At 43.0% G+C, this 103,160-nt stretch overlaps 2 protein-coding genes and 2 long non-coding RNA genes across 4 annotated transcripts; 2 read left to right on the top strand and 2 right to left on the bottom strand.

Annotated features, from left to right (window-relative positions):
• Positions 1–13,344: 13,344 nt before the first annotated feature.
• On the bottom strand, positions 13,345–19,028 carry LOC150047530 (uncharacterized). The gene is made up of 3 exons (XR_016539413.1): positions 18,914–19,028; positions 18,456–18,519; positions 13,345–13,979 (listed from the first exon to the last, which is right to left on the bottom strand). It is a non-coding gene; the product is annotated as an uncharacterized LOC150047530 (long non-coding RNA).
• Positions 19,029–35,729: 16,701 nt separating this feature from the next.
• Intu (inturned planar cell polarity protein) lies at positions 35,730–77,980 on the top strand. Its single transcript, XM_090356976.1, has 16 exons — positions 35,730–36,067; positions 38,451–38,989; positions 43,404–43,489; positions 46,378–46,581; positions 50,280–50,398; positions 53,295–53,384; positions 54,403–54,480; positions 55,491–55,680; positions 57,140–57,193; positions 61,360–61,422; positions 62,677–62,898; positions 64,207–64,689; positions 66,471–66,568; positions 70,841–71,030; positions 72,923–73,083; positions 76,539–77,980. Exons 1-16 carry the CDS (start codon positions 35,730–35,732, stop codon positions 76,648–76,650), a joined length of 3,027 nt encoding a protein of 1,008 aa, XP_090213102.1. The 3' UTR covers positions 76,651–77,980.
• Positions 77,981–84,105: 6,125 nt separating this feature from the next.
• LOC150047528 (uncharacterized) lies at positions 84,106–85,640 on the bottom strand. The gene is made up of 3 exons (XR_016539454.1): positions 85,565–85,640; positions 84,619–84,713; positions 84,106–84,183 (listed from the first exon to the last, which is right to left on the bottom strand). It is a non-coding gene; the product is annotated as an uncharacterized LOC150047528 (long non-coding RNA).
• Positions 85,641–85,811: 171 nt separating this feature from the next.
• Slc25a31 (solute carrier family 25 member 31) lies at positions 85,812–99,473 on the top strand. Its single transcript, XM_090356603.1, has 6 exons — positions 85,812–86,157; positions 89,788–89,915; positions 94,828–94,945; positions 95,537–95,691; positions 97,929–98,054; positions 99,068–99,473. The coding sequence occupies exons 1-6, from the start codon at positions 85,920–85,922 to the stop codon at positions 99,266–99,268; spliced, it is 966 nt and encodes a 321-aa protein (XP_090212729.1). The 5' UTR covers positions 85,812–85,919; the 3' UTR covers positions 99,269–99,473.
• The last annotated feature ends 3,687 nt before the right edge of the window (positions 99,474–103,160 follow it).

Below are 103,160 nucleotides of genomic sequence, written 5' to 3'. Positions count from 1 at the left end.
ACATTAACATGTACCACCCTGCCTAACAAGTACAAGTACCCTAGCAGTACTCAAAAACACCCTTACAGCCACCCTAACATGTACCCCAAGTGTACACTAATATATACTCTAACATGTGTCCTATCCCTAACAGGAACCTTAATCCTAACATTCCCTGACATATACCATAACTGTAACATATACCCTAAACATGAAATACAGAATCAAGTATCCGAACACACACTCTTAATCGCATAGGTGCCCTTACATACACCCTAGCATGTACCCAAAACCTACCCCAACGCTTACCCTAACTCGTACTCTAACAGGGAACTCGTACCCTAACTCGTTCCCTAACAGGAACCTTACACCAAACATTATCTTAACATGCTCCCTAACATGTACCCCAATATACACCCTAACTCTGCCATACTCATATCCTAACATGTGACCTAACCTAAACTCATACCCTAACAAATTACCTAATGCACCACCAATCTTATGCCTCACCCTAGACCATCTTCTACCCCCAACCCGTATGTCACTGCATAACTCACACTTTGTACAATCCTAACCCACTCCCAGAACCTACATAACCCCTTTCCTAACAAGTTCTCTGCTCCTCACCTATTCCCTAATACACTTTAAAGACCGCTGCATAACATATGCAAAATCTTAACCCATCCCATAAAGTTCTTCCTCACACGCTCCCTGACCTTCAACCTTTCCTGAACCCTTATGAGAGCATTTTCCTCCACGACATCCCCAACCTCACATTTTGTCTACCACATTCCCTACACTCTCCAACAACCCTAAACCTGACCTGTTCCACAATCCAAATGCTAATCTTTTCCACAACAACTATCAGATCCATAACATTAACCCATTCAATAAACATAATTCCCTATCGTTCTGTAACAATTAACACTAACCCTGACTTACTAACCTGCTATGTAAGGATAACAGAAAACCCACTACTTACTCGAATCTGTTTCTGAACCATGACTACAAAATTCTCTCTAACTCCCATGCTGAGTAACCTCAATAGCACCCAACCTTAACTCTACCCTTCACATCAACAACCCTACACCTGAACCCTAACCTCAATCACACCAACCCTAAACACGGTAGCCCTAACAACCCTAACCATGTCACATCACCACTGACACTAAAAACACTATTCCTTAAGCCTACTGCTCCTCCCCTAGCTTTGAGGGATGGCTTGGGGTTGCTGAAATGTGTTAGTAACACACTTATGCTACTGATTTGAGTTAGTAAATGGTTGAGGTTAAGGCCTAGGATTGGTGGGTGGCTTATGATACATGTTAAGGTTATGGATCCCTAAACAAATCCAGACCACACCATGAACATCAACAAATCTATTCTGAACCCTAACTTAAACCATACCAGCCCTAACAATAGTAACCTTAACAACTCTAACCCCTACCACCACCCCAGACAACAACCTTAACTCTTTCACCTACATCCCGACCCCAACTTAACTGACAGCGCAGTGTCCTGCATCCTTGGAGGTAGGTGGTCTTTTGTCCAATATTACAGAAAAACATAGCACTCTCCCACACCCTCACATGTACACATGGCAGGTGTATGAACAGAGTAGGTCAAGAGTTGGTAAATGTGTTAGTCAACAGTGAACGTGTGGATTTGAGGACAGAGAGCTTGCTGGGTTGGGGCCTAGAGTCATCAGTTGTTCTGACAGTTCACAATTTACCAAGCAAGAAGGGGTAGGCCTCCCTTCCTCATAAATGCTTTCACCCCCTTTTCTCTATGTACCAAAAGCAAAGACACTGGAGGCCTAAGTTGGACCTCGGTCCACCAAAGCAGGTACTGGGCTGTGTACCCACATTCCAATGTGGTCATCATTGTCACTATCGTTGTCATCATTTCTGCCTCCTCCTCTTCTTCTTTTCTTCCTCCTCTTCCTCTTCCTCTCTTCCTCTTGCTCCTTCTACTCCTCTTCCTTTCTACTTCTTCCTCTTCTTCCTCCACCCTCCTTCTTCCTGCTCCTACTCCTCCCTCTTCTGCTTCCTCTTCCTTCTTTCATCCATTCTTCTTTTTCCTTCTTCCTTCCTTTTTCCTTTCTTCTTCTCTTCCCTCTTCCTTCTTTCTTCCTTTCTTCTTTCTCCTTTCCTCCACTTCCTTTTTTAGGGACCAGTCCTCGGGCTTAAACTCAGAGCCCAAGCACTGTCCTTGGGCTTTGTCAAGGCAAGTGCTCTACCACTTGAGCCACAGCACCACTTCCGGCTTTTTCTGTCTGTGGTACCAAAGACTTTTTTCTGAGTGTGGTACCAAATAATTGAACCCAAGCTTTGTGTATACTAGGCAAGCACTCTACCATTAGGCCAGGCTCCTGGCCCCTCTCCAGTTGGTCTTCTGACACTGGGAACATTTTCTTCTCAGAGTGCACACAGGCAGAGGAAGGCAACGCACCACAAAGGCTAGGCATCCAGGAGCCTGGTTAAGGATACACAAGACCTGGAAGGTCTGACAGAGAAGAAAAAGTACTAGGATATGCCTTCTGCTTCCCTCCAAAGATTACTATTAGAAACTTGACAAAACCCCACTTCTGAGGCATAAAATGGAGGGCTTCGTGTGGAGTTGCTGACCTAGCCTGTGGAGAGCTGTGAACATAATACCACTGGAATTCACCCATGCAAATTGAAATACCTTGGAATGCCTAATAAAAGTGTATGTAAGGTGTATATAATGACAACATAAACACACATGCCCTCATTCCCTAACCCCCATGCCCTATACCAGACATTGCTAAAAGCTCAGTGAAGACTCAGAGCTCAGGATACAGACTTAGGATAAGCCTGCTGTGGCAAAGGTATTCTGACAAGTGCCAACTTAACAAGCAGGAAAGCATAGACTGCCCTTCCTCACACGTATCTTCATTCCATTCACCATGCTTTGGTATGAACAGGACTGGAAGCACAGATAAAAAACCAAGTACAGACTTAAGACATGAAGTTGGAGACCTAAATTTTGCATGAGTCTATGAAAGCAGGTTAGGGGTAGGATGTGTCAGTCAGGCCACTTCAACATTAGACCACAAAATCAGATTCTTGAGACAATTCCCAGTGTTTGGACTCCACATTTTTTCCTGATACTCAGCAAGTTTTGCCCCCGAAGTACTTACGGTCAGAAGAAATCAACACAAAACGAAGGGTGAAGATGCTAGAACTGCTCCACAGATCGGTGGGATCCTGCATACTGTCAGAGGAAGACAAAACAGAAACAGTCACACAGAAGCTCCTACTAGAAAACGGACATATAACATCAGTCTAAAGGAACTGATTGAGTCACTAGACAGAAAGGGGTGAGGCTGTGTTGAGATGCTGCCTAAGTGGTAGGAAGCCATGGAACACAATAAAAGTTAAATTCACCAAAAGAAATTTAAATGCATTGATATGTTGAACAAAATGTGTATATGACCTATGTAATTAAAAATGAAACTTCCCACATTCCCTCATCCCCAACCCACAGGCACTGAGAAGGACATGACCAAAAGCAGAAGTGAAATCACGATGACGATTCAGAGACCAAAGTAGGGGCCTAGGGTCATCAAAGTTGTCCTGACAAGCACCAACTCACAAAGCAGGGAGGGAGAGACTACCCTTCATCACACATGCCCTCACCCCCTTCTCCAGGCCCCAGGATGATCAAAGTATAGATGAGAACATGATGACACTGAGAGAGGCCAGAGGCCTGGGCAAGGCACGAGTTCACCAGAACAAGTTCAAATGAAGTCCATCGAGGCCATTCTAAGTTGGGCCATACCCACTAAACCTGTATTCACAATCCCAACCTTCCAGTCTCTCCACATTTTACCCTGACTCTGTGCATTTCCTTCTCAAAGTGCCTATAGTCACGGGAAGACAACATGCAGCAAAGGCTGGAAATTGTGAAAATCAAAGGCTGGGGTACTTTCCCAGCTTGTGAGAGACCCTGGAACACAATATCCCAGGAATGTACCAAACAGAAATTAAAATACCTTTGTGTGACTAATAAAATGTGTATTGGACCTATACAATAAACACAAAAATCTTTCTGTACTGGTCCTGGGGCTTGAACTTAGGACTTAGGTGTTCTTCCTGACAAATGTTTTTTCAAGGCTGGCGTTCTACTACTTGGGCTCCACTTTAGAGTTTTTTTACACATTATTGGTGATAAAGACCCTCAAGAACTTTCCTTCCAGGGCTAGGTGTGAACTGCAAACCTCAGATCTTGGACTCTTTAGTAGCTAGGATTACAGACCACCAAAACCTGGCAAAAAAACACAATGCTTTCCACACATCCCCTCACGCCCTAACCCCCATGTGGGCTGGGAGCAAGATCTTACATCTGAGTGTACACGCAGATCCTACACTTACGATTGATTCAAAGGTTCTGGGTTCTTTATCTTTTCTCATCACAGCACGTAAAGTGAAAGGAGTCTCTGAAGAACAAAGGCTCAGCATCCTGAGGCCTCTCTTCTGCTGAGCAGGATCTGGGGTAGAGCTGACAGAAGGAAAAAAAGAAAAATCCATGTAGACCACACTTTCTGCTCCCACTTTCTGCTACCCCACCAAGCTCCTCATGAGGCAGATCCCGGGCCAGGCTTGAGGCAATGATGGCTTCCTCACACCAACAGGGAACATGGCTCAGCATCAAGGTGCTTGTCTGGCTGGGAAGCATGCTCCAAAATAAAGACAAAATCCTGATATGCCCAATAAAATGTGGAGAAGCCATCCATACTGGAGGATGAATGAATGATGTCCCCAACACCGTCCACACTGGAGAATGAGTGATGTCCCCAACAATGACCCTAACCACCAGTCCTCAGGCTCTGAGAGGGGCGGGAGGGGGGGGGGGGACAGGATGGGACAGGACACGGGAAGAGCAGAGGGCACAGGGAGGAACAGGAGACGGGGAGGGGACAGGAGACGGGGAGGGGACAAGAGATGAGGGGGACAGGAGACCGGGGAGGGACAGGAGACTGGGAGGGGACAGGAGACAGGCAGCTTTAGTGGGTAGACAAATGCCAGAAGTGAGAAGGCAAGCATTTCACGAGTGGACACAGAGCAGAAGTGAGGGTAGGGGAGCATTACAGACAGAGACCGGAAGTGGAGGTAGGGGAGCACTATGGGAGCGGACAGAGACCGGAAGTGGGGGTGGGGGAGCACTATAGGAGCTGACAGAGACCGGAAGTGGGGATTGTGGGAGCATTATGGGAGTGGAAAGAGACCGGAAGTGGGGGTGGGGGAGCATTATGGGCGCAGACAGAGACCAGAAGTGGAGATAGGGAAGCACTATGGGAGAGGACAGAGACCGGAAGTGGGGGGTGGGGGAGCATTATGGGAGGGGACAGAGACTGGAAGTGGGGGTGGGGAGTACTATGGGAGTGAACAGAGACCGGAAGTGGTGGTGGGAGCATTATGGGAGTGAACAGAGACCGGAAGTGGGGATGGGGAGTACTATGGGAATGAAGAGAGACCGGAAGTGGGGGTGGGGGAGCATTATGGGCGCGGACAGAGACCGGAAGTGGAGATAGGGAAGCACTATGGGAGAGGACAGAGACCGGAAGTGGGGGTGGGGGAGCATTATGGGAGAGGACAGAGACCGGAAGTGGGGGTGGGGGAGCATTATGGGAGGGGACAGAGACTGGAAGTGGGGGTGGGGAGTGCTATGGGAGGGAACAGAGAGCGGAAGTGGGGGTGGGGAGCATTATGGGAGTGAACAGAGACCGGAAGTGGGGGTGGGGGAGCATTATGGGGGCAGACACAGACCAGAAGTGGGGAAGGGGGAGCATTACCAGAGCAGACAGAGCCGGGAAGTCAGGCGGTGGAGGGGCTGCACCACAGGTCCAGTCTGCACTGACCACCTCCTGCCATGGCGGCACCGTCCTCGGACCTGGAATGAAAAAAGTAAAACAAAATCAAAGAGGCAGCGGCAGGCGGCCAGGCCTCTCCACTCTTGACCAGGCCCCGGGCCTACACTGAAAGCTCACCGCTGACTGGGAGCTGGCTCCGGAGGCCTGGCTTAGGCCAGGACTTCCCTTCAGGAAGAGCACAAAGGAACCACAGGGCGTGGCAGGCCCCACTTCACACACCTTCACAACCACCACCCACCCATGCCTTGTACAGGCCTGGCAAGAAGCACCGCTTTACTTCAAGAGCCCCGGCCTTCCACACACGCGCGCGCGCGGCGTCTGAGTAGGACAGCCTCCTTCAGGTGCCTCCCCACAAAGAAACACTGCCGGCACCTGACAGGACCGGTGAACAGACAACAGCCTCAGGCCGAGAGGGCCCCGCCCAGCTCTGTAGGCCCAGGGACAAACACCGCTCTCTCGCTCTCTCAGAGGAAGGCGGCCTCACTGGAGCCTCTCACAGGCCGACTGGTCCCAGAAAGAACCGCCCCAAACCAGTTCAGCGTCCTCGCCCCGCCCCCGCCCTCTCAGGTCCTTGCTCTGCCCCACCCCTCTCGGGCTCTGATCCCGCAAGCCCCGCCCCTGGCCCCTCACATCCTGCAGCAGGAGAGGCAGCAGCCCAGGCCCCATCTGCACTGACCGCTTCCTCCCATGGCGGCACCGTCCCAGGAGGCAGCAGTGGGCCGCCTGCCACGCCTGTCCACTCTCAACCAGGCCCCGGCCTACACTGAAAGCTCACTGCTGACTGGGAGCTGGCTCCGGAGGCCTGGCTTAGGCCTAACAAGGCCGAATCCCCTTCAGGAAGAGGAAAAACGAAGTACTAGGCCCCACTCCCCACACTTTCACAGCCACCACACACCCAGGCCCGGGCCTGCCTAGGCTAAAAAGCACACCTCTGACTGGGAGCTGGCTCCGGAGGTCTGGCTTAGGCCTACCATGGCCTTCCTCACACACACGCGGCATCCGGGTAGAGAAGGCCTCCTTCAGGTGCTTCCCCACAAAGAAACGCTGCCGGCACCTTACAGGACGGGCTAACAAGCAACAGACGCCCAGCCTTTGGCCAGCTCTGTAGGCCCCGGAACAAATGCCAGTCTCTCAGAGGAAGGCCAACGCACTGGAGCCTCTCACGAGCCGGCTGGTCCCAGGCAGAACTGCCCCAAACCAGTTCAGCGTCCTCGCTCTGCCCCACCCCTCTCAGGCTCTGACCCCGCAAGCCCCGCCCCCGACCCCTCACGTCCTCAAGGTGGAGGGGCAGCAGCCTAGGCCCCATCTGCACTGACCACTCCCTCCCATGGCAGCACCGTCCCAGGAGGCAGCAGCGGGCCGGCTGCCACGCCTGTCCACTCTCAACCAGGCCCCGGCCTACACTGAAAGCTCACTGCTGACTGGGAGCTGGCTCCGGAGGCCTGGCTTAGGCCTAACAAGGCCGAAGCCCCTTCAGGAAGAGGAAAAATGAAGTACTAGGCCCCACTCCCCACACTTTCACAGCCACCACACACCCAGGCCCGGGCCTGCCTAGGCTAAAAAGCGCACCTCTGACTGGGAGCTGGCTCCGGAGGTCTGGCTTAGGCCTACCATGGCCTTCCTCACACACACGCGGCATCCGGGTAGAGAAGGCCTCCTTCAGGCGCTTCCCCATAAGAAACGCTGCCGGCACCTGACAGGACCGGTGAACAGACAACAGCCTCAGGCCGAGAGGGCCCCGCCCAGCTCTGTAGGCCCAGGGACAAACGCCGCTCTCTCGCTCTCTCAGAGGAAGGCGGCCTCACTGGAGCCTCTCACAGGCCGACTGGTCCCAGAAAGAACCGCCCCGAACCAGTTCAGCGTCCTCGCCCCGCCCCCGTCCTCTCAGGTCCTTGCTCTGCCCCACCCCTCTCGGGCTCTGACCCCGCAAGCCCCGCCCCTGGCCCCTCACGTCCTCCAGGAGGAGGGGCAGCAGCCCAGGCCCCATCTGCACTGACCGCTTCCTCCCATGGCGGCACCGTCCCAGGAGGCAGCAGTGGGCCGCCTGCCACGCCTGTCCACTCTCAACCAGGCCCCGGCCTACACTGAAAGCTCACTGCTGACTGGGAGCTGGCTCCGGAGGCCTGGCTTAGGCCTAACAAGGCCGAAGCCCCTTCAGGAAGAGGAAAAACGAAGTACTAGGCCCCACTCCCCACACTTTCACAGCCACCACACACCCAGGCCCCAGGCCTGCCTAGGCTAAAAAGCGCACCTCTGACTGGGAGCTGACTCTGGAGGCCTGGCTTAGGCCTAACATGGCCTTCCTCACACACACGCGGCGTCTGGGTAGAGAAGGCCTCCTTCAGGGGCTTCCCCATGAAGAAATGCTGCGGGCACCTTGCAGGATGGGCTAACAGGCAATAGACGCCCAGCCTCGGGCCAAGAGGGCCACGCCCAGCTCTGTAGGCCCCGGAACAAATGCCGCTCAGAGGAAGGCAGCCGCACTGGAGCCTCTCACAGGCCGACTGGTCCCAGGCAGAACCGCCCCAAACCAGTTCAGTGTCCTCGCCCCGCCCCTGACCCCTCACATCCTCACTCTACCCCACCCCTCTCGGGCTCTGATCCCGCAAGCCCCGCCCCCGGCCCCTCACGTCCTCCAGGAGGAGGGGCAGCAGCCCAGGCCCCATCTGCACTGACCGCTCCCTCCCATGGCAGCACCGTCCCAGGAGGCAGCAGCGGGCCGGCTGCCACGCCTGTCCACTCTCAACCAGGCCCCGGCCTACACTGAAAGCTCACTGCTGACTGGGAGCTGGCTCCGGAGGCCTGGCTTAGGCCTAACAAGGCCGAAGCCCCTTCAGGAAGAGGAAAAACGAAGTACTAGGCCCCACTCCCCACACTTTCACAGCCACCACACACCCAGGCCCGGGCCTGCCTAGGCTAAAAAGCGCACCTCTGACTGGGAGCTGGCTCCGGAGGTCTGGCTTAGGCCTACCATGGCCTTCCTCACACACACGCGGCGTCCGGGTAGAGAAGGCCTCCTTCAGGCGCTTCCCCATAAGAAACGCTGCCGGCACCTTACACGACGGGCTAACAAGCAACAGACGCCCGGCCTCGGACCAGCTCTGTAAGCCCCGGAACAAATGCCAGTCTCTCAGAGGAAGGCAGCCGCACTGGAGCCTCTCACAGGCCCACTGGTCCCAGGCAGAACCGCCCCAAACCAGTTCAGAGTCCTCGCCCCGCCCCTGACCCCTCACATCCTCACTCCGCCCCTCCCCTCTCCGGCTCTGACCCCGCAAGGCCCGCCCCCAGACCATCACTTCCGAGCTCTCCCTCCAAGCCCCGCCCTAGACTGCTCAACTCCCTTCCTCATCCTGGCCCCACCCCCGGCGCTCAGCCCCCCACAAGCCCCGCCCTTCTCAAGGCTCAGCCCCACTCTGGCTCCAGCCCGCCTTTTTCTCTGGCTGTTCTTCCCACTGCCTCTGGTTGCTTTCCTCTCAGCTCCGCCTCTTCCTCTTCCCACCTGGAGAGGCAGGGCAAACAGAGCTGCAGCCTGTGAACCAGGACAGTTTCTGGGGGTGGTCTGCTTTGCTGGCCTTGGACAGGGCTTGGAGTCCGTGCTCTGGGTTGGACATGGGGGGACCCGCTGTCCGTTCTGGAGTGGTGGGGAGGAATCGGTTGCTCGCCCAGGGATGGGTGTGGAGGGACCCTGGAGGGCTCCAGATCCTGAGGCCGAGTGCCGCCGCTTACTTCTACCCAGGGAAGCATGGAGGCCCAGGTTGTGAGCACCTGGTAGGGAGAAATGGTTGTCCAGTGTCTGAAACCCCACAGCCCCTCCAGATGCCCTGGAGGCTCAATACCAGCAGAGGAAGACAAGCCCCGGTCATAGCCTCCCCTCCCAGCCCGGTTCTTCCCCCGAGGAGGTTCCCGCTTCACTGCCCGCCTGCCAACCTGCCTGCCTAGCAGAAGACCTGACTGTGCGGCACACATTGCTGCCACTAGAACTGGAGAGCCAATGGGACAGGCAGGCCCAGACCTTCTACGGACACTTACTAGGGACAGTTACTTTGGGCCTTGCATGGCATCTCTCGTGCATCCCAGATTATCAGTATGTTAGGGCGGGGTGTGGGGGGGGTGAGTGGAGAACACGCAGGAAACTAGACCAGAGAGTGAAGCAAGACAAGAAAAAACAGGCTGAATTGTTGATATTTCCAGTTTTCAGTTAGGAGTGGGGAAATAAACCTTTACAGAATCCAGTTGGTAAAGGATGCATTTAAATTAAAACATTCCATCTTCTGCCTCCATCAACCAATGTTTCCTTCAAAAATTTAAAACAGGGAGACACAGCAGCCACGTGTTCAGAGACAACAAGCGCTGTCTCACAGCTTCCATCCAAGATTAGTTTGTTTATTAGTTTATTTCATGTTCCCTCATAAACTGCAAACACGAGTGAAAAAGGGAGAGAAGACGAGCTTGCACTCTCCCTCTCTCCCTCTCTTCCTGTCTTCTTCCTTCCCTCAGTCCAACACAGTAAGAAGATCTTAAAGAACGATAGGCACGTTGGAAAACACAGAGAGACAAAGCACACACCCATGCATACACACGTTTAGACAATATGAAGCCAGAAGAGGGGCTGAGGCTCAAGTACTGCAGCACCATCTTAAGTGAAAAAGCTGAGGAACAGCACCCAATCCCTATATTCAAACTCTATTAACAGTGTGCGCACACCCACTCACACGCGCGCACACACACACACACACACACACACACAGAATTAATGTAAGGAAAATTATGGATGAGTGACCACCACACTATTCCACACATGGTGTTCACATGACACACTGACATTTCCCACATGAACAGCAGAGGACGCCCTCCAAGATGCACTGAGCTCATCTTCCCACCAGAGGGCTTGCTGGACCCCTGCTCACCACCTTCCTCCCCTCTGTGCTGTAGTGACCTCCGCTTCCCACCAGAGGGCACCCTACACCTCTGCTTACCACCCTCCACCCCTCTGTGGTGTAGTGACCTCCGCTTCCCACCAGAGGGCATGCTGGACCCCTGCTCACTACCCTCCCACCCTCCGTGGTGTAGTGAGCTCCGCTTCCCACCAGAGGGTGCGCTGGACCCTTGCTCACTACCCTCCCACCCTCCGTGGTGTAGTGAGCCCCGCTTCCCACCAGAGGGTGCGCTGGACCCCTGCTCACTACCCTCCCACCCTCCGTGGTGTAGTGAGCTTTGCGTCCCACCAGAGGGTGCGCTGGACCCCTGCTCACCACCCTCCTACCCTCCGTGGTGTAATGAGCTCCACTTCCCACCAGAGGGCGCGCTGGACCCCTACTCACCACCCTCCACCCCTCTGTGGTGTAGTGACCTCCACTTCCCACCAGAGGGCGCGCTGGACCCCTGCTCATCACCCTCCTCCCCTCCGTGGTGTAGTGAGCTCCGCTTCCCACCAGAGGGCACACTGGACTCCTGCTCACCACCCTCCACCTTTCCCTGGTTCAATGAGCTGTGCCTTCCACCTGAGGGTGCTCTAGGTGAATGCTCACCACCCTCCTCCCCTCCGTGGAGCATTGAATTCCCCTTCCCCCCAGAGGGTGCTCGGGGTGAATGCTCATTTTCCTCCTCCCCTCCGTGGTGCTGTGAGCTCCACTTCTCACCAGAGGGCGCTCTGGGTGAATGCTCACCACTCTCCTTCTCCCCACCATGATACAGTGAGCTCCACTAGCCATCAGATGGCGCTCTGGGTCAATGCTCACCACCCTCCTCCCCTCCGTGGTGCAGTGATCACCATGTGCCACCAGAGGGTGCTCTGGGTGAATGCTCACTGCCATCCTCCCCTCCGTGGTGCACTGAGCTAGGCTTCACACCAGAGGGCTCCCTGGGCCCGTGCTCACCACCCTCCACCCTTATGTGATGCAGTGAGCTCTGCCTCCCACCAGAGGGCGCTCTGGGTGAATGCTCACCACTCTCCTCCCCTCTGTGGTGCAGTGAGTTCGGCTGGACACCAGAGGGCGCTCTGCATGAATACTCACGGCCTTCACACCCCCCCGTGGTGCAATGAGCTCCGCTTTCCAACAGAGGGCGTTCTGGGTGAATGCTCACCACCCTGCTTACCTCCATGGTGCAATGAGCTCCGCTTGCACTCAGAGGGCACTCTGGGTGAACGTTCACCACCCTCCTCTCCTCCGTGATTCAGTGAGCTCTGCTTGCCCCTAGAGGGTGCTCTGGGTGAATGCTCAACACCCTGTCCCCCTCCATGGTGTAGTGATCTCCGCTTGCCATCCGAGGGCTCTCTGGGTGAATACTCACCACCCTACACCCCTCCGTGGTGCAGTGAGCGCCACTTCTGAGCAGAGGGTGCTCTGGGTGAATGCTCACCGCCTTCCCCACCTTCCCGGTGTGCAGTGAGCTCTGCTTCCGAAGAGGGCGCTCTGGGTGAATGCTAACCGCCTTTCACCCCTCCATAGACCTGTGAGCTCGACTTGCCACCAGAGGGCGATCTGCGTGAAGGGTCACTGCCTCTCCCCCCTCCCCCCCCGCGTGGTGCAATGAGCTCCACTACACACCAGAGGGCACTCTGGGTGAATGCTCACCACCTTCCACCCCTCTGTGGTGCAGTGAGCTCCGCTTGTCATCAAAGGGCGCTCTGCATGAAGGGTCATTGCCTTCCCCCTCCCCCGTGGTGCAGTGAGCTCCACTTGCCACCAGAGGGCGCTCTGGGTGAATGAGCACTGCCTTCCCCGCCTTCCCGTTGTGCAGTGAGCTCTTCTTGCCACTAGAGGGTGCTCTGGGTGAATGCTCACCACTCTCCTCCCCTCCATGGTGCAGTGAGCTCCGTTTGCCACCAGAGGATGCTCTGTGTGAAGGGTCACTGCCTTCCCCCTCCCCATGTGGTGCAATGATCTCCATTACCCACCAGAGGGCGCTCTGGGTGAATGCTCACAAATCTCCTCCCCTCCGTGGTGCAGTGAGGTCCACTTACCACCAGAGGGCGTGCTGCGCCCGTGCTCGCCTCTGTGAATTGACTCTCACCCTAACCTAGGTTTGTGGATTTCTGTGACCTTCTCAGCTGTGTCTTTGAATGTATTTTCTGAGTATATGGACTCCTAACCCCTAGACCTCTCTACAGCCTCAAGATTTCTACTAAAGTAGGAATCCCAGCTTTTTGCCAATTTCTTTTTTTTTCCCCCAGTCCTGGCTTAAAACTCAGGGCTTGAGTACTTGGACTTTCTCAAGGCTAGAGCTCTACCACTTGAGCCTAAGCACCATTCTGGGTTTTTTCTATGTATGTGGTACTGAGGAATCGAACCCAAGTCTTTGTGCATGCTAGGCAAGCACTGTACCAGTAGGCCAAACTCCCGGCCCTTCTTTCCAATTTCTATAACAAAAATCATTTGCATCTTATGTGTTTTCATTACCCCCAGATTAAGCTGTACATAGACTCTTTTTGAGAGAAACAACTTTATTTGCGTATGGTGCCTATTTCACTAATGAGATGGTTTGAATAAGATATGTCCTCCACGGCTCCTGTGAGGAATGCTTACTCTCCAGATGGCGGTGGTATTTTCAAGGGTTTTGGAGACCCCAGAATGGGGGCCTAGCTAAAAGAAACTGTTCACTTGGGTCACACCACTAGGCCTTGCACTTAGGCTTAGGTGCTGTCCTATAGCTTTTTCACTCAAGCCTCACCCACTACCACTTCAACTCCACTTCCTGCTTTTTGTTTCTGTTGTCTCATGGATTTTTCTACGCTATCTGGCTTTGAATTATCTCAGCTTCCCGAGTACCTAGGATTACAAGCATGAGTCAGATGCCCTGCACAAGCCTCACCGCTCACAAGATTATGCCCACAACACTGCTATACAAGGGACCAGGCTCCTGTCACATGACCTTGAGAGACAACCCTCCTTCAAATGACATCAGCAATCACTCGTGGTTATAACTTAAGATTTAAATTATGATGTAATTGTTTAAATTATTTTTTCCTTTATTGTAGAATCTCCTAGAACACTTAGCAGATCCCAGGACAGAAAAGGAAAGGAATATGTCAGTCTCTGAAAGTCTGCAGTATTTCCATTAGCCTGCACTCTTCGTATAAACCAGAAGATATGCAGTTTCCCGCCTAAAAACAGAGATTTATGAGCATAGTAAAATTAAACATCTGCAGCGAAAGGACAGCAAGACCGAGGGTCAGCAAGCTTCCAGGCTAGCAGAGCAAGTCTTCATCCAATCACCTACCACCCATCTCATCAAGGAGAAAACAGTGATTTGGAACAGTCACTTCTACGCTCTTGTGCGTTGGTAAATCTTCATCTACCTATCACCTACCATCCATCTCATCAAGGAGAGAACAGTGACCTGGAATAGTCACTTCTACGCTCTTGTTAGTTAGCACAAATCACAGCCAGCCTGATTCTAGATGGCTCACACCTGAGGATCAGAGTTTGAAGCCAGCCTGGACAGAAAAATCTATGAGACTCTAATCTGCAATAAACTACTCAGAAAAAAGCCAGAAGTAGCACTGTGATTCAAGTGGTAGAGCTCTAGTCTTGAATACAAAGAAGCTCAAGGATAGCACCCAGGCCCTGAGTTCAAGACCCATGACCAGCAAATTAAATAAATAAGATAAAAATAAGGGGCCTGGAGTGTGGCTTAGTGGCAGAGTGCTTCCCTAGCATGCATAAAGCCCTGGGTTCCATTCCTCAGTACCACATAAACAGAAAAGGCTGGAAGTGGCACTGTGGCTCAAGTGGTAGAGCCCTAGCCTTGAGAAAGTGCAAGGACAGTGCCCAGGCCCTAAGTTCAAGCCCCTAAACTGGAAAAAATAAACACATAAATATATAAATAAAATAATAAATCAGGGACAGGCAAATTATGAGAGTTGGAGTATAAGCCAACTCCAACCCTGTTTTTGGAAAACAACTTTTTTTGGAACACAGCCAATTATATTCATTTACACATTCATGTACTGTATATGGAATCCGATGTGTTACAGGCCAAAGCAAGTAACAGCTACAAAAACTGTGCCCCACAAACTCTGAAGTTCTTTCTCTCTAGCCATGGTCATGTAGAGTGTGCTAACCCCTGTTCTAAATCACAGAGGAGTCAATAAGCCAAAATTGGCTAAGAACAGATACCTAAGAGAAATACTCAGGATAAATGAAAAACAGGAAAAGTAGGTTAGAGGAGAGCATCAAACATAAACACCACCTAATCCATTAATTTTGAATTAATCAAGCCTCTTTGTGTGGCTCAGTATGCCCTCCAGTACCACCTCCAGTTCCACTATGGGCACACATAAAACCTCTCTGCCTTAACTTTCTTCAGCTTTTCTCTCTAAGTTTCACCTCTGTAGCCATTAAAAATATGTCTTGATGCTTAGTGAGTGTATGCTGCTATGCCAGACTGGGAAAGATGAGAAGAGTGGTCCTGTCCCCTGGTCTTCTAGGCACCATGGCTCATACTTGTAATCCTAGTTATTCAGGAAGCTTAGATCTAAGGATTTATGATCAAAGCCAGCAGAGCAGGAAAGTCTTTGATGCCCTCATCTCCAATTACCCACCCAAAAGCAGGACATGTGGTAGAGAGCTAGCATGAGCAAAAAAGCTCAGGGACAATGCCCAGGACTGGACTTCAAACCTCAGAACCAGCACCAAAAATTAAAAAAAAAAGAGTACATGGTCTAATGGGGGGGGAGTCATATAATTAAAAAAAATTTTTTGGAAATAATAAAGGAGGCATGCTCAAGAAGCAATGGAAGCAAAAAATAAGATTTCCTACCAATCTGCTTGAGTGCATCAGTAAAGGCTTTGCACAGTAGAGAAGGCCATGATTATAAAAAGCACAAGGAGGTGTTTGCTCAGAGGTTAAATCAGGACAAGGTAATAGAGGCCAGAAACCACGTGTGTATAGTTACAGAGGATACTTCTACCTGAGCACTACTGAAGCCTTCATTCTCAGAGAAGTATGGTGTAATGGGATGAGTGTTGAAAGATGGACAGAATGGTTTAGTAACTAGGGAATGCTCAGAAGAAAGGCAATAATTCGTCCATGCAACTTTCATAAAGCTCTGAGAACCCAACGCACCCTGTCACGCATGTGCTTCTCTTACCAGCGGTAGTAATTACTTCCGTACGTGCACTGGATGTCTTCCCAGGACACCTAGAAGAACACACACAGATGACAGCAGCAGCTAGTTGGTAGCTAGGAAGTATTCAGGGAATACAGGGCTCTGTAATCTGCCCACTGTGATGACAGCTGGTGACACGATGCCCTGTATAACAATGCCCTCTGTAATGTGCTCACTCATCTTTAAACTTTTACACTTATGCCCCCAGAGTTTTATCTTGCATCTTTCTAATTTCTGGTTTCATACGTTTCCTATAGAGCATAAAACATCAAGGCACTGGACCCACAGGGCCAGAAACCTAAACACTGAAGCAAGCAGACTCTTAGAAAGCAATAAACCACCTGGGCACTGATGGCTCAGGCCTGTAATCCTAGCTACTCAGGAGGCTGTGGTTCAGAGCCAACCCAAGCAGGAAAGTCAGTGGGACTCCAACACACTACTCAGAAGAAGCTGGAAATGGCACTGTGGCTCAAGTGCTACACTCTAACCTTGAACACAAAGAGGTTTAGGGGTAGTACCTAGGCCCTGAGTTCAAGGTCCGGGACTAGAAAAAAAGCAATAAATCTAGACAGAGGAACAGCTTTGAACCACACAACTCCCCAGCTACTACACACAAAATAGAAGGCCATACTGTGTCTTCAACTCTGCTGAGGATTTACTAGCGATGGCTAATTCAGAACAAGAGAACATGTGGATGATAAGCCTCACCCAGCCAACACTGGAGTCGTTGAAGCAGAACCATTTTCCACCCAATGCATTCCATATATAAGCACAGTAGTGACCGAAGTCGGCCATCCCGACATGGGCGATCACAGCAAAGAGTTCATCCTGCCCTTCAGGCAGGAAGAAGACAAGGCTCTCAGTGATTTATCCCGCCTTCCCCAGCCCTAGTCTTGAAGGAAGCATGTTTTGCCATGCATTTGTTACTGCTCTGTGCTAGGCACTGGTACTTCAAAGGTACTAGAGAAAAGTCCTTGACCTGGAGAATCTCATAGCTACTTAAAAGGAAACATTATAAACCAGAACTATAATGGCTTGCTTTATATTGGATACATGCATACAGTAAGTAGGGATTGGTCAATCTTTGTCCCCTGAGGAACGTGGAAACCCCCCAAGAAAAGACCTATTTTAACTCCCAAGAAAAGGGTGGATAAAAAGGGAATTTGTTTTGTTTTGGTTTTGGTTTGGTTTGGTTTGAGGAAGGGTTTAGGGAGGGAATTTTGGAGCCTTTGTTTCATTTTGGTCTCTTCTTTTTTTTTTTTTTTGCCAGTCCTGGGGTTTGAACTCAGGGCCTGAGCAGTGTCCTTGGGTTTTCTCAAGGCTAGAGCTCTACCGCTTGAGCCACAGCATCACTTCAGCCTTTTCTCTGGAGGTGGAACTAAGGAATCAAACCAGGGTCATTGTGCATGATGGGCCAGCACTCTCCACACCACACTTCTGGCCACTTTTTTTCTGCTCTTGTGAGACAAGGTCTTACCATGTAACCCTAGCTGCTTTGAACCAATGATCCTCTGGCCACTATAGGCAGTGCCACTATGCTTGATAAAATAAATAAACAAATACTCTGCCTGAAATACACCTTCGCTCCTGTGACTCACAACAACCTGAGGACCACCTGTCTTCCTTGGTACTCCCCTGGCCTGCAAACAGCGTACATTCTCAGATGAGCGCAGTGCTCAGAGGAGGCAGACCTCACTGCATGAGACGCTGCCCTTCCTCAGCCAGTGTGCACCCAGCACAGCTGCTCACCTCACCCCACAGTGGAAGCCAGCAAGAGACCCAGTCACTGGCCTTGGCTGGTAAGAACCTGGACCTGGAGAATTCTTGAGTAGGTGCCATCTAACAGCTGAGGGGTTAGAGCAGCTGAGCACTGCAGATCTCAGACAAAAGCCATGAGTGTCCCAGGGCTGCACACAGGCCCTTGAAACCCTAGGAGTAGGCGTCTGTCGTAGAGAGCTGGTCTAAAACTGGAGAGAAAAACGCACCTACCACCCACCCACCACCACCTGTCCCCGTACTGTCCCTGCCCTTCTGCTCTCAGTGAAACTACATGGGAAGCCCAGGGATCCTGGCACCAGCCCCACCTGGACCCCACCCCACCACACATCATGAAGAGTACTGAAGGTGTCTGGGAAGCTTTGGCCAGGAAACCCACAGTGGAAGCATTTGAATCTGAGGTGTGAGTACATCACACAGGCCCTTGAAACCTTAGGAGCAGGCGTCTGTCGTAGAGAGATGGTCTAAAACCGGAGAGAAAACCCCACCCGCCACCCACCCACCACCACCACCTGGCTCTGCACTCTCCCTGCCCTCCTGCTCTTGGTGAAGCTACATGGGAAGCCCAGGGATCCTGGCACCAGCCCCACCTGGACCCCACCCCACCATGCATCATGAAGAGTACTGAAGGTGTCTGGGAGGCCTTGGCTAGGAAACCCACAGTGGAAGTATTTGAATCTGGGGTGTGAGTACCTGGTTTCCACGTGTCTTCATCCCACAGTTATCACAGAACCACTTGCTTCTGCTGGCTAAGTCCCTAGGGTGGAAAAAGCAGCGCAGGATGTCTTCCTGCCCGGTGGAGGGGAACAGGCAATGTTAGCAGACCCCTTCCATCAAGAAAGCAGCCCGCCCCCAAGGGTGAGGGTTCAAGCTTTGCTTCCACTTTCCCCCGCAGTCTTCTAAATGGCCCCTACCTCTACTGCTACATGTGCCAGGATCTTCCATGAATAGGAGGGGGAAAAAACGGGAGAGGCCCTTGTTAGTAGAACAGTATAAGAAAAGTAGAAATAGTAGAGAGAACGTTTTCTGATCAATGAAATTGACCCTCTAGAGCTATGCAAGTGAAACAGAATTATTTTTGATATCAAGGGAAAATGACACAAACAACAGGGCACTGCCAAAGTGGAGTGTGTGGATTCACCAGGTCTCACCAGCGTTTTCAGAGGTTTTGAGTCCATGTCACACAGAGGAAGAGGGAGGGTCAGCACACAGCTGGTCCTACTGCTCTCTCCCGTACAGGTGAGGCAAACCAAGGAAACCTTGACCTGCATCGTGTACAGAGCCTGCAGCTTCTCCACTTGTAAGAAGGAGCCAAGGACAGGTTAGGCTGTTGTCCAGAGTGGACCTGTTAGACTGCCTGGCCCCTCACGCTGGTTGCCCTGCACACAAGGGTGCAGTGGGTGGGGGGAAGAACACCGGGTTTCTGAGGAACCCTCGCTGCACGTGGCATAAACAATGGTGAGAGACTTCTACGGGTCCTCTGACTGCTCCAGCTTCAGGCGCTTACCAAGTCCACATCAGATATTTGATCCTTAATTAGGTTCCAGAACGTGAGATAAAGCTGAGCGGCATCATTGCTGGACAAACACTAGCTAGAAAGAAGCAACAGCACAGTAGTGAGGGCGCTGGAGACGTCCCAGGACCAGACGCCCTGGCTGCACCAACACTCACCACTTGACTTTTACTCTCTTTCCCCGACTCTGCCAAAGGTCAGTATGTACTACCTATGAGCCGTTCAGGACACGAAAAGTATTCTTGGTCCTGAATTGGACAGTTCCTCTTAAACTTATGACACCAGAATGGAACAGGGCTCAAAGTCTGCAGCCCATCCGCTCTACATGCTCTAAAGGATCTGTTAAACTGGCAGCCGAGATGGAAAGGGAAAAGCCTGCCACAGAATAGCCAGAGCAGGAACTGGGTCAACTGCAGGATCCAGGAGAGGCAGAACACGTTCTGACACGCCAGCTGTGTTCTCAGACATCACCAGCAGCACCAGCAGCTGCCTGGCAGGGCCGGGGTGGACACACTGGGTTCCAGGAGGACAGACCACCTCCAGGGATGTCTACTGCACGGGGCCAGCCACACCTCATCCCAGCAGCTGCCCTTGCTCCCTGACCACAGGACTCTGCACCTGGGGCACGCCTAATCACACCAGAACTCCGAAAGGACCCAGAGACTACAACACCGCATCTAAAGTCTTGCTGATAGAGCCAACACACATTCATTCTCAGAAAGACAAAAAACAAAAAAATTGTAGAGAGCCATTGCAATCGCCATTACAAGATGGCGCTCACATCCGCCTCCGTGGTTGCTTTTCTGAGTTGTTTGTCTAAAAGTTTCCAGGAAGAGATTTGACTGTTCATGCCCTTAATGCGTGATCGGAAGTATGCATGTAGTCATACTGCTGTGTGTCCGGAGTGTGCTGGAGATATGCTGTAGTTGATTGGATGTTAGTGTTTAAGGAAATAATTGTGATTGGTTAATAGGCCTATTTAAGGTCTATGTTTGAGGAAGTTGGGGTCGACCCAGCATGGCTGTACTAGCTTGCTGAATAAACTGCTGCTCGAGAAGAAGTTATCTTTGTCGTGTCCTTCCTTGCCGGTCGAGGGAGTCGCGACAAAAAATACCTTTTTTTTTTTTTTATATACTGGTTCGGCAGGCTGAGTCAGGGCCTGGGTACTGGCCTTGAGGTTTTTAGCTCAAGGCTAGTACTCTACAACTAGAGCTACAGCTCCATTTCCAGGCTCTTTTTGGTAGTTAATTGGAGCTAAGAGTCTCATGGACTCTCTTACCCAGCTGATTTCAAATGGTGATCCTAACATCTCAACCTCCCAAGTAGCTAGAATTACAGGCGTGAGCCACAGGTGTCTGACTTTCTTTTTAATGTTTCACCCTTTATCCCTTTTTAAAATGGTCATTCTCTGTAGTTTTTCTTTTCATTTTACCTGTCTTACACTTACAAAGCATTCTACTATACATTTATTCTACCTTTTTTTCCTTCTTTATCCCTAGCTTTTCTTGCCCTAGCAATTCTTTACTTATTTTGTGTATGTGTGTGTGTGAGAGAGAGGCATGGGACTTGAACTCCGGGCCTGGGCACTGTCCCTGAGCTCTTAGGCTCAAAGCTAGTGCTCTACCACTTGAGCCACAGCCCTACTCCCAGTTTTCTGGTGGTTAATTGGAAGTAAGAGTCCCATGGACTTTCATGCCTGGACTGGCTTTGAATAGCGATCCTCAAATCTCAGCCTCCTGATTACCTAGAATTACAGGCATGAGCCCCTGGCACCCAGTCATCTTTTGTTCCTCCATTCTCCTACTGTATTATATAAGAACATCAGTTCTCACATACCAACTGAACTTTACTTATTGTAAATATTTGGTTAGTTATTGAATCAATGAGATTGTTAGTACTAAGTTATATCAGAGCCGGGAGTTTGGCCTAGTGGTAGAGTGCTTGCCTAGCATACACGAAGACCTTGCTACCACATACATAGAAAAAGCTGGAAGTGGTGCTGAGGCTCAAGTGGTAGAGCTCTAGCCTTGAGAAAGTCCAAGGACAGTGCTCAGGTCCTGAGTTCAAGCCCAGGACTGGTAAAAATTTGGATTGTCAACCCAGATAATAACCATTTCTGTCAGAATACTAATTTTCAATGGAAATTTTTCAGACAACCAAAATCCCAAACTACAAATTGAGTTTAAATGAGTAAATCTTTTTTTCTTGAACTCAGGGCCTGGACATTCACTGTCTTTGAGCCTTTGTTCTCAAGGCTAGCACTCTACACTGGAGCCACAGCACCACTTATAGCTTCTTCTGAGTAGTTTATTGGAGATAAAGTGTCTCACTGGGACTTTTCTGCCTGGGCTGGCTTTGATCCGTGATCCTCAGATCTCAGCCTCCTGAGTAGGTAAGATTGCAGGCATGAGCCACAGGCACACAGCTGAGCAAATCTTAACATAGGAACACAGCAGGTATGAAAAGACATGACACCTCAAAAAAGTCAACAGTCACACACAAAGGATCAGAATCACAGTGAAGTAGAGGAGGACCGAATCACTGAGCTGAAGTGATGATAGAATGAGCAATGAGAATTGATCATTCTCAATGGCATCAGAGAATACTGCCCATCTGAACCTTCTCTCCTCCTCCATCTCCCCTCCCCTCAGCTGCCCCTCCTCCCTCTTCTTCCTCACTCCCTCACTCTCTTCTTCTCCCCTTATCTTTCCTCTACCTCCTACAATTTCTCTCTGGCTTCCACCCTCTTTAGATAAGCAGACAGGAGCCACTGCTTAGAGGAGTATCTTACATGGCACATTGTATTTCTGGAGACAGTATGCAGGGACAGTGTGAAGGAGGGCAAGTCCAGGCACACTGGTTCCTGTGCATGTATGAAAAGAGAGTAAGGAAGCCTGCTATTGTTTAAAATGAGGGAGGGCATAAGAAAAGGAATAAAAGAGGTAAATCTGACCAAACTATATTAAGTATGGTAATGCCATAATGACACCTTTTTTTTTGCCAATCCTGGACTTCTCAGGGCCTGAGCACTGTCCTTGGACTGTCTCAAGTCTCTACCACTTGAGCCTCAGCACTATTTCTGGCTTTTTCTAAGTATGTGGTACCAAGGAATCGAACCTGGGTCTTTGTGCATGCTAGGCAAGCACTCTACCACTAGGCCAAACTCCCGGCCCCAATGACACCTTTTTGTACAATGAAAATACACTAATAAAAAGGTAGAAATGGCTGGGCATGTGGCTCACGCCTATAATACTAGCTATTCAGGAGGCTGAGATCTGAGGACCAAGGTTCAAAGCCAGCCCGGGCACAAAAGGACCTGACACTCAAGGGGGTGGTAGCCTTGAGCTGAAGAGCTTTGAGATAACACCCAGGCCAAGTTCAAGCCCTATGACCTAGGGGGAGAAAAAGGTTAAAATGAGAAGATAATAAATTAACTCATTATTTATTAATATTTGTCTTGAATATTCAGTTCTTTACAATGACTTCGAGGATTTTTTTTTCTTTTTCCAGTACTGGATCTTGAACTCAGGGCCTGGGCACTGTCCTTGGGCTTTCTAAAGACTAGCTCTCTACCACTTGAGCCACAGTGCCACTTCCAGCTTTTTCTGTGTATGGAACCCAGGGCTTCATGGATGCTAGGCAAGCACTCTACCACTAGGCCATGTGCCCAGCGTGACTTGAACTTTTAAAGGCCTTTCAGAAATTTCCAGAAAAAGAATCTTTTTCAGAAGATTCTGGGCCTACAGATATAATAGGAAAGGAAGTCAGGATTCTTCTGAGGCCCCACTTCAGAAAGGAAGCTGATCCCTCAGGGGACCAGCCCCTCCAGCAAATATTTTTCACATACCACACCTTCTGCCGCTCTTGAGAGATGATCCACGTAGAACCAGATCACCAAGTGTCTGGGTCACCCTGGCAGGCGCCATGCTTCTGTAGGGAAGAGTACAGGCTTTTAAACAGGATGACACAGTCCAGGGGAACCACAATTCGATCCCCACAGCTTCATCCTCACCTATCTAGCTTCTTTGTAGGTATATTTGCAACCTTGAGAATACAGATGGACTTTAGCCAAAGCTAGGACCCTTGTTTTGAACTTTAAATTGTGTGCTTAGACAACGGTCTTCAAAACTAGGCTTTGCCGTCAGAGAACATGGACTTTTTGCATAATAAGCTGTATACATAGGATGAAGACAAAGGCAGCAGAGGGGAGGGGGATGGACAAATCCTGGGGCACAAGACCGAAAGGAAGGCACGGGGAAGGGCCGAGCTAGTAATCCAAGGTTCCGGGAGGATCTTGAGAGCACTGCCAGACCCTCACTGCTATCCCACACCAAACCACAGGCACTCGCTGTGCCCTGGCTCTAACCTGGGTGCCCCCCCCGACGTGCACCCTCATCCAACAGCTCACCGCCAGTCGTGTTGTGCACGAATGTGCATACGGAGCACATTCCCCAACCAGCCACTCCAGAGCACATCGCAGCACTCGAGCTCATCCCACCAGGGGAGTCCTCGCCCACTTCCTAACCCTTCACACCTCCTCAGTCCTTGTCCCCAACCTATCCTTTGTCCACCGTGTGCCCTGCGCCCTCCCCTGACCCGGGCCCCAGCCCCGACCTGGGCCTCAACCACGGATCACCGGCTCACCGTGACCCTAACCCGGACTCAGCCTCTAGCATCCACCTGCTCCGTGAGGCGAGGGACACACCCAACGCCCGCCCGCCTAGCCTGGTTCCACACCCTCACTGTTGGCACGCACGCACACCCAGCAGCCCCCCCCCCCCCCCGCACCTAACCTGAACGGCCTGCCACGCCAGGCCGATTCCTCTCGGGTAGCCTGGACGTGGGCTGGGGGCGGTGAGGTAACTCCGCCCGAGGCCTGGCAGCCCGGCCTCGGCCCCGCCCCCCGGCCCATCCGGCCCCGCCTCCGGCCCCGCCCCGGCCCCGCCCCCTGCCTCGTCCATCCCCGGCCCCGCCCCCGGTCCTCGCCCACGCCCCATCTGCCCCCGGCCCCGCCCCCTCCCCCCCCCCCCCCCCCCGGCCTATCCATCCCCTGCCTAGCCCCCCTGTCCTCGCCCACGCCCCATCCGCCCCCGCCCCCGCCCGGCCCCGCCCTGGGCTAGTTCGTCCCTGGCCCCGCCCCAGGCCACGCCCCAGGCCCCGGCCAGCCCCCGGCCCCGGCCCATCCGGCCCCAGCCCCGCCCCGGCCCCGGCCGGCCCCGCCCCCGGCCCCGCCCCTCTCCCTCCCGGGGCAGCGAGTGTGACTGTCGCCGTCCGGCCCGTAGGCGTCCTGCCCCAGGCTCCCCGTCCACGGTCTCGGGTTTTAGCGGCGCTTCCACGCTCACCAGAGCCCGGCGTCTCGGCTTCCTCGCGGCTCCGGGAGAGCCGGGGTCCCGGAGAGCGGGCGGGCGGGCGGAGCGGACGAGGGCTCGCTGGACGCGGCGTGCCCGGGTCTGCAGCTCCGAGAGTCGGGCGGGCATGTTCCGGGCCGGCAGGGCCCGCACCCGCGAGGACGCGGGCGCGAGGACGCGGCCGAGGCTCAGGTCAGTGCCGGCCGGCGGGCGCCCGGCGACCGGAGGGGCAGGGCTGGGAGCCCGGCGGGGCCGGGGGCGGGGCCGGGGACGGGGACGGGGACGGGGACGGGGCCGGGGACGGGGACCGGGACGGGGACGGGGCGGGGGACGGGGACGGGGACGGGGACGGAGTCGGGGCCGGGGACGGGGACCGGGACGGGGACGGGGTTGGGGACGGGGACCGGGACGGGGACGGGGTTGGGGACGGGGTCGGGGACGGGGACGGGGCCGGGGACGGGGACGGGGCCGGGCCGGGGACGGACGGGGACGGGGACGGGGACGGGGACGGGGACGGGGTCGGGGCCGGGGACGGGGACGGGGCCGGGGACGGGGACGGGGTCGGGGCCGGGGACGGGGACGGGGCCGGGGACGGACGGGGACGGGGACGGGGACGGGGCCGGGGACGGGGACGGGGTCGGGGCCGGGGACGGGGACGGGGCCGGGGCCGGGGGCGGGGCCGGGGCCGGGGACGGGGGCGGGGACGGGGACGGGGACGGGGCCGGGGACGGGGACGGGGCCGGGGACGGGGACGGGGTCGGGGCCGGGGACGGGGACGGGGGCGGGGACGGGGACGGGGCCGGGGGCGGGGGCGGGGACGGGGACGGGGGCGGGGACGGGGCCGGGGGCGGGGCCGGGGCCGGGGACGGGGACGGGGCCGGGGACGGGGACGGGGTCGGGGACGGGGCCGGGGCCGGGGCCGGGGGCGGGGACGGGGACGGGGCGGGGTCGGGGCCGGGGCCGGGGCCGGGGCCGGGGCCGGGGCCGGGGACGGGGCGGGGTCGGGGCCGGGGCCGGGGCCGGGGACGGGGCCGGGGACGGGGACGGGGCCGGGGACGGGGACGGGGACGGGGACGGGGACGGGGACGGGGCCGGGGCCGGGCCGGGGACGGACGGGGACGGGGACGGGGACGGGGACGGGGTCGGGGCCGGGGCCGGGCCGTGGGCGGGGCCGGGGCCGGAGCCGTGGACGGGGCCGGGGACGGGGCCGGGGCCGGGGACGGGGACGGGGCCGTGGACGGGGCCGGGGACGGGGACGGGGGCCGGGGGCGGGGACGGGGACGGGGCCGTGGACGGGGCCGGGGACGGGGACGGGGCCGGGGGCGGGGACGGGGACGGGGACAGGGGACGGGGCCGGGGGCCTCCCCTCGGCCTCCCCCCCTCGTAGGCCTCAGGACACGGTGGTGAGAAGCTCCGTCTGTAAATGGTTTCAGGGGTTCCTTCAAAATCCTCTACCAAACCATCCGAGCCGTGGAAATCCTTTCTTGTTGGAAACAAGCGTAAAGAGAGAAAGACACCGCGGCCAGCAGCGGGGGGAGTGCCCGCCTAGCGCGCGGGAGACCCGGGATTCCTGGGCTCCACACACACACAGAAAAGAGCCGGAAGTGGGGCTGAGGCTCGAGTGCTGGAGCTCGGCCTTGAGAAAGTCCAAGGACGGGGCTCGAGCCCAGGACGGGGGAAAAAGACCTTATGCAAGGTACAATTCGGTGGCTTCTGCTTGAGAACTGCCTTCTGAACCTTGCAGCTTCCACAGTTTTCCGTTTTGTTTTGTTGCTTTTTGGCAGCCGGGGACTTGAACTCTGGGCCTGGTTGCTGTCCCCGAGCTCTTCAGCTCAATGGCACCGCCCTATCCCGTGAGCCCCAGCCCCAGTTGGGATTTTCGTCTCACAGACTTTAGTCCCGGGCTGGCTTTGAGCTGTGATCTTCGGATTTCAGTCTTCTGAGTAGCTAGGATTACAGGCGTGAGCCTCCGCGCCCAGCTTCGTGATTTCTTTTTGTGTCAGCATTGCATCGTTTTGTGTTATTGACTTTGGTGTTTTCAAAAACACTTGCTTAAAACTTAAAACATCCATAGAAGTTTCTTGCATTTGATGAGGCTGTATATACATTCATATTCAAGAATATATCTTTTGCCTGCATACCTAAGGACTTAAATAGAAATTTGAGAACTTAACCTTAAATTTATACTCATCTATTTATACGTTTTCATAAACAATATCGGTTCATGGCATGTTGTTTAAAATGTTATCATTAAGTAGCTGTACAAACAGCATATAATTCTGTAAGTCATATTATAAGTAAAATGCATCTTGGCAGGTGACAGCCTTTCCATTGTTCTCTGCCCTCAAGTTACATAGTTCACGTTTTACATAAGGTTCATTGACTATGGCTCTACTTGTTCACCCTCCCTTCCTTGATTTGTGTGGCCCTCCTTTGCTGTCCTCTCCAACATGTTTCAGTTTCCTCATATTCATTCTGATAAATAGTTCATTAGATAGTTGCTCGGGAGAATTACATTTTTGGACTCTTCCACCTAGATATACCATCCTTTAGTCAGTTTGTGTGTATATACATAAAACATATGCCTATATGCATATGCTATCATGTATGTTTGTATTTTAGAACTACTTTTTATGTGAGCAAGCATATGTGATGTGCCAGGTGATGGTGGTTCATGCCTCTAATCCTAGCTACTCAGGAGACTGAGATCTGAGGATCATGGTTATTTGCATGACTCAATCATCCCTTGTAGGGCATCTGTGCTAGTTCTATACCTTGGCTATCTGTCATGAATAGTGACATAATGAACATGGATGTGCAAGTGCCTTTACTATATCCTGACTTGCAATGTTCAAGGTAGATGCCCAAAAGTGGTATTGTTAAGTCATAGAAAAGTTCTATATTTAGTTTGTTGAGGAATCTGCAAGCTGCCTTCCAGAGTGGATACACTAGTTTATATCCCCTACAAAAGTGCATCAGCATTCCTTTTTGCCACAGAATCACCATTAAGATTCTTACTATTTGTTTTCTCTATGCTGCCCAATCTGAGGTGAGATGAAATCTAAATATAGTTTTTTTATTAATTTTATTTTGTTGTAAAGGTGATGTACACATGGGTTACAGTTGTAATAACTATACAAGTAAAGTAATGAGTTCATTTCTTTTTTTCTTTTTCTTTTATTTCTTTTTTTTTTTTTTTTGCCAGTCCTGGACCTTAAACCCAGGGCACTGTCTGTCCTTGGACACTTTTTGCTCAAGACTAGCACTCTGCCACTTGAGCTACAATGCCACTTCAGACTTTTTCTGTGCATATGGGACTAAGGAGTTGAACCTAGGGCTTTGTGCATGCTAGTTGAGCTCTCGGCTACTAGAGCGCACTTCTAGCCATGAGTACATTTCTTATGGAAGAATGTTATTCCCTCCCTTGTTTCTCCCAATAAACATATTTTTGATGGATAGGAGTGCTGTGCATTTCCTCCTGTGTTAAGATGCCGGAGTCAGCCGGCAGCAAACCGGGATTCTTGAAATAGGGGGCAGGGACTTGGAAAAGAAATAGACAAGAGACAAACAGATGGGGTTTGGGAGGACTACAGCCCAACTCAGCAGCCCAAGAAGGCTGTGAGCTTAAGACTGTAGCACCCTTTATTTCCAAATCAAGGCTTATATACTTTCTTGAAACCAGGGAACTGCCAGGGGTTACATTCTTACAAAGCAGTAAATCTCAGATCAGTTAAGCAGGACAAGGCCATAAAACAATAGAGTAATAAAGCAATAAATCAATAAGATCAGGGAGCTCACAATACAGACACTGTAGCTCAAAATTCCTAGGCATGGTGCCATACTTGACAGCTCATATCTTTGTGTGGTTATCTTACTGAGTTATGCAGATTCCGGGTCAGTCTGACTCCACACTCCGGCTCCCAACATTAAGAGGCCATTTTTTTTTCCAGAAAAGTCTCTATTGATCCCCCTTTCCCATTTATTTTTGGGTTATTATGGGAGGGGGGTTAGTTTCTTTACCTAACTGCAAATTCTGGATAATAGGCCCTGTCAAAGGGTAAAGATCTCCTATGCTTTAGGCTGTCATTGTAGTTTAGTAACTACATTCTTTGCTGTGCAGAAACTTTTTTTTCATTGGTCATCAGTTGTGGGACTTGAACTCTGAGCCTGGGTGTTGTCCCTCAGCTCTTCAGCTCAAGGCTACCCCCCTACCCTTGAGCCACAGGGCTACTTCCAGCTTCTCTGGTGATTAATTGGAGATAAGAGTATCACAGACATGGTAGTGCCCAGGATAGCTTTGAATCACAATCTTTGATCTCAGCCTCTTGAGTAGCTAGGATTACAGCTGTGAGCCACCACTCCCTGCTTGCAGAAACTTTTTTGATGCAATCCCATTTTTATATTTCATTGCCAAGTTGTTGGTCCCCTGGAAATCTGCTCAGAAAGTTCCTGTCACGGGTGTGTGTGTGTGTGTGTGTGTGTGTGTGTGTGTGTGTGTGTGTGTGTGTGTGTGTTGTGTACCAGTCCTAGGGCTTACATTTAAGTCCTAGGCACTGTCTCTGAGCTTTTCTGCCCAAGGCTAGCACTCTATCACTTGAACCACAGCTTCCCTTCCACCTTTTAGGTAGTTAATTGGACATGAGTCTCATGGACTTTCCTGTTGGGACTGGCTTTGAACCCCAATCCTCAGACCCCAGTTTCCCAAGTAGCTAGGATTAAAGATGTGAGCCCCAGCATCCAGCTTTGTCATGACTTATTTTTTTAAAAATTAGCTTTCCAGGGCTAGAAATGTGGCTCAATGGTAGAGTGCTTGCCTAGCATTCATGAAGCCCTGGTTCAATTCCTCAATACTACATAAACAGAAAAGCCCAGAAGTGGCACTGTGGCTCAAGTAGTAGAGTGCTATCCTTGAGCAAAGGAAGCTCAGAGATGTACCAACGCCCTGAATTCAAGCCTCAGGACTGTCAAAAAGATTAGTTTGCCAAAACTTTATGCTTTCCTTGTAAAACACACATTATAACTTGTCCACAAAATTTTTGCAAATGCATTAAAGAGACAAGTGGGCTAGAGAAAATAAATAGGAAAAAACATTAATGAGCATTCTATTTTGTTTTTACATTTTATTTATTTCTCTATTTATTTATTGCCAGTCCTGGCTTGAACTCAGGGTCTGAGCACTGTCCTTGGGATTTCTCAAGGCTAAATAGAGCTCTACCACTTGAGCCACAGCACCACTTCTGGCTTTTTCTATGTATGTGGTACTGAGTGTGGTACTCCTGGCCTCCGGTTCACATTTATAGTTTTAACTTTCTGAGTATTCATTTTTAAATACTTATATATTCTTCCTTGCAAATGTTTTTAAAATTATAAGGCATTAAATTACCATGCTTTTGAAAAAGATAAGCTGAATGAGGTTGATGCACAATTGCTAACTTTTCTGGACATACATTTTAACTTTAAAATTTCAGTCCTGTTGAGTGAGACAAGTCGAGACCTAAGGAACAAAAGGCGCATGGTATCCCTAATATGTGGCTATTAAATCCAAAGAGTACAAGAGCAAGGACTCAATAACTGCATACCCAAAGCTATGAACATGGTAATGGAAATATAAACATAACTATATAGACATAAAAACCTATGACTCTATAGACATAATGTTTTATTTCTTAAATTAATATGTTTCTATGACATACAAACCTTTAGCCTAATTGGAATTAAGTTCTAAAAACTAAGTCCCAGTGATTGTAAATAGAGATTCCCTCCTTGAACACTTGTTTGTTAAACTTGTCATTTAAAATATGATGTAAAAATCAACATTAATAAATTCTTGAAAAAAATTTCAATCCTGAAATGATTCTGTATCAGAAAAAAAAGCCCTAAACAAATAAAAATTTGCTGAAGTTTGTTTCAGGCCAAAATTTCAGTATTGCATTTCTCAGTTACTTTTACTTATGTACATTAACCATTTGTGTCCTTTTAATTTCAAAAAGTTTTCAACTAATCATTGTAGCAAAAATATCTTTAAAGTTATACACAAAGTTAATGTAATCTTCCTTCTGAATCTTGTCTATGTAGCATATGACCCATATGACTTGGCACCATTTTTTTTCCAGTGCTAGGGCTTGAACTCAGGGCATGGGCACTGTACTTGAGCTTTCTCAAGGCTAGTGCTCTACCACTTGAGCCACAGCACCACCTCAGGCTTTTTCTTTATATGTGGTACTAAGGAATGGAACCCAGGGCTTTGTGCATGCTAGGCAAGCACTCTACTACTTGGGCACATTCCCAGCCTCATTATTTTCAACTTCTGTACATTTACTTATTTTTTAAAAAAATATATACCTCATATGGTAGGAATTCCAGTAATGGATGATATAGAAGTGTTTTCTATAAAACTATAGTTTAATTATAAGAGGTTTTTTTTTTTTTTAACTATCCTGGATTGGAAGACTAAAACAAAATACACTAGGATAGTGATATTAAGAAATGCTGATAAGACTCAATTGAGTGACTTTGTTGAAGGCCTAGTTGCTAATAAATAGCCCTAGTCCGGGACAAAGTGATAATTACAATTTTATTTTAGTTCTTTATTTTTGGTTGTGGGGCTTGAACTTGGGCCTGGGTGCTGTCCTTGAGCTTCAGCTCAAGACTAGCACTCTACCATTTGAGCCACAGTGCCACTACCAGTTTTCTGGTGGTTAATTGGACATAAGAGTCTCACAGACTTTTCTTATTCGGGCTGGCATTGAACCATGGTCCTCGGATCTCAGCCACCTGAATAGCTAGGATTACAGTTGTGAACCACAGGCACCAGGCCATAATTATTTCTGACACCTAAATTTAATTCCTGTTTACTAGAAATAATTTGCTGAAAATGTATGATGATCTAAATTTCATTCTCTTGGGTCCAGGAGTGTGGCCTAGTGGTATAATGCTCCACCTAGCATGCACAAAGCCCTGAGATGGATTCCTCAGTCCCACAAACTCAGAAAAAGCCAGAAGTGGTGCTGTGGTTCAAGTGACAGTGTGCTAGCCTTGAGCAAAAAGTGTCCAAGGACAGTGCCCAAGGCCCTGAGTTCAAGCCCCAGGACTGGTAAAAAATTAAAAAATAATAAATTTAATTGTCTTGCCCACAGGACAATTAAACATCTTCTAATACCTTATCTAGAAATTTCAATAGCAAAAGTATTCCTGATTAGTAACATTATAGTTAATAGGAATAAACTCTAAAAGTAAAAGCAAAGATAAAAACAAAAACCTTTTGAAAATATAGCATCAAGTATGCATTGCCTTTATTTGGGGGAGGGTGGGGTCAGTCCTGAGGCTTTGGGTTTTTTGTTTGTTGTTGTTCTATTTTTAGTTGGAGCTGTAGGGCTCCAACTCAGGGCCTGGGGGCTTCTACTGCCTAAAGTGTAAGGTAGTAGATTCAAGAGTAATTGTATTTGCATTTTAGCAGCTCTATGTGGTGAGCAGAGAGGTTATTTCTTCTGCTTACAGCTGAGGAAAGTATGTGATTAGACATTGGTGCCCAAATTAGAGCACTCTGACCCTCTTGCTGGGGAATTTATTGTTCTTATGGATTATCAAGCATTATAACTATTATTATATGGTTTTACTGTGCTCAATTCTTGTGTTTGCATATTCTTCCTCACTTTCTTCTTTTGGTGCCTTATCCTGGGGCTTACCTCTGGGATAGGGTGCTGTCTCTGACCTTCTTTTGATCAAGTGTGATGGGTTGCCAATTGAGCCACAGCTCCACTTCATGCTTAGAGCAGTTTATTGGAGAAAAGAGTGTCAGGGACTATCCTGCCCAAGGTGGCTTCAAACCACAATCTTTAGATCTCAGCCACCTTAGTAACTAGGATTAAAGATATGAGCCACCAGCACCCCGCCTTGCTTTCATCTTTTTTTTTTTTTTTTTTTTTTTTTTTTGCCAGTCCTGGGCTTGGGCTCAGGGCCTGAGCACTGTCCTTGGACTTTCTCAAGGCTAGAGCTCTAGCTCTACCACTTGAACCTCAGCACCAATTCCGGCTTTTTTCTATGTATGTGGTACCGAGGAATCGAACCCGGGTCTTCATGCATGCTAGGCAAGCACTTTAACCACTAGGCCAAACTCCCGGCCCCCTTGCTTTCATCTTTATCAGCACGGTAAGAGTCACTGGCAACAGTCTTAGGCTGTTATCTCTTGCTTTGAGGGAACATCTTTCCTCAGAACAACTAGTGGCGGTAGAATAAGTCACCAAATTTGTTATAAATTGAAAATGAAGAAATAGTACTAAATGAATTGAATTTAAGACGAGCTTTGAGCAATCTACTTATGTACATACAGTTTACAGAAGTGTATGCCCACTTAAGTATCTTCATCCATATTCTATTACTATTCAAATGTAAACTTTGTGGTTTTATAATAGTTAAGTCTCTTACATTTTAACCAATGATTCAATATTTATACATAAAAATTGGAATTTTAGGGCACTAATTGTATAAATTTATGACTATCATAAATTAGAAAAAGTATAAAGTTGCAGGTTGTGTATGTGTGTATATGTGTGTATATGTGTGTGTGTGTGTGTGTGTGTGTGTGTGTGTGTGTGTGTTTCCTATTCTGGGACTTGATCCCAGGGTGTGATCACTGTCCCTGACCTTTTGTGCTCAAGGCTAGCACTTGAGCAACAGCTTTATATTCAGCTTTTTTGGTAGTGTATTGAAGATAAAGGCTGTCACACACTTTTCTGTTCTGGCTAATTTTGAACCAGGATGCTTTGATCTTAGCTTCCTGAGTATCTGGGATCACAGGCATGAGACACTGGCAGCTGGCTTAAAATGTACTTTTAAAATTGTTTACAAAGATTTATTCACAATTTTTAAAAATTGCGGTTGCCATTATACTACATAGTTTATAAGGTATTGGTTCTGTGCTAAAACATTATAAACTAGAGTCTAATGAACCTGCATTTTATGAAGTTCTTTCCCTTGTGGTTTAAAACTTTAAAGGAATGCAACCTCCTGTGGCCCAGTTTTCATTTATTGCTTACCCCTGGCTTCTGTTACTACTAGAGGAAAGAGCTCTTGAACTTGCTACAGATGGTAAATATTTTATTATGTCTTATCTCTGGTATATTTTATGTCAGAATTCTATTGTTTCACTGAGATTATAATCTATGGAAATAAGGACCTCACATCTCTTCTGAGCTAAAGGGAAAAAAAAATATGGGCTGCAGAGGAAGGTGGGTCATTTGTGTAGTGAAAAATAGAAAATAAGAATATATCCAAAGGCTGGGAGTGTAGCCTAGGGGTAGAGTGTTTGCCTCGAATGCGCACACGAAGCCCTGGGTTTGATTCCTAGCTACTACATACACATAAAAAGCCTGAAGTGGCACTGTGGCCCAAGTGGCAGAGTGCTTGTCTTTAGCAAAAAGTATCCAAGGACAGTGCCCAAGCCCTGAGTTCAAGGCTCTAAAATAGAATCTTATTCTTTACTTTTCTTCATTTTCTCCAATATATAAAAGATGGTTAAAAGTTTGAACAAGGGCCGGGAGTCTGGCCTAGTGGTAGAGTGCTTGCCTAGCATGCACGAAGACCCGGGTTCCTCGGTACCACATACATAGCAAAAAGCCAGAAGTGGTGCTGTGGCTCAAGTGGTAGAGCTCTAGCCCTGAGAAAATCCAGGGACAGTGCTCAGGCCCTGAGCCCAAGCCCAGGACTGGCAAAAAAAAAAAAAAGTTTGAACAAGGTATATTTTCAATAATTTATTATCTATAAGTAGTTGAGCAAAGGAATTACCTTTCAACCAGTTTATAATTGAAGGCACTTTTATATGGCTTCTTTTTTTGCATGAGTTCAATCTTGAAAAGGAGAATATTTTGCCATCTAGATATATCTTCAATAGATTGTCATATAGTGGAAAAGAGAGATATATTATTTCTAAGACAATTTGATATTACTTAGAACTTTATGAGGTACATATGTGAAAATGGAGAGAATGCATAGTGAGGGGCTGGGATTATGGCTTAGTAGTAGAGTGCTTGCCTAGCATGTATGAATCCATGGGCTTGATTCCTCAGTACTACATACACCAGAAGAGCCGGAAGTGGTGCTGTGGCTCAAATGGTAGAGTGGCTAGCCTTGAGAAAATTAGCTCAGGGACAGAACCCAGGCCCTGAGTTCAAGCCCCCAAAGTGGCAAAATATTTGAAAACAAGAATAAGAATACATGTTGTACCAGAACATAGAATACGTATTATAATACCTCCATAAAGCTGTTTATCTGAATTTAGAAGAATTACATTTCTAACTAGGTGCAAAAGTACATGACTGTAGTCTCAGCTACTCAAGAGCCTGAGGCAAGATTGTTTGAGTCTAGGAACTCAACGCCAGCCTGGGCTACAGAAGGTTGCCTAATGTGTAAGATACAGAGTTTATGCTTGGGTACATGATTTTTAAAAACTTACTGTTGAATGATGACAGGTTCGCTTCGTGGCTGGCTTTGTTGCCTAATAGCCATATAACCACTAACGAAAAGCATTGCCCAAATCTGTTTATTTTAACCTAGCGAAAAGATTTACATCGTTGTATATGAATTCTTAGCATGGTCAATGAATACAGAAAGTACATAATTTGAACAATGGCTGACTCGTGATCAGTGGTATCTTTTACCTTGAACTTACAAAAGCACCTAATGTCAACATTTACAAGGGAAAAATAAAAACTGTCTGCCCTTCCAAGACAGCTGCAGCTCATTACGTGGTTAGTACATCAACATCTGGGAAGAGGAGTGTACAGCTGCAGACAGAACAGGGACCCGGGGAGTGGAGGGCTGGGGGAGGGAGTCTGGGGGCGCCGCGGGGGGCGTGGTCAGGGTCGGGCCGGGGTGGGGCTGGGACGCAGCAGGGGGCGGGGCCGGGGGCGTAGCGAGGGGCGGGACCGGGCCGGGGTGGGGCTGGGACGCAGCAGGGGGCGGGGCCGAGGCTGGGTCGCCGCGGGGGGCGGGGCTGGGACAGAGCAGGGGGCGGGGCCGGGGGCGCTGCGAGGGGCGGGGCCGGGGCTGGGACTGGGCTGGGGCGCGGGGGCGTTGGGGAGGGTGAGAGGATGGGGGCGATCGGGGGGGATGGAGGGAGAGCTGGAGCCGCGGTGGTCGCGGCGGCTCCAGCGGAGAGTGCGCAGCGGAGAAGCGGGGAAGCGCGGAAGCCCCAGGGCGCGGCTCCGCCCTCCAGGGCGGGGACCGGGGACTCGGCGTTCTTTCGAGTCTCCGTTTCCCGGCAACCTGGACGGCGAGCCAGCCCGCGTGGACCCCGGGAACATGGCGTCCGCGGCGGCGTGCGGCTCTGGTCGGAGCCCAGCCGAGCCCTCCGCCACTGGCCCGGGCTCGGGTCAGGATGAGGACCGCGATTCTGAGGGTCGGGACAGTGACTGGGGTTCGGACGACTCTGCAGGCAGCGACTCCGCGTAAGGTTCTGGGGCCGGAAGGCCGGGCCTGTCCCCGCTCCGTGAGGCGGCGTGGGCCTCTCCTCCCCCCCTCGTGGGCTTCTCCTCCCTCCTCGTGGGCCTCTCCTCCCCCCTCGTGGGCCTCTCCTCCCCCCCTCGTGGGCTTCTCCTCCCTCCTCGTGGGCCTCTCCTCTCCTCCCCCCTCGTGGGCCTCTCCTCTCCTCCCTCCTCGTGGGCCTCCTCTCCTCCCTCCTCGTGGGCCTCTCCTCTCCTCCCCCCTCGTGGGCCTCTCCTCTCCTCCCTCCTCGTGGGCCTCCTCTCCTCCCTCCTCGTGGGCCTCTCCTCTCCTCCCCCCTCGTGGGCCTCTCCTCTCCTCCCTCCTCGTGGGCCTCCTCTCCTCCCTCCTCGTGGGCCTCTCCTCTCCTCCCCCCTCGTGGGCCTCCTCTCCTCCCCCCTCGTGGGCCTCCTCTCCTCCCTCCTCGTGGGCCTCTCCTCTCCTCCCCCCTCGTGGGCCTCCTCTCCTCCCCCCTCGTGGGCCTCCTCTCCTCCCTCCTCGTGGGCCTCTCCTCTCCTCCCCCCTCGTGGGCCTCCTCTCCTCCCCCCTCGTGGGCCTCCTCTCCTCCCTCCTCGTGGGCCTCTCCTCTCCTCCCCCCTCGTGGGCCTCCTCTCCTCCCCCCTCGTGGGCCTCCTCTCCTCCCTCCTCGTGGGCCTCCTCTCCTCCCCCCTCGTGGGCCTCTCCCCTCTCCCCTCTCCCTCTCCGGTGGTTCCCCCGTCCCCTCCACCCCCCCCTCCCCGCAGGCGGGCTGGTTCTGTAAGGAGGCCTTGTGTTTATTTTTCTGCCTCTCTGGGGCTTGAACTCAGGGACTGGCACTGTCACCTCACCTCTTGATCCACACAGCTCTACTTCTGGATTTTTTTTTTTTTTTTTGGATGGTTAATTGGAGGTAAGAATCAGGAAATTTCCTGCACGGGTGGCTTGGAACCGCGGTCCTCGGCTCTCTTCCTCTTGAGTAGCTAGGCTATAAGCTTCAGCCAGCCGCGACAGCCACGGGGATGATTGGGCCCCTGGTTCAGGAGGGTCACCCAGTGTTGACCCAGGCCTCGCCGGCTGCCTCTGCCTCAGCCCCCTCCTCCTGACCGCGGTCCCCTCCTAACTGACTTGGTCCCCTCCTGACCTGGGTCCTCTCCTGACTGAGTCCCCTCCTGACCTCTGTCCCCTCCTGACCTAGGTCCCCCCCTGACCACTGTCCCCTCCCAGCCACAGTCCCCTCTCAACTGAGGTCCCCTCCTGATACAGCTTGCTATTTTGACATATCATCTGTCCGTGTAATGAGAATATTTATGAACTTGTCCCTGAAGTGATCCACTGATGAGGTTATCCATAACCTTTCCATAACACCATTAGTTGACTGGGACAGTGAGCCTTTGGGTGGGGGGGACTTTGTATTCAAACCATAGCAATGTATAGCCATACAATTTACATTGTGACAGTTTAAAATGATTCCTTTGTGAACGACTACCATGGGTACATAATTATTTAGACTCTTTAGAGTGAAACTACACAGTTATCAAATAGTAGTATCTGTGACTACAGAAGTAGTTGAATTAATGTGTGACTAACGGCATGTGATAAGTATGTTACTCACCTAAGATGATGCTATGCACTGGAGTTAAGTAATACAAAGACATGTTACTTTTCATACTAAGCTTGTGTCTTTGTCATACTAGTATATAGTAATTGTACAAAGAGGTTTTATTATGGTACTACCATACCTGCATATAACAGACTGATGAAAGTCACTCCCTCCTTCTTACACCTCTGCCTTCCTTCTTGACCCCTAGACTTGGAGCCTTGATGTCCTCAGAGACATAAACTTCAAGGATTGTGGAAGAGGTGGAATCTGAAGGGCTCAACCTGTAAACCGCCCTGTAGTCACCATTGGTTCACAGTACACAAGAAAGGGAAAGCATTTGCACAATCAGCCCTTCTGGTAGAGACTGACTCTATTAGAGGCAGACTAGACCAAGTGCTCGGAACATGCAGGCATAAATCTTTTGATAGCTGAGCCTCACCCACACTCTGTTGAACAGTTCCTGGAAGTTGTAGGTGGAAGGAATCTGTAAAATCCTGATAATTGGGAGGATCTGGGCTTTAGGGCCCCATACCTGCCTGGCAGCAAACATATGCTCTTCCCAAAGGCATATCTCCATTCTTCAGGATTCTACAAAAACCATTTTACAGAAAATAAATTAGAAATGAGAAAACTTTAAAAGAATACTATAACTTCCTCTCCCTTCTGCCTAATCTGTAATCCTGATAATAACTCCCTAGTAGGAAAATAGAACACCCTTTCTTACATTGGACTGATATTAAGATTATCTTTCTTTTTTTAATCTTTCATAGTGATCTAGAGCCTGAATGGCTGGACAGTGTGCAAAAAAGTGGTGAGCTGTTTTATTTGGAAATGAGTGAAGATGAAGAAGAAAGCGTTTTTCCTGAGACACAGATTGTGAACCATGTTAGGTTCAGTGAAAATGAGATTATTATTGAGGAGGAGGATTACAAGGAAAGAAAAAAGTATCAACCCAAACTGAAACAGTTTACTAAAATTTTAAAAGGTAAAAGACTTTTACCCAAGTGCCACAATAAGAAAAATAGCAATGATAATGGGCCAGTATCTATTCTAAAACATCAGTCCAGTCAGAAAACAGGTATCACTGTCCAACAGCGGTATAAAGAAGTGAATATTTATGTAAATCCCAAAAAAGTAACTGTCAGCAAAGCCAAAGAGCAGTTTAAACTTCTGGAAATACTGTTTGGAATTATCCATCAGACCAGGTGGAGCTGGAGAAGAACTGGAAAGCAGGGCATTGGAGAGAGGCTTGTGGTACACGGCCTCTTACCTGGAGGATCTGCTATGAAGAGTGGACAGATAGTAATTGGTAAGTTACCTCATGAACGTCAGTCCTTATTTGCAGAAAGACATAGTTAATGATGATTCCCTATGAAGAATGTGATAAAAAGCAGAATTGTATGTGTTCTTTACATGTAAAGGACTGATGAATACCTGGTAGAGTAGTGAAATTAGAAGTAGAGTTGAGTAGTGAATCACAAAGCACAGCCTTCTTAAAATAGAACTTTAGGGCTGGGAGTTTGACCTAGTGGTAGAATGCTTGCCTAACATGCACCAAGACCTAGGTTCGATTCCTCAGTACCACATACATAGGGGGGAAAAAGCTGTAAGCAATGCTGTGGCTCCAGTGGTAGAGCTCTCTAGCCTTGAGAAAGCCCAGGAACAATGCTCAGGCCCTGTGCTCAAGCCTAGGACTGGCAAAAAAAACCAAAACAATAGAACTTTATATTGTTAGATACATATATGAATTGTCAGATCAGAGACCAGCTTAACTAATTTTGAATTGTACAGTTTTATTTCATCTTGGTTATATATTGTGACCAAAAGAGAGACAGTAGAGAGAGAAAGAGAAGTTAATTACATGGTGGTGATAATTTAGACTTCAATGATTATATCTAAAAATGATGCAAAAGTACATGAATAAGTATGCTTCTAAAGTGTCTGTATTTGAGTACACAAATTTAATGGAGTGGTTTTAAACACACATACCCATACACATAAATAATTATCAGTTGAAACATGGCTGGAGGTATGGCTTAGTGGTAGGCCTTGATTTCAAACCTCACTCCTTCTACCCCCAAGAAAAAGAGAGATTAAAAAGAGGCCTGTAGTTTCCTCTGAGTGTTACAGTTTGCAGTTATAAAGGTCAGTACATCGTCAAATAATGATCCAAGTGTCATTTATTTAAAGAAAAAAACAAAACTGAGAGTTGGAAATGGGGATCAGTGGTACAGCACATGTATAACAGGGGTGAGATCTTGGGTTCAATTCTCAGTACTGCAATAAAAACAAAAAAAAGTGTTCAATATATTTGAATATGCTAGCCATATCAGTATTTCCTTTAAGAAAAACGCATCCTTTTTTTTTTTTTTTTTCTTTTCCCCCCAATCCTGGGGATTTAACTCAGGGCCTGGGCACTGTCCTTAGGCTTTCTCAAGACTAGTGCACTACTACTTCTGGCTTTTTCTGTGTATTTGGTACTGAGGAACTGAACCCAGGGCTTTGTGCAAGCTGGGTAGACACTCTACCAGGTAGGCCACACTCCCAGCCCAAATACATCCATTTATGTATGACTTTTTTTGGTGCTGGTCCTGTAGCTTAAACTCAGAGCCTGGGCACTGTCCTTGAGTTTATTTTTCTCAGAGGGTTTGTACTGGGGAATATTTTCCATCTTCACTTTCCTAGTAGGTATTTATTTCAAACTAAAAGGACACTGAGAATTTCAGGATGTGTGTATAGGTGTGTAGGTGTTGTAGGTCCTGGAGCTTATACTTAGGGCCTGGGTGCTGTTCCTGAGGTTTTTTTGTTTGTTTTGTTGGTCATGGGACTTGAACTCTGGGCCTGGACGATGACTCTGAGCTCTACAGCTCAAGGCTACCACCCTACCCCTTGAGCCACAGCACCACTTCTGGTTTTCTGGCGGTAAATTGGAGATGAGTCTCATGGACATTAGTGCTCGGGCTGGCTTTGAACCATGATCCTCAGATCTCAGCCTCCTGAGTAGCTAGGATTACAGGCTAGAGCCACCCTGCCTGGCTCAAAGATAGTGTTCTACCAAAGCTCCCCTTCTCGTGTATTGGTAGTTATAAGTCTCATAGACCTTCCTACCCAGGCTAGCTTTCACTATCCTCAAATCCAAATCTTACTTGCCTATCACATCATAAACGTAGTTTAAGATTATCATGAAGAAAATACTGCTTACCAGCTACCTTGTTTACGCTAGTAAAAATTTAATAATAAAATGTTATTTGAAGATTTCTTAAAAAAAGATATTAATAACATTAAAGACTAAGGAAGACATTAGGAAGCTGGGTGCAGTGGCTCAAGGAGTAGGGCAGTAGCCTTGAGCTGAAGTGCTCAGGGACAGTGCCTAGGCCCAGAGTTCAAGCCCACTCCCCCCCATCCCCCACAAAAATAGGTATTTTGAAGAATATGGAAGAAATAAGTTGGTGTAATCATTTGAATACTTCTTTTGTCTCAACAGTTAATGAGCATTATCTATAATAGGCATGATGCTAGGATTTCTTTAGCTATATCTGTCCAACTTGGAGTTTTGTGCTATCCTTCAAAGTCTTCATGGCTGGTGTGTTATTTTGAAAAATATTCCTCATTTTAGTTTGTATTTTAGGTTTTTCTTGGTGCTGGAATCAGATCCAAGCCCTTGTGCATCCAAGAAAAGCTCTCTTCCACTGAGCTACACATAACCCTAAGGAAAATAATTCTCTCTCCTTTATTTAATGTCTAATGGGTATTGCAAGGAATTACAATTGGAGAATCCTGCTAACCCTTGGACAGTTTACAGGTTCTTTTTCTTTCTTTCTTTTTTTTTTTTGCCAGTCCTGGGGTTTGAACTTAGGGCCTGGGCACTGTGTACTTGGGCACTTTTTGCTCAAGGCCAGCGCTCTGCCAATTCCAGTTTTTTCTGTGTATGTGGTTCCAAGGAATGAAACATCCTAGGCAAGCACTCTACCTCTACGCTACGTTCCCAGCCCTTACAGGTTCTTTTAAGAAAAGTTCCTAATATATCTGGTATGTGGCTCAAGTTTTAAACTCCAGTACTGCTCCCCAAGCCCAGAAAGTGAGGAGAGAGAAAAGAGAGAACAACCGAGTGAAAGGAGGGAAAGAGGGAAGATGGAAAGGAAAGAGAGGAGGAGAATGGGTTCACATCTTACCTCAAGTCCTATAATAGTTGACCATGACCCAGTGTTCACATTTGGAGCTCTCAAAGGTTGAGCATCTATCAGCCTTTATAATACTTCACTGAATGGTCTGAGGAACTCAGCCCTTTTTCCACACAGTATCAGGAAGAGGAAGGAACAGCACAAGTTATCAGCATTTCCATCTGTTCACTACTCCTAAAGAGAGCAACAGAGCTGGGTGTGTGGCTCAAGTGGTAGAGTGCCTTCCTGGCAAGCACTAGGTCCTGAGTTCAAGCCCCGGTACTGCCAAAAACAACAAAAGAAAGAAGGAAAGAAAAAGCGAGCAAGAGACACTTAGAAGTTGTTTTTATTAAAGCTGAGGAACTTTGCACTTAGGGAATACTATGCTTTTAAACAATTATGAATAGTAAGATATTGAGCAAGACTTTGACCTTGTTTCATCCAAGGCTATTCACTTTACCAGCATCCCTGAAAAGAGAGCAGGTTTTCTGTTGCTTCTATTTGTAAGCTGTGCAGAAACATGGAAGATCATGAAGAATTGTGTGCTATACTAGTTTACCTGTATAGATACTTATTACCCATCTTCTAAGATCTTTAAGTTTTATGAAAATAGAGTGTTTTTGTTCAATTACCGTACCTGAAATTCCTAGAATAATACTTGTCCTTGGGTATGTGTTTGAATAGCAGCCTGTGATTGTTTAATTGACTGCTTAAATGGTACATTTTGGAATGATGAGAAAAATAACTTAGGTATGTTTGTATATCTTACTGGTGTTTTAATACAACATTTATGTTCTGAAAGTAAACTTATGTTTTAACATTGATTTTTATTATCAAATCTGATAAACATGTACATTTAAGGAATAGTCATGGAAAAAGGGAATTTTTTTTACTGAAACATGATACATATTTTGATATGTTTGGAACCTTTGAAGCAAATAGCTATAAATATAGGCACAAATCAGTAATAGCAATAAGACCACAGCATATTGAGTTGTGATGTACCACATGCATTTAATTGGAATTTAAGCTGATTTTTCTGGGTTCAGTTTCATTAAATACTTCTGTTTATGCTCAAAAACTTCCCATTTGTTACTTGAGCTTACATAGTTCTCCTAAATAAATCTTGAATGAGAATATTTTCTTTTTTTTTTGCCAGTCCTGGGGCTGGAACTGTCTTTAGACTTTCTCAAGGCTAGCTCTCTACCACTTGAGCAACAGCACCACTCTGGCTTTTTCTGCATATGTGGTACTAAAGAATTGGACCCAGGAGTTCGTGTATGCTAAGCAAGCACATTAAGTCATAATCCCGGCCCAAGAATATTCACTTCTTGATATGTTCATAGGTTGTAGTTAGTTACAGTTGTATTAGGAGGTATTACAGAGTGGAAAGAATAGAGTTTAGTAGTTACATCTGTGTCACTAATGTGACATACTGCCTTGGATAAATCCCTATATATCTGTGTCACATATTCCATTGTAGATTTTTTTTTAATGTTTCAATTCCAGATTTCCTTGGGGTTTGTATGTTTCCACAACTATCTTTTATTATTCTGATTTTAGGTGATGTCCTTGTTGCTGTAAATGATGTTGCTGTGACCTCTGAAAACATAGAGAGAGTTCTGTCTTGTATTCCTGGACCCATGCAGGTCTGGACATTCTTTTGCTCCATTTTACAATGAGTTACATAGAATGCATACATTTTGTATGTATCCTTTTTTCAGAATCTTTTTTAAGATTCTGAAAATTATCATTATAATATGTAAGTTACATTTATTTTGGGGCATTTAAAAATATCTTTGGAGTATTCTTCTAAAAAGAAAAATAAAAAGCATTCTAAATAAAGCAGAAATAGCAATGATTGAAACATACATAATTGGGGCTGGGAGCATGGCCTAGTGGTAGAGTGCTTCCCTAGCACACACAGAGACCCGGGTCAATTCCTTGGTACCACATACACAGAAAAAACCAGAAGTGGTGCTGTGGCTCAAGTGGTAAAGCACTATCCTTGAGTAATGCCCAAGGGCAGTGCTCAGGCCCTGAGTTCAAGCCCCAGGACTGGCAAAAAAAAAAAAAAAAAAAGAAGGAAAGAAAGAAAGAAAGCATACATAATTACCACCTGGCCTTTTTAACACCATTTCTACTGACTGATACCAGTCTAGTTCCTAGAAGTAATCTGCTTTCTGCGTTTTTTTAAATGAGTCATGGTGGAAAATGTTAATGCTATTATTATTATTATTATTATTATTATTATTATTATTATTATTATTGCCAGTTCTGGCACTTGAATTCAGGGCCTGAGCACTGTCCTTGGGCTTTCTCAAGGCTAGCACTCTACCACGCTAGCCACAGCGCCACTTCTGGCTTTTTCTGTGTATGTGGTACCGAGGAATCAGACCTTGGTCTTTGTGCAAGCTAGGCAAGCACTCTACCACTAGGACAAACTCCCGGCCCTGTTTTGTTTAAAATCAAATTATACTATTTTGTTGATATTTGTGTTACTTAGGTAAGCTTTATAATAAGATCCATGATGAAATGCCTTGTTTTATTTATTTTTATTTTTTTGCCAGTCCTAGGGCTTGTACTTAGGGCCTGAGCACTGTCCTTGAGCTTTCTTAATGCTAGCACTCTACCACTTGAGCCACACCACCACTTCCAGTTTTTTTTTGTTTTTTTTTTTTTCCTGTGTGGTACTGAGGAATCAAAGCCAGGACTTCATGCAAGTACTCTTACTACTAGGCCACGCTCCCATTCTAGAATACCTTGTTTTGTTTTCTTCTCTGTTTTCTTTCTTTCTTTCTTTTTTTTTTTTTGTCATGGGCCTTGAACTCAGGACCTAGGCATTGGCTCTAAACTCTTCAGTTCAAAGCTATCGCTCTGCCATTTGAGTCACAGTGCCACTTCCAGTTTTCTGGTGGTTAATTGGGAGATAAGAGTTTCATGGACTTTAATGCCCAGGCTGGCTTTGAACTGCGATCTTCAGATCTTAGCCTCCTGAGTAGCTAGGATTACAGGCATGAGCCACTGGAGCCCAGCTGAAATGCCTTGTTTTCTATAAAAAATAAGATTTCTTATTTTCACTATCTTTTCTTAAATACACCCATGCATATTTGTGTGCACTTTGGAAGGAACATGCATACTTGAGTGTGTGTGTGCACACACATATACATACACTCATTCTAGCTTTAGAAATTTAAAATAAAACAATGGAATGACTGATACCTAGGGACAAGCAATGACTACAAATGGCTAGGAGGATATACAGGTAGAAACAGGGTAGTGGTTGAAATATTAACCATCAGAAACCAGTTTGCTATTATCCTATTTATCAACACTACTATTTGTTAATCAATCATTTTGTTTACTTTTAATCTGTATAAAACAGATAGAGTGCTTGCCTAGCATGCACAAAGACCCAGGTTCGATTTGGTACCACATACATAGAAAAAAGCTAGAAATGATACTGTGGCTCAAATAGTAGAGCTCTAGCCTTGAGAAAACCCAAGGACAGAGCTTGGGTCCTAAGCCCAAGCCCAGGACTGGCAGACAGAAAAAAAAGAAAAGAAAAGAAATAGAAATTACTATTGTTACTATAATATTTTGACAATATTTTGACATCTTCCCCCCAAAAGTAACATGTTACATTCAAACAACCTTATCTACTTTTAAACTTGACTAGGTTTCTTCATTCTTAGTCAATTATCAATCATGAACTTTTTTTTTTTTTTTTTTTTTTTGCCAGTCCTGGGGTTTGAACTCAGGGCCTGGACACTTTTTGCTCAAGGCTTAGCACTCTGCCACTGAAGCCACAGCACCACTTCAGCTTTTTCTGTGTATGTGGTTCTAGGAAATCAAACCCAGGACTTTGTGCTAGCCCCAAATTTTACTCTTCTTTGAAGAAGTTATTAGACTACAATGCTTAAGTAAAACATTGTAGATCCAGGCTCCAGTGGCTCAGACCTAGCTACTTTTACTACTCAGGAGACTGAGATCTGAGGATCACAGTTCAAAGCCAGCCTGAGAGCTAAAGTCCAGAGAATCTTATCTCCAATTAACCACAAGAAAACTGGAAGTGGCCCTGTGGCTCAACATAGTAGAGCAGTAACCTTGAGCAGAAGAGCTCAGGGACAAGGCCCAGGCCCAGAGTTCAAGCCCCATGACCAAAAACAAAAAAGTAAAAACAAAAACTGATCTTGATCCTTCAATTTCTTTCTTTTATCTTTTTAAGTTGAGTCAGTGATATCAATATCATAATGTAGAACTTGTATACCTTCCCAGGTCATACTAAATTCTGATCTGTTCATGGCATTTCTTGTTTTTATAGTTAAGATTAAATAAATTATATTCCTCCTCAGTAAAGTTTTACATGTGCCAGCCATGTGCATTCACTTATACAATGAATGAAACATACAACTTCTCCCATCAGGGTCCTTTGCTCTAGAATGATTTATCCATACATGTACACCTGAGAATATATGCAAGCAAAGATTCTTCTTTGTGAAAAATGCAGCTAATTTTGCCTCATTTTAATTTTAAGGTAAAACTGACACTTGAAAATGCATATGCTGTGGAAAAGGAAACTATCCAACCAAGAAAGAAAAAGACACAGTCGAACACAAGTGATTTAGTGAAGCTTTTCTGGGGAGAGGAGGTTGAAAGCATCCATCAGAATAATCTAAATTCTCCACATATCATCATGTATCTCACATTACAACTTGACTCAGAAACATCGAAGGAAGAGGTGAGGGTGTGCTTAAAAGTGTAGTCTTTCTATGTAAGTGTTTTCTTTTGATAAAGGAAGAATTAAAAGTGAGGTACCTAATCTTACACTTACTCAAAAATGTATATTTTATTTGTATTTCACAATACAAATGTTTTTTTAAACAAAAGTGAATTATTTCGTTGTTTTAAGCAATAGGAAAAAAGAGAAAGAAGATACTGTTGTATCTTCTAGCTTACAAACTAAGCTCCTATTACCCTGTGCTCCTGTTACTCTGCACTCCTTTTTAAGTTAGTCTTATTGAGGTATTGCTTTATATATTAAACTGTGTTAAACTGTGTTAAGTAAGTACAAATATAGTTGTGTAAACTATGTCATAAAAAGTTCCATCAACTCATTTTGTAATCAGTATTTTTAATCCATTCATATCTCAATGTTTATTAATCAAGTATGTCTGATATGGTATTAGATTTTATGTCTTTTTTTCTTGGGTGGTGAGGGGAAGTCCTGGGACTTGAACTCAAGGCCTGAGTGCTGTCCCTGAGCCTCTTTGTGTTTAAGGCTGGTGCTCTATCACTTGAGCCACAGCACTACTTCTGGCTAGTTTATTGGACTTTTGTGCCTGAACCGGCTTCTAACTGCAATCCTCAAATCTCAGCCTTCTGAGTAGCTAGAATTATAGATGTCAGACACTGGTGCCTGGCTACATTTTATGTCTTTTTAGTCACAAATAGGAAACCAATCTAGCTGGGCACTGGTGGATCACACCTATAATCCTAGTTACTTCCATGTGAGGTAAAAATCTGAAGATTGTGATTCAAAGCCAGTCTTGAGACTCTTATCTCCAATTAACACCCAGGAAAGCCTAAATAGAATCCTAAAGTTAGAATAGAAACCAAATCTACAGAGCAATTTTGAGCTTAAAGAACAAAGCTAAGTAAGGGCTGGGAGTTTGGCCTAGTGGTAGAGTGCTTGCCTAGTATGCACGAAGACCTGGGTTCTACCACATGCGTAGAAAAAGCCAGAAATGGTGTTGTGGCTCAAGTGGCAGAGTGCTAGCCTTGAGGAAAAAGCCCAAGGAATGCTCAGGCGCTCAGTTCAAGCCCCAGGACTGGCAAAAAAAAAGCTAGATGCTACCTGGGTGTAAAACATAGCACAAATCTAAATATAACTAAAAACAACATGAGGTTGGCATAGAAATAGATACTTAGACCAAGAGAACAAAATAGTCCAGATCTATCCTTATATATTTTGAACATAGGAGACCAAAAAAATGAGAAAAGCACAATTTCTTCAGTAAATAGTGTTGGAAAAACCACATGTCTACATGAACTAGACCTTTATCCCTTACAAGTTATAAGTATCAATTCTAAAAGTTTTAAGCACATTTCTCAAATTTTGAAATAGTATTCCTTTGTCTTCCGAATTCCATTATTGTAGTCATTTTTATGTTTTTTTTGTTTTGTTTTGTTGTTTTTTTTTTTTAATGTCAGTACTGGGGCTTGAACTCAGTGCCTGGGCCCTGTCCCTGAGCTGTTTTTGCCCGAGGCTGGTACTCTATACTTAGGCTGCAGAACTACTTCCAGCTTTTTCTTTGTGTGTGGTACTGAAGAATAGAACCCAGGGCTTCATTTATGTTACATAAGCATTCTACCACCAGTCCTTGGGCTTTCTCAAGCCTAGGTTTCTACCACTTCAGTCACAGCACCACTTTGCAGCTTTTTCTGTGTATGTGGTACAAAGGAACTGAACTTTGTGCATGCTAGACAAGCATTCTACCACTAGGCCAAACTCCTGGCCTCCCTTTATTATTTTTTTTTCTCCAGTCCTCGGGCTTGAACTCAAGGGTCAGAGCACCATCCTTGGGCTTTCCCAAAGCTAGACTTTGAGCCACAGCACCACTTCTGGCTTTTTCTAAGTATGTGGTACCAAGGAATCAAACCCAGGTCTTCATGCATACTAGGCAAGTACTCTACCAACAGGCCAAACTCCTAGCCCTCCTTGTTCACTTTCTTGTTTCTGCTATGTATAGAAGTATTTAAACTTTCCATTGTGTTTTTATTCCAGCAGAATTTTTTTGTTGGTTGTAGGGCTTCGACTCTGAGCCTGAGCTGTGTCCCTAAAGTCCTCAGCTCAAGGCTACCGCCCTACCTCTTGAGCCACAGTGCCACTTCCAGTTTTCTAGTGGTTAATTGAAGAGTCTTACAGTGTTTAGTGTGGTAGCTGGACTAGCTTTGAAATGCCATCCTCAGATCTCAGCCTCCTGAGTAGCTATGATTATAAGTGTGAGCCACTACACCTGGCTTTTCTTCCTCCTCTTCCTCCTTCTTTTCTCCTTTTTTTTTTTTTTGGATCATGGACTTGAACTTGGCTTGAGTATTGTACCTGAGCTCTTCAGCTCAAGGCTACCACCCTATCCCTGGGCCTGGGCATTGTTCCTGAGCTCTTCAGCTCAAGGCTACTGACCTACCCTTGAGCCAAGACCCATTTCCCATTTTCTAGAGGTTAATTGGAGATTAGAGTCTCAGGTCCTTTTGTCCCTGGGCTGGCTTTGAACCTTGATCTGCCACTACGCCTGGCTCATTTTTTTTTTTTTTTGCCAGTCTTGGGGCTTGAACTCAGGGCCTAAGCACTGTCCTTGGGCTTTCTCAAGGGTGGATCTCTGCCACTTGAGCCACAGCACCACTTCTGGCTTTTTTTTTTCTATTTACATGGTACTGAGGAATCCAACCCAAGTCTTCATGCTTGTGAGGCAAGCACTCTACCACTAGGCCAAACTCCTGGCCCTCTTTGTGTGTGTGTTATAGTATGAAAACCATCTCAAATTTAAGATGGGTAAGATGATAAAATATCACCATACTCTATTCTACTTTATTGTTGCATTCCAACTTTGCAAGTGTAATTAGTTTTGTCTTATGTTTAGATACATATTTGTATGATTGTATGCCAAATGAAGAAGTGATCTTTTGTAAGTCAGTATGAATGAACTTGAATTTAGACTACTAATAAGGGGGTGGGGGAAGGGAAAGTGGGAGAAAAACATAGGTAACAATGTTCAAGAAGTAATGTATCCACTGATAAATGTAACTATAACCCCTCTGTACACCATATCAACAGTAAAATACAATTAAGGCCAGGAGCAGGTGGCTCAGACCTGTAATCCTAGTGGCTTAGGAGGCTGATGTCTGAGGATCGAGGTTCAAAGCGAGCCTGGGCACTAAATAACGTGAGACTCATATCTCCAATTAATCACTAGAAAATGGAAAGTAGGGTTGTGGCTCAAGGGATAGAGCTGCAGTACAATACCCAAGCCCAAAGTTCAAGCCCCATGACCCACAATAAATTAATTAATTAAATTTCAAATAATGTCTTGATTACTATATATTTTAGTGTTATGACCAATTAGCACTTTCTGACTTATTTTCAAATATAGTTTGTATTTATTATTTAGAGAAAAGAAGGATTTAAAAGCAGCACAGACTGGAATGGTAAATGTGACACCAAAGCCTAAGAAGGCACACTAGCAAATAGGGTATTTAAATGATAATTTAAAGATTCAAGACATGCTTCTCTCCATGGATATAAAAAAAATTCACTGAAATGGAAAAGTTTACCCTTTTTGTTCTTAATTCAGAATCTAAATTTACCACAACAGAAATAATGGTTGGAAATTTGGGGGTAGAGAGAGTTCATTATTTATGTTTCTTTTCATTTAACAGCAGGAAATTCTATATCATTATCCAAAGTCTGAAGCATCTCAGAAACTTAAAAGTGTGAGAGGAATTTTTCTCACGCTCTGTGACATGCTGGTAAATGTAACTGGGACACAAGTTACCAGGTAATCACTAACTTATTTTATTTTATTTTTGTTAGTCCTGGGGCTTGAACTCAGGGCCTGGGCACTGTCCTTGGACACTTTTTGCTCAAGGCTAGCACTCTGGCACTTGAGCCACAGTGCCATTTCTGGCTTTTTTCTCTGTATGTGGTTCCAGGGAATCAAACCCAGGGCTTAATGCATACTAGGCGAGCGCACTACCACTAGGTTACACTCCGCCCCATAATCACTAATTTCTATTTAGTTTTAACGCTCTACTTATTTTTTTCAACATATCTGGTTCTAATCAAGTGCTACATACACTTATATCTATAATGTAGGTATCAGTATTGATTAATGAGATCTCTGCAGATATTCTGTTCATCGACTTATATCCAGAGTAATATAACTTCATTTATATAGTAGATTTTCAGTACAGTTATAGATCAAAGTGTTTGGGTACACTGCAATTAACAGAATTGTATTCTTCATAAAAGCATAATCTTTTAACATGGAATTAGGATTCCTGGATTCTTTGTGTTTTTATTGTAATTGTTAACTTGCTAGACAATACTTTTGTGGTTGGCACGAATGACTAAACAATTTTTTTTCATAGAAAATACTATTTTCACAAAAGTGATGGAAACATATGGAATATATACTTTAGGAGATATATTCCGAATTCATTGTCCCCTGTAAGCACTTTTTCTTGTGTGTATATTGAAGAGTAATAGGATCTGAACTCAGGTACCTATTGCTTTCTTGGCTTTTTGCTTATAGCTTATACTCAACTTGAGCCATGTCTCCAACTTTGCTTTTTGCTGGTTAACTGGAAACAGTCTCAGTAGACTTTTTCTGCCAGTCTGGCTTGGAAGCATAATTTTGGTCTCAGCTTCTAAGGTGCTAGAATTATAGGCTTACACCTCTAGTGCCTGGCTTTAAATTTTTTGTTTATTTTTATTTTTTTGGAGATCAATGAGGCTTGAACTCTGGGCCTGGGCATTGTCCCTGGGCTCTTCAGCTCAAGGCTAACACTCTACCACTTGAACCACAGTGCTAATGCCAATTTCCTGGTAGTTAATTAGAGATAAGAGTCTCACTGAGCTGGTGCAGTAGCTCACATCTGTAATTCTAGCTACTCAAGAGTCTGAGATCTGAGGATCATGGTTCAAAACCAGGCTGGGCACTAAAGTCCTAGACACTCTTACCTTCAATTAACCACTAGAAACTGGAAGTGGCCCTGTGGCTCAAGGAGTAGGAGAGAAGCCTTTAGCTGAAGAGCTCAGGGACAACGCCCAGGCCCAGGGGTAGGGAGGTACCCTTGACGCCCCATGGAGTTCAAGCCCCATGACCAACCAAAATAAAAAAAAAAAAAAAAAAAGTCTCATGGACTTTAGTGCCCTGGCTGGCCTTGAACCTCAGTCCTCAGATCTCAGCCTCCTGAGTAGCTTGGATTTGTAGGAGTTAGCCACTTAAGCTTAGCTCTTTTGTTTTCTTTTTTTTTTTTCACTTTTTAAGTGGTTTATGGAGATACAGAGTTTGTGAACAAATACATCATCCATTTTAAAGGTGGTCAAGTAAATAGTTCCAAGATATTTGTATCTACCCCAGAGTAAATTTTTGCAAAATTTAATTACCTCAGAAGTGCTGTGCCCTTTAATTAACAATTACACACTGCCCAAGCCATTTTGTATGACTAGAATCATGCTAGATATAGTTTCAGTAATAGCTACCCTCAAGTTTAATGGGCCTGGAGCAAGAAAAGGGATACTGGTGGGCGGGTTGCTGGTTTCATGGAGGTAGGTATATTAAGGGACCAAAAGTAGCAGAGGATAGACAAATAGACAAGGATGAGAGTAATAGGTTGTGATATGCATGTATCTCAGAGAGTTTTGTGGTTAAGCATTGAGTTATAATGGTTAATAATGGTTAATACTTGAGACTGTCTTCTGCCATTTGCCATAATATTTTTGAGGTACAGGTCTTCTTTTTAAAGGCAGTTTGTAACACTAGTAAGAAAGACTACACACTTATTTTCTCTGTATTTCTGTGGTTCATTGTATCTCTTGAGAACACATTAACTTTTTGCAGTTTCACAACTTGACAAAATAGTGCATATGCAAAATATACAGCTTGATCAGTTTTGATCTAAATGTGTGTTCTTCAGAACTGTTCCACAATGAACACATCCATTATCCCCAAGAGTTTCCTTGAGAACATTCTTATGTCTGAGTCGGAGTTATGGTTTGGTTACTTGTTTATATATTAAAATACCAGATTGGATTGTCACTTTCTGAGTTGGAATGACATTCTTCCTTTTTTTTTTTTGGAATCTCCTTAGCATGCCATGTTCAAAAGTAATCAAAGGTATAATAAACTAACCAGCTAGGATGGAAGCTTTCTTTTGAAGAAAACAATGGGTCTATTTTTGTTTGGACTACAGTAATGTGGTTGTTTCTATTTTTTAAAAAATTTAGAAAGTATAATTCCTTGCCTATGATTTCCTATAATTCCTTGCCTATTCTGTTTGGCAGTTAGATATATACCAAGAGTTATGCATATTAAATATTAACTTTTAAAATCATACTTTTTAAATCATGCCAAAACTTACAAGTTTTATAACCTTATTGACGCTCAAAGATACTCTTATTTTTTTTTGTTTTTGTGGGTCCTGGGGCTTGAACTCAGCCTGGGTGCTGTCCCTGAGCTCTTTAGCTCAAGGCTACCACCCTACCTTTGAGCCAGTCTCACTTTCCATTTCCTAGAGGTTAATTAGAGATAAGAGCTTCAGGTCCTTTTGTGCCTGGGCTGACTTTGAACCTTGATCCTCAGATCTCAGCCTCCTGAGTAGCTAGGATTACAGGCGTGAGCCACCCTGCTCATCAAGATATTCTAACTTCTTAAATTTATTTTTCCTTAGCTCATCCCTCCTTTTACATGGGAAGAAAATTCATGTAGCTTACTTGAAAGAATTGGACAAGTTGTTATTAATTGGCCTACCTGCTGAAGAGTAAGTTGAGATTTTTTTTAATGTAAGAAACATCTTGGGACCAGGAGCGTGGCCTAGAGGTACAGTGCTTGCCTAGCATGCACAAAGACCTGGGTTAGATTCTTCAGTACCACATACATAAAGCCAGAAGTGGTGCTGTGGCTCAAGTGGCAGAATGCTAGCTTTGAAAAGGTCCAAGGACAGTGCTCAGGCCTTGAATTCAAGCTCCAGGGCTGGCAAAAAAAAAAAAAAAAAAAAAGAAAGAAAGAAAATGAAAATGATGGTAACAAATCCAGTTTCATTAAAATTGGGGCATTTGGTCAAAAGACAAACTACTAATGACAGTTTTATGGGATATAATGATATGTTGTACAAGTATAATGGGATGATGGGTTATCTGTGTTCTTCTAGTATTAACAGGGCATAAATGTGCATTGAAGGGTCACTTGGACACACAGAGGCTATGGGCTGTCCATACGTTTTTCTCTTGTGGTATAGAGATAGCTGAAGATAGGAACTTCTCTTCTACTCAAAAGTTTAACAGTGATATAACATGAACTTTACATATTTGAAATTAACTTACTTAAATTAAGGGCAAACAGAAGGATATTTTGCTCAGAATTGAATGTCTTTAACAAAATATTGAGTATTTGTAACTTCCTTAGTGATACATCACCAACTATTGTGATCTTCCTTGTAACATTTTTCAAATACTTTAAAATACATCTTATTTCTTTTCTCTTGTTTTTCCAGTCCTGGGTTTTGAATTCAGGGCCTGGGCATTGTCCTTGAGTTTACTTAAAGCTAGAGCTCTACCACTTTTGCCACAGTACCACTTCCAGCTTTTTCTGTGTAGGTGGTGCTGAATCCAGGGCTTCGTGCATGCTATAAACCTAAATCTGGAGTTGAAGGTGATCAGTTATTAATGTAAAAAACAATTTGACTCCTAATTGACATATAGACCATATGTGTATATATATGTACATATATCATTGTGATTATGCTATAAGTAAAACTAGCAGATTTTTGCTCTTTCTAGAGTTCCTCTTCCCAAGCTAAGAAATATGATAGAAGATGTTGCCCAAACTTTAAAATTTATGTTTGCTTCTTTAGATGGGTAAGTATTTCTTTGAACTGATCTCAAGGGTTGTTTGTTTCTATTTTTGTGCCAATGCTGGGGCTTGAATTCATAGCCTCACCTCTGGTGCTGTCCCTCAGCTTATTTGCATAAGACTAATGCTCTACTGGTTAACTAGAAATAAGAGTCTCATGTACTTTACTATCTGTGGCTTTATACTGCCATCCTCAGATCTCAGCCTGGTAGGTACCTGGCTTAAAGTTTTAAATATATGATTCTATATTGCCTTTTGCACTTTATAGTATTTTTGATTGTTTGGCTATTTTCTCCCCTCCTTCTTTCTCTATCTTTAATAATAATAACTGCAGTGGAGACAAAGAACAATTTAGCTCTGTATTTTGAAGTTACTTGTAATTACTTGTGAGTAATGAGTATGGTAAGAAAGAATATTTATTATATATTTGAGTTATAGAAATTCAGAGAAAGGTTAGGTTATCTATCCTATGATAATGATCTATAATAAGGACAATGTTAAGATTCAAAGTCAAATGTGTACTATTGCAAAGTTTTTGTATTATTCTGTTGCGTAGAAGTTTCAAATGCCGGGCCGGGAGTTGGCCTAGTGGTAGAGTGCCTGCCTAGCATGCACAAAGACCCGGGTTCGATTCCTCCGTACCACATACATAGAAAAATGCTGGAAGAGGTATTGAGGCTCAAGTGGTAGAGCTCTAGCCTTGAGAAATCCCAAGGATACGGCTCAGGCCCTGAGCTCAAGCCCAGGACTGGCAAAAAAAAAAAAGAAGTTCAAATGCCTATTAAAGAGAAAGAAAAAGAGAGAGAGAGACAGAGACAGAAATAGAAAGAAAGAAAGGCGAGAAATAACAGGTAGGGTGAACTTCTAAACACTCTCTCCGCTGCCACAGTGTAACAGTGAGTATGAGACAAGAGGGTCCAACAGAGCTGGAAATTTGGAAAGAGGTAAGTCTCCTTAGGAGCCCACAAAAATGGCTGCCATAGGTTATTCTAACTCACAGCTCTTACTGTTTCAGCGCCTTCTGCCGAGTTGAGAACATTCCTTGCTTGGATCATTTTTTCTACTTGTTCTTTCAAAGAGCACTTCAGTGTGCTAAATTACATTCCAGTGTCTGTTCCAGTGCTCAACAATACGATGTTTCTAGTTCAGTTCTTCTAGACAACCTTCCTGGAGTTCGGTGGCTCATACTTCCACAGGAAATCAAGGTAATCTTACGTGATACATATGAATCAGAATCATTGTTTTCTTTTATTTTCCTTAGACTTTTTGTAATTGTTGAGAGTATGGGTAAAAATTAAAAGGACAATTGAGCTGGGTACTGTAATCCTAGCTATTAATGAGTCTGAGATCTGCAGATCATGATTTGAAGCCAGCTGGCATAGTAAAGTTGGGGAGACTTAGCTCTAGTAAACTACTCAGAAAAGGCCACAAGTGGCATTGTGGCTCAGGTAGTAAACCACTAGCCTTGAGCAAAAAAGCTTAGGGATAAAATTCAGACCTTAAGTTCAACTCCCAGGACCAGCTCAAAAATATGTTTTTTTATTAAAGAATTTATTAACACTGATTTTTATATCATATTTCAAATGACATGTTTAACAAGTGTTCAAGAAGGGAATCTCTATATACAATCACTGGCACTTAGTTTTTAGAACATAATCAAAATTAGGCTAAGGGTTTGTATATCATAGATACATATTAATTTATGAAATAAAACATTATGTCTATAGAGTCATAGGTTTTTATGTCTATGTAGTTATATTTATATTTCCAATACCATGTTCCAAAAATTTTTTTTAAAAAGAAAGGAAAGGAAAAAAAGGCAATTGGTTAATGAGATAGAAGGTCCAATGGAGTAAACTTAGAAAAATGTGGGTTTTTTTGTTTGTTTATTTTCATTTTTTAGTTATGTGGCTTGAATTCTGGGCCTGGGTGCTATCCCTAAGTTCTTTAAGCTCAAGGCTAGCACTCTACCATTTGAGCCACAGTGCCACTTCTGGTTATCTCATGGTTAATTGGAGATAAGAGTCTGCTGGCCAGCACGGTGGCTCATGCCTGTAATCCTAGCTACTCAGGAAGCTGAGATCTGAGGATTGTGGTTCAAAGCCAGCTAAGGCATGAAAGTCTGTGAGACTTTTATCTCCAAATAAACCGCCAGAAAACCAGAAGTGGTGTTGTGGCTCAAGTGGTAGAGCAGTAGCCTTGAGCTGAAGAGCTCAGGGACAGCACCCAGGCCCAGAGTTCAAGCCCCACAATAGACCGAGGGGGGGGGGGGAAGGAGTCTCCTGGACTTGTGTGCCCAGGCTACCTTTGAACCATGATCCTCCCAAGAAGCTAGGATTACAGGATTACAGATGTGACCCACCGGTGCCCAGCTCAGTGCATTTCTTTCTTTCTTTATTTTTTTTTTTGCCAGTCCTGGCTTGAGCTCAGGGCATGAGCACTGTCCTTGGGCTTTCTTAAGGCTAGAGCTCTACCACTTGAGCCTCAGCACCAGTTCCAATTTTTTCCTATGTATGTGATACGAAGGAATTGAACCCGGGTCTTTATGCATGCTAGGCAAGCACTCTACCACTAGGCCAAACTCCCGGCCCCTCAGTGCATTTCTTACATAACCATTTCTGAAAAATGAGTCCAAATGTTCATGTGATTTTTTTTTTCCTATAGATGGAATTAGACACAGCATTAAGTGACCTGGAGGCTGCAGATTTTTCAGAACTGGTAAGAGGAGGAAGGTTTTTAAGAAATTTTCAGTATTGCGGGTTTTTTTTTTTAATTGTACCTGGGAGGTTTTGTAATAATATTTACAACTTGTATACAATGTACCTGAGTCAAATTTTCCATATCTGTTAGTTTTTTTCTTCTTGCCTGCTTCTCCTTCATCTATCTCTTCTTTAACTTGTTGGGTAAGTTCATTGTATTCTTTCATATATACATCTAATGTAACTATATAGTATCTAGTCGTCCCTCCCCTTCATTCTCTACTTTCTCTGTGCTTCTTCCCATGAGTTTTCTCCCTACAGTTCCCCTTTCACAATCATACTTTTTTTTTTTTTTTTGTAAGATTACATGCTGCTGGGGCCAGGAGTGTGGTCTAGTGTTAGTGCTTGCTTAGCTCAGGAAGATCTGAGTTCGATTCCTCAGTACCACTTATATACAAGAAATCACAGTGGTACTGTGGCTCAAGTGGTAGAATGCTAGCCTTGAGGAAAATGCCCAAGGACAGTGCTCAGGCCCTGAGTTCAAGGCCCTGGACTGGTAAACAAAAAAAAAAAACAACAAAAAAAGAAAGCTCAAGGACAGTGCCCAGGCCTTGAGTTCAAGACCCAGAACTTGCGAAAAAGAAAAAAGATTGCTGTACATTAATGAAAATGTGATATTTGTCTTTCTAAGCTTAGCTTATATCATTTAATGTAATGTTCTCCTGAATTCATTTCTTAAATAATACTTGATTCTTACATATATTATACCACATTTTCTTTTCTATCTCTCTCTCTCTCTCTCTTTTTTTTTTTTTTTTTGCCAGTCCTGGGGCTTGAACTCAGGGCCTGAGCACTGTCTTTGGACTTTCTCAAGACTGACGCTTTACCACTTGACCACTAACACCTTTTTCTATGTATGTGATACCAGGGATTCAAACCCAGGGCTTCATGCATGCTAGGCTAGCGCTCTACTACTAAGCCACTAAGCCATGCTCTCTGCCCTACACCACATTTTACCAAGTCATCATTTTCAGAAACCTAGGCTGGTTCCATATCTTGGTTATTGTATGTAGTACTGCTGTAGGCATGGATACACAAGGGTCTTCCTTACATATTGGTTTACATTGCTTTAGCAGGATCATATACTACTCTAACATATACTTCTGTTTTTAGTTTCTTAAGAAACTTTCATACCAAGTTTTGTACTAGCTGGATTCATTTATATTCCTTTAAACAGTATATTAAAGATCCCTTTTTTCCACACCCTCATTGGCATTTGTTGTTGCTTGTTTTCTAAATGATAACCATTATGAAAATTATGAGGTGAAATTTCAGTGCCACTTGGATTTATATTTCATTTGTGACTAAGGATGCTGAACATTTCTGCTATTACTCACTTGTTCCTCTTGAGAACAATTTATTTAGTTTGTACATTTATTTTTAATTTAAATTTTATTGTAAAGGTGATGTACAGAATGGTTATTATTAAGTCAAGTAATGAGTACATTTCTTTCTTTTTTTTTCTTTTTTGGTCAGTGGTGGGGCTTGGACTCTGGGCCTGGGCACTGTCCTTGAGCTCTTCAGTTCAAGGCTACCACACAACCCCTGTAGCCACATCACCACTACTGGTTTTCCAGTGGTTAACTGGAGATAAGAGTCTCCAGTCTTTAGTGCCCAGTGTGAGCCACTGCATCTGGCTTTTCTTTTCTTTTTCTTTTTTTTTTTTCTTCTTTCTTTCTAAACGCAGGGCCTGGGCACAGTCCTTGGGCTTCTTTTGCCCCAGGCTAGCACTCTACCACTTGAGCCACCCATGCCACTTCCTTCTTTATTGGAGATAAGAGTCTATAGGGGAAGGGTGTGGTGGCTCACACTTGTAATCCTAACTAGTCAGGAGGCTGAGATCTAAGGATCAAGGTTCAAAGCCAATCTGGGCACAAAAGGACCTGAGACTCTTATCTCCAGTTAACCTCTAAGAAATGGGAAGTGGGGTTTGGCTCAAGGGTAGGGTGGTAGCCTGGAGCTGAAGAGTTCAGGGATAACACCCAGGCCCAAGGGTAGGGCAGTAACCTTGAGCTGACGAGCTCAGAGAGAAGCACCCAGGCCAAGATCAAGCCCCATGACCCACGAAAAGAAAATAATCTATAGGGGACTTTTCTGCTCAGGCTACTTCAAACCATGATCCTCAGATCTCAGCCTCCTGAGTAGCTAAGATTACAGAAGCTAGCCCCTAGTACCTGATTCTAGGGTCTTTTGACAAAGCTCAGCTCACTGTAGCTTTTTTGGGCATATTTCTTGATTTTCTATACTATTGGCCTGCCCATTCATTTTTTGTGCTAATATTATGCTAGTTTTGTTCCTATGGCAGTGTGGTATAATTTGAAGTTAGATATTAATAATACCTCCAACATTGTTTGTTTTGCTCAAGATTGCTTTGGTTATTTGGAGATTTTTTAGGATTCTGTGTGACTGTCAGTGTTGTTTTTTTCTGGTTCTATGAAGAATGACATTGGGATTTTTGATGGGAATTGCATTGCATCTGTAGATTGCTTTGGGTAACCACAATTTTATCAATCCATGAACATGGGAAAACTTTCCATCTTCTAATGTCTTTACTTCCCTTCTTAGTGTACTTTTAGTTTTCATTATAGAAGTCTTTTATATCCTTAGTTAATTCCCAAGTTTTTTTTGTTTGCTTGTTTTGTTTTTTGCTAGTGCTGGGGTTTAAACTCAGGGCTTGTTCCTTATTAGTGTGTAGAAGAGCTACTAGTTTTTTGTACATTGATTTTTATATCCTACTACTTTAATAAAAGCATTGATCAAATATAATATTTGTCGGTGGAGTCCTTCAAAGATAATATAATCTCATCTCTGAAAGGGAGAATTTAACTTTTTTCTCTATTATCTGTCTTTTCTTTTTTCTCTTCCTTTGTATTTGCCTGGCTAGGAATTGTACCACTGTATTAGATTTTAAATAGTCGACACTCTTTTTCTCTTTTCTGATTTTAGAGGAAATGGTTTTAGTTTTTCCTCATATAGTACAATGTTGGCTATACATTTGACAGCAATATTAATATTATTACATATATGTTACATATATTATTTTAAGGTACATATTATCAAGAAGGTAAAGAACTTAATAAATTTATTCCATTCATAGTACTCTTAAAATACTTACGAATTAACTAAGGGTATAGAAGACTTCTATATTAAAAACTGAAAATATACTCAAGAAGGAAACTAAAGTAGTCTTCTATTCCTAGTTTCTTCAAGGTTTTTGTTTTGATAAAATATTTAATTTTGTCAGACTTTTTCTGCATCTACTCAGATGATCATATAATTTTTGTTCTATATTTTGTGTTCTGTGTTACACTTATTGATTGTGTCTGTTGAACCATCTTTGTATCCTTGGAATGACACCAAATTGATCATTCTGTTAAGTTTTTTGTGTGTTTTTTTTTGTTTTTGTTTTTTGTTTTTTGACAGCCTGGAGGTATGAACTCTGGGCCTGGGTGCTGTCCCTTAGCCTATTCACTCAAAACTAGCATTCTAGTCAGGTACTAGTGGCTCACGGCTGTAATCAGAGCCAGCCTGGGCACCAAAGTCCATGAGATACTTATCTCCAATTAACCAGTAGAGGAAACAGGAAGTGATGCTGTAGCTCAAGGAATAGGGCGGTAGCCTTGAGGTGATGAGCTCAGGGATGATTGCCCAGGCCTAGGGTTCAAGCCCCATGATTGATCAAAAAAACCCAAAGACAAAAAACTAGCATTCTACCACTTGATCCACAGTTTTACTTCTAGCATTTTGCTGGTTAACTGGAAATAAGAGTCTCATGGACTTTTCTGTCCGGGTTACCTTTGAATTGTGATCTTTAGATCTCAGCCTCTTGCATACCTAGGATTATACATGTGAACCACTACTACCTGGCATAATAGGAGATGTTTGTCTTATTACATTTATTTTAAAAATAGAATGCAAATCCTTTATAGATGTCTCTAATCAACGGTAAGTTAAAAGTGTTTATAAAAGTGTTTATAAAAGTGTTTCTTTAAACTCAAAAATCAAAAATAGGTTTGTTCTCAAATAAATATACAGTTCTATTTCAGTTATAATTTCCATTTTAATTATTGTAGTTTGCACATATACATGCACCATAATAAATCCACTGTGAATTTCTTCCTCTAGTCTGAAGATTACTATGAAATGAGACGACTATATACAATTTTGGGATCTTCTCTATTTTATAAGGTAAGTTGAAGCTTGAAGTATGTTTAAATATCCAATTACTGTATACACATACCAAAAGTTAAATTTTTTCATGCACAGAAAAACACATGTACTACTTTTCTGTGGATATAGACACAGTAAGCTTAAGGTCTTAAAATAAGATTCATACCTATATATTTATAAACAAAATAAATATGGTTTTATTATATTTTGAGGCTATAATTGTGTAAATGAGAAATAATATTCCAACACACTAAGTAAGAGATGAGAGCAATACTATCTTACTTTCTTCTTTCAGTGTTTTTATTTTTTTATTATTTTTTTTTATCCTATCCTACCATGAGTTTTTTAAGTAAATCTTGTAACATGAATTAGGTGTATTTCAGTGTACACCAACTTAGACATCGAGTAAATTTCATTTAAGAAGTATTTTTAAACATAAAATATGCCATTAAAACGAATTAAACATGCCAAGCACTGGTTGCTCACAACTGCAATCCCAGCTACTCAGGAGGCTGAAATCTGAGAATCACGGTTCAAAGTCAGCCTGTGTAGAAAAGATCACGAGACTTTTATCTCCAATTAGCCAACAAAAAGATAGAACAAGAGTTGCAGCTTAAGTGGTATAGGTAAACCTTGAGCAAAAAAGCCAACTGTAAACAAGAGGCCTTTGTACTGACATGCATGCGTGTTAACACACAAATAGAATCAAACAATAGAGAAGGATAAAAAGTATCTTCCCACCTTAACCTCAACTTCTCATTTTCCTTTTCAGAATTCAGTAAACATTCAGGGTACTACTACACAGAAGTGATCTTATTTGTTCTTAAATTCTACCTGTTGGGTACCCTAAGTTATTATTTGATATCTAATTTGCCCTCAGAAAAAGAATTTACTTTTGTACATCATAGTTTTTTATATGTGAAACTAGATTATTTTGAGAAAACTGTAAGTGTGTTTATAAAACTTCAAAATAAGCCAGGCATGGTGGCTCACACCTATGATCCTAGCTACTCAGGAGGCTGAGATCTGAGGCTCAGGGTTCAAAGCCAGCCCAGGCACTAAGGTCTGTGAGACTCTTGTCTCTAATTAGCTACTAGAAAAAAAACTGGAAGTGGCAGTATTGCTCAAGGGGTAGGGCAGTAGCCTTGAGCTGAAGAGCTCAGGAACAGTGCCCAGGCCCAGAGTTCAAGCCCACACAACCGACATTAAAAAAAAAAAAAAAGAATTGTTGCTTTGTATCATTTGTTGATGCTTGGTCTTTCCATGGCACAGGGTTATCTGATATGCAGTCATTTGCCTAAGGATGATCTTATTGATATTGCTATGTACTGTCGCCACTATTACTTGCTGCCTTTAGCAGCAAAACAAAGAATAGGTCAGTTGATAATATGGAAAGAAGTATTTCCTCGACATCACTTCCAGCATTCCACAGTCTCAAATTCTGAAGTCTTCCAAGAACCTGAAGGGAGATATTTTTTGCTAATCGTTGGACTGGTAAGTTTATTTAATCTTCTTTCTTAAAGCCTTTTCTTTTTGTTTTTGTTTTTGCTGGTCCTGGGGCTTGAGCTCAGGGCACTGAGCACTGAGTACTATCCTTCGGCTTTCTCAAGGCTAGCGCTCTACCACTTGAGCCACAGCACCACTTCTGGCTTTTTCTGTGTATGTGGTACCAAGGAATCAAACAAGCACTCTACCACTAGGCCAAACTCACAGCCTTAAAAGTTTTTTGTGTGTGTGTTTGTTTTTTAAGATCTATTTACTATCTAAAACAAAAAATATGAGTATGTCAGATGTTATTTTTATCTTTTACATTCATTTCAAACTCATGAAGAAATATTAATGAACTTGGGGATATGATTTTAGCAGATTCTGAAGAATTTGAGTCTATTCTGGGCTCCTAGTTAAGAAGACCTTTTCAGGGCCAGGAGTTTGGCCTAGTGGTAGAGTGCTTGCCTAGCATGCATGAAGACCCAGGTTTGATTCCTCGGTACCACATACATTTAAAAGGAAAAAAAAAAAAAAGCCAGAAGTGGTGCTGAGGCTCAAGTGGTAGAGCTCTAGCCTTGAGAAAGCCCAAAGACAGTGCTCAGGCCCTGAGCCCAAGCCCAGGACTGGCAAGCAAATAAACAAACATAAAAAAAAAAAAAAGACCTTTTCTCAGAAAAGACAAACTACAAGACTGTGAAGTCAGAAATAGAATTATTATGTAATTGTAATAACAGGACTTGTGACTCTTTGAAAGCTGTCTTAGGAAATTTCATGTGTAAGAGAAGTAGTTGATAGTCTATAAGATCAGATGAAGCTGAATGCCAGTGGTTCAGGTCTGTAATCATAGCTATTCAGCAGACTGAGATCTGAGGATCATGGTTCAAAGCCTCTTATCTCAATTGAATACCAGCCTTGAATGAAAAAGAGCAAGTTACAAAGAAACCGAAGCAACAGTAGCAGCATTAACTTTGACAAGGAGACATTCATAATAATCATACAATTATGATACTGTATGTCTATAGCATTTATAATTTTTTTCATGCCAGTCTTGGGGCTTGAACTTGGGGCCTGAATTTTTTTGATCAAGGCTACTGCTCTACCACTTAAGCCACAACTCTATTTGCAGCTTTTCAGTGGCTAGTTGGAGATAAAAGTCTCTTGGACTTTCTTACCCAGGCTGGCTTTCTGTTACAATCCTCACATCTGATTCTTGGATTACAGGCTTGGGCCACTGGCCCTAACTCATTATTTACCAATTTAATACACACACACACACATTGTGGTAACTAAACCTATATTGATTTTCTTTCACAGAAACATTATATGTTATGTGTACTATTAGAAACTGGAGGCTGCTCATCCAAAGCTATTGGAAATCCTGGCCCAGATTGCATATATATAGATCAACTCAAAACAACTCTTCATCAGCTGGAAGGAGTAGATTCTTACATAAATGAACAGCTTACATCTTCTTCAAGCCCCTGTTTGTCTTGTGCTGACTGGTTCCTTACTGGACCACATGAAAAAGCAGATAGTATGACTACTTCTCCTATTCTCAGTAGGCTGCAAAGTACTTCTAAAGCATCAACTTCTCCAACATGCAGAAGAACACTTTTTAGTGACTCTTCCTTAAAGACACGGATGCCCAGTCCTTCCCGAAGCAGTGGAGGATCTGACAATGGTTGTGAAGGTGAAGAAGGTGTTAGTACTAATCTGCATACTACATACGATGTGGTTTGGAAGCAAAGAGAATCTCAGGGCTCTGGTGGTTCAGAAGAAAGTGGAGCCTTGCTTAAGGTTAGGTGTGTTTATTCAAGTATGTACATTTGAGAAACGAATATCAAAAGAATTTTTAACATTGTTCCTCATTTGACATGGTGGTTGTTTTAGTTATCATTTGAAAAAACAGAGATTTAGAGGGAGAAAAAAAAGGGGGAAGTAATATATATTAGTAAGGTAGAGCCAACTCCTTGCCATTTAAGGTATAAATATAGTCTAAGAAGATTTTGTACTTTTAGCCAGGCGTGGTGACTTATGCCTGTAATCCTAGCTACTTGGGAGGCTGAGAGCTGAGGATTGTGGTTCAAAGCCAGCCCAGGTACAAAAGACTGAGAAACTCTTATCTCCAATTAGCCATCAGAAAACTCAGAAGTGGGACTGTGGCTCAAGAGGTAGGGCAGTAACCTTGAGCTGAAGACCTCATGGACCCCAGGTCCAGAGTTCAAGTCCCACAACCAGGAAAAAAAAAGATTTTGTAGTTGTAAGAAAAACAAAACTTGAGCTAGGCACTGGTGGCTCATGCCTGTAATCCTAGCAACTCAGGAGGTTAAGATCTGAGGATTGGGGTTCAAAGCCAGCAGGAATGTCATGAGACTTTTATCGCAAATAAAATACTCAGAAAAAAGCCAGAAGTAGTGTCCTGTGGCTGAAGTGGTAGAGCGCAAGCTTTGAGCACAGACAGGCTCAGGGACAGAGCCCAGGCCCTGAATCCAAGCCTCAAAACTAGCAAAAAATACAATAAAACTAATAGAGAAACTGAATTTACCTGTAAGTTCAGCAATTCAGCAATGTTGATTGTATCCCTACTAAGGTTGAAAGGCTGTGCTATACAAAAATAACAATGAGTAAGACACAGATCATGATTTTGAGGCATTTTAGACTATTGGAGGAGAAAGTAAGCATAAGCATACATTCAAATTTCCTAATGACTAATAACTCTAATAGGAAGCTCTCAGGGACTACCCTCCTGTCATCCAAAATAGGGCCTTTTGATTCTTGTTAGCAAAGGGTAAGTCAAGAGGTAAAGCTAGGGCCTGGAGTCTAGCTTACTGGTATAGTGTGCTTGTCTAGTATACATGAAGACCCAGGTTTGATTCCTCAGTGCCATATACATAGAAAAAAGCTGAAAGTGGTGCTGTGGCTCAAGTGGTAGTCTTGAGAAAGCCCAAGGACAGTGCTCAGGCCTGAGTTCAAGGCCCAGGACTGGCAAAAATAAATAAAGAGGTAAAACTAGCATAAAGAATGTTTAAAGGAGCTGCCTGTAATCCCAGCTACTCAGGAGGCTAAGAACCTAAGGATCAAGGTTCAAAGCCAGCCTGGGCACAAAAGAACCTGAGACTTATCTCGGAAGTGGGGCTTGGCTCAAAGGTAGAATGGTAGCCATGAGCTGAATTGCTCTGGGACAATGCCTAGGCCCAGGGGTAGGGCAGTAGCCTTGAGCTAAAGAGCTCATGAACAGTGCCCACGCTGAGTTCAAGCCCCATGACCCACCTAAAAAAAAAAAAATGTTTAAAAGAAGCATCACAGTCAGGGAGTTTGGCCTAGTGGTAGAGTGCTTGCCTAGCATGCACAAAGGCCTGGTTCAATTCCTCAGTACCACATACATAGAAAAATAGAAAAATCCAGAAATGATGCTGTGACTCAAGTGGCAGAGTGCTAGCCTTGAGGGAAAAGCCCAAGGACAGTGTTCAGGCCCTGAGTGCAAGCCCCAGGACTGGCAAAAAAAATGTAAAAAAAGCAAAAAATAAAAGCATCACAAAATAGATATAAACTGAAATTCTTTTAAAACTATTTTTCAGATCACTAAAAAGAAGTCTTCTTTTCCAAATCCATTTCATTTGGGAAACTTGAAAAAGGACCTTTCAGGAAAAGAATTGGAAATATATAATACAATGAAGTAAGGAATCTTCTGATACTGAGAGTTTTTTTGGCTTGATTTTTTTTTTCTTGGTGCCAGCCCTGGGGCTTGAACCAAGGCATGGGTCCTGAGATTATTTTTTTCCATGCTAGCATTCTACTGCTTCATCTCTGGCTTTTTGGGGAGCTAACTGGAGATACGAGTTTCATAGACTTTCCTGCCTAGCTTGGCTTTGAACATTCAGCTTCAGATCACAGCCACCTGAGAAGCTAGGATTACAGGCGTGAGTCACTGGCATCCACTCTCTAATACTTTCACTTAAACTTACTGTCTTTACAATTTCAGAGCACGTTGTGTTTACTCAAGTATAATTAAGATAGATATTACATATTTGAGGTGATAGTGTATTTCCATAATGTTTCATTACACATTTTTTAAAAAATGAATATTCATATTATAAGAGATTAAAACATCCCTTTTATTTCTCTTTCTCAGGTAACTCCCCTTATGTATGTCTAATATAATTTATAAACTAGATTTTACTAAATATAGACTCTGGCAAATGCCCAGTTGTCTCTGTTTTTTTTTTTTTAATTTATTTTTTGCCAGTCCTGGGCTTGAGCTCAGGGCCTGAGCACTGTGCTTGAACTTTTTCAAGGCTAGCGCTCTGCCACTTGAGCCTCAGTACCACTTCCAGGTTTTTTCTATGTGTGTGGTACCGAGGAATCAAACCCTGGTCTTTGTGCATGCTAGGCAAGCACTGTACCATTAGGCCAAACTCCCGGCCCCCCAGTTGTCTCTTTGCATAAGATATTCATTCCCAATGCTTTAGTGCTGATGGCTCACAGTTGAGTTCTTCCCAAGAGTAATCTACCTTTAATGACTAATAAAGGCTGTCTCTAGACTAACTTTGAGACTATCAGGATGCATGCAAGTTTCATATATTTCAAATATTATCTGCTAAGATCTCGAATAGTTGCAGCACAGTTCAGCTTTTTGTATTCTGTTCTAATTCTATCACCCACTAAACTTCATTCAATCTGGGTTACTAGAACTGGTCCTATAGCAAATAAGTAGCAGCTAGAAGTTACACTGAGTAGGGTAAAAGGAACTGAGGAGGGAATGTTTGATTACTTAAACTGTTTATAATCACTGCAGTATGAAATGTTAGTCGCCTCTTGTACAGCCATGTGATTGACAAACAGTTGTAAGTCAGGCCTGATACGTAATTTTGATGGTCATGTATAGAATCACACTTTTGGTTAAGCACCAGATATGTGAGAGTAGAATTCATATAAAACCTCACAACCTCCCTTCATAACTATCACCCTTTTTTTTTCTGAGTTGAAGTTAACCAAGTGTCTTTTTTTCTTTTCATTTTTTAAAGATTTTATTAACATGATTTTTACATCATATTTCAGGTGTCATGTTTAACAAAACCAAGTTTTTTTTTTTTTTTTTTTTTTTTTTTTTTTTTTTGCCAGTCCTGTGCTTGAGCTCAGGGCCTCAGCACTGTCCTTGGACTTTCTCAAGGCTAGAGCTCTACCACTTGAGCCTCAGCACCACTTCCGGCTTTTTTCTATGTATGTGGTACCAAGGAATCGAACCCGGATCTTCGTGCGTGCTAGGCAAGCACTTTAACCACTAGGCCAAACTCCCGGCCAACAAAACCAAGTATTAAGAAGGGAGTCTATATCCAATCACTGGCACATAGATTTTAAAACATAATTTAAAATAAGCTGAGGGTTTATATGTCGTAGGTACATATTAATCTATGTAATAAAACATTATGTCTATAGAGCACATAGCCCATCATAGATTTTGTGTCTATGTAGTTATGTTTATATCTGCAAGACCGACATATGTCCATAACCTTGGGTACCCGAATATTGAGTCATCACTCTTGTACTGTTTGGATCTAATAGCCACATATTAAGGATACCATGTGTCTTTTGTTCCTTTGGTCTTGATTCTCACTCTACATGATTCGCTCTAGTTTCCACTTCCCAGCAAATGCCATTATTTAGCACCTTTTTAATCAGTGAAACCTTTGGATAAGAACTTAGTAAGTTACTAAATTATCAGGAAATGTTTCTTTTTTTTCCCCCTGAGGGGCAAATATCTGATGCATTAGAATTTTTCTTTTAATGTTTCCACATAGGGATTGTTAGATATTTGCTTTAGTAATCATGTAATTTTTTTTTAACCAGTCCTAGGGCTTGAACTCAAGCCTAGGCACTGTTCTTAAGCACTTTTGCTCAAGGCTAGCACTCTGCCATTTGAGCCACAGCATCACTTCTGTCTTTTTCTGTGTATGTGGTACCAAGGAATTGAACCTAGGGCTTCATGCATGCTGGGCGAGCACTCTCCACTGGGCCACACTCCTGGTCATAATCATTTATTTTTGAACAAATGTGAACCATGACCTTTATGAAACCTTAAAAAAGCTTTACACCCCTTGCTTTGCTTTCCTCCAGTTTCCTCCTCCTATTCCTGCCTACAACAGTTTGGGTGTTGTTCTTGTTGTTGTTGTTTTTCCCCAAGAAATACTTTCTATTCTTTATCTTTTTTTAAATTTAACGACCTCTGATTTTAAATGATCATTTTTAATGACGATGATTTTTCTCATCTTGAGTATTTTTAAGATATCAGACATCAGCTGTTTATAAATGGTTTCCTTCCCTCTGCATCCCAAGTCTCATAAGAAATTTATTCAAATCAGGTTAACACATTCATCAAGGAGGTAGCATAAATGATGGAGGAGGAACTAGGGCAATAGCTTAAAGCTGGAGAAAATAATATTAAGTAAAGTAGAGGTTCCATTTTTTAGTACAGACATTGTTAGGATGGGCAACTTGATTGTTTTGAGATACAGAGGGGAATTGCTGTCTGTATCACAAGGACTACTAATCAAAATTCAGCAGGGGAGAACAAATGCAAGGTATGAGAAGAACAAACTCAAAAGTCAGTTAAGCTCTGTTGCTTGGCTGTAAGATTTCAATGAAGTTAATGTAAGCTTGTTGAACATTAGTTATTTTGTGGTTAAATGAGAATAATATTTCATATCTTAAAGCCTTACCCTGGAACACAAAATGATCACTATATAGTAACTACCGTATTACTATTTGTCCTTGCTATTACTGTTCTTTAACTCTTTTCTCAACTGGTTGAAATAAGCTCTGTTTACAGCTTCTGCTGACCTGAGATTAAATGGAGAAGAAAATATCAGAGGAAAAAAGTAGTAAGAAAATATTGGAAGCCAGGCGCAGTAGCTCACGCCTGAAATCCTAGCTACTTAGGAGGCTGAGATCTGAGGATCATGGTTCAAAGCTAGCCCGGGCACTAAAAAGTCTTAGAGACTCTTATCTCCAATTAATCACCAGAAAACCAGAAGTGGCTCTGGTGGCTCAAGGGGTAGGCCGGTAGCCTTGAGCTGAAGAGCTCAGGGACAACACCCAAGCTCAGAGTTCAAGTCCCATGACTGATGACAAAAAAAAGAAAGAAAAAAGGAAAGAAAACATTGGAGAGAAGAAAGATTATAAATGATGAGAAGTAGGACAATATCAGTTATTGTCACACTATGATAAAGTATTAATCCAACGTTAAAACTTCTGTTAACAATTTTATACTTTTTCAGAAGTAGCAATTTTCCTGTCATGTTAAAAGACTTAACTGCTGTTGACCTAAATGTGTATATTTGCTAGAAGATATTTTTATATATCATCTCCCTAAACTAATACCTTCTTTCTGGCTTGTAGAAATCTAGGACAGACAGAAGACCAGTTCTTCAGTATCAGCTATAGAAAAAGAGAGGTTTAACCAATTTGGGTTGTTCAATGAAGAGACAATTATGAGTTGCAAGTAAACTAGTGTTCATTTGCTTAGCAAGCAGTATTTGCTTCCTTTAAGAGAATTATTGTTTAGGAATTATTGTCAGTTAATGCATCCCCAGAGTTCCAGCGTGCCTGTTCACTGCCCCCTTGCCCTAGCCTTCCCTAATTGGCTGCTGTTTTAAAGTTTGCCCTTCCCCAAACTGGGATTTTTACCACAAATCTAAAGCTCTTTCAATTTTATACTGATTAAATCAGTCCTGCAGTATTTTATTTAAAAAAAGAATTATTAATAATCCTAACATGTACTTTATAGATGAAGAAGAAATTAAATGTTTGGCCTTTGTTCCCCTTTTTAAAATTTTCTTGTAAGTAAAATCTACAAAATTCAAAGTGAAACACTACTTTTTATTAAATTTTTTTCTCCTCTCTCTCTCCTTATCTCTTGTTCTCCCTCTCTGTCTCTCTCTCTCATTTCCAGATTGACATCTGGACCTGAGAATACACTTTTCCACTACGTTGCCTTAGAAACAATGCAAGGAATTTTCATTACTCCTACCCATGAAGAAGTGGCTCAGCTAAGTGGCTCTATCCACTCTCAGCTGATAATGAATTTTCATCAGTGTTGTCTCTCTATCCGTGCAATTTTCCAACAGACACTGGTAAATGAGGTAAATACAGTTTTACAAATACAGTTCTCTGTGATATAATTTCCAAATTTGTGAACATTATCTCTACTGTCTAGTCAATATATGCAGCAGTGTTTTCATGTAATTAAGATGTTTTTAACAGCCAATAAACCTAATCTTAAAGAATATGTACATGTTACTTAACCTCAAATCTTAGTTTTTGGGTTTTTTTGTTCGTTCGTTTGTTTTGCCAGTCCTGGGGCTTGAACTCAGGGCCAGAGCACTGTCCTTGGGCTTTCTCAAGGGTAGCACTCTACCACTGGAGCTACAGCACTACTTCTGGCTTTTTTTTCCCCTATGTATGTGGTACTGAGTAATCGTATGTGATTATTCATGCATGATAGGCAAGAACTCTACCACTAGGCCAAACTCCCAGTCCCTCAAATCTTAGTTTTATAATACTGTATTAGATGTCCTAGTTTAATATTTCAGGAAATGGTAGGTAGACCTGTGTTTTATAGCAAAGTAGAAATTTATATTTGTAATACAATTAACATCTTCCATTTGATATTTGTTATTCAACCACTGCCATCATTTGGTCAGTAAGATCTACCAATTAGTTCAAATTAAGTCTGATAACCTTTTAAGTATTCAGCCAACAATATAAATTGTTTTGGAATAAAAATGTTCTTATAGTGAAGCTATAGACAATACTACTGAAAATCTTTTAGCACTTTGTTGACTATTTTCCAACTTGGATAAGGACTAGTATTATATATAGTTAAAATATGAACTAGATTGCTTTGATACAGGGAAAAATGGGTATTGCTTTCTCATATAAACATGCAAAGATTTATTTATAACTAGTCAAGCATTCAGTCAGAAAAAGCTCTCTGAAGATAGTTGTAATTTATACACCAATATGTATAAGTATGCCAAGTTTAAAAGTAGTAATTTGTATAGGCTGATGGGTCATATCTGTAATCCTAGCTACTCAGGAAACTGAGACCTGAGGATCAAGATCAAAGTTAGCCTGAGTAGGAAAGCTCATGAGACTGTTTTTTTTTTTTTTTTAATTTTTTTTATTGTAATTAGTAAAAGGGTTACATGATATTTGCCAGATAGAAGGTGCATTAATTCACATACATTGATACCCTTTCACATGTCTTAGTACCCATTTCCCTCCCCCCCACCCCCCACCCGTCTTGGTTTTCCCCCCTTCCCTATCAAATTTCAAATATCCAAATACAAATAAATTCAATATATCAGATAACAAACTGAGATCATGAGACTGTTATTGTCAATTAACTACCAAAAATCCCAGCTGGGTCACATCTAAGACTCCTAACCACTCTGGAAACTGAGACCTGAAGGTCATGATCAAAGTTAGTCTGATTAGGAAAGCCCATTGACTTACTGTCAATTAACTACCAAAAATCCCAGAAGTGGGCCAGGAGTGTGGCCTAGTAGTGGCAGAGTGCTTGCCTTGCATGCACAAAGCCCTGAGTTCAGTTCATTAGTACCACATACACAGAAGCCAGAAGTGGTGCTGAAGCTCAAGTGGTAGAGAAAAGCCTTAAGAAAGTGCAACAACAGTACCCAGACCCTGAATTCAAGCCCCACAACTGGCCAAAATTTAAAAAAAAAAAAAGAAAAATAGTGTCTTAATTCCCTGGGAAAATAGGTTATACACTTCTATAAGGAAGACAGACTTATAAACTGCTAATAATGCAAATACAACAAAATGGATCTGGAAACAAAGTATACCATAAGATACATTTTACTAATAAAGTCCTCTTTAGGAGATAGTATTTACGTTTATTTAGTAGTTTTCTTGAAGATAAGGGGAAGAATAGCATTGCAGGGTCTTAAGTGTTAGGTTCAGGAGTTCAAATCTATGTGGGAGAACATTAATAATATCTATTAATTTATAGAAAAAGAAAACATTAAACGGTGGAGATCATTCAGATTCTACAAATTCTACAGTGTCTTCTCTTAGCCCTGTGAAAGAATATGGTGTGTTGTTTGAGTGCTCTCCTGAAAATTGGACTGATCAGAAAAAAGCACCACCAGTTATGGCTTACTGGGTAATAGGGTAAGTGAGGGGAAAAAAACGTATTTGAAAATAAACTAAAATGTTACAGAATGAAAGAAATAAGAAAGGATATTATTGTTTTTAAATATAGGGATTTATTACTCTAACTGGGATATTTAAATACTATATGTGCGTTGTGTGTGTGAGGAATCAAACCCGATCTTCGTGCATGCTGGGCAAGCACTTGACCACTAGGCCAAACTCCCAACCCTATAAGTGTTTTTTTATTTACTAAATATCACCATTAAATCCCTCCCCATGCATTTCTTTCTACAAAAATCAACAATTGAGTTATCTGACAAAGTCATTAAAAGAATAATTCTGGGTTTTTTTCTCCAATTTCTTATTTCTTTTGTGCCTCCTTTCTTTCTACTCTCTCACCCAGACAAGATACAACTCACTCCAGGCTACCCTTGTTTCACTGTCCCAGCACTCTTTTCTCTTCAGTATACTTTATGTACATTATCACCAATCAAATCTTGTTTCTGCTATGCCTACTGCATGAGATGTTGTGCCTTAACCTTTTAACATCTGGTTCCTTGATATTCAAACCAAGGCTAACAGATGATCTCCTCATTTAAGATCTTATCATCTCTTTCCCATCAGTGAAGAGTTGCCTTGCCAGGCACTGTCTGTAATCCTAGCTACTCAGAAGGCTGAGATCTGAGGATTGCCGTTCAAAGACAGCCTAGGGGCCGGGAGTTTGGCCTAGTAATAGAGTTCTTGCCTAGCATGCACAAAGACCAGGGTTTGATTCCTTGGTACCACATACATAGAAATAACTGAAAGTGGTACTGTGGCTCAATTGGTAGAGCTCTAGCCTTGAGAAAGCCCAAGGACAGTGTTTAGGCCCTGAGTTTTTGCCAGGCCCAGGACTGGCAAAAAAAAAAAAAAAGCCAGCCTGGTCACAAAAAGTCTGTGAGACTCTTATCTCCAATTAACCACTAGAAAACCAGAAGCGGTGCTGTGGCTTAAGTGGTAGAGCACTAGCTTAAGCTAAAAAGCTCAGGGACAGCACCCAGGCCCACACTTAGTTCTCTGTATTGCCTCTTTGGTATTTTTCTTGTTTGCTTCTTGTCTTTTCTCCTCCCCAAAATGTCAGCACCATGAGATAAGGAATTGTCTTGTCCACAGTTGACATCTGTAACAGCCCCTGGCACATACCAATCACCTTATAAACATTATAGTTTAGGAAATGGAAATGTGCTAGGCAAAATGTGGTGGGTAGAAGGATAGGTATTATAGCAAATAAAAAGATAAATATATGGTTATTCTTTTCAAATACCTTATGTTTTACAGAAGAAATACAAGATATACTTAAATATATATTTATGTAGGTATTATGTAGACATCTATATATATGCATATATAAACACATGGGCAATATCACTAAATGCTACAGGAGTCTTGAGGAGAGGGGATGAAATCAAATCAAAGGCATAGAGATTCCATTTGTTCTCAAAGATTTGAGTAATGGAAATAATAATGGGTGACAGTGTCCAAAAAGAAATGTGCTCATTATTGGCCAGGAGCGTGGCCTGGTGGTACAATGATTACCTAGCATACATGGAGCCCTGGGTTCGATTCCTGGGTACCATATACCCAGAAAAACCCAAAAGGGGTGCTGTGGCTAGAGCACCAGCCTTGAAAAAGCCCAAGGACGGTTGCCTAGGCCCTGAGTTCAAACCCTGGGACTATCCAAATAAAGAAAAAGAAATTTGCTCATTACTTATGTAGCTTTTCATCTTTATGCTACCAATAAAAAATAATAACGGAAATAATAAGGCATAGCAGCGAGTAGACTGCTTTGTCAATTTAGTAAAGGGATTACATGTACTATATGTCATATGTAAAATGAAAGATCACATTAGAAAACTTAGGATCATTTCAGAGTGTCTTCAGATCCTGGCTTAGGAATCAGATTTTGAAGGAAATGTTGAGCTACTAAAAATTCTTGGGAGCTGTCAGAGGAAAAGCCAGAATTACATAGGACTGAGATTGTTAGACAACTACTACACAGCACATAGTTTTATGAGTTACCCAAAGTATTAATTCCTATTTACTGGTTTTTAATATATTCCCTTGTAACTGAGTGTGTAACCCACTTGTGTTGAAAACATCAGGCTAAATTTAACTCTAGTCTAATCAGAGTTGGGCTTTTGTAAAATTAAGCCGAAACAACCTATGGAGTGGTGGAAGGAAAGGAAAAACTAGAGACAAAGAGGTACAGTACATTTACATGCAGGTGTGCAGTATAACTAAAACAACTAGGACAGAAATATCCAAAACATGTTGAACTATAATGCTGAACCACACAGAAGAGAACTTTGAAGAACATCAGACAGAACTATAACCTTATTTAAAATATTCCATTTATGTACATTAGGACTCAGTAATTATTTTTTTCTTTAGCCACTAGATCTTCCTGCCTCACCCTCCCAAATGTTAGGATTAGGTATGTTCCACATCACCACCACCACTACCAGCCCAGCTTGAGATAAGAAAACCAAACAGAATTTTAGTAGTAATCCTAATCCATTACTATCTGCAAGAAAACGGGCCATACAGAATGTTTTAAGGATAATTAAACTTTTGAAAGTAAATAGCAATAGGATATTTATTAAATATTGTGTTTTAAGTGATGCGGATACATTGTAGCTCATGTCTGAGATCTGAAGATCAAGGTTCGAGGCCAGCTCAGGCACAAAAGACCTGAGACTCTTATCTCCAATTGACCACTAGAAAACTGGAAGTGGGGCTGTGGCTGAGAAGGTAGGGTGGTATCCTTAAGCTGAACAGCCCAGGGACAGCACCCAGGTCCATAGGTAGCGCGGTAGTCTTGAGCTCAAGGGCTCAGAGACAGTGCCAAGGCCCAGAGTTTAAGCCCCATAACTGACAAATATATATATATGATGCTGTTGGCTATACTGTAATAATAATGACTGGCTTAATATTTTAAAATGGAGTGTGACAGTATGTGATATAAAATAGTATATGTGTGTGTGTATGTGTGTAACTGCACATTTCGTGCGTGTGCTGATATTAGCTTGAACTGAGAACATGAGTGCCCTCCCTTACCTATTTTGCTCAAGACTTGCACTCCACCACTTGAGCCACACCTTAACTTCTAGCTCTTTTTGTTGTCAATTTGAGATAGGACTCTTACTCACTGTCCGATCCCCGTGGCTTCAAACCACAAGCCTCAAATCTCAACCACTGATGCTAGGATCCTGAGTAGCTAGGATTCAGGGTTCAGCCACAGATACCCCACTAGAATAGGGTTGTTAAACAATAAAAATAAATTAAGACGTGATTGTTTTATTTAGAAATATAGTTGCAGCCTCCCTGATGTACATTTAAAGTAGTTCTATAATTTTTAAACAAAAATTTCTAAAGTTGGAAGATCTATTTTGTCATTTTAATTTCTGAAATAAGTGTGTTCTTTTCTTCTGCAGGAGACTTTTTCTTCATCCAAAACCTCAGGAACTTTATGTCTGCTTTCATGACTCTGTCACAGAGGTTGCCATTGAAATGGCTTTTAAACTGTTCTTTGGCTTAACCTTGTAGCTCTGCTTTTGTGCTCAATAACATATGGAGTATGGAAAGTGTTGAAGGGCCGAATTTATCATGTAGTGACAAGATTTAGCTTTTCATTGTTTGATAATTGAATATAATGTCAAGTATTGAGATGAAATTGTTTGTATTTATGCATCAAATGTATGTAGAACTGAAAGATACATGATCAAAATATGAATAAGAGATTAATTTACTGCCATGTTGGTGTGTAATATTAATTTATTCACTAATTTGAAATAATGTGAAGTGTTTTCTATTTGGCAAGTTTATATATAATGTATTTTTAAACTAATATTACTATCTAGTGAAAGGATTATGAAGTGGGAAGGAGGAGACTGAGTTTTATTAGTGTTAAATCATGAGAAAGTCCTTGTACCTCAGAATTTTCATATATAAATGTGATTATTGCATTGTTTTTAAAAGTTCCTCTTAAGTAAAATGATACACATTTCAGTATCTGCATTCTGACTTCTCCATTGGTAAAATAATTTTAGTAGACGCTTAACTATAAAAGAAGGTAAAATGAAAATCAAACTTAGTTTTTATTCAATCTCTACTGTTTTAGATAAGCGAGGTTGACTAAGATTTTTATTATGAACTTTGGAGATTTCAGTTTTTATCCAAGTACATTCAGGTATGCACATACATTTTATACAGCTTTAGGAAAGTTGTACGTAAATATTTGGGGGGGGGGTGTCAGTCCTAGGGCTTGAACTCAGGGCTTAGGCACTGTCCTTGAGCTTTCTCAACGCTCGTGCTCTACCACTTGAGCCACACAGCATCACTTCTGGCTTTTTCTCTGTATGTGGTACTTTGTGCATGCTAGGCGAGCACTTTACCACCTTAGCACTAGGCTATACTCCCTGGACCAGTTATATGTAAATTCTTTAAAAAAGAAAATACTAGCCAGGTATTGGTGGCATATGTCTATAAATCCAAGATACTGAAGGTCATGATTCTAAGCCAGCTTGGGCAGAAAAGTCTGGGATAGTCTTATCTCCAGTTAACCAGAAAAAAGCCAGAAGTAGAGGGGGTGATTCAAGTGGTAGAGTACCAACTTTAAGCAGAAAACGCCGAGCAATTGTGTGAGGTCCTAAGTTTAAGACCCAGTATTGGTATACACATGCGCACACTCACACTTACACACACACACACACACACACACACACACACACCATATTAAAAACACAGGTACATAAATACACACACATACACCATATTAAAAACACCAAAAATCCTAGCTAAAGAAAGTAAAATAAGCTGAACACAGTGGCTCAGAGACAACACCCAGGCCCATCAAGTCTCATGACTGAACAAAAACTTTAACCAAAATTCATTTTGTTAAATGTGTTTATTAAATGTCTTAAATTTCTGGATATGTCTCCTAAAATATCATGAGCAATTTCTAAGACTGACATTATTAATAAAATTAACTAATGCTCATCTTAGGTTTCCAGAGAAAACAATCTAGGATTTAGTATTTTAACACAGGAAACTTGTTTCATTTCAGTTGTGGTGTTAAAGAATCATGAGACCATCACTCAATAATGGAAATAAAAAGGCAAAGTGTAGTAATGATTTTCAATGAGAATCATTAGCTATATCTTGTACATGGTTAATTTCAGTGTTGCTTAGGCACTGCATTTTGGGATGGAGGGATGCCAGTCCTGGGCTTGAATTCAAGGAACTACGCAATTTTCCCTGAGCTTTTTTGCGAAGGGTACCACTTTACCACTTGAGCATGGCTCCACTTTGTGGCTCATTGGTGGTTTACTGGAGATAAGAGTCTCACAGACTTTCCTGCCAGGGCTGACTTCAAAGTATATCTCAGCTTCCTGAGAAACTAGGATTATAGACCTGAGCTATTAGCACCTGGCTAGCACTGCATTTTTTTTTTTTTTTTTTTTTTGCCAGTCTTGCGCTTTAGCTCAGGGACTGAGCACTGTCCTTGGACTTTCTCAGGGTTAGAGGTCTACCACTTGAGCCTCAGCACCACTTCCAGCTTTTTTCTATTCATGTGGTACCAAGGAATCGAACCCAGGTCTTCATGCATGCTAGGCAAGCACTCTACTACTAGGCCAAACTCCCAGCCCCTGGCACTGCATTTTTAAGAAGTAAAATCTTTTTATTTTAGACAGGTGCTGGTGGCTCACATCTGTAATCTGTATTCAGGAAGCTTAGTTGTGGTTTGAAGCTATCCTTTGCAAAAAAAAAAAGTCCATAAGACTTTTTCCTCCAATAAACTTAGAAAAAGCTGGAAGTGGTGCAATGGCTTAAGTGTTAAGAGTGCTAGCCTTGAGCAAAAGAAGCTCAAGGATAGTGCCCAGGCCCTGAGCTCAAGCCCCAGGCCTAGCATGCATACACACATACACATACACATACACATTCTCTCTCTCTCTCTCTCTCTCTCTCTCTCTCTCTCTCTCTCTCTCTCTCTCTCTCTCTCTCATTTGTTTTTTTTTTTTGGGGGGGGGGGTCAAGAGACTTGAACTTTGGGCCTAGGCGCTGTCCCTGAGCTCTTCAGCTCAAAGCTAGCATTCTACCGCTTGATCCACAGCACCACTCTGGTTTTCTGGTGGTAAATTGGAGATGAGTCTCTTGAACTTTTGTGCCTGGACTGGCTCTGAACAGCGATTCTCAGCCTCCTGAGTAGTGCCCAGCTATACAAATATCCTTTTCATCTCCGGGTGATATTAAAGAAATCCTTATGGGTAAACTTATCTAATTTTCCAAATATCCTCTGATTAAAATCTAAAAGTAGATCAGTCTGGTTATTGAGTAGTAAAATACCTGTTATTAAATTAAGGGAATCAAAATGATACCTCAGATACTGCTAGACATACGCTTTGGCAGAAACAGCCACAAGGTGGATTTGTTAGCATCCTATTAATGTTTCCTTTCTATTTCTGTCTCCCATGGTTTTCAGCCAATAGTATATAAAAATAATAAGCCAAGGCCGGAAGTTTGGCCTAGTGGTAAGAGTAAGAGTGCTTGCCTAGCATGCACAAGGACCTGGGTTCAATTCCTCAGTACAACATAAATAGAAAAAAGCCAGAAGTGGTGCTGAGGCTCAAGTGATAGAGCTGTAGACTTGAGAAAGTCCAAGGACAGGGCTCAAGCCCTGAACTCAATCCCAGGACTGGCAAAATAATAATAATAATAACAACAACAACAACAATAAGCCAGGGCCAGGAGTTTGGCCTAGTGCTTGCCTAACATGCTCAAAGACCAGGTTCAGTTCCTCGGTACCACATACATAGAAAAAAATGCTGGAAGTGGTGGTGTGGCTTAAGTGGTAGAGCACTATACTTGAGAAGGCCCAAGACTGGCAATAATAATAATAAGAAGAAGAAGAAGCAGCAGCCAGGTACCAGTGGCTAACATCTGTAGTCCTAGCTACTTGGGGAGGCTGAGATCTGAGGACTGATGTTGGAAGACACAGCCTTGGCAGGAAAGTCTGTCTCCAATGAAGCACCAAAAAAAGCCAGAAGTAGCTAAGGGACAGCGCCCAGGCCCTGGTTTCAAGCTGTAGTACCAGAGCAAAAAAATAAAAATGATGAATGGTAGTCATATCTATTATATACATAAGATGTGCCAGTTACTTTGAAGAGAGGACATATACAACATAAAATGCCAAAGCAGACAAATCTAGTAACTTGGTTTGTCTTTTCTATTTGTACTAGAAATATGTTAATATTTAATATGATAATATCAATGGATTATTGTGTACCTCTAACAACTCTTTAGTTTTGCAGTACTAGGGTTTAAAATCAAGGCCTTAAGCTTGCCAGACAGTTCTCTGGACATTGGGCTATACCTCCAGCCTCACTATTTCTCTTTTGGGATGAAATGATATTCTTTTGTTGCTCTTGTTGTACTGGTACTAGGGTTTTGAACTGAAGACCAGGGCCCTCACTACCCCTTAACACTTACTACTTCAGCCACAACTCTATTTCTGGCTTTGATTTCAGGCTCCTGAATTGCTTGGATTACATGTATAATTACATTGAATCACATCAACACCCACTAAAAGCTGACTTTTTTTTTAACATCCCCTAGTAGGGGCTGGGAGTGTGGCCTAGTGCTTGCCTAGCATGCATGAAGCCCTGGGTTTTGATTCACTGGTACCATGTACACAGAAAAAAGCCAGAAGTGGTACTGTGGCTCAAGGGGTAGCATGCTAGTCTTGAGAAGGCTCCAGAGCAGTGCCCAAGCACTGAGTTCAAGCTCCAGTACTGGCAAAAAAAAAAAAAAGCTAGTGTCTTACTGCTGTCAAATTTTTCTTAATCCCAAGGAAATACATTTCAACTCAAACTTCTTTTCTCTTTCTTTCTCTTTTTCCCTCCTTTTGTCTTTTTTTTTTTTTTTGCTTTTTTTAGTTTTTGTCAGGTCAGTAAACTGTGTTCAGTAATTTTGTGGTAGCTACTTTAAAAATATTTCTAGTACAAATGAGAAATTTTATGAAAGCAATGTGTGAAGTTTGTCTGCTTTGAGTATAATACATTGAATGCCATCTTGACATAATGACTGACAAGTATCAGATATGATTACTTTCTATTACTAAATATGCATTGGATGAAAACCATAGTAGTCAACCAAATCATACCTGCTACTGTACATGTTTAAATCAAACTTATAAAAATATGTTCATCCTTACATAATTGGAGAACAATAATTTATATTTGAGTATTTTACAACATTAGGTGCTATTTAAAATTTAACCTATATACTAAATTATATGAAATAATTTAATTTTGTCACAGTGTATTTCTATATTCTATACATTTATGGATATTTTTATAGAGTTGGTAGTTTTAAATAAAAGTGCTTTGGAAGTTTCCCGTTGTATTGCCTTTTCATGACTTCGTCTAACAAATACTAAGAATTTTCTATCCTCTGACAGTTCCTACACTTCTGGATGCAGAAGACATAGCAAGGAACAAACTAGCTAAGGATTCCTGCCTTTGTGGAATTATTTTTCAATGACACGGGCAAGATATGTCAAGTAGAATGCTAAATGTCAAGAGAAAAAAGTAGGGTAGCAAGAAAAACAGAATGTGAAGTTGACGAACAAGATGCCAAAAGCTGCTGAAGTGACCTCAAACCTAAGAAATTTAATAATGATGATATCTAAGGAGAAATGAGTAAATACTGTAATGATCCAGTGTATTTCTAATGTCAACATAAATTATTAGAAATTTTTCCCTACTGAGTTAGTAAAACTTACTAATACAATGCATAAACAAACATGTTTAACTCCAAGTTATGAAACTTGGTATCCCTTTACATTAAAAAGCTATATTTCAAATAAGCACTTTCATTTTGGTATGTCTGATACCAATGTACACATATAATAAGCTTAATCCTACAAGCTTTATAACTATCAAGTCTATGTATTGGTGGCTGTAGGGGATGAGAAAATTGCCCTGGTAAGCAGCACAACACTATATCCCCATAATAGTAGTTGGGGGTCCTCATGGCACCTTAAAAAGATAGTTGCATGGGGCATGGTGGCTCAAGCCTGTAATCCTACCTACTCAGGAGGCTGAGATCTAAGAATCAAGATTCAAAGCCAGCCTGGCCACAAAAGGACCTGAGACTGTCTCCAATTAACCTCTAAAAAAATGGGAAGTGGGGTTTAGCTCAGGGTTAGGGCAGTATCCTTGAGCTGAAGAGCTCAGGGATAGCACCCAGGCAGAGTTCAAGCCCTATGACCCACAAAAAAAAAAAAAAAAAAAAAAAACTTGCCTAAAATGATTCAAGTAATTTCTCCCATAAATTTTTCCTTATGTACTTGTTAACACTTTGTGTTTCCTTAAAAGAGACATAAGCCTTTCATTTTTTCAAGATGTTTGAAAATAAGTTCATACTGGAATTGGTGATACACTTTACAATGTAGAGTTTTAGGGATCGTGCATTAACAAGTTTTCCAGTGGCTGCAAATTCAAATATTCGTGTACAACTAATTCGTATTAATCTCAGAATAATGACAGTGCAGTTGCTTCTGGAAGGTTAATCTGGCAGCATCGTTTAAAATGGAGATAAGAGTTGAGTAGCCCACTGTGAAAAAGGAGCAAATCCAAATATAGTGTACCAGTTTGATTTATCAATTGGTTTTATGCAAAGTAATAAAAATATTAAGATTCCTGAACTAAAAAAGATATTAAAAGATAGAACTTGAGTCTGAAGATCATAAAAGTCAAAAACTTACCTCATAATAGGCGTGGTTCAAGATTGTTCAGGTTATATCTGAGCATACAAAGTGAGAGATATTGGGGCTGGAAGTTTGACATGGTGGTAGAGTACTTACTTACCTAGCATGCATGAAGACACGGGTTCGATTCCTCAGTACTAAATACATTAAAAAAAAAAAAGCCAGAAGTGGTACTGTGGCTCAAGTGGTAGAGCTCTAGCATTGAGAAAACCCAAGGACAGTACTCAGGCCCTGAGCACTGAGACTGGCCAAAAAAAAGTGAAAGAGAGTAAGAGAGCTATTTACTGGAAACAGTTTAAAAATGAACTCCACGGGGCTGGGAGTTTGGCCTAGTGGTAGAGTGCTTGCCTAGCATGCACGAAAACCCAGGTTCAATTCCTTGGTACTACATACATAGAAAAGTCAGAAATGGTGTTGTGGCTCAAGTGGTAGAGCTCTTGCCTTGAGAAAGCCTAAGGACAGTGCTCAGGCCCTGAATTCAGTCCCCAGGACTGGCAAAAACAAAAACAAAAATGAACTCCAGGCTGGGTGCTGGTGTTTTATGCCTATAATCCTAGCTACTCAGGAGCCTGAAATCTGAGGATAGAGGTTCAAAGCCAGCCTAGGCAAAAAAAAAAAAAGTACATAAGACTCTTACCTCCAGTTAACCCCCAGGAAACTGGAAATGACACTATGGCTCAAAGTGGTAGAGCACTAGCCTTGAGCAAAAAAGTCAGGGATACTGCTCAAACCCTTAGTTCAAGCCCCATGACCAAAAAACAAAACAAAATAAAAAACAGGAACTGGTGTCTTAAGCCTGTAAATCCTACTCAGGATAATAGTGGTTTGAAGCCAGCCCAGGTTAATCACCAATTAACCTCATAAAAACTGGAAGTGGATAAAAAAGCTGGGGACCGTACTCAGGCCCTGACTTCAAGCCCCACACTGACAAAAATTAATTTAAAAATGATGATATATGTTACCATAGAGGGATCTCCAGGTTACAGTAAATGAGAAAAGTAGTAAATATACATGTGTATTCTGAGTGTTCTTGACAAAACAAAGTTTGAATCTGATAGCTTCCAAGTAAATTCCCCAAATACTGTATAAAAGTTTCTATCACTGACACTCTTCATAGACTACATGAGGCTAAAACGATTTTCTTAATTATACTAAGACTTACTTACAAAAGTTTCACTTTGGGGCTTGGAGTTTGGCCTAGTGGTAGAGTGCTTGCCTAGCATGCACGAAGACCCGGGTTCGATTCCTTGGTACCACATACTTAGAAAAAGCCAGAAGTGGTGCTGAGGCTCAAGTGGCAGAGTTGTAGCCTTGAGAAAAATCCAAGGACAGTGCTCAGGCCCTGAGCTTAAGCCCAGGACTGGCAAAAAACAAACAAAAAATTTCACTTTGTTTATCCTGAATATACAATGGTGTTTTTCATGCTGCATGTATAATACTACAACAGGCTTGAGCACAAAAGCAGTACTGTGTAATCCAATTGTCTTTCAAGCCAAGCATTAAAAATTACTGGTCTTGTGCTGGGAGTTTGGCCTAGTGATAGAATGCTTGCCTAGCATGCACAAAGACTCGGGGTTCAATTCCTTGGTAACATATACATAGAAAAGCTGGAAGTGGTGTTGTGGCTCAAGAGTTACAGTGCTAGCCTTGAGAAAAGGCCAAGGACAAAGCTCAGGCCCTGAATTCAAGCCCTAGAATTGGCCAAAAAAAAAATTGTCTTAGCTTAAACTGATGGTGGTTCATACCTGTAGTCCTAGCTACTCAGGAAGCTGAGATCTTAGGATCACAGTTTGAAACCAGCCCAGGCAGAAAACTCTGTGACACTTCTATCTCCAATAAACTGCAAAAGAAAAATGGGAGGGAAAAAGTCAGAGGTAGAGTTGTGACTCTAGTGATAAAGCCCTAGCCTTGAGCAAAGACTCGGACATTATCTAGGCCCTTGGTTCAAGGCTCTCTCTCTCTCAATTCTTTCTCTCTCTCTCATACACACACACACACACACACCATGCTGTTCTTGTCACTACCTTTTTATTTTGAACTTAAATTCTTTCCAGTGTTAAGTTGATAAATGTAACTTTTTGCCAGTTGTGAGGCTTGAACTCAGGGCCTGAGCACTGTCCTTGGACTTTTCTCAAGGTTAGAGCTCTGCCACTTGAGCCACAGCACCACTTCCAGCTTTTTTGTTTATGTGATACTGAGCAATGGAACCCAGGGCTTCATGGACACCAGGCAAGCACTCTACCTGAAGCCACATTCTCAGCCCTCAACTTCAGTAATTTTAAGAGTGCAAAAGGCATCCTATTATATAGGAGTTATTTTTAAGTTATTAGTCCTAAAAGCCTACACATTAAAATTACCTGGGAAGTTTAATAACGACAGGTTTCACTTCTCGTTGCTATTTAATGTTTAAGAGTAACCTACATCATCACCTGAAAACACCACCACCGCCATTCTCCTATCCCTTTTTGTGTTGGTTGAAAACCATTTCTGAGGATAGAAACACAAGTAAAACATAGAAAAGGGGAAGGAACATTTTGAAGTAACCCCTGGGAGGATAACTTGCAAAACCCAACTGTGAGAAATCATCCATGCTGATTTCTAAGAGAAGATGGGTGGGGGAGTGGTAGCTCTAAAAAATAAAACTCAACTTGAGGGCCCATTGCTCTGCCCAAGTTTCTACTGCTAAATTACCTTCCAGTCAAGCCCTCCGCCTTCAGAAGCTTTCCTAGCTGGAGGGCCGGGCGGGGCGGCCGGCCGTGGTCCCGGCTGGAGGGCCCGGCGCTCGCCCAGGGAGGCCCCGGGGCCCTCGACGTGGAGTGGCGGCGACGCTTCGCAGGCCCCGCGTGCTGCCGGGCCGCCGGGTGTTGGGGGTCACGTGTCGGGCTGGCGTCCGTTAGACGCGCCTGCGCAGCTCTTTGGTTGTCGTCTCCAGGCGCGCAGATCTCCCGGCGTCCTCAGCGCCACTTTCCCGCCAGGACCCAGCCGAAGCGGTTTTCTCACACCCGGTTCCGACCTGCGACTGCCGGTTTTGACGACGCCTTCCGCCATGCAGCGTGAGTCCGGGAAGAAGAAGCCAGAAAAGGGGGAGAAGCTGTTTGACCCCGTGTCGTTCGGGAAGGACCTGCTGGCCGGCGGCGTGGCGGCGGCCGTGTCCAAGACGGCGGTGGCGCCCATCGAGCGGGTGAAGCTTCTGCTGCAGGTGCAGGCGTCGTCCAAGCAGATCAGCCCCGAGGCGCGGTACAAGGGCATGGTGGACTGCCTGGTGCGGATTCCGCGCGAGCAGGGTGCGTACCGCAGGCTGCGCCGGCCGGGCCCCCGCCCCGCCGGGCCCCGCAGCCGCGCTGCTGCCGGAGCGGACGGAGCGGACGGTTGCGGAGCCTCGGCAGGGCCCCCCCGCCTGTTCGGACTGGCCTGGAAAGTCGCCGCCGACCGCTCCTCCTCCGGAGAGAGGGTGGTGTCGCGGGGGACTGTGTTGTGAGAAAGGCATGCGTTATGGGTGCCTGTCTACCGACGTCCCGCCGGGGACGTTAACTGCGGAAGCTGAGGTATTCCCATCTGTGTCACGCGTGAGCGCTACCCAAAAGACCCGCAGGGCAGACTTATTCCTCGTGATTTTCTTTCAAAGTTTGCTGTTGGCTGACGCCCGCAGATCCCAGCTACTCAGAAGGCTGAGATTCGAAGTTTGCAGTTCGAAGCTACTTGGGGCGTGAAAGTCTGTGAGGCTCGAGTTCCCTCCATTTAACCAGCGGAAGCCGCAGTGGAGGTGGTCTCAGTGTGACAGTGCCAGGAGTGAAAACAATGAGCAAAGCGCAAAAGTTTTACATTAACAGTAAAATGACCAATTTCTCTTTTTTGCATCAAGCCCTTTACGTTTTAAAATTTATTCATCATGGATTTTTTTTGTGAAGGCTGAAATGATTGGAAGAAGTTAATTAAAATATTTCATGGAACATTGCTGAAAAAAGCAGGCTTTTAAGTTAACTAAGGCTCATCAGAAATCTTAGCCAAATCTTACCCAAATTTTATTTGGGTCCTACTGGGGAGAAAATCCATTAAAAAAGAAAATAGAGCTATTACATTTTAGATAAGAAACAGGAAGTTATTTTATCTACACACAGTCCTTTATTTTACTGCTAGGGTCATGGTCTCCCCATAAAAAGTACCATCTCGGTACCTAATCTACTCCAGAGGCTGGGACAGGTGCATAAATAGAAAAAAAAAAATGCCTGGCCAGCCCAGGGAACCATGATGTTAACTCTGCCTCTTTAAAAGAAAACTTAAAATATACAAACCAAAACAATACCTTTTTTCCCTGGGGATGTAGGAAATCTTGGAAGTATGTGGACTCCTGTGAAATTTTAAAAGCATCTAATTACATTTTTAATTTTCCACCTGAGAGGGAGGCAGAGAGATTGCAAGTTCTAGGCCAACATGGATTATATAACAAGATATGTTAAATAATAATAATAATGATAATAATAGGGCTAGTAATGTCGCTTAGAGATAGAATGCTTGCCTAGCATGCATGAAGCCTTGGATTCCATTCCTCAGTACCACATAAACAGAAAAGTTCAGAAGTGGTACTGTGGCTCTAGTGATACAGTGCCAGCCGTGAGCAAAACTCAGGGACAGTGCCCAGGCCCTGAGATCAAGCCCCAGAACTAGCGAGAACAACAACAACAATATAATAATAATGATAAAGAATGTCCGTATGGGAGCTAAGCTCACATCTTTTGTTGTAAGTGGTTTACATCTCCCTATTCTCATTCATTTATTAAATTTCCCATTCACTCCAGGTATTGTACATGAAAGACATTTGCATCTCTCCTGGGCTGTATTTATTCCAAGACCCTTACAGAGAAGTCTAGGTCTTTTTATTGTTAGTACCTGTTAGGCATGTAAAGTATTCTGGCCACCTTATGATGATCTGTGCTGGTTTATTTTGTATTTTAAATGTTTAGAAGTTTTGTGTGTGTGTGTGTGTGTGTGTGTGTGTGTGTGTGTGTGTGTGTGTGTATGTACACGCGCACATACATGTCCTGGGGCTTAAACTCAGGGCAACACTCCTCGCCCTTTTGTGTTTTTTTTTTTTATTGAACAGTTAAGCCAAAGAGTATTCAGATATGATTCTTGTAACTTTAGTTGTGTTTTGTTGTTATTGTCTCTGAACTTTTTTGCTTAGAATTAGCAGTCTGCCACTTAAGCCACAGTTTCACTTCCAATGTTTTTGTAGTTAATTGGAGATAAGAGTTTCAAAGACCGTCCTGACTAAATTGGTTTTGAACAAAAATCCTCAGATCTAAACTTCCTGATTAGACAAGATGACTGGTATGAGCAACTGATACCCCCTTTGAATTAATTTTATATATTATTCTGATTGCTGCTTTCTTTCTTGTACAAGATGCAATGATTTTTAAAAATCAATGTAATATGGATTATGCTATGGAATCAGTAGTTTACAACATGGAGGATGTTGTCACCTAGAAGCATTTTGGAAACTTGTAGGGACTTAGTACAGAGGGATGTAATACTAAACTGCAGCTGGGAGTGGGGCCTAGTAGTAGAGTGCTTGCCTAGCATGCCCGAGGACCCAAGTTCCATTCCTCAGTACCACATACATAGAAAAAAGCTGGAAGTGGTGCTGTGGCTCAGGTGGCAGAACTCTAGCCTTGAGAAAGTCCAAGGACAGTGCTCAGGCTCTGAGTTCAAGCCCCAGGACTGGCAAAAAAAAAATCCTAAACTGCAGTGATACAAAGTGTAAGGATCAGGAATTCTATGCATCCTGTGCAGATCACACTTATACAGTATTATCTCCCACTGGAAAAGCTTGTTTATTATTATCTAAGCCTAGCAACTAACTCAGATTTACTTCTGAACTATCTGGGCATACAAAGCTTTATAAATTGGTTACTTTCTGTTGAACCTTTATTTGTAAAGGATTGTTTTTTTTTTTCCAAGTTTTTACTAGAAGTATCCTATTTAGACTATCACGAACTATTTGATGATTTTCCATCTAATAAAAACAACCAGGATTCCTGAATATCTAACTTACGTAGTCTAGGGAAGCTCTAGATTATAATGATAAGTATGAATTTCATAGTTACATAGTTGTACATCATGAATTATAAGAGTTGGTCAGTCATAGGAAAGTAAGATGAGAAAACCATTGATATCCAAGGTTTCTTTGGAGGACAGAAGTACGGCCTGTGGTAGAATACTTGATGTAGCATGCACAAAACCCTGGGTTTGATTCCTCAGTACCACATATACTGAAAAAGCTGGAAGTGGTGCTGTGGCTTCAGTGGTAAGGTGCTAGTCTTCAGAAAGGAAATTTTAAAAAAGGTTTCTTTCATGTTAATGCAGTAATTTCAGATCTCAGCCTCCTGGGTAGGAGGAGTTCAGGCATGAGCCACTGGTACCCAGATGAAGATGAAGTAAAGATTGCTAGCCTTTGAGAAATGCCTAGTGAGCTCTGCTTTTCTATTACTAAAAAATGCTATTGGGGCTGGAAGTTTGGCCTTAGTGGTAGAGTGCTTGCCTAGCATGCATGAAGACCCAGGTTCGATTCCACAGTACCACATACATAGAAAAAGTTAGAAATGGTGCTGTGGCTCAAGTGGCAGAGCGCTATTGAGGAAAAAGCCCAAGGACAGCACGCAGGCCCTGAGTTCAACCCCAGGACTGGCAAAAACAAAACAAAAGAATGCTGTTCAACTGATAATGCTTTCCATAGATTTTTAGTTATCCAAAGCCCTTTATTTGAAATTAACAAAATTGAAAGAGGCTATATAGTTAGAAAAATGGTTCTTATGGGAAGAGTATGCTTCTAAAATTCAAAGTCAAAATTTTGAAACCAGATATTCTTTAATAATAATGTATTACAGGTTTATATACTTACATGTTTACCTCTGTAGGTTTCTTCAGTTACTGGCGTGGCAATTTGGCAAATGTTATCAGGTATTTTCCAACACAAGCTCTAAATTTTGCTTTCAAGGACAAATACAAACAACTTTTCATGTCGGGAGTTAATAAAGAAAAACAGGTATCTATATTTCACTTTCTCTAATAATTTGTAAGAAAACGTTGCATTTAACTGGGCACAGTGGCTCATACCTGTAATCCTAGCTACTCTGGAGGCTGGAGATCTGAGGATCTTGGTTCAAAGCCAGCCCAAGCACTAAAGGTTGTGAGACTCTGATCTCCAATTAATCTCTAGAAAAGGGGAAGTGGGGCTGTGGCTCCAGGGGTAGGGCCATAGCCTTGAGCTGGAGAGCTTAGGGACAGTGCCCGGCCCCAGAGTTCAAGCCCCATAGACCCCCCCCTTACATCTCCCCCCAAGAAAAGAAAAATCATTGCACTTGTCTTGTGTTATTTTATTTGTGGAGAAGTGTTTTAATGATGGAAATAATAAAATAAGAGGGGCTGTGAATGTGACTTAGTGATAGGGTGCTTGCCTAGTGTGCATGAGCCCTGGGTTGGATTTCTCGGCACCACATAAACAGAAAAAAAAAAAAAACTGGAAGTAGCTTGGTAGCTGAGGTGCTAGAGTGCTAGCCTTAAGCAAAAGAAACTCAGAAACAGTGCCCAGGCTCTGAGTTCAAGCCTCAGGAATGGAAAAAAAAAAAAGAGGTAGTGAGTGCTAGCCTTGAGAGAAAAAGCTCAGAGTGCCCAGTTTCTCCCTCAATTTAAAACCTACTACCAAAAAGATATAAACATATAATAGATAGATAGATAGATAGATAGATAGATAGATAGATAGATAGAAAGAAAGATGGAAATCTGTTAGCTTTAAAAGTTTCATTGAAGCCAGGATAGGTGGCTCACGCCTGTAATCCTATAATCCTAGCTCTTAGGAGGCTGAAATCTGAGGATCAAGGTTCAAAGTTAGCCTCGGCACAAAAGGACCAGTTAACCTCTAGAAAATGGGAAGTGGGGCTTGGCTCAAGGGTAGGGCAGGAGCCTTGAACTGAAGATCTCAGAGATAACACCCAAGCCCAGGGGGCGGGTAATAGCCTTGAGCTGAAGAGCTCAAACAGCTCCGTGGGTAAGTTCATGCCCATGACCCACCAAAAGAAAAAAAAAAAGGTTTCCTTGAATCTCTTATATCTTTAAAAATAGAGAAATCTTTTTGTTGATAAATGTAATTTTCAGCTTATAATTATTTATTTTCTTAAGCATGAAAACTAATCAAGAAATACATATTTCCTATCACTAAGGCAATTTATTTCCTAAAAAATGAAATTATTTCTTCTTTGTGAATCAGTATGTGTTTAGCTGCTATTAAAATGTGTGGGAAGACCAAATCATCAGTAGGAAAATGATACATTTAAGGTAGAAGATTCTGGGTTTTTTTTAAAATTGAAAACACTTTATTTTGCAAGCTGTATAAATTACATATTATTTGTCCTGATTTTCTGTTTGTATGTGTCCAATACACTATAATTACCTACATTATTTCCAAGGTATTTCTCTCTCCCTGACAAAATCTCTTTTCCCTCCCTCTATTAATCCTTTCTGTCTTCTTGTTCCTAAATTCCTACCTCAACCATGCTATTGGAGCAGGTATTTGAAAAACAACTACTGAGTTGGGTGCTGGTGGCTCATGCTCTAATCCTAGCTACTCGGAAGACTGAGATCTGCGGATTGTGGTCAGCAAAGGCAGAAAATACTGAGATTCTTACTAACTAGATTTAGGACTGGGAGTTTGGCCTAGTGGTAGAGTGCTTGCTTTGCATGGACCCAGGTTTGATTCCTCGGTACCACATACATAGAAAAAGCTGGAAGTGGTGTTGTGGCTCAAGTGATAGAGCTATAGCCTTGAAAAAAATCCAAGGACAGTGTTCAGGCCTTGAGTTCAAGCTCCAGGACTGGCCAAAAAAAAAAAAAAAAAAGCTAAATCTAGGGGTGTGGCTCAAATTGTAGAGCACCAGTCTCAAGCAAAAAAAGCTAAGCAAGAGTGCAAGGCCCTTTGTTCAAGCCCCAGTATCAGAACTCACACATAGGGATATCAATGTGTGAGAAGTAATACTCCTACTATCTGGCAAATATAACTGTAACCCCTCTATATATTACTATAAAAAATAAAGAATTCACACATAAAAATAAATTAAAACTGCAACATTTGTTTCCTTTAATTTTATTTTCTTAAATTGGTATATGAACTCTGGGCTGAGCCCCCGTCCCTGAGCTCAAGTCTAGCACTGTACCACTTGCACCACAGTGCCTCTTGTGATTTTCTGGTAGTTAATTGGAGATGAGAGTCTCATAGACTTTTGTGCCAGGGTTGGCTTTGAACTGCGATCCTCAGCTCTCATCCTCTTGAGTAGCTAGGATTACAGGCATGAACCACTGGCGTCTGGCTTGCTTTAATTTCCTTTTATACTCATTTCCTTTTTTCATACATTTATTTCATTTAAAATATTTATGAAATGCTTTTCACTGCCTTTTATGTTGCGGGCCCCAAAGGCAACTAAGAAAATTCTCTGGAGTTAGAATTCTATTTGGATTAGGGTTCTGGCACTGTTTATTTAGTTTCTGTTTGTTTTTCAGAGTCACCTCTCTAATTTCTCTAGTTTCCTCATCTGAAAATTAGATATAATGATATCAACTACAAACTTTTTCTAGCCAGTCCTGGGGCTTGAACTCAGGGCCTAAGCACTGTTCCTGAGCTCTCTCTGCTTGAAGCTGGCACTTTACCACTAAGACACACACCAAGTCCGTTTTTTTCTGTGTATGTGGTACATACACAGGACTTTGTGCATGCTAGGTAAGCACTTTACCACTAGGTCATGCTTTGGGCCTCTACTACATACTTTTATTGTGCGGTTTATATGAGTTTATATTTGAGGTGTTAAGCATAATATTTTGAAAAAATTAATGAACAAGCCATTTGAGACTGGTCAATTAAAAATTTTTGTAAAGCATGAGAGCTTCTAAGACACCATCAGACATACACATATATCATATATGAATTGTTGTAGTAGAAAGAGGATAAACAGGAAGAGAGCCTTTTATTTTTTCCAAGTCAGGGGGCTGTAATTCGGGGCCTGAGCACTATCCTTGGGCTTTCTCAAAGCTAGAGCTCTACCACTTAAGCCACAGCACCACTTGCAGCTTTTTCTATGTATGTGGTGCCAAGGAATTGAACCCAGGTCTTTGTGCATGCTGGGCAGGTAACTCTACCACCAGGCCAAACTCCAGGACCTGGAAGAGGGCCTTTTTTTTTTTTCCTTTTTGCCAGTCCTGAGCTTTTAGTTCAGGGCCTGAGCGCTGTCCTTGGACTTTCTCAAGGCTAGAGCTCTTCCACTTGAGCCTCAGCACCACTTCCAGCTTTTTTCTATGTATGTGGTACCGAGGAGTTGAGCCTGGGTCTTTTTGCATGCTAGGCAAGCATTCTACCACTAGGCTAAACTCCCGGCCCCAAGAGAGCCTTTTTATTAAAGAAAATGATCTTAAAATTTGTCAAATCTTAGGAGTAAAATGGACATCCAGATTTAGAAAGCTTTAAAGACCCCAAGCAAGATCAATTTATAAAATAATACTCAGAGCCACATTATTATAATTATATTAAGTCAAACCCAAACACTCTTGAAAGCATCCAGAAAGAAGAAAGTCATGTGTAAGAGCCCTTATAAACCTATGAATGGGGTAGGGATAAGACCTAAGTTTGCCTCACAAACATGAGGCCCTGAGTTTAAACCCCAGAACTTCAAAGTGTTTTTTTTAAACTTATATGAATAGAATTCTCAGTAAAACTATCATTAATCTACTGTTATCTGTTCTATGATACACACACACACACACACACACACACACACACACACACACACACACACACACACACACACACACACACACACACACACACACCAGGCACTGGTGGCTCATGCCTGTAATCTTAGCTACTGAAGAGGCTGAGAGAGATCTGAGATTTGCTATTTTAAACCTAGCCTGACAGGGCAGGGGGAAAGTCCATACAATTCTTACTTCGGATTAAATGAAATTAAAGGACTCTAGCATCATAAAAGCATGCAGGTGCAAATGTTGTTGGAAAAGGAAAACACAAATTGAGAATATTCTAATAATGTAAAGATTACATAGACATTATTTTTTTCAGTATTGGGGATTGAACACAGTAGCTAGACAAGCAAAGTCTACCACTTGAGTCATGCCCCTGGCCCTAGTTTGTTTTTCAGTTATGGTCTCACACTTTTACCTGGACAGCCTCTGATTACAATCTTTTAATTCTAGTGTATCAGCATCTAAACTACATCTTACCTGAGGAGATAGAGTTGGGCTAGATAGAAAGAAAAAGAGTAATATAATGGTGACATTGATCAAAAGGCATTGAATGCGTAAAGTGGCATGTTAAATTGAATTGTACAACTGTTGAGAGATGATGATTTAATAAAAATAAATAAGCAAACTGTCTTCCAGAAAACAACGGCTAGGGACTAGGGGTATATCTCAGTGTTGCAGGCATTACCTAACATGTGTGAGGCCTTGTATACCACTCCCAACATTATAAAAAAAGATTACACAGGTCTGAGGATATGTAGGAAAATATTTTAGGTAATATGGTATGCAGAATTTCAGACTTTTGTTTTATAAAAGCAGCTTGTAGCCACACTATGGTGCCTCTTGGTAATCCTAGTGTGTTAGGAGGCTGAAATCTGAAGATCAAAGTTCAAAGCAAGCTTGGGCAGGAAAGTCCATGAGATTCTTACCTCCAATTAAACACCAAAAAGCCAGAAGTGGATCTGTGGCTCAAGTAATAACGTGCTAACCTTAAATAAAAATTCTTCAGGATAACTCCCAAGCCCTGAGGTCAAGCACCAGGATTGGCATACACACATAAAATAAATGCCTTGTAAATCTAGTTTTATTTTGTAAAATGAGAGTTTATAGATATTTTTAACTAATTCTGTAACTAAAATCTATTAATTATGTTTCAGTTCTGGAGGTGGTTTTTGGCAAATCTGGCTTCTGGTGGAGCTGCTGGGGCAACATCCTTATGTGTAGTATATCCACTGGATTTTGCTCGAACCCGATTAGGTGTTGATATTGGAAAAGGTATGAGATTTTTATAAGTATTGTTTCTGTTATGTACTATGGAAGTATGCTGTATCATTATTGTTGCTGGATATAGTCTAAAAGTTTTATTCCCAAGAAGTTTAGAGTTACAGGGTCAAACTATGTGACTTTTTAAAAAATATTTCCTTATACAAAAACAGGAATTAGATCATTACAATGAAAAGCTAGACACAAAGACTGCATATAACTTGGTTTCATTTTTTTTCTCTGAGATCTCGCCCTATATCTTAATCTTGTCTCTTATATGGTTACACTTAAGTAGTTTGTACAGGTGATTGATTCCCTTTTCTTTTTCCCAGGTTTTTTTTTTTTTTCGTAGTAACTTCTGCCAACTTTAGCGGAATGTCTCAATTCAGATTGCTTGAATTTTTATGATAAACTAATAATTTCAGGTCATTTTTTGTAAAATTCTACAAGAAATCTGGGTTATACTTTAAAAAAAATTGGAGGTTCTTGTTTGTATCTTCATGTTAGATTTCAAGTTGGCAGTTTCAGTATTTGGTTCACTTTGATTAAAATGTATATTTAATGTATAGTATTACTAATAGTCTCAAATGCTTTTATTTTTAGGTCCTGAAGAGAGACAGTTCAAGGGCCTAGGTGATTGTATTATGAAAGTAGTAAAATCAGATGGAATTATTGGCTTATACCAAGGATTTGGTGTTTCAGTTCAGGGCATTATTGTGTATCGAGCCTCTTACTTTGGAGCTTATGACACAATTAAGGTAAATTGAGGACTCTAACTTCTATATATTAGATGAGTGATTTATTTCTTTTTATTGTTCTAATTGTAATATATTCAGCATATATGATCCTTTTTATCTTTTTTTTTAAATTTTTCCTGGTACTGGGGCTTGAACTAAAGGAGAGGGATCTCTCCTTCAATCTCTTTGTGCTCAAGGCTAGCGCTTTAATACTTGAGCCACAGTGTCATTTCTGACTTTTTCTGAGTAGTTTATTGAAGAGAAGAATCTCATGGACTTTTTGGCAGGGCTTGCTTTAAACCTCAGTCCTCAGATATCAGCCTCCTGAGAATCTAGGATTCTAGGCATGAGCAACTGGTGCTTGGCCTTTATGATCCTTTCATATAAATTTTTCAATGCTAAAATAAAAGAGAGGATATTCTATTTACTCATGCCTAATTGCCATACCTGATTGAATTTTAAATATAGTGTGGATCTTTATATATAAAATATATATCAGGGGCCAGGAGTTTGACCTAGTGTTTAAAGTGCTTGCCTAGCATGCACAAAGACCTGGGTTCGATTCCTCGGTACCACATACATACAAAAAAAAAAAAGCTGGAAGTGGTGCTGAGGCTTGAGAAAGTCCAAAGACAGTGCTCAGGCCCTGAGCTCAAGCCCAGGACTGGCAAAAAAAAAAAAAAATATATATATATATATATATATATATAATCAAAGTATCAGGCCTCTGTGATATTTTCACTGTTTGTACATCATGTTGCCAGTAGAAATTATAACTAATTAAGCCTATATCCTACTTAAAATCTTTCCATAAAGGCATCTAACATTTCATATTTTACTTTAACATTATGACATAGATGTTTATTACTTTTTTTATGCCAGTCTTGGGGCTTGAACTTAGGGCCTAAATACTGTCCTTGGACTTTCTCAAAGCTAGACCTTTACTACTTGAGCCACAGCACCATTTCTGGCTTTTTCTATGTATGTGGTACCAAGGAATCGAACCCCAGGTCTTCATGCATGCTAGGCAAGATCTCTACCACTAGGCCAAACTCCCAGCCTGGTTTATTACTTTTTTACATAGAAATAATCAATTTACTATTATAGTTGTCGAAAATGTAGAAGGTTTAGTTAATTAATTAAATGCTACTGTAACTTGGTTATCTACTGGATAGCTTTAGATTCTGTGTTTTGTTCTCTAGGTTGTCTTGATTTTTGCCTCTTTATTTCAGATTTTAATAACACTTCCTTTAAGGAAAAGAAAGATCATGTTAATGGCTGTTTTGAACTACTAGTTTTAGAAATCTTATACTGTTTAAGTTCTGGAATAGCTTAAAAGTTCTATTTGGAGGACAGGTAGCCTGGGAATGGTTAAGTAATTTACTTACAAAATAACAAGCAAGCCAGGTGCCAGTGGCACATACTTGTAATCCTAGCTAACTCAGGACACTGGGATCTGAGGATCACAGTTCATAGCAAGCTTGGGCACAAAAGTCTGTGAGACTCTTACCTCCAGTTAACCACCAGAAAACTGGAAGTGGCACTGTGGCTCAAGTGATAGAATGCTAGACTTGATCTGAGGAGCTCAGGGACAACACCCAGGCCCATAATGCCCCAAGACCGACAAAAATAAGCAACAGGCAATAACCCTTTGTCTAAAGCACTGCAGCAAAATCCTTCCGAAGGGAAATAATGAAATTAATATTAGCATTACTTAGTATAATGTCATTGAGTGCCATTTTTATTGTTGTCTAGAGAGATTAGTTTTAGCTTTTAGAGAAATAAATTGATAGAATGTCTAGTACATGTACCTAATCACAGAAAATTTTATGTATACTCTTCCTCTGCTTTTTCTGTTATCTCTGATAGTAGTTGTGAAATGTACGAATGTTTTTTCATTAGAGATTTAAAGCTAATCATCAAATACCATCTGTTGATGAAAATAACACTCATTCTTTAAAATTTTTTTTCTACTTCATAAAACTGAGTCATGGGAGATTTGCTTTGGTTACTGGCTGTTACATTCCCAGTTTTAGGTGCCATTAGTAACAAATCCCTTGTAAGATCAACTATGCTCATTTTTATAAATATACCTTTGAAATTTAGTCATTCTTTTTGCATCTGCTGCTATTAAATCCAACTAAATTTATTTTATTTTACATATAATTATACCTCATACATTTATAAAAGTTCTTTTGACTTAAGAAGTTCACATATTGGAGAAACTTAGTTACTTGATACATTTTTTTCTTTTCTAGGGTTTGTTACCAAAACCAAAGGAAACCCCATTTCTTGTCTCCTTTATCATTGCTCAAATTGTGACTACATGTTCTGGAATACTCTCTTATCCCTTTGACACAGTTAGAAGACGTATGATGATGCAGGTATTTTATATTTAATTTGCAAACTTAGGTGAATATTCTAGTACTAATGTACATTTGTAGTTTACTGAAATTTCAGAGATATCTTCACTGAAAGATAAATAAAAGATAAATAAATAATGTACTATTAAATTTTTATATAAGTGTTATATTCTTTTGCATCCTAAAATGGTATCAGCCAGCTGAGCTACTTATCTGGCATCAGAATAGAAATGTTTTCTATTTCAGAAGCATACATTGCTTGGAGGGTAGAGGTGGATGGTAGAGATTGTGTAAGTTATGTCTATCTTAAACTGGAATATTAAATTGAGTAGAATAAGTCCATTTTCAAGCCATTGACATAATTATTACTTATAGTTTATTTTGATAAAAGCAAACATATCTGAATACTTAATATAGGCTACATTTTGGTAACATTTTGCCAGCCCTGGGGCTTGAACTCAGGGCCTGAGCACTGTCCTTGGGCTTTCTCAAGGCTAGTGCTATACTACTTGAGCCATAGCACCACTTCTGGCTTTTCTATGCATGTGGTTCTGAGGAATCTAACCCAGGTCTTTGTGCATGCTAGGCAACCCCTCTACCACTAGGCAAAACCCCTGCTAGGCAACCACTCTACCACTAGGCAAAACCCCTGGCCCTATTTTTTTTTTTGTCAGTCGTGGGGCTTGAACTCTAGGCCTGGGCACTGTCGCTGAGCTCTTCAGCTCAAGGCTAGTGCTCTACCACTTGAGCCACAGTACCACTTTTGGTTTTCTAGTGATTACTTGGAGATAAGAATCTTATAGACCTTTGTGTCGGGGCTGGCTTTGAACCTCGATCCTCAGATTTCAGCCTCCTGAGTAGGTAGGATTACAGGCATGAGCCATTAGCACCCAGCAAAAGCTATGAATGTTTCTAACGAGTAGGTAAGATATGTCTACTAACTCAGCATAGTGTTACTTTTATCTATCCTTATTGCTGCTAGAAAGCAGTCTTAAAAGATATTAATACAAAAGTATTTGTCTGTCTTTATACAGAGTGGTGAGTCTGAACGGCAATATAAAGGAACCTTAGACTGCTTTATGAAAATATACCAGCATGAGGGAATTGGTGCATTTTTCCGTGGTGCCTTCTCCAACATCCTTCGTGGTACAGGGGGTGCTTTAGTGTTGGTGTTATATGACAAATTTAAAGAATTCCTTAATATTGATATTGGAAGTAGTTCATCAGGAATTTGAAAAATGCATTAGTTATTAAGCATACAAAGTACAGCTATGTGATAGTGTATTTTTATAGTGGATTATTACTATCAGTATTTCTTACAGTATATTAATTCTGTAATAAAGCATAAGTCTTTCAAGGATTTAAATATTAAAAATCAGAAAAATGTGAATTTCCCTTCCATTGCACTCATTTTCAGTGAGAAATTTTACTTTTATGTAGAATATGTTGTTTCTGTTAATTTAAAATTCTTTTCTTACATGTATGATCAAAATTAAATTACATAATGCTGAAAGAAGCAACAATCTCCTTTATTTATTTATTTATTTATTTACTTACTTACTTACTTACTTACTTAGACAGTCCTGGGCTTAAGCCTGAGCAGTGTCCTTGGATTTTCTCAAGGCTAGAATTCTACCACTTGGGCCTCAGCACCACTTCCAGCTTTTTTCTATGTATATGGTACTGAGGAATTGAACCTGGGTCTTTGTGCATGCTAGGCAAGCACCCTACCACTAGTCCAAATTCTTGGCCCCAACAGTCTCCTTTTTAAGGCTATTTATTTAATGTATGTTCTCATCTTTTAAAAACCATATGATAGAGCCAAGTGGGATGGCTCACATATGTAATCCTAGAGCTTAGGTAGCTGAGATCAGAGGATTGAGGTTCAAAGCCATCCCGAGTATAAAAGTCCCTGAGACTCCAATTAGCCACCAAAAAACCAGAGGTGGTGCTGTGGCTCAAGTGGTAGAACGCTAGCCTTAAGCTGAAGAGCTCAGGGATCTCGCCCAGGCCCACAGTTCAAGCCTCTAGACAGAGAGAGGAGGGGGGAGGGGACAAGATATATATATATATATATATATATATATATTTGGAAGGTGATATTTGGACACATCATTTCAAGAAGTTCCTTCTCCATACTTATTTTGCCAGTTTAGACATCTATTGACTTGTTCCTCAATGTGTATTTTAGGCAAGATGAATGAAGAGTAGATGTTTCTTTAAAATGCCGAGAATACTATTTAGTTACAATGCCACAACTGCCTACTCTTTGCCTCTTGAACCACAGCTCCATTGTTGTGTGTTGGTGGTTACTTAGAGAAAAGAGTGTTACTTTCCTTCTGGGGCTGGCTTCAAACTGCAATCCTCAAATCCCAGCCTCCTGAATAGCTAGAATTTATAGTTACTGGTACACAGCTGTGAGTACAGTTTTTATCAGAATTGCTTTTGTTCATTTTTTAAATTTTTTTATTGTAAAAAAATTTAATTTTAATTTTTTATTGTATACAGGGGTTACAGTTATATTCGCCAGATAGTAGGTGCATTACTTCTCACACATTGATACCCCTTCTCATGTTTTTGTCCCCATTTTCTTTCCTCCACCCCCTCCCAATCATCTTATTTCCCCCCCTTCCCTTTCCTACTTCAAACAATCAAATATATATATATATATACATATATATATACAATATACAAGGTAACAAGGTCAGATATAGTAATAATATGAGATTAACCAAAGGGCAATAAAAGAGAAAAGAAATAACAGTACATTAAGAACAACAATCACACAAGATAAACCTCTTATTTCCATATTCTTTTTATTTGCCAGTCCTAGGGCTTGAACTCAGAGCCTGGGCACTGTCCTTGGACACTTTTGCTCAAAGCTAGTGCTCTACCACTTGAGCCACAGCACCACTTCTGGCCTTTTCTTTGTATGTGAAACTAAAGAATCAAGCCCACGGCTTCATGCATGCTAGGGCTAGGCAAGCACTCTACCACTAGGCCTGAACTCAGGGCCTGAACACTGTCCTGGGGCTTTCTCAAGGCTAGAACCACTTAAGCCACAGCTTCACGTTCGGCTTTTTCTGTGTATGTGGCACTAAGGGAACAAACCCAGATCTTTGTGCATGCTAGGCAAACATTCTACCTCTAAGCCAACCTCCCAGCCCCCAGACCTCCCCGTGGATAAATACTCGTAGGAATAAGTTGGTGTGTTTAGGTGTGTAATGCTACCCAACTTACAGTGCCAAAATCCACATGTCCTTATGCTTGTAGCAGATGCAAACACATTAAAGGTACTTTACAGAAGATTCTTGCAATGTGGGATTAATACTCAAAAGCTGTTTCTTGGCTCACTCATTACTTAAAATTTAAGGATTTTTTTTTCTGTAATGATGACTTTAAAGTATTTCTAGGAAGTACTTGCCCATATCTTACAGCTGAAATAAGGGATGGTGTAATTTTTCTTCCTCCAATTAAAAATGAACCTATGAGACAGGTAGGACGAAATAAATACCAGATTGCTAATGTCTTAGGAAAAAGATATTTCTTCAGATGTTCCACCAGTCCTTTTCCACCTTACACATCTGTTTAAAAAAGAACCAACGCACAATTTATGGCACCAAAATGTATGGATTAGAAAATGAAAGACTGAATATCAATGAGCTAGGTGTTTAATGCTGAACAATAGAAAAAATCAGTAAAAATATAGAAGGGAATACAAGAACAAATGAATCAAAAAAAGATATAAAATTAAAACCTCAAAAGCTCTTTCAGCAAACTGGTAGTGATAAGAACCAAAAGAAGAGGGGCGGGAGTTTGGCCTAGTGGTAGATAGAGTGCTTGCCTGGCATGCATGAAGACCTGGGTTCAATTCCTGGTACTATGTACATAGACAAAGCCAGAAATGGTACTGTGGCTGAAGTGGCAGAGCACTGGCCTTGAGCAAAATAAAGTCCAAGGACAGTGCTCAGGCCCTGAGCTCAAGCCCAGGACTGGCAAAAAAAAAAAAATCTTATCTATCTATCTATGACCACTATCCAAGAATAGCAACAATCATGAAATAACTACAACACTAAATTTGACCAGTAATCATAAATCTACTCATAAGTTCCAGTCCAAGATGGTTTATATGCATATTTTATAAAAACTTTATCAAAGAACATATTGTAAAATGGAAGTCTAATTAAAGAGTAATATATGAAAAAAAAAAAAAACCTATCAAAGTGGCAGGGAGTTTGGCCTAGTGGTAGAGTACTTCCCTAGCGTGCATGAAGGCCTGGATTCTATTCCTCAGTACCTCACACACAGAAAAAGTCAGAAGTGGTTCTGTGTATCAAATGATAGAGCTCTAGCTTTGAGAAAGTCCAAGGACAGTTCAAGCCCCCCCCCCCAAAAAAACCTACTTCATCTTCTTCCATGCTACTAGTGGAATTTGGTGTCAAAAGGAAGAGTTAAAGTAGGAAAATGAAAGACTCACCCCCATTGGTGAATATCCTATGTGTAATCACAAACCAAATCTACATCTCAAATCCATGTCACTATAAAAAAGTCTTATTTCCATATATTTTTATTGTAATTGTAATTAATAGAAGGGTTACATTATATTCACCAGACAGAAGGTACATTACTTCACAAACATTGATACCCTTTCTCATGTCTTGGTGTCTTGGTCCCCATTTCCCTTCCCCCAACTTTTTTTTTTTTGGCCAGTCTTGTGTCTTAAACTTGGGGCCTGAGCACTGTCCATGAGCTCTTTTGCTCAAGGCTAGTACTCTACCACTTTGAGCCACTACCCCACTTGTTTGTTGTTGTTATTGATGATGATGGTTAATTGGAGGTAAGAGTCTCAGGGACTTTCCTTCCTGGGCAGGCTTTGAGCCTCAATCCTCAGATCTCAGCTTCCTGAGTGGTTAGGATTGCAGATGTGAGCCACCAGCGCCTGGCCTGCCTGTTACATCTTTTACTACTATGTACTCTCAACAATCATGCCCTCCTATCATTTGTAAGAATGATAATTCCTTCTTCCCAGCATCAAGTTTTTAACTTTAATATTGTAAATTATTTTTAATGGGTTAATCGTTCTTTCACCACAAGTTTCACAGACATCATGGATGAGAAATGGAATCA

The sequence above is a fragment of the Megascapheus bottae genome, chromosome 23, assembly GCF_031878675.1.
Source record: "Megascapheus bottae isolate mThoBot1 chromosome 23, mThoBot2.hap1, whole genome shotgun sequence".
Classification (NCBI taxonomy): Eukaryota; Metazoa; Chordata; class Mammalia; order Rodentia; family Geomyidae; genus Megascapheus; species Megascapheus bottae.
The sequence above is the reverse complement of the archived record's forward strand: the minus strand, read 5'-3'. Positions and strand labels throughout refer to the sequence as shown.

What these genes read in the sequence shown, in the direction of transcription:
- Slc25a31 (XM_090356603.1), top strand. Translation starts at nt 85,920, where the DNA reads ATGCAGCGTGAGTCCGGGAAGAAGAAGCCAGAAAAGGGGGAGAAGCTG. An exon ending in AGGTGTTGATATTGGAAAAG is followed by an intron (nt 94,946 to 95,536) that starts GTATGAGATTTT and finishes TTTTATTTTTAG; the next exon opens with GTCCTGAAGAGAGACAGTTC. An exon ending in GAGCTTATGACACAATTAAG is followed by an intron (nt 95,692 to 97,928) that starts GTAAATTGAGGA and finishes TTTCTTTTCTAG; the next exon opens with GGTTTGTTACCAAAACCAAA.
- Intu (XM_090356976.1), top strand. Translation starts at nt 35,730, where the DNA reads ATGGAGGGAGAGCTGGAGCCGCGGTGGTCGCGGCGGCTCCAGCGGAGA. An exon ending in GAGTGGACAGATAGTAATTG is followed by an intron (nt 38,990 to 43,403) that starts GTAAGTTACCTC and finishes TTCTGATTTTAG; the next exon opens with GTGATGTCCTTGTTGCTGTA. An exon ending in AACAGACACTGGTAAATGAG is followed by an intron (nt 71,031 to 72,922) that starts GTAAATACAGTT and finishes ATTAATTTATAG; the next exon opens with AAAAAGAAAACATTAAACGG.